Below are 143099 nucleotides of genomic sequence, written 5' to 3'. Positions count from 1 at the left end.
CGCATGCGCGAGGAACAGTCACGTCACATGGCGCACAGCTGGCGCCATGTGGTTTATTAAAACAACTACTACTACTGTACTACTTTGGTCCACTCTCTGACATGAAATAAACTCATCATCATCATCATTGTCAGCCTGACTACGCTTACTACAGGGCAAAGGCCACTGTCATGTCCCTCCAATTTTTCCAGCTGTAGCCACCGAATCCCCGCAAGCTCTTTAAGGTATGTCACCACCTTTTTCAAAAATTTTTAAATTTTGACTATTAAATTTTTATTTCACATTTGCCTTATAAAGCACCGTTTTATATGATATTCAAAAGCAAGGAGTGAAAAAAGCCATGCTCGCATTTATTATTCACAAAAAAAATGCCCCAACTTGGCTGTTATGCAAATATTCATAACTAGCGATTGGAGAGCAGGAATTGTAAACTTTTTGGCACAGACTAAGCCAACTAACCATACTGTGCAACCAACTAGGATATTTGCCATCCGTTAATTGGGAAAAACGTTATAGCAAAAATTCCAAAGAAAACAAAAAAATGTGTCATTTTTGCCTGCATTCCTTGGCGTAAAACATGATTATATCAAAACTCACGATTCGATTTCATTTACGTATAGTTCATTGCACAGGCTAATAACAAAGGAAAGATCGTGCAAAGTTTCATTGAAAAATATTTATTCATTTCGAAGTTATCACTGTTTGCGCAACACGAAAGTGCAAGAAATAAAGTTTTGAGAAAAACAAGAATAAAGTTTTTCAATCCTTGTAGAAACAAAATCATCATGCCCTAGAAAGTTAAAATCCTCCAGGTTCATAGCTAGGGCCCCCCTCAGCTGACATGAGCTCTCTTTTGGCATTTGTTGCAGCCCGTCCTTTCTTGTGGAGATGTTTTGCCTCACCCTTTGATTGACGCTGGGCCTTCATCACACGGTAATGGTGACTGCTGCAACATGCTAGGAGAGTGTGGTGGCCAGATTCGATGCCTGCTTGCCTCAAAATGTCTGCTGTACTTCTGTTGCCATCACTGACGGACGAATTCGGTAGCATTCAAAGCGATAGCGCGAAGCGCGCGCAAAGTAAACTGAGAAGCTTCTAGCGTCATGCATCCCCCTTGCGGAAATTTAAAGCAATGTTTAAATAGAAAGGAAGCCTTAAATATTGCCTTTGAATAATCTTATACATATCAGAATAAAATAAAACAAAAAATGTTCAATATACGCCGTTGATTATCGCCGAATTATCATTTTCTGTTACCAAACCACATCAGTTTCGGTTTCAGAACTGTTCACCACCTGTTCGAAACTTGGCTATAACTTTTTAACACAATCAGATACGAACATTATTCGTGCTGCAAAACATTTTTGAATGTTTGGGGATTCCCAGAATATAAAAAAGAAAAAATGTCATTTTTACAAAAAAAAAAACGCCTTTTGATCTAACCTTCTGCCGCCGCCCACCACTACGCTTGCCTTCCCTTCGAATCCTTCTGATATTCCCTAACCAATTTCTTCCTACTGATTTCAACTAGCATGTCTTTAACCGCGAAATAAACTAAGCACAACTAACTGCGACGCGAGTCAGTAACTGCGAATGCTATTCTTAAACAGACGATTTAAAGAAAGTTCTTGGATGTGTCAGGATACGTGAGATCTTACGAGCATGATTCACGTCACGCTTTTGTAGCATTCGACACTATGTCCCTGGTTTTCACGGTGAGCTCTCTGCTTTCAAAGAAGCGCTTTGTGTGTGCAGCAACTGCAATTCAATTTAGGGTTGCTTAAATAAGGGACGTTAAATACAAGACGTATGCTCGGTGTAGGCATGGAGTAGAGAGACGTATGGGCGTTTATTTTATTACAACCCGTGCATCTCTCTGTTTGGAGGGTTAGAATTTAAATTGAAGACAACGGTAGAGAGGGAGAACATATGAATTTCTGCTACGGTGAGTTTCGGGTATATTTTCATCAAGACAGGTCACACAATTACTGCGCAGGAAAGACTTGTTCCACTAGGCGACAGATCAAGCGGCAGTTTCGCCGTAAGCATATGCTCCTTTTCAAACCGAGTCAAAACACAAAGATGACCCACGCTAAATGCAGCTTCCCATCATCTCTTGTTCCATCGAAAACATCCATTAATTCACAAAACATTTCCACCCAGAGGCAAGAAAGTTCCCGTTCTACGGAAACGATACCTTGAATTATGGTGGAAGTGCACTCTAGAAATACGTTACAGCCGATGAATGCCTAAAAATTAGGATATCATCGATGACTGCATAAACTACACCACAAGGTGATGTCACACGGTATCGCTCCCTTGCGAGTGTTGCAGGAATAGTGGAAGGCTTCTTGCTTCAACACATCGCGCAGAAGGCCCTGATATGTGCTGACAGCCACCTTATACTGACATATTTTCGCGAGCAAGGTGTACTGTGCTCCACCGGTCCACATGCTGAACGCTGGCACCACATCTGCCTATACTGGTGAGGACTAACTGGAGCAAATGCAAGACCCATCAGTGTAAACATACGCAAATTATGTTTGTTACAACTAGAACAAAAGAAGTTTGGCGATTAAGGAAATAAGCTTAACTGCATGTCTACCTTCGTCACGAATTCTGAATGACCGAAAATAATAAAAAACGAAAGCACTGGCTACGCCTTGAGTCGGAAATAGTTCACAGATAATTATCAAGCTGCTTGCGGTGAAATTTGCAATCCTCAGCGATAACAAACTGAAGGTGCTCAGATGGGCACGAAAAAATGATAAAGTGGCGGCAAGCCGAGCGTTCTTGGCGCTCTTTGCTCGTCGCGGCAGATGAAAATGTGATATCTTTGTCGGAGCGTCGGACGTTACTATAGCACACTGTTCAATCCGAAAAAATGGCGACGTCCATGACACCGCGAACGGTGCTCCCGTTCGGCGAACATCACGGTAAAACGTACAGTCGCAATGCAGGATGCGGATTTCGGCAAGAGCGCGCTGCACGGCATATTGTACTTCGCAGTGACGAGCATTTCGTTCACCACACTGAGCACTTTGCAGCTTCCGATGTCGGCGTGGTCCGCGGACAGGCGAAGGCTTCCTGGAACTGAGCCGCCTGGCCGGCTGGCATGTCGCAGCGCCGCGGGTCGTCAGCGGTACACATGAAGAGGCAGCTGTCGACGAGCAGCAGGCGCCGCTGGTCGTCGATCTCATACTGGCCATCCTGCTGCAGCTCCAACGCTCTCAGCACCGCACCGATGGCCATGACATCAGCCAGCCGCGAGGAATAGAATTTCGCAGAGCGATTGAGCTGCAGGCACTGGCTGAGGATGTCGATGTGCCCTGCCGTCTCCACGTCTTCGGGGTCCGGCAGGGACTGCATGCCAGTCATTCCGAGGCTATGCAAAACGGCTCGCACGAGCGCCACGCCAAGGAAGTTGTAGTTGACCGACTCGACGTCGCCATAGTTGAACAGCGGCGGAACCAGAGCCACGGCGGGAATGTAGACCACGTTGTTCATGGTGAGCACGTTGGGGAACGCGGAAAGCAAAGGGGATGACACTTCGGCGCGCTTCAGGGACCATCTCCAGGCGGCTTGCGCAGCGGCCTTGTAATCGTTAGCAAAGCTGCCGGTACTCTTTGGAAGGTAAGAATAGTAATCGTTGATCTTCTTCATGCCAGACGCGACCGCCGGTAGGCCACGCACGAACTTGAATCTCTGGAGGCGGCCTATCATCTGAGCACGTTGTTTGGCTGGCAGCCACTTCGCCTCTCTCACAGAAGTCCCCATGAAGTCTCTCATGTGCTGGAGGAAGAAGGTTTGCTTGGCCTGGGACTCGACTTCGCGGCTGGAGCGTAGGAATGGAGCATGCGCTGCCAGTCCAGCCACGCGTTCGATGCAGTCGAAACAGCCGTTCGTCAGCGTCTTCTCTTCAAGGTGAGTCGGAGAAGTACATGATAGTCTGTGTCGAAGGAACTCCCATGCCAGGTATTCTTTAATGTTCTCGGTCTGTAGAACCACCATCAGGAACGGAAGAAGCGCCGTGTTGGCTACTTCGATCTTATCGCGTTCGTTGTACGTGTCGTTTCCGACCTGGTTGAGTTCCTTGACAAGGATTGCCGAGCTGAGTCCGTAGTTGTCGAGCTCGTTTAGGTCCGTGAGCCTGGGCTCGTAAACGCGCAGGTTTCCTGCCTTCTTCCACAGCGTGTGGACATGATCCAGGGCTCTCAAGATGTTCTGCCCGATGTTTGAACGCGGTGTTGACTCCCCGGAACCATGTAGAGGGGAGCTACGTTTTCGCTGCTGGCTCGACGCTTCCCGGGATTCGGCGTTCAGCAAAAACTGCTTGTTTACCTTAAGTTGAACGCGGCGCTTGGTCTCACCGCGTATCGGAACCGCGTCGAGCCAGAAAAACGCACCGTCCTGATAGCGGGCTGCCAGCCGCGTCGCAAGCTCCCCTGCAGTATCTTTCGAGTCCGTTAAAGATTTTAGTTCGTCGGCGTCTACATTGTCTCGGCTACTCGCCACGTCGACTTCGCGGGATGTGCGCTCGCGGCATTCTTCGTACAGGGCTGCGGCGTTGTCCACGGCGGACGGCTGCGCACTGCTCCGTTGTCTCCAGGCGCCCAATTCGTCTGCAGCGAGTGAACGCAGGAGACCCCTGAAAAGGCTTTCCATGGGCCGTCCATAGCAGACTCCCTCGCCACACACGAAGTCGGAGAGACCGGCGCACGGCGATTTGCCCCCGCTGCCCATACAAGAGGAGATCAGCCCCTTGTAACGCTTGCAGATCGTAGAGTTGCAGGACACGGCGCCCAGCACATCGGCGCCGGGGCTCAGGGGCGGTTTGGGGTCGTTGCCGCGTCGCGAGCCCCACATGCTCTCCAACAGGAAAGCCAGGCCTGTGATTGAGACGATGATGACAACGGCGATCGCCGTGGCCAATAACCAGCGCTGGAACTCAACGTTGGCAGCGAAGTCGAAGCTCTGCCCTGTCGACGCCGGTGTCAGCGCCGTCCCGCTAGGCTGGAGACAAGCAGATGTGTAAAATTCAATCCAAAGATTGCCTAAAGGAAGCAATTAGTTTACCACATCACAGCACTTAGAAGTACAGAGAATTAGTTTGAATAAGTTTGAATATTTGAATCCTCAGTAGAATATTAAGAACCTTACCAATTGGTTCGCATTTTTTTCGTTTTTATTGTACCTATTTCTACTTTGCTCTCATTTGTGCTCAGTTTGCATTGGTATGCGTGGTTTCTGGTGCATTTACGTTATTTTGTAGACCGGTATACTTACGTACCTCAGCTCGGATTTTCTGTCCCTCTTTTATGAGCATACGTGTAAAATCCCTAATTGCCAACGAAACATTTTACGTTCTGAAACATTTCTATGCTTTTTTTTTTGGAATCACGTCACTGATCGGTGTGGAAGCGACATTACACATCGTAATCTCTATAGATCGATGTTTTCGTTTCATTTTATTTTTTGGCAGAGCATGCTCTTCGCATCTTAGCTCTCGCTCCGATCATTCTATCCCGATGTCTTGAATGCAGCGGAAGACGAAAAAGCCATAACACTCAAATAACAGTACTAACTGAAGAATCTCGGGAGCTGAAAAAAGATCTTGAGCTCTGCAACACGGTGTTCTTTTGGGATTTGTCGGCTTTAACGTTTCGAAGCGAGAGTACGGGCTAGGAGGAGGAACGCCGTAGTAGAGGTCTCTGGATTAACTTAAACCTCGTGGAGTTCTTTAAGGCTCGCTACTATTGCACAGCGTGCGCGTGTTCTTGCATTTAGCGCCCATCGAAGTGCGCCTGCCGTGGCCGGTATTCGAAACCGCGACATAAGGAACCGCAGCCGACCGCCAAAGCCACTGTGCCACCGAGGCGGTTCGCATACCATCATTTGGAATAGCTACTACAGCTAATTACGAGCGTCCTCTCAATTTGTGCACTTAGTGCCATCAAACATTGTCTTAAAGTATAATGTAGGGGCAGGACCGCTTTATATCCCCCGTCAGGCAGAGTGCATCTGCCTTTTGCCCCTGCATCCAAGACCTTGTTGTCTAAATAAAGATCTATCTATCTATCTATCTATCTATATCCTTAGCCGCCACGGTGGCTCGGGAATTATGGCGCTCGGCTGCTTACCCGAAAGACGCGGGTTGGATCCCGGCCGCGGCGATTGAATTTCGATGAAAGCGAAATTCTAGAGGACCGTGTACTGTGCGAACTCAGAGCACGTTAAAGAACATCAGGTGGTCGAAATTTCTGGAGCCCTTCGCTACGGCGTCCCTCATAGCTGTAGTCGCTGTGGGGCGTTGAACCCCCATAAAATATTTAAAAAAAAGTTTTATATTTTTTATTCAGTCCTCCACGTGGGAGGGTGCTGTTCCGCATTACCGATCTACCGATAGCCGGAACCTGCATTTAACTCATGGTGCTGCCGAGCCAGTTTGCCTCATTTCTGCAATTTGTGCGCGCTCTCTGTCATTCGCTCGGATTCTTTACTTCCAGCCTGTTCCAAGATGAGAGAAGCTCTCCTCCTCACACCTGTAGAGCATATGTCTTCCACGAGTGCTACAAAACGGCACTTTACGGCTTAGGAGGAAACCCTTGAGGTTCCTATTTTTGATAAAGGCTCTACATTCTTTTAGCTCTAGGGCAAATCTCGCAATCTAGAAGGCGCTTAACATCCTGTCAGGGTAGTGTAAGAAGATCTTAGGTCCATCGTAGTCAAGCTTACGGTAGAAGCATGACTGTCAAAGTTTTTGATGCTGGACGAACCAATCACGCGCGTAGTTCGCGAATGACTTAAGGTAGTCAGTTTTCGAAAATGACCTTTGGGCTTCAGAACAGGGGAACGTGTAATGCATGGCTGCGCACATAACAGGATGCCTGTGGGCGATAGAGACGTGTTCGGCCATGTCTTCGTTTTCTCGTTGGCTCATATATTTAGACTGACAAGGACGAATCGCAACTGCATGCCCAAAGCCTGGGCACCGTCCGCAAAACATCCAGTTGCATGCTTCATGCCAAATCGGTACCAAGCTACGACGCCAGACAAAACTGCTCCTAGTTTCCCGCGCTTCCATTCGGGGAGCGACTTTGAGAAGCGTTTTTGCGGTGAAAGCCGTTAATATTGGGAAAATCGAATCCTTCGAGCGTGTGTTTGCGCGACTCACCTTCGGGCATTGGCAAAGCGACGGAGTCGAGAGAAAACGCACTGGCGATTCGAAGACAATTGGGAGAATGCACGGAGAACGCAGTGTGGAAACAGAAACATTAGGAGCTATACCACAAATTTCGATTCAGACTCAGAGCATGCGACTGAGAGAAAAACATAAGCAGACAGCTCTCCCAGAGGAACGGGGAGAAGTTACGTGCTGTGACGATTTGCACAGAGTACGTGACAGGTCACCGCCACGTTGCACGGATAATAGCACTGCCCGAACAATAGCATTGCCCAGACGTTCTCCAGTGCCTTACTTCTACTACAGTACTAGCGCGCATTTCTAGCAGCTTTGTACCAACTTAAGTGTGCCGCCAAATGGAAGCAACTAATGCTATGAAGATACTTTCGAAATTTCAAGTCCAGCGATGCGGAATTCCTTGTACTTGTTTATCTCCGATCGTTTCTGCAGTTTTTTACGTTCGGTGGACCTCGATATATCAGGACGGCTAAATTTGGCTAGCTTCCATCTATGGGCGACTTCCTGCCCGACTACCAACGACACTCGCTTACGCTGCGGTTGCATGACGGCTCGACTGCCTATACTCTTAGCCTGTGCTGAGCACAACCAAAACACATGCTCCGAGAAACGCAGCAGCAACCCGTCACTCTTGAAACTGAAGCAAGACTGAGCTAACCGCTCACACCTACTCCTTCCTTCTTGCGACGGCAGAGGTGTCTGCCTCTTTTTCCTCTCGACTGCGAGTAAGCTCCAAACCCTCCATCCTGCATGCTGCAGTTTTCGCTTGAGGTTTCGCTTCTTATGTTTCTCTCTTGAAGGATAGTTGCCCACCTTCTCGCTTCCGCCATCGCATCTAGCGTGGCATTTCGCTTCAGGCTACCGCTTTCCCAAGTGTCAGTTGCAAGTAGCACAAACATGAGACCTTATTTCTTGGTTGCCTTGCCGATAACCAATGTTGATGTAAATGCGGTGAGATTCAGGTGACACCGGCATCAGAATCCGGTAAATCATTGATAAGAGGCTCAGAACCGGTCGCTGGGCAAGCAGAGCAGAGATAATGCAGCGTCTAGCACGTACGAGTGCTTAGATGGTGAACACCTGCACGTATACCTTATGGAGCTACTAGCGAACAGATACTGACCTGTCCTCTCATAGGAACGCGACGGCCGGGTCAGGTTTCCGATACCCGGGACAGGAGCAGGACAGCGGACGGTGGACGCCGCGAGGAAGAAGTCCAGTGGGATGCCTCCAGGTACGGGAACAGCCTCGCTCGAACTCTGATTCTTCTTCTGGAGCGTGGAACGAGGCTCTGCACCCGCGCTCGAGCCAGCCGTCTTCTCCGTAGCACGTGTCATCAAATGCTTGCTCGTTCATGATGCTAGTGGTTACATTTTTGCATAACTTACACTACTGCCATAACTGTCTTCTCGGAAGGGCTTTTCCTGCCAGGCCCCAGAATATAATAAGCCGTACTTATGTTTTCAACGACTGCATAACTACGAGCATGTTGCGTAATTGATCAAGTTTTGTTAAAGAAAGAGAAGGAAATGACGCAGATAAATGCATAAAATCTGATAAACGTGTCAGCCGAATATGTGTATACGATATCAAAAGCGTCCCCGCCACACTGCAGGCCAGCGTTGCAGCCCGCAACCTTCAAATTAATGGTGTCACCAGAAACTTCCGCCTCACTCACTCGTCCGCCAAGTGTGTGAGCCCCGCAGTGAGTTTAAATGTCTTACTGCTACTTTCAACGTCGCTGTGATCCCCGAAGTTAGCCCCTAATGAAAAGGCCACATATCTAATGCAATCCTTTGCGAACGTCAAAGAATAATGAATTTCCACCGATTGATGCCTAGGCTGGGCTAGCTGATAATACCAATTGCCCCGCCAAATGGGTCATTTGATTTTCGCAGGATATAAGGGACACATGCAGTGAAGGGCTCCGGGTATGCTCAGCAGCCTGAGATTCTTTAAGGTGCACTGATATCGCACAGTACACTGGTACCTTGTATTTATTTATTTATTTATTTATTTATTTATTTATTTATTTATTTATTTGTTTATTTATTATTTATTTATTTATTTATTTATTTATTTATTTATTTATTTATTTATTTATTTATTTATTTATTTATTTATTTATTTATTTATTTATTTATTTATTTATAGATACTGCAGCGCAATTATATGCGCTACGGCAGGAGTGCGAAAAACACAAAATGCAAAATACGCAAAAAAGGTAACGAAATACAGCAAAATGTACAAAGTGAGCACTACAATAATGTTCAAATCACACAAAAAAAGTATCAAACATGAAAGGAACTGTTAACGACATGGTAGGAATATTCAGCTATTATGCGTCTTCGATGGCAGTTTTAAAACTTTGAACTGGACAGGAACGAATGGACCCAGGTGGAGAATTCCAAGCTTCTATTGAACGGGGAAAAAAACTGAATTTGAACAAATTAGTACGTGCAAAATGCGGTATGTATCAAATTTAGCTCGTGATGACTTCTTGTAGATGATAATGGTGCAAAGTTAATGTAGTGGTTATCTGAGAGCCTTACCGAAGAATTGACGATACAATGTAAGAATTTTATTGATTCAGTGTGACGACGGGCGGAGAGCGTGGTTAAATTCAATGAAATTAGTGTAGAATATGGTGATAAATCGCGATCATAACGATGAAATATAAAACGCACAGCTTTTTTCTGGACTGCTTCTAGCATGTTAATTTCAAACTGCTTGTACGGGTTCCACACTACAGCTGCGTAATCAAGAACAGGGCGGATTAGAGTTTTATACAACAGTAGCTTTGCGTCTTTCGGTGAATTGGGTAGCGTGCGTCGTAGATAACCTAGTTTTTTTATTGGTTTATTACATACGTAATCAATGTGATTAGACCATGACATGTTATGCGTCAATATGACATCAAGATAATTATAATGAGAACCCCTATCTACCACACAGCCATTGAAAGAGTAACTAAAAAGGGAAACAGAAGACTTGTTACAAAAAGACACAAGGACGATTTCGTCTAAATTAATTCTCATTTGCCAGGTGCTACACCAACTACAAAACCTACAAAATGACTCTTGGAGATGAGGATGATCACTAGGGCCATTAATTACTTCGTAAAAAAACAGTCATCAGCGTAAAGACGAATCTTAGAAGAAATGTTATGTGGCAAGTCATGTATATATATTAAAAAGAGTAGCGGTCCGAGGACGGAGCCTTGAGGCACTCCTGACGGCACATCAACAGCAGCGGAATGAGAAGAATTATAAGATACGAACTGGGAACGAGATGAGAGAACGCTAGAAATCCAGTCAACCAAGTCAGGATTGTTTAGTACAGCATTTAGTTTAGCAAGAAGTTTGGAATGTAGAACAATACCGAATGCTTTCGAGAAATCTATAAAAATGGCATTAGCTTGGTTGCCGACATCGAGGTTAAGTGATATATCATGACTGAATTCTGTTAATTGTGTTACCGTACTAAAACCGAGCCTAAACTAATGCTGAATGTTAGATAGCAAATTATTGGATTCAAGAAAAAGCATGATGAGTTTATGAATGACGTGTTCTAACATTTTACATGACTGTGATGTCAAAGAAATTGGTCGATAGTTAGACAAGCACTGCCTATCACCAGATTTATAAAGAGGGAGCACTTTGGCTAATTTCCATGAAGAAGGGACAGTAGCAGATGATAAGGACTTATTGAATATGATGGACAGGTATTTCGATGACCACATGGAGTAACGAGCCAGGAACACATTGTATATTCCATCTAGACCGGCACATTTCTTAACGTCAAGGTTTAATACAAGATTTACTAAGGATGCCATCAGTGTTTACCACAACATCACTGATTGCTAGAGAAGAAATTATATTGGTGAGCGGCGGACTGACATTGTTATCGGGAACGAACACTGAGTGAAAATATTTGTTGAAAGCATCTGATATTACTGCCGGCTCACTGATGACGTCATTATCTAATCTGAACGAAGTGGATGAAGTATCGCGAGGTAAGATGGATGACCAAAATATTCAGGGGTTAGTTCTTAACAGATCGCGCAAGCGGACATGAAAAAAGAAATCTTTGGCCATATGCAACTTAAGATTAAGTTCTTCTTTTGCCTTGTGAAATCTGTCCAAGGTTATGGGATCGTTGCTTCTTCTAGAACACCTTAGCCTACGAACGCGACGAGATAAATGCAAAATGTCTCGAGTCATCCAAGGAACTTAAGTATTTTTAGTTTTAATAGAAACAAAGCGTTGGACACAATCGTTGACAAGACATTCAAAGTAATTAGCAAGAAAATTTACGTCCTGGCTTGCTGAGAAAGCAAAGAACGTATCGAAATGATCAGCTAAAACATCAATAATGAAATTGTTGTCACCACGAGTGGTCAGGAGAAGTAGTAAACAAATAGGGTGATTTGGAGATTGGACAAGAGAGTGAAACTGACACGCCTTTGTGGTCTGACAGTCCATCAATTACTTCGCAAGAGAAGGAATTTTGGGCCAAAGTAGCGCTTAGAAAAACTAAGTCGAGAATGGAATCCAACCTGGTAGCACTAGATACAACCTGAGTTAGTCCAAACAATAAGGAGATGCTTATTAGTTCTCTACAGATTGCAATGTCGCGACCAAATGCAGACAACGATAGCCAGTGGATGCCAGGAGGGTTGAAGTCTCCCATGCAGATAAATCTTGACGAAGAAATGTTGATCTTGCTCATGAAATTTGCAACAGCATGAAGGATATCAACGGAACAGCCAGGTGGATGATAAATAACACTGATTAGAATAATATAATTGTTTAGATAAACTTCGCACCACAAAGATTCTGTGTCAGGGGGAGAAGATAAAACTGAGAATCGTAAATCCGATCTGATAAGCAATGCCACACCGCCACGAGTACTGCAACTTCTGTCTCAGCGCATGGCAACAAAACCTGGTGGAGTGAATTCGGAGTCGTAAATTCCACTATGGAGCCAAGTCTTCGTTATGCCAATAATATGTGGAGAGTGAATAGAGATGAGGGACAGTAAATCAGGAAATTTTTTAACAATGCTGCGAGCATTAATATTTAAGACTACAAGCTTTTCAGTCCGGCTTATAAGCTTATCAGCTTAGAGTCCGGCCTAAGCCTGTTATTGATGAACAGACCCAGGATACGGAGCTCTGCTACTTCTCTGGTCGGACCGCCCGACAGAGAAATGTGTACAGACGTGTTGTCCTTGGGATTTGTCCTGACTAGTAGAAGCTCTGATTTGTCGGGAGCACTTTGAAGACCACAGCCGGCAGCATATGCATCGACTATGGATGCGGCATGCTGAAAGCGATCCTCCATCTCCCCAAGGCTCCCCTCGGTGGTCCAGATTGTAATGTTGTCTGCGTAGAGTGCGTGTTTTATGCCATCCACCTGAGCCAGTCGGCCGGGCAGGTGCATCATGGCGACGTTGAAAAGGAGCGGTGATAACACCGCCCCCTGTGGTGTACCCCGTGTACCCATAGCGCACGGGCCGTATTCCTCGTCCTCGATCCGGAGGAGTGCCCGACGCGCAGAGAGAAAGTCTCTGACATGAACACCCCAATGAACACCAAATGAACACCCTCCCATATAATAGATGTAAATAAAACTTAATCTGAATTTAATTCTACTATAGTTTTACTACAGTGCTGCAAACCGCCTCAAGTAAGCAATGACAGCCAATACCTTGGTGATCTAAAAAATGTATTCTTCTAGTGAAATGTCGTTTCAGCATCCACCTCGCATGCGGGAGATGCGAGGTTTGATGCCCAGTGCCGCCGGGTACCCAGAGGTGATACAATGGGTTCAAGCTTTCCCCTGCCTGGTGCTCGTCTTCTTTAGATGAAATGCTCGAGTAATAGGTCTTTGACCCCATCTTAAGTAGAAGAAAATACCTTATGTCGTGGCGCTCTTAGCCATAGATGCCCTTGCGCCACGAAAATTCATCATCATCATCTCCTTGTGAAGTTTATCGTAAGGCGATTACTTTGTTGCAGTATGTTTTAATAACGTAACCCTTGTGCAGTTTTTGTCCTTAAAAGTGTTTTTGTTTATGGCGTGTACTTGTCTGGAGCGGGTAGCGCTCCGGTCAGGTGATGGTGCCAGGTTTTATCCTCGGAACAGAACGAATTTTTATTCAACTGCGAAGTTTTTGTCAGATCAGCATAACTTTCCCTTGCAGCCGTATGGCTGCGCTTCGCTGGGTACTAATGTGTAGTTTCTCCTTTACAACGGTTCTAACTGCGCACAGCACTTTCTTCTGCTGTCGAGTTTGCCCTCAGTGTTTCAGGTTTCTTGTTTCGAGAGTACGTAGTCAGCTATAAATTGAGGACGGCCGATGGCGATGACGGGCATTCTGAACTTCGCTAACTATCACGCACACTTGCTGCCATCGCTGTCGCCGATTTGCTTCCCGTTTGCGGGCACAGGTGGGCCCTATAAACAGTCGGAGTTCTGCGTCAGCCCCACCGTCTGCCATCTACGGCCTTGCCTGTTGTCCTTACCACCGAGCAATATGTCAGTCGTAGGACGTTCGATACTCCAAATGACCGTCGGGGACTCCAGCGCGCGTGTGGTGAACATATTGCCCGAACACATTATCACCTCGCTTACACATGCATAGAACTTGACTTCGGTCTCATTCAAAGAAGCTATCATGCAGTGAACTACTGCGTTGCAACCTCTTCAATGATCGCAACCTTTTCTACCACCCTTCTATATTTACTCCCCTATAACCTCCCCTACGCAGAGCAGCATGTCAGCGAATATTCACGCCGGATAAAATCTCTGTTTTTCATTAAAAAACTCTCACTCTCTCCCCCGGAAGCAATAAGCGGGCGGCCTTGCAGCCCCCACTGCTGACAGCTACGAGTAGCTAGGGGTCTTATTTTATCCCGGTTCGGTTCCGTGCACCGACATAAACGATAAGCGGGTCAGCCACCTTTTGCGCCCTGCGCCACAGCAGCAGTTGCTTCCCGGCCGCCCAATCCGTGTCCCGTGATTTGATCTGTTCTTTTCCCTCTGATTTCTTTTTATTTCATCATCGACACTTTTCATATGTTTTGTTTCTGCTCTTTTGAGCCCCAGCTGCGACGCGCTTTCCAGCAACGTCCTGCGCTACGTCCTACATAGCAGGCACTCGCAGCAAAACGTCCCCGCAGACGACATCGTCGCTAAGACAGGATTATTTTTGCAAAGGTAATATACTTTCGTTGAATACTTGCTAACGCATTTTTATCTGCAACAGCATCATTGTGAATCCTGAGTCATGCCATTGTTCAATGCTTCGACACTGTGTAGACCATTTGGAACTGCTTAACACACGCATAAACGTTAATACACGGGACGCCGGCCGCCAAGGCGAGCATCAGAGAGAGTTTAATGGATAAAGGAGAGGTCAGGCAAGGATCACCAACTCGTGTTTAGCAAGCGAGCTCTATAACCACTGAGCAAGCGCATCGGTTGTTTCATCAATGCTGATGCTTCATGAAGTTTTCCTCTTTTTTTTTTTCGACATGTCACAGCGGTAGCACTCGGCACTTTTCTCATAACTGAGGTGGAACGTCGCTCTTTTTGTAACGCAATGTTGCTCGGTAAGAACGTCTTTTAGAAATGGGCGTGATGACCTTTGGCTGCGCTTGACCATTGCTTATGTATTTTTGTAAGCTGCCTTCTTTTGTTTTTTTTCTAAACGCTCCGCTGTTTCACTGCCTTATGCGTAGTTCGTTTCCACATACGTGATTTTTTGTGCTGATGACCATCTTGGTTGTTTTGATTCTCTTTCGGATAACTTTGCAGCTCACTTATTTTAGACATCCGTCCGCATCTGTTATACGGTTTTGCTTTTAAAGTGATAGTTTTAGCGCTCCAGTTCAGCGGAAAAGACGGCGTCAGCGTTATGGCCAGAGGCTGACGTCACTCATGTCGAAAACCTCATGTCACTGGTGGATGGATGAAATGAAAGAGAATTTAAAATAGGACTACTAATGTGAAATAAAGGTCGGTACATGTCTGAAACGTATTAACATTATCAAGTTACTTATTTTACATAAAGAAAATTCCATAAATTTCAGTCAGGATTGTAACCCACGAACCATGGGACGCCAGGCAGGAGCGCTACAGACTAAACCATGCACGATTGTTTTTTTTCTTTATTGCCTGTATCGAGAGTCTACCATAGGCCGAAAAAAAAGATTATGTTCTGCACTCCATTCTCAAATATCAGCAGCGGACATGCGTTTCGCTCAAAACTCCGGGAACCGCTTCAAGAAAAGCAACGGCTCCACCAAACCGATAACTCCATCTCCGAAGGATAGCTTTTTGAACACTGCACGCAGCCTCAACGCATTATCTTCGAAGTAATCACGAACAGACTGCGCATCTTCATCGCAGTGTCTTGCAGCCATCCTGCTTCGCCAAATACAGTGCACGCCAAGACAGAAGAATTGATAAACATCCGGCTCACCGTCCAGGAATCGTATATAAAACGGCGTCAAGTGTTTCTTTATTGTCCGCTGGAGCATGTCCCAATAAGAGCAGCGCATCCCGGCAGTCAATAAGTACGCACGCATGATCTATAGGTACCAGCGAAGTTTTGTATGTATCCGGTGTGGTCTTTAAAGAGGTACTTTACGAGTGCATACTAATTAGTATACGTGTATTAAGAGAAACTTTAATTACGGTGACAGTAATGAAGAGTGTGCCAAAGAAAATAGGTTTTTGAGGAGGGGAATGGAGCAGCTATTTTCTAACATCTCGCTGAACACCCGAACCGCGCGGTAAGAGAAAGAAGCAACGTTGGAGTGAAACAAGAAAGAGAGAATTACAGGCCGTAGTGGAAGGAAAAAATTAAAAATTGATTTTGAGGAAAGCAAACGAAGCCGTAACTGCCCCTCATATCTCGGTGGACACCCGAGCTGCGCCGTAAGGGAAGGGATAAAGGAGGGAGTGAAAGAAGCCGGGAAGAAAGAGGTGCCGTAGTGGAGGTTGGTTGGTAACAACTTTATTCATAGTCCTGCAGAGCTTTCGCCGACGGGGCCTTAGGTCTCCCACGTGGGGACGTCGAGGCGCTGCCTCGCCGTCGCCTCGCGGGCCTGCTGGACGGCCCAGAGTTGGTCCCCGAGGCTGGGGCTGCGCAAGGCAGCGGCCAACCGCGGCGGGAGGGTTCCGGAATTAGCACCGTGAAGGTTTTTGTTGCAGTCCCAGAGCATGTGAGTTAAAGTGGCTACATTGGCGTTGCAGACCTTGCATATATTTGTCGGGTATGTACCGGGGTAAAGCCTGTGGTATAGTTCCGGGTTGGGGTACGTGAGCGTCTGCAGTTGTCTGAGGGTCACCGCGTGCGCCCTGTCCAGCTTGTCGCTGGGCGGAGGGAAGGTTCGACTACCTGGGGATCTTTAAGGTGCACTGACACTGCACAGCACAGGGGTGCCTTTTGCGTTTCCATCGAAACGCGGCTGCCGCCGTTGGGTTCGAACCCGGGTACTCCGGCTCAGTAGACAAACGCCTTCACCACTGAGCCAGCGCGGCGGGAACACTAATTTTCAATTTTTCACTCTGTGGCGAGAAACTATCCGAAATGAACCGAGCTAAGAAGCGAAGTCCGGTCAGTCGGGCGTCAGGATCGTGATTCAAAGAAAGAATGTTAATGTCTGAACACGACGAAGATGGGCAAGCTTTGGCCAGCGGAAGGTATCTGGTTTTCTCACAGCCGTCACTGCCGCTTCGGCGCACGCAGTAGCTGCAGCGCTAACCCACCTTCCACATTTCCTTTTGGCATCTTTTTTTTCTTTCCACCCCATCTTGAGCGGCAGTAATTGTGGCACATTTCATCCCAGTCGACAGGTCGTCCGCTCTCTTCTTCTTCTGCCGCCGCGGTGGCTCAGTGACTATGGTGCTCGGCTGCTGACCCAAAAGACGCGGGTTCGATCCCGGCCGCGGTGGCTAGAATTTCTTTGGAGGAGAAATTCTAGAGGCCCGTGTACTGTGCGATGTCAGTGCACGTTAAAGAACCCCAGGTGGTCGAAATTTCCGGAGCCCTCCACTACGGCGTCTCTCATAGCCTTAGTCGCTTTGGGACGTTAAACCCCACAAAAACCAAAAACCAATCTCTTCTTCTTCTTTGCACAGCCACTTTGTCCGGGGAACAGGTCGAACTAAGAAGCAAGGAAAGAGCTTGATTGCTTTGGTTTATGAGGGTTTAACGTCCCAAAGCGACTCAGGCCATGAGAAACGCCGTAGTGAAGAGCTCCGGAAATTTCGACCACCTGGGGTTCTTTAACGTGCACTGACATCGCACGGAACACGGGTCTCTAGAATTTCGCCTCCATCGAAATTCGACTGCCTCGGCCGGTATCAAACCCGCGTCTTTCCGGTCTGCAGCCGAGCACCATAACCACTGAGCCACCATGGCGGCAGGAAAGAGCTTGAAGACGCTGCATCTCGTGCACTGGAGGATGTTCTGACGTGGCGCTGAGACAACACCACGCGGGGAAAAGCGGGCTCCACCGGCTTGCCGCCATTCACGCGGCCTTCTACCGTCCCGCTGACACCGAACCGCAGGCCCCAGCAGCGGTGGCGACTTGACGCAGACAGAACGTCCGCCTCCAGAGTTCTGGTCTTCCGACGCACCTGCCGACCAGGCCGACCATACGCCGAGAACAAAGTGATGAGATATTTTATTGACCTTTTCTTTGTGTGCACTGGGGATATTCGCTTCAAAGTAACCTAATATTGAATTGAGTGAGAACACGCAAATAGCATTTCTGTTTCGAACGCGGCAGCAGATTTTTTTTTTTTTTTTTTTGTAATATGATTCGTGTAGCGTACGAGGGCTTGCGTGGTTTCGCTGAGCGCTTGAAATAACCAGCCTGCTCCCTTTGTGTCTCTCTTAGTTTTTAAGCATGAAATGCTTCCAGCTCCCGTTGTCGGCAGTGCGGTGACTTCACGCCGAGACCGAGAGCAAATATCCGGGCACTGAATTCCACTCATCCGGGAACTGAAACGAGAGCGTCCGGGCACCGTACGAGATTTAACGAGACTCTCTAAGCCCTCCTACAGGACCGGCATACAAGCGCCGGTAGCTTCGCGCCGAACGGGTGGTGGCATGCCTCCCTTCCTGTACAGTGCGGTTCGGGTATCCACCGAGATGAAAGAGAATTACTGCGTAATTTCCCTTCCTCAAAAAGCGTCGCGTTCAAAGGGCAAGGCACCACGCCGAACGGGTGGTGGCGTGCCTCCCTTCCTGTACTGTGCGGTTCGGGTATCCACCGAGATGACAGAGAATTACTGCGTAATTTCCCTTCCTCAAAAAGCGTCGCGTTTAAAGGGCAAGGCATCGCGCCGAACGGGTGGTGGCGTTCCGTGGACTGCCTGGCAGCGCTACAACACGCTGTCGCGTTCCACTCCTAAAGGCGAAGCTTGAGCCTCATTAATTAGCATTTAGTATTTAGTCAATAATCAGTAATTAGTCACTAATTATTAATTTGTCATTACTTCGTCATCAATTATGTGTGACGTAATCAAGTGGTGACGTCACCAGTGTCACACAGGCAGTCAAAGTGGTGCGGAAAACGCTTTCGCGTCTGCGCACTTCAGACAGTTTCAAACGCGCTGCCTATACATTCTTGTCAGGCCTGCGTCTCGTCATGTCCTTGTACGCTTCGTGTTATGCCCGTAAACATTTCATGCTTACTCTACTCTCGGTTACGGGAGAGGCAGAGATTTTTTGTGCTCTGTTTTGTATCGCGTGTAGTAACTCTGTCCGTACAACGTTGGCTTACTTTCAGAGCGCAGCTCTTCGGCGCCCGTTTCTGTCTTTCGCGGCGTCGCCGTCGCCGTCACCGTTGTACGTTGCAACCAGTGGTGGACACCTTAGTCGCGCTGTAAGCTGCGAAACCAATGGAACGGGAGATTGGAAAAGTAAGGAAAGGCGCGTAACTGCCCCTTTGAACAGTTGACACCTAAATCATGCTTTAAGCTACGTGGCGGTAGTGACAGATGTGTGCTGCGTGCGTTGGCCTTGACAACGTTGTGCCATTTTAACGAAAGGAAGTGCGCAAAACTGGCTCTCTGGGTCAGTGGACGCCTTAATCGCGCATATATGTACGGGGGGTGATGAGAGAGAGAGATGTGGGCTGCAGGCATTGACAACGTTGTGCCAGAAACGCGGCGCTGAAGTCATAGGCCTTCGGCGTTCATTGTTTTCGTTGGCGTTGGCAACGTTTTAAACTCCGATCATTTTAAGGAAAGTAAGTGCGCATAACTGGCTCCTTGGGTCAATTTGACAACGTTGTGCCAGAAACGCGGCGCTGAAGCCATAGACCGTCGGCGTTCATTGTGTTCATTGGCATTTGCTTTGAGAACGTTTTGCACTCCGATGATTTCAAGGAAAGGAAGTGCGCATAACTGGCTGCCTGGGTCAGCAAGCGCCTGAATCGCGCTTATAAGTACGTTGGCTGATAGAGAGATGTGAGTATCTGTTCTCGCTTCGGCGAGCGCGGCTTCGGCCGCTTATCTGTTTTTTGAGCAGCGTCCGCTCCGGCGGACGCAGTTGTTGCTGCGACGTGCGTCTTTTCTTTCCTCTCTCTCCTTCCTCTGATCTTTTAACTCTCCTCTATCTGCACGTGGCAGCGGTGGTGGCTTGGCTCGAGCCAGTAGCAGGCCCGTGCAATTTCCTTTTCATCCTTCTCTCAGTCACAACAACAAGAGATGTGGGCTGCATGCGTTAGCGCTGAAAACGTGTGAGCGAACAGTTTATCAAAAACGCAGCTCATCGTCGCCGCGTTTACGTCAGCGAATGCATGCCTCGTTCTTGCCGGCGGGCGAGGTCTCCGAGGGCGTGCCGCCCGCTCACACCGGGCCTTGTTTGTCTGCCAGTAAAAGGTTTGTATATTTCGGGCTAACACCGGAAGCATGAAAGAAATTCACAATGATCGAGTTCGAGGCCCCCGTTACCGCATCCAGATACGGTTATTTGAAGCAGCTGGGAGAGCAGTGTATTAGAGCCCAGCCGGCGTCACAGTTTACTTGGTCCCGCAGTGTTGAAAAGACCACACGCACATTTTCTCTCTCCTTCGCAGTCGCTCTTCACAGAACCGCTTCGTGGGCATCGTAATGTGGCCTTCATCAGCGGCTCCTCAGGATCCGTGGTGGTACTACGTGCTGCTCCTGCTGACCTCTCTCGGCGCACTGCTGCTGGCGTGGAGGCTACGGCGCCGGCACCAGGTCCGGAAGGCAAGGCTGCTGCGCCGCCATTTTCTCATCACGGGCGGCTCGAGCGGCATCGGCCGGGCGCTGGCCCGAGCGGTGGTACGCCGGGGCGCCAGCGTGACGCTGGTTGCCCGCAACCTGGACCGGCTTCGAGAAGTCCAGATGGAACTGCGAGAACAGGTGAGCTCACCCGAGCAGGTCATCCACACGCTGTCGGCGGACCTGACGGAAGGCGAGAACAGCGATGCGGCCCTGGCTCAGGGCGTGGTGGAGGCGGAGAACGTGTGTGGGCCTGTTGACTACCTGGTGAACTGTGCGGGGGCAGCGGTCAGCCATCGCTTCGAAGAGACGCCTCTCTCCGATTTTCGACGCATGATGGAGGTAAGTGGGTCTTGTGGGACTTTGAGCCAGTGGTCAATCTCTTTCCGATCTTTTAGTCTGGAAGGAGGGCCTATGAGACACGGTGTTTAAGCCGCCGTTGCGAGGGAGATTATGGCCCGTATGCTTTTGTTTGTGGTAGATTCTAGCGTAAATATGACATATTGGCTCTTAGATTGCCCGCCGTGGTGGCTCAATGGTTAGGACTCTCCTTAATGAGCCCGAGCTCCCGGGTTCGAACCCGGCCACCGGGTTTCGACGGAAGCGACACGCAAAAGGCACCCGCATGCTTTGCGATGTCAGGGCACGTTAAAGATCCCCAGATGGCTGAAACTATTCCGGAGACCTCCACTACTGCACCTCTTTCTTTCTTCTCTCACTCTCTCCTTTATCCCTTCCCTTACGGCGTGGTCCAGGTGTCCGCCGACATGTGAGACAGATAATGCGCCATTTCCTTTGCTCTAAGACAAATTTTCATTTTCTTACATTTGTGTACTTCTTGCTTTTTGCATCCTGCGGAGGAGTTTGCTTCAGCACTAATGGTAGCTATGAGAGCACGAGCTGATGGGCTAGTTGGTTTTGCATGACGGTTACGAAACAGCCCAACGGCACCAGGCCAAAGAAGAGAACGGAGGGACGACAGGGGCACAACACAGCTCTGAACTAACAACTGGCGTGTATTGTTGGCCTGGTACTTGTATTGGCACTGCTACTGTATTGCTGGCCTGGCCTGGTACTGGATGACTTGGATGACTTGCACTGGTACATGCGAATCTCCACCAAACAAACAATATTTAAGCGTGAGCATAACATCGATAACGCCTAAATTCTCTCCTATTGTTAGGGTACGCAATCCCAGAGTGACGCAAATGCAGATGTCGCTCGTTTGCCCCTGGGAAGGGCCGAACGCCTGCGAGTACTTTCAGCTCCGTTATTCCGCATAGAGAACCACGTTATATCGCTGCATGAAATCCTGCTTGCAACTAAGTGACCCCTTTTCTTTCGTTTCTTTGTCCAAGGATGATCCTGTTTTTAACGCCTTGGCTCAAGTTCCGTGTGACACCCTGCATACCCGATACGTCCTGCCGCTGCTCACTAGTGGGCCTAAACCTCAAATTTAACAAAAGAGATTAGAATCTTACTAAGAGCAGGACTGAGTGCACAGGAGCTCAAAACAATAGGCTTAAAGTTGCACTGAAGAGGAATCTGAACTTGTCTTTTTGCCGCGGGAACTCGATCTACACGTTCCGAGCTTTCTTAGAAACTGCGATTTACTGCCCTGTGTGGCCGATTTCCCCAATTAAATCAAATTAACGTCCGGCTCCCGCCTTTTCTTTTTGAATTCTGCCTCGTACGGTGGGCGGAGTCGACCAACGCGTGGAGCGCCTTTCGCCCAGTCCCGTGGCGGCTTGCCGCTCTACCATCGGCGGAGTAATACGTAGTAGTCCGTAGTAGCAAATAGTCCGCGCGTATTTTTATTTCTTCGGGCTTATTTTGCGGCTATATTATCTGCGAATGAAACTATTTATTCATGGAAACCTAAAAAACAAAATAAAGCGAAAGCAAAGCCTCCACGGGACTTTGCGAAAGGCGCTCCACGCGTTGGTCGACTCCGCCCACCGTACGAGACAGAATTAAAAAAAAAGGCGGGAGCCGGACGTTAATTCGTTTTAATTGGAAAAATCGGCCACACAGAGGAATAAGTCACTGTTTCTAAGAATGCTAGGAACGTGTGGATCGAGTTCCCGCGGCAAAAAGACATGTTCAGAATCCTCTTCAGTACACCTTTAACTTTAAGCCACAGCAAGATAAAATCCTAGAGAGAATAAATGCGAGTTCGTGTGGTGCTGGCTGAAAAAAAAATGGGCAGTTAGAATTCGACAAGGCATGTAGCGAGAAAAATAGATAGCCAGTGGTTTATTAGAGCGACGGACTGGGCATCAATGAAAAAAAGACAGTAGCCGAGGGAAGTAAATAATTACGAACAGTAATTAAGCAGGCAAGTTTTCTGGGATAGTATGCTAGCAGTTGGCACAATATGGGGCTTATTGAACACGAAGGTTCATGTTCTGCAGTTCAGTTCACCTGGTTAGTAAACAATCACATCCGAAAATCAGCTTGGGCATTGATAGGGAACCATCATACGGACACGTGAAAAACTGATCTTCCTTTCCTCTCTCCACTTTCTATCTCTTCTCCGTTCCCTTTCCCACGTGTAGGGTTGCTTACTGGGCGTTGCATGTTAACCTCCCTGCCTTTCCGTTCATCTTTTTTTTTCTTTCTCTGTCTCGCTCTCTCTCTCTATCATACGAGCACTGCGATCACTGAAAAAACTTTCGGACTGGTGTAATGACTGGCAAATGCCAATTAACAAGGTGAAATCTGTAGCAACTGCAGTAACCAGAAAAAATCAGCCATCAAATGTCTTGTATAACATCAATGGTACTCCACTGGCCTTCGTCAACGAATACAAATACTTAAGAGTTACATTAACTAACGATCTTAGATTGGGCAAACACATCGACAACATCACTTCAACTGCATTACTAAAGCTGTTTTTTTCTTAAAAGGTGTCCTCGTCTTGCGCCAACAGAAACTAAACTTTTAGCTTATAAAACGTTTATTAGATCTGTTCTAGAATGTGCTAACACTGTTTGGTTTCCTCAGTGTGTAACCAATATTTTACGACTTGAAAGAATTCAACGTAAAGCAGGGAGGTTTATTCACAACAGGTACAAAAAACTGATTCACCGACGAAACTAGCTGTAATCTCCGGGCTCGAAACACTATCAACAAGGGCAAAACGCGCGCGACTAGAATTTCTTTATCAGCTTCCTAATAACACTTTTAAGATCGATTCATCAAAGTACATTTCACTGTCACAAAAGCGTGCATTAAGAAACTAGCACGCGTATACGCTAACTGAATATCCTTACCACAGTAACACTTTCAAATATTCTTTCTTCCCTTCTAGTAACAAGAGAATAAAAATTATTTCTAGTAACAAGATAATGTAACCGTCTAGACGCATCCATAACTAACGCTGAATCATTTTCAAATTTTTGTTCTGAACTAGAAGGCGCGTTTTAAAACTAAAGTTGTGGTTAGAAAGCTTTTCTTAATTTTTGTCTATTTCAAGGAGTATAAGATGTGTTGTTCCCATGTTTATATTATGTTTAGGTTTCTGAACTAGCATGCTTTTTTTCTTTAGGTTACTTGTGGAAATCTGTCAAACTTCTTTTCAGTTTTTCTGTGCAATGAATTGTCTAGATTGTAGTTGTCCTTTGCACAGCCGCTTTTAGGAATGTTATCCTTTACTATGTATGATACCTGTAATTCCCACCTGCAAAGGTCTCAACCAGATACTGGCACTATTATAAATAAATAAAATGAAATGTCCGCCATGACTACAATTACGACCCATCGTACTTCCAACAGGTGAACTACCTGAGCGCTGTACACACTACCCGCGCAGTATTGCCAGGCATGACGCAGCGTGGCTCTGGAAGCGTGACGTTTGTGTCGTCTATTGCCGGCCTCATGGGGATTTGTGGGTACACGGCCTACTGCCCGTCCAAGTTCGCCCTCGTCGGGTTGGCACAGTCTCTCCGTATGGAGGTGAGTGCTATAGTTTTGTTCATCCGAGCTAATAATGGATTGGAGGCGGCAGCGAAATCATGTCACCGCTGCCTAAGCTTTCAGGCATTCTTAAGCACTCCAGGTGTGGCGACTCTGACCAGCCAACCGAGACATAGCCTAACTTATCATGCAATAGCTCATATTGCTACGGGTCGACTCAGAGAAGATGAGGCCGACGAAGTGAGAGGGCGCTTGGCGCGTGCTCGGGCCCCGAATCCTGGACGGTGGCCTGTGTTTTGGCATCCGGTGCGCCCTGTGCTTGTGTTCTGTTCAGCGTCAGTGCACCAGTGTTCTTCGTGGCGTGAACGCCTCCTGCCACGTAACATCTTGGTGGAGGTGAGGACTTTCCCCTTCCTCTCGTTCTGGACTATCCCAACACGGAGCTTCGCAGCGGTCGCTACACCGGGACCGCTACAATGACGAAGCCCGGCGACTCGCCAAGTGCCACTGCCACTACATTCATGGTCATGGCTCATCCCCGTGACCCCGACATCTTTTCCGGTGCCTCAACTGAAAACGTCGAGAGATGGATCTCCATGTACGAACGTGTCAGCACCCATAACAGGTGGGACCCCACCGTCATGCTGGCAAACGTAATTTTCTATTTATCTGGCACAGCAAGGCAATGGTACGACACCAACGAGGACGAACTAACGAGTTGGGACATCTTCAAGGAAAAGCTTCGCGCTCTGTTCGGACCTCCGGATGCTTCGAAGCTCGCAACCCAAAAATACCTTGAGTCACGTGCTCAGTCCTCCAGTGAAGGTTACGTCACGTACATACAAGACGTCCTTGCCTTATGCCACCAGGTTGACACCTCCATGTCGGAAAACAAAAAGGTGGGCCACATCCTGAAGGGGATCGCGGACGACGCTTTCCATTTGCTTCTGTGCAAAGGATGTGATACCGTGGATGCCGCTATTAAGGAGTGCCGTCTCTTCGAGCAAGTCAAGAGCCGGCGCATATTTCCACAGTTTGAACGACTTCCCCATACGGCCGCCACATCTACGTGTGTTTTGCAGCAGCCACCACCTTGCCCACCTCCCACTTCGCCTCTCAATATCAGCGACGCAGTCACCCGGATCGCTCGCCACGAAATGGAGGCCTGTGCACCTGCGGCCCCTCAACCTACCACCCCCAGTCACCCCTTGCCCGATGTCTCCCTCATTCAAGCCGTCGTGCGAGAGGAACTCGCAAATTTGGACCTCTCAAATGCTATCTGTTCCATCGGGAACTCTAGGTCCGACCACCAACCAGGAATGTTTTCCGTCCAAGGGCTCCGTACTTTCGTCGCTACCGTAATCCAGCAGAGTGGCGGACGCCTGATGATCGCCCAATATGTTTCAATTGTTCCTGTGTCGGCCACATTTCCCGGCACTGCCGCAATAGATGGTTTCCGACTCCTCGCACCGAGCTTTCCTATGCCAACCGTTCAGATATGCCCCCCCGTTTTCCGCCCCGACCACCTCATGACCAATCAGATTCGGCCAATGATCTCGCCAGCTCCCGACCACGTCGTTCTTCCCGCTCTCCATCTCCCCGAGGCCGGCGTTTCCGATCCCCGCAGCACCTTCGATCCTCGGCAGCCTCATACGACCGCTCTGACTTGGAAAACTAGCTGATGCAGCTCCCGGAGGTGACGCTGCATCCACGACCAGGCCCACAAATCCTCTACAGACCTCCCACTTGAACCAACTAGACGTTTGTGTTGATGGTGTCCCCGTGCGTGCGCTTATCGACACTGGTGCGCATATCTCTGTCATGAGTGCACAACTTCGTCGTCGTTTAAGTAAAGTTCTCACGCCGGCTCGGTCTCGAGTGCGTGTCGCGGACGGTGGAACAGTTAGTGTTGACGGACTCTGCACTGGCCGCCGCGGTGGCTCAGTGGCTATGGTGCTCGGCTGCTGACCCGAAAGACGCGGGTTCGATCCCGGCCGCGGCGGCTGGAATTTCTTTGGAGGAGAAATTCTAGAGGCCCGTGTACTGTGCGATGTCGGTGCACGTTAAAGAACCCCAGGTGGTCGAAATTTCCGGAGCCCTTCACTACGGCGTCTCTCATAGCCTCAGTCGCTTTGGGACGTTAAACCCCATAAACCAAACCAAACCGACTCTGCACTGCACGCGTTAGTGTTGCTGGCCATGACCTTCCGGTGCAGTTCACTGTTTTGAACCCTTGTGCTCATGACCTCATCCTCGGCCTCGATTTCCTGTCAGAACACTCCGCCCTGATCGACTGCTCGCAAGGCGTCCTACACCTCGATCTCCCAACCATCGATCCTGAACCCTTGCATTCTCCCTTGCATATTAATTCATATTGCGCAGGACCCTTGGAAAACTTTCTTTACAGAGTTATAGACTTTCCATAGACTTCTGTCTATAAAGTCTGTAGTCTGTCTACAGACAAATCCTAGAGAATGGTCTATCGGATATACAAACCGTATAGACAGTCTGTAGACAATCGATAGATTTATGGCTATACACTTTTAGTAGACTTTTATCTATAGACACTTTATAGAATATGAACTGACAAACTTACGAACTGACAAAATTGTCTGTAGACCATTTTTATAAGGGAACACTGAAACGGGAAATAAAAGTGCAGCCTCATTCCTGATGTCTATTTTGAGTCACCTCACTGCAGAAAAAGAAAGTGTCTACTCTTGTTTATCAGAGGTTACCTGCTAGACTAGCACAACGCTATGCTTGCGCGTTTAATGTCATTTGAAAGACGTTCACGAATGAGCAAATTCCTCAGGGCGGCTTGCAAACGACTATTAAAGGCTGAATCAGTGAACAAGTTCGACCAGGGCTGATTTTCGTTCCTTATGTTTATAATCCCAGAAACGAGATAGGTTTCTTGCGAGGGATGATTAAAGTCAACATGTCTTTTAAAAAGCGCTGTCTGGATTTTGCGCCATAACCAGGAATTCGAGACAAGCCAGTTCGTTTGGCTGCCACTACGTGGGGCACGGCTTTTAACATTTGAAAGGCGCGTTGACATCACCTGTAACGTAAAAAAAGAAAGCAACCGAATGGCTGCGGAATAGAATGTTATAGACTGCTAGGCTTAGCGCCACGGGCTGGTCGCTGTCCCTTACTCCTGGTAACGATTGCTCCCCTTAATATCACTTGTAATTATTCTGTTCATTTTTCACACTCGATTGCTGGCGCCTAAATTAGCAACACTATATGATGCTGAAGATCATATTTTTTAAAGGGGCGTAGAATATCAGAACGTTAACAAACGAAGATAATACGTAAGCCCTAAGAAAGTGCATGTGCTCTGGCGCCATTGTTAAATGGTGTGTATTTTTCTAAGTACTGAGAAAGGAAGAGTTCTTGAAGTGCAGTCATTTTTTTTTTGTCACTCTTCAGTTTCGTTTCCTTCCAGGGAGTCAGAAGCAGCCCATTGCAAAAAGGCACAGCCAGAGTATCAAGTCCAGCTTTCCTGGACAACAATGTTCAACATTAGAGTATTGTAAGGCATTGTTATGGAAATTGGATGTAATGGTCCATTCATCCGAAGCGTAGAAAATCTTTCTTTTTTGAAATTTTTCCACCGCTCGCTTCGAGTGGCTGAGACCGCCATAGAAACCCAATGGGGGACGGTTCAGATGATAGGAGAAGCGTTAACAGCGAAGAATGCAAGCCTGCCAAGAGAATATCTGCGGATATACTGTTTGTCATAGTGAAATCCTAGAATATATGAAAAAATTGCGTTCAGAAACTATGTTTCGTTGCAAAATGCTTTTGTCCAGACTGGGTTTGAGGCACACAGGACAACTGCCAAGGGTTAGCTAGCGAGTGAAGACGGTCCTGATGTAGGAAGCAGTGCTTGCTCAAAGCTCCTGTTTTTCCTCAAGTCACTGGCCTGTACCGAAACGATAATGAATGTGTTCATCTTGAAGACCAGAGAAAAACAGACAAAGGACCAGCGAAAGAGAAGACGACACGGGCGCTGTGTCTTTTTCTCTTTTGTTGGTCCTTTGTCTGTTTTGCACTGGTCTTCAAGCTGAACTACTTCCAACTCGCCCAGTAGAGCGTGCTGTTCAATGAATGCGTACCTGTCATATCCTAAGCAGCGGCCAGGCTGAGGCACATGTCAGTGGAAGGCTTCCGATTCATTTTGACCACTCTAAATTCTTCAAAGAGCGCTGAAATATCAGTACATGAACGTTTTAGCATTTCACCTGCATCGAAATGCGGTCACCGTGGCAAAGTTTGAACCCAGTACTTCCTGCGTACCCTATAACACTCCATGGCCACAAAGGCACAGTTGTAGGTCAGCCCGGACTTTCGAACATTATCAGCGGTGCATTTCACGGAAGAAATATTTAAGAGCATCTGGCATCTGCTACCAACAATCAGCGGTAAAAATTTGTTTTTGTTGATTTGGTAAGCATCGTCCAGGCAATAAAGTTATTATGATCATAAGACATGTGGGCCACAGCCTGGCGCTGCCCGATGAGTCTCATTCGTAGGACGGAGAATTTGCAGAAACATTGCGTCCAAGCAAGCGGCTTTATACTGCGCAGGTAAAGCACCGTGGAGTGCACGTGATGGTGGCTTTCCCTCCCGACACGGACACACCGGGCTTCGCCGAAGAAGAGCGAACCAAGCCCACCGAGACCAAGCTCATTTCTTCAGCTGGCGGTCTGTGGTCGGCCGACGCTGTGGCCCGCGCCCTGTTGCAGGACCTGCTGGAAGGCAACGTCACCTCGACCGTGGGGATGGACGGTCGCGTCATCAGCACGTTGTGCGCAGGAATGATGCCACCGAGCTCGCTGCTCCAGCTGGTGGCGCAGGCTGCGACCATGGGCGTGCTGCGCATTGTGGGATGCCTTTACCTGACACACTTCTACAGGATTGTGGCCCGCTGTGCGGCAGACTGCCGGGGTGGCAATAAGGAGAACTAACTGCTCATGGCGCTAGGACCTAGGAGTGTTCGAAGCACATGTCAGTGTTTATGACTGTCATATAGGATGAACTTTGCAGGACTCACCTAGTAACTTACACAGTGGCGGTCGAGACTCATGAAAGGGGGTCGATCTTTTCCAGTGCTGAAACCTTTGCATATACTATGTACAGACGTCTGCGTGCTTGCCTCGAGCTGTAGAGGCTAGAAGTACTAGAGCGATAGCTCGGCATGCTCCTTAGTCCGTTAGCGAGACCTACCAAAGGTAGGTCTCGCTAACGGACGGAAAAAAAAAATCCCGAAGTAAACGATAGAACCAATAAAACTGCTGCAGCGGTGCTACGGGGTGGAAATCTTGCCAAACAGTGACAGAGAAGCGACGAGCAAGGACGACAAAAACTTCTCGAATGGGCCATTTCGAGACCGGCAAGCTTAATTTACGCGCTTTCCCAGGCGCGCCATTGCAGACAGCTGGAGATAAGAAACTGCTTCGTAAGCTCCCGCGAGCACTCTGGCCGGGTACCGAAACAAGGTCTGCAAACGTCGCGCTGCCAATGCACCGCACACTCGTCAACAAAGGGCAGGACAAGAGCGTTGCAAAAAATTACAAAATTTGTCATGTTTTAATAAAATGACTTGTTTCTTTTATAAAACAAGGTGTTAGAATATTTTTTTCTCTTTCTGTTGGTGTATAACATTTTAATTTGTAGTTTTATAGTTTCTTTGAGTGTTTTGCCCCCCATCATGTGGCTATGCTGCAGTCGCGCTAAACCGCTTTTGGGCTCAGCCTTCGCCACCGTTCTAGATCCGCCTTGGACAAGCCCCGAGCAGACATCGCGATAGGATACGACACTTCCTCCACTTTCCAGTTCTAAAAACAGGCATAAGTCAAATGATCGGGTGGACGCCGCTCTCTGGTGCTCTTTCGTAGTGGCACCGGTTGCTCGCCGCTTGCTCGCTGTGCTGGTCGGGTAGACTGGGATGGCTCAGCCGATTGTCCTGTACTGGGTGAATGTGGCACTCCGTCCAATGCATGCGGAAGTTCCACGTCTGGGTTAACATTCGATCGTGCACTTGATGCGATGCTGGCTCGTCGCGGGTGGTCCGCGTGCACAAACCGCACTATGTCTCTCACGCACACCAAGTACGTTGACGGTGACTTCACTCGGGTAACATTACCACGCCATCATTTAACCACATTATCACGCACAGAGCGAACCCACACACGATCACCGACAACAAACACTTACTGCGCACCTCTGCGTTTATCAGCAGAGGTATTAATTTTGTCAGCCTTGGAAAATCTTGGAATTCAGCTGCTCGAAACTGCGGACCGTTATCGGTTACTACTTCCACATGCAGTCTATGTGACGCAAGCCACGAACGAACACAGCCTACCGTTTTAGCGGCAGTTGTCACTGTCATTACCTTGACCTCCAACCATTTGGAATAAGCATCAATCGCGACAAGGAACAATTTCCCTTTTTCTTCTGCGAAGTCCAAATGTACTCGTTCCCATGGGTTTTCACACAGTTACCAGGGTTCCAAAGGTACGGGCTGTGCGGAGGAGAGAACTGACTGGCATATTTGACAATTCCGCACAATTCTGTCGAGAGCGTCATCAATGCCAGGCCACCATACTATAGATCTCGCTACTGATTTCATTCTAGAAATGCCCATATGTTGCTTATGCAACAAACCCCGTACAAGATTCTGTAGCGACTCGGTAATGACCACACTGTTTGTCCATACAAGGCATCCGTCGTCTATACTCAGCTCCTGTCGGCGCGTCCAGAATGGTTTCAGCTCATCAGACAGTTTCTGGCTAGCCATGCCATATCATTTGCCGAACAGTGCTGAGTAGTTTATCTCGCCTTGTTTCTCGTTCCACATTCTTTGCCTTGAATAGAAACTCGTTCAAAGAAAAATGAAAGATTTCATCACACCGGTCACCCGTGTCTGGTAGTGGCAAGCTAGACAATGCGTCCGCATGACTGATAGCAGATCCCGGCTTATGTTTTATCTGGTAGCGATAGCTGGCCAAAAATGCGAGCCAACGATGGACTCTTGCTGTAGCACAGCACTGCCCTGTCTTTTCGAATTAAAAAGAGTAGTGAGCACCTGACAGTCAAGAAGTTAAACACTCGGCCATAAACGTCCTTCTGAATTTTTTTTTTCGCATGCACAACAAGGCATGCCAAACGCGACAAGCCACGAGCAAACATCGGGCGATACGATACGGCAGACATTACTTGCAAAATAGCACTCAGCTCTCGCTAGCAGAAAAAAAAAACTCGCCTAGTGCAGCGGCATGCCCGTTTAAAAAGCTAAGGTGGTTAAAGCGTCCCGGTAGTTTATTCACCTTCATGGCTCTCCTGATACCAGCGAAAAACGATAGCCACGAATCATTAGGTAGCATATATAAGCGTAAATTATCACCCGAACTTAGAGAGTCAGCAATCCTTCGTAACACCATCCTCTTTTCCATTCTCGATTAGCCCCGTCGGCAAGACCTTATGCCGGAATCAGGCGGAAGCGGAGTAGTGACAGCATGACGCAGAACACACAGAAGTACGAAATGAAAACAAAAAATCAGTTTATTAACATTGCTACAGACTAAGCAAGATTAAGGCGACTTCTGCACCAAGAATTCGAATGCCCACGAGGCGAGAAAACGTCCAGGCTTAGTCGCCCGCTTCAGTCACGCAGGGTGAAGCACGAAATGTCGGCTGTAATGGGAAAAGAATGACAAAAAAATTACCGACGATTACGTTACTTCCTAATGCGAAATTTGAGCGCAGCAAATAAGCTGTTTCACCTTTTCGATAGTGAGTCAACCCCAGCTGCGGAGTTGGCTTCAGGGACAACGCCGCCGATGCCGACACAAACAATATGATACCCTCGCTTCCGCAGCGCTAAGAACCAGGTCTAGCCGTGGTAAGGTGGTCACATATTCGTCGACGTGCCGGGGCCTACGTGAAATAACCGGCGCGTCGGCAACTGAAGAGCACCCTATCCGCCACACAAGAACAGGGGGGGGGGACCCTTTCCTCCTCTTTCTGCATGGCGGCGACGGTGTTCTATGCAGTCACGTTATCTTGACTCTCTAGCGGCGTCAGCGGCATCCAGCGTTATCAGTCGGTCGCTGCTAGCGCTGGAGGGATGAAAGGGGGTGGAGCTGGTTACGAGGCCGACAACAACGCCGACGACGACGCGAAACCCAGGAACGGACGCCAAAGAGCTGCGCTCTAAAAGGCGGATTAGAATTAAATAATAAGCACAGGTAACCGAACATGCAACTTCACAGATATATACCGCAATGTGAGCATACGTTTCCCTCAGCACAACCTCCTCACGACTGAAATAGATGAACCCACATGGAGCATGCATTCACCGAGGGTATTCTTATGCTCTCAGGCTAGGGATGAAAGCGCAGTTCGCCACAACCTTCTTGCACGAAGTCGACATCACAAAGGAAAATAATGTTAAAGCAGCACATGTACTATCGTGAGCAATACGAGCAGGAACACAGGAGCGCGTGCCCGATAGCCTCGAACCCTACTGGCAGCGACATGCGGCGGCCGCTGTACGAAACAAAGTGGAAAGGGCGCCGCGGTTCCGCTAACTGCTGGCACTCCCGCCTCGCTAACGTTGCTGCGAAGCGGCATCTGATTGCGTGTCAGCGGCTGCTAGCGATGATAAGGCGATTATGGAACGCAGAACGTGGCAATATATCGCCTGCAGTTCTGCGCAAAATGCTTTTCGCTCTCTCTATTTCAATGATATGCGCGGGACGTATGGCAGTGATACTGCCCCAATACTGTAGCGCCTGCAATAGCGTTCACGCCGAAGAAAAAGCAACACTGTTTTCTGATACGTGTTTGGCTTGCATCCTTGTTTTTGTGAACGGAGAAAAGTTGCATGCAGGAGTGGGTTCAAATCTTTTATTGGACGCTCGCCAAATGGTAACAAAATTTGATTGCACACAAAAAGTACCCCCCTATATATGCATTAGCTTGAGCTTTTCTTGCACGTTTGGTGAGTTAATAATGGGTCATGGCTCCGCCGGCTTGAATGACGGCCTCCATTCTTTCTGGCAAATATCCATAGAGAGCCTAAATGAAGGCTGTGTCACTTTTAAGATGTTGCCACTCGTGTTGTATAGCTTCCCACAGTTCATCGGCGGTCGCCAAGTCCAAGGGGAGCCTTGAAAGTTTTGCCTTCATTCGTGCCCAAACATGTTCTATGATATTCATGTCCGCACATTTCGCACCCCACTCCAGCCTCCTTATCCCTAGTTTGTCTAACAGACTCGATACGACCTTTGCTGTGGGAACGGGAGACAAGTCATGCTGGAATAGATAATACCCACCGCGGTGTGGACCATTCAATGCATAGGGGATCATCTCGTGTTCCAGCAATGTGCAACACGCAGCACTCGTAAATCTCCCAAGGGTTCTTACAATGGGACTTAGCCCGTCAAACAAAATAGCCGCTCATACGTTTATTGATGTGCATCAACTTTCGGAGACCTCCTTGATGTTCTGAGGACAGAAGCGTGTGTTCTCCATGCGCCATACTCTTTTCTGCTGGTCCCAGCGAGTCGAGAAAGTAGATTCGTCGGAGAAGATTACATATTTCCAGTCCTCCACTCTCTTGCAACGGTGATTGACAGAGAACTTCAGGCGAGCAGTTTTGCTGGCACCTGTTAGAAGGGGCTTCTGAGCGGCGATGCGACTTCTGGGTGCGGCTTCCCTTAGCCTTCGTCGTACCGTGCTGTCGCTTACATGCTCCAGGCCGAGAGCACTGCGCACGTCATTCGCACTCTGAAACGGCTTCTCGTTGACTGCAGCACCCATCTGTAGGTCTTGATTCATCGATGTGGCACGGGGTCGCCTTTTGTGCGGCGCATCCTTAATGCGTCCTTCATCTCGATACGCTTGCACTATCCTGTTCACAGTCTTCAACTGGCAGCCTGTCAAGGCAGCAATGTTCCGCTGCCAGTAACCTTTCTTAGACAGTTCAACGACTTCTTCCCGCTTACTCAAAGGCACTCGAGACGCTGTTGGGCGCTGAAACACACTGCTAAGGACAGACAGTCGTGGTGTGTTTTTATAAGCATTTTTGCACGAAATCAATCAAAGGAGGCGCGTCGGCCGCGACGTAGCCTTTTATTTCTTGTTCATGATTGATTCGGACGCTTCTCGGGAAGGTGTGACTGGCCATACGATAGGCCATTTCAAATGTTGGCCTGAAAATACTCGTTGCAGTATGCTTGCCAATATCTAAGAATCGGGCCAGACCACTCTGCTCCACACACACACACACACACACACACACACACACACACACAAACGGAGCAAAAAAGGTTAACAGCGACATTTTTCGCACAACTGCAGGTGACACACTGCCATGTTCTGAGTGCCATAATCGTCTTATCGCTATCAGCCGCCGACACGCAATCAGCTGCCGTTTCGCAGCAGCGTTAGCGAGGCGGGAGTGCCAGCAGTTAGCGGAACAGCGGCGCCCTTTCCACTTTGTTTCGTACAGCGGCCGCCGCATTTCGCTGCCTGTAGGGTTCGAGGCTATCGGGCACGCGCTCCTGTGTTCCTGCTCATATTGCTCACGATAGTACGTAGCCAAGGCATCGACAGAAAATATGCGCAAGCGTTACTCCGAGGAGTAATATATGCTAGCTTACTCCGAGGATTCCCAGCTCTCGTCGCTGCTTCCGAAGATTCCATAAGTGATGTGTAGCTCGGCAGACGTGTCTGGGAGCTCCAGCGCTCGTATGATGCGATCGCGCTGCAAACGGTAGAGCTGCCTTTCACGGCATATGACACAGGCAGTACCGTTCACAGCGAAGCGCTGGAACAGCGCAGGCAGCTGGTCGGAGTCGTCCTCCAGGCTATCCAGAGAACTCCAAGACGTCTCTCTGCTGAACTGCTCCAACTCATTAGCCAAAAGAGCGCCTTCCACATCACCAGCGCTTGACGGGAATTCGTCGGAATCATCGCGCCCGCCTTTGTCATGGTGCCTGCAACCGTCAGAGAATTGTAAGCTCCGACGGCAGCGAGACCCAGATTCTTCAGCGGGGATTTCCTTTGGCCGCGACGGCGGAGAGAGGCTGGATCCGGACCCAGAGCTGCTCACTGAGGTGGCGCAAGAGTACGTGGAAGGAACAGCGGAAGACACCCACGAACTGGACGAATTTGACGGCTCCTTGGAATCGTGGTCGCTTTTGGGCAGCGGCGTAGACGCTCGTGGAGTGTCCTGAAGCATCAGGTCGTCGACGCTGCTCTTCCACTCGCTGTAACGAACGGGGTCCTCCATGCTGTCGCCTGCGAATAAAGGAACGAGAATTCAGGCTCACAGTTCTTGATACGTGCAGCCGGAAAATTGTTCACCGCTACTCCGCGTCAGCTACAGATATGCAACGGTTCTACTTACTGAAGCACACGTCAAATGCCTCTTCGTGAGGAGCGATAAATGCGCAAGTGGAAGGCACTCCCAAGCATTCGCAGACGACTGGGGACTTCTCTCCAAGGCGGGGCCTTTTATACCTCTCCCTCTCCTCCCATTTCCTGCTTACCCTCGCTCTCCTTCAGTGCCCAGACTTCTGGAACGCAAGGGGGCTCCACACGAGGGGGCACCACTAGCGCCGGCCCATCAAGGCACCAAGCTTTCTGACAAGAGCAGAACGGACCCGCAACGCCAAATTTATAACTTGTTTATTTTATTTTATGATTTGTTCTCTGCAGACTTGATTGCAGAATTTAGTTTATTGCTCTAGCGGTCATATTATTACAACCAGCAGCTAATATCTTCAGGGATACGGGTGCTCTTTCCGCGTTTCAGTTTTTAATTTAGATTTAGCAAGTGCTATAAAAATTCGCTGCCAAAACAACGCGAATTTTTTCCTCGTCGGACTCAGCGTTTACTATAGCAAGCCCGCTCGATCTACTCTAGCAGCTACCCGCCGAATGCGCCACGCCACCGGTGATGGCGAATTTTCCAGTTTGTACAGCCGCGGCGACCATGGCGCTGGCTATCGGTGACGAAGTCGAGCGCTTATCGGGGTAGCGGCCGCATATCTAGCCGAATTGTCCGTTGTGATTTCGCAGTATACACTGCCATTCCCCACATCGTTTGTTCCAGTCCACGAAATGTCTCCTGTAAAACCTGCCAAATCGATGCCAGTGATCGACATTCTTGATGTGATACAATGAAAGTACATTTCTACGCGGAGCCCACTCGCTTGCGTGGGTCGCCCTGTGATTTTGCAAATGAAAAGCATTTTGTAACAATTTTAAATAGAAATCAAGACAGACATATCATACTTTTGTAAGTGGAACAAAAAAAAATGAATTCGAATACGCCCCCTGTTCATATTCGCATGGGCAGCTAATTTTTATAGCACAAGAAGTTCTCCAGGAGATGCAATTTGACGCATTGAATTATTTATTGACGCTGTTTAGAGTACGCTCGCAAACAGCTAGCATTTTGTTTACATTTGCATAGTACGCACATTTTCGTGTTTCGTCTCTTTTGTTTCTTGGGGACAAAAGTACCTTATCAAATAACCCGTCGTAAAATTGTTGAATATTACCGACGTCTGTAAAAGGTGGTGAGTATTAATTCAGCTTTCCGGAAATAATTTCAGCCAGATAAGCACCTTTGTTCGGAACCAAGTGGATCAGTTTGTTCTAATTAACAACCTGATCCACTTGGTTCTGAGCAAAGGCAGGAGTCCTTTTTATATATTTTATTCTTTTTTTTTTTTGTCTTTTAGCCGGCATACTTTAATAGCGATACACTCGTCCGGAGCATGGCTTTCCGCTTCATCCGGCATCATTCTGCGATGATGTTCGCTTTCCCCGTTTTCCGCAGTCACGACTGTATGTCTACGTTTCTCCACAGCCTTCAGAGCATTCAACACACCTTGTTCTGATGCACCGCTCACGTGAGATGTGAAGTGAGAGCGTCAGATCAGCGTTCTCTGGTTCTTGGAAAGCAGCGGTTGTTTGTATGTTGGGTACAAATTCAAACGGTCGGAAACGCCTTTGGCTTCAGCACCTTGTACTTCATTCCTTTCCTGTAGTCTTCCTCTTTGAAACGTATCGTTCACATAACACCAGATGAGCATTGCAGCCATTAGCTGGACTTGTATCTGCCTTGCCGCGAAATATTACGCAGCCACAAATTCTGGAAGTTTTCGTCGGACGCCAGTTCATGGTGAGAAATTTCGGGGTTTCTTGGAGCATCAGATTTGCAGCACATGTGCGACATCGGCAGACACTCGTTACCAGTAATACTTGTCTTGAATGCGGCGGAGGGTGCGAGAACAACCGAGATGGCCAGCTGTCGGCTCGTCGTGGGAAGCCTAACGAATTTCTCCGCGCAGACTTGCAGGTACAACAAGGAGGTAGGCTGTTTTGTTCGCTGCAAAGTTCTTCTTCATGAGGACATCATTCTGTAAACAGAACGAAGACAATACTCTCTTGAACGAGGCGGGGGGCGAAGAAACCTTGCCTTCCAAGTACTCGATGAGGCATTTTAGGTCGGGGTCCGAGCGTTGCTGTTGCGCAAAAGAGCTGGAGCTGAAGGGTCCCACCCAGGAAGGCGTCCTCATCGTCGTCCGGAGGTGGTGCACCTACAGGGGCTCGTGACAGGCAGTCGGCGTCAGAGTGCTTGCGTCCGGACTTGTAAACGACGGTGACGTCAAACTTCTGGAGGCGCAGGCTCCATCGAGCGAGGCGGCCGGATGGGTCCTTCAGACTGGCAAGCCAGCACAGCGCGTGATGATCGCTGACCACCTTGAATTGTCGACCGTACAGGTAGGGGCAGAATTTCGACGTAGCCCAGATGATGGCAAGGCACTCCTTCTCGGTTGTCGAATAATTAGCTTCGGCTTTGGACAGGGAACGGCTAGCGTATGCGAAGACCTTCTCCACTCCGTCAATTTTCTGAACGAGGACAGCGCCTAGGCCCACACTACTTGCGTCGGTGTGAATTTCAGTCTCAGCGTTTTCATCAAAGTGCGCGAGGATCGGTGGGGACTGTAAACGACGCTGAAGTTCCTTGAAGGCTTCCACTTGCGGTGCTTCCCATTTAAATGGCACGTCTGCTTTTGTCAGGTGAGTCAGTGGCTCGGCAATGCGCGAAAAATTCTTGACAAATCGTCGGTAATACGCGCACAGTCCGAGGATCTGCGCACAGCTTTCTTATCGGCGGTGGCGGAAACAGCGATAGCAGCTGTTTCTTGCGGGTCTAGGCGTACTCCCTCCTTGCTAACTATGTGGCCTAGAATGAGCAGCTCTTCATAGACGAAGTGGCACTTCTCTGCTTTCAAGGTGAGACCGGAGGATTTGATTACGTCTAGTAATGTTCGAAGATTTTAGGTGCTCCTCAAAGTTCGAGGCGAAGACAATGACGCCATATAAATATACTAGACAAATCTGCCACTTCAGGCCTGCCAGCACTGTATCCATTACTCGCTGAAATGTCGCTGGTGCGGAACAGAGACCAAACGGCATCACCTTGAACTCGAGGAGGTCATTTGGAGTGATGAATGCGGTCTTCTCGCGATCTCTTTCATCGACCTCAACTTGCCAGTAGCCACTCTTGAGATCCATCGATGAGAAATACTTAGCGTTGCAGAGCCGGTCCAGTGTGTCGTCGATGCGGGGGAGGGGGTAGACGTCCTTCTTTGTGATGTTGTTCAATCGGCGGTAATCAACGCAGAATCGAAGCGTGCCATCTTTCTTTCTCACTAGAACACCCGGTGCGGCCCAGGGGCTCTTTGAAGCTTGGATGACGTCGTCGCGAAGCATTTCTTCCACTTCTCGCGGCGACACTCGGTAGGGGCTTTGGCGGAGAGGTCGGGCGTGCTGGTCGCTTATAATCCGATGCTTGGCAATCGGCGTTTGTCGGACCTTCGGCGATGACGAAAAGCACTCGCTGTAGCTTCGAAGGAGATTGCGAATCTGGTCTTGTCTGTTCCGGGGCAGGGCTGGGTTTATGTCGAATGTGGGCGAGTTCTCTTGGTCAGGCGAATCTTCTACGGAGGGATCGGAGAGGGCGAAGAAGTCTCGTACGTCGGATATTTCGTCGAGGAAAGGAATCGTCGTTCCTCTGTTAACGTGCCGGTATTCTTCGCTGAAGTTAGTCAGCAGTACTTCGGCTTGTCCTTTGCGGAAATGTGCGATGCCTCTTGCGATGCCGATTCCTCGGTCGAGAAGCAACTGCATGTTCCCCTCGATAATGGCTTCAGTGTTATTAGCGTCCGTGGCGCCTACGGTAACGATGACGCTTGAGCGGGGTGGTACACTCACTTGTTCCTCCGAGACACTAAGTGCTACGTGATGGTCTTCAGTCCTCATGGAAGGGATGGCCTCGTCCGTGGAAAGCGTGATGAGCTTGGATCGCAGGTCGATGATAGCCTGATGCTCATTAAGGAAATCCATGCCCAAGATCACTTCGCGGGAACATTGGCGTAGCACTACGAAGGTCGCGGGATAGGTATGTCCCTTGAGAGTCACTCGCGCTGTGCACCGTCCTGATGGCGTAATGAGGTGGCCCCCTGCGGTGCCAATTTGCGGGCTGTCCCAAGCGGTCGTTGCTTTCCTCAGCTGCGCAGCGAATGGTCCATTCATCCCCGAATAATGGACTCCTGTGTCGACTACAGCGGTAGCTTTCCGGCCGTCGATAACGACTTCTAAGTCGGATGTCCTGGCTCTAGCGTTGCACGTCGTCCTCGGCGTCGGGTCACGGCTTCGTCGGGTATCTGAATCGTGGGTGGGGCGTGTGGTCGAAGCTGTTCTTGATGGCGGCGTAGTTTTGAAGGCGGTTCGCGTCGTGGTCGAGGCTGTTGTTGCATGCGTTGTCGGCGCTTTGCATTATGCGGCCGTGACTGAACATTACACCCGTAAAAGCAGACAAAAGCTCAGAAGCCTTTTGAGCTCCATGTTCGTTTCTAAAAAAATCACAGAAAGGAAGGGGAAACGAAATGAAGCTGAAAAAAGCACAGAATAATTCGAAAGAATCTACCGCATGCTTTCCAGGATTGAACCGTGAGAAGCGGGGGCAGCTCTTCTAGAAAATACGTTGCATTTTCTCCGGAAATATCTTCACGAAAACTAAGCCCCGTACAAACGCTAACTTGTGAACGATGCAGCAAATGCCCCCTAGAGTACGTCCAGCCAATCGTATCTACCGGTTATCATCATTTTGTAATTAATCTCCAAGTACTGACAGTGTGACATCCTTGGGGGTGGGGAGCTGATAACGGATTAACCACGGCTCAATCGGATTAACTGCGATTTCATGAAGATCGGTCGGCACTGTTTTCTGGGGGACTCTTTTGAGGGGCACCTTTCGTTTCGTTCTTTCCTACTGTAGTTCCCATGTTTTTGCATCTTGTCTACGCCTAATTCTTTAATGGGCACGTACATTCGGTAAACGGCATTTTAAAGATTTTTATCTTGATTGTGGTGATATTCCATGCAGCAGGGCACCGCTCTTGCGAAGAGCTGGACTTGTAAGTTGAATAGAAATAGTCACAAAAGACAAAGAACAAGATAAGTAGTGTTCACACCACATCGACTGGAGTTTTTACATTGTATTTTCAATTATTTTCAATTTACAATGTACCAAATGTACCAATATACCAATGTACCAATGTTCCAACTGGCCCGCATTTCAACCCTTGAGCCGGACTTGTACTGTGCTGTTGTAGGTTGTCATCAGGGACGAAAGAACGTCCCTGCGATAAGTTCTCCTGTAAGCGCATCCACGTAGCAATGTAAACTGCGTTTCTACAATGCCCTCCACGGACTTTTCTAGACTGCCCGAAAACCGTTGCGTGCCGTACAGGCTGCAATTATGATGCTCCAAGAAACCCCGAAATTTCCTACCGTGAACTGGCATCCAAAGAAAACTTTCAGAATTTGTGGTTGCGCAAAATATTCAACGATTTTAGGCCGGGTTATTTGATAAAGCACTTTTTCCGCGAAAACAAAAAAAAACACAAAAATGTGCATGCTATGCAAAAGTAAACAGAAGACTAACCTTTAGCAAGCGTACCCTAAACAACCTCAAAAAATAATTTAATGCGTCAAATTACAGCTCCTGTAGAACTTCTCGTTCTGTAAAAATTTCGCCCATGCGACTATGAACCGTGAGCATATTCGCGTTCATTTTTTTTTTTCTTCCACTTACAAAAGTATGAAATAATCGGCTTTCTTTCTATTCAAAACCATTAGAAAATGCTTGTTTATTTTCAAAATCGCAGGGCACAGGGCCATTAACGCAAGCCAGTGGGTTCCGCGTAGAAATGTAGTTTCATTTTATCACACCAACTATGTTAACCAATGGCATCGATTTGGCAGGGTTTCAGAAGAAATTTCGTGGACTAGAACAAATTATGCTGGTAATGGCAGTGTATACTGCGAAATCACAGCCGATAATACGGCTAGATATGCGGCCGCTACCCCGATAAGCACTTCGACTTTGTCACCGATAGCCAGCGCCATGGCCGCCGAGGCGGCACTAACTGGAACTTCCAGCATCACCAGTGGCGTGGCGCATTCAGCGGGTAGCTGCTACAGGAGATCGAGCGGCCGTCCTGTTGTAAACGCTCAGTCCGACCAGGAAAAAATTCGCGATGTTTTGGCAGCTAATTTTCTACCTCTTACCAACTCTTAATTAAAAACTGTAACGCGGAAACAGCTTCCGTATCCCTGAAAATCCTGCTGCTGCTGGTTTTAATGACCTGACCGCTAGAGCAATCAGTAACCTAAATTCTGGAAACATGACTCCAGATAACAAATCAAAAAATAAAATAAACAAGTTATCAATTTGGCGTTCCGAGTTCAATGTGCTATTGTCAGAAAGCTTGGTGATTTGATGGACCGGCGCTTGTGGTGCCCCCTCGTGTGGAGCCGCCTTGCATTCCAAAAGTCTGAGCACTGAAGGAGAAAGAGGGTAAGCAGGGAATGGGGAGGAGATGGAGAGGTATGAAAGGACGCGCCTTGGAGAGAAGACCCCAGTCGTATGCCAACGCCTGGGAGTAGCTACCGGCTGAGTATTTATCGTACGTCTTCGTTGGACTACGCTCCTGGCCAAGAGGCATTTGTCCTGTGCTTCAGTAAGTATCACCGGTACATATTCATAGCTGACTCATAGTAGCAGTGAAAGATCTTCCGCGGTGCACGTCATAAAAACTGCAAGCCTGAATGAATTCTTGTTCTTGTTCCTTAATTCGCAGGTGACAGCATGAAGGTCCCCGGTTGTCACCCAACCTCACGCACTTTTAAACGTGAAGTTCCCAGACACTCTTAGAGCGTGTGGGGGTAGCGGTCTCGGACTCAAAGGAGACGCCCTACCAACCAAGCTACAAGAGGTTTTTGGTCATTTGGTGCCCAGCTTTCGCCGGTCTCAAGCCAGAGAATGGGTCGGAGCCAAAGGTTGACAAACAAAACAATGTTTATGCAGCGATGAGACGATACAGAGGATTTCCCAATCACTAGTACAAGCACATACAAAGTGATTAACAAAACAATACAACTCGGGCAAACTTACACTCCAAGGAGAATTCAGTACAAAGGAAATATTGCACCTAAAGTGCACTAACACAGGACAGAGGCAAACAAACAAAACGCAATTTGTTCACAGGGCACTGCGACAGTCCGACGACCAGAGGTCCACGACGATGCCGTCCCGCAGACTGGCGCACGCTCCCGTCGGTCCGTGGCTGGGGCGAGTGGTGTTGTCCCGGGAGTCAAGCGGGCGCGCTTCCCCAAAGCTTAAACGGCGGCTCAAACTAAACTGATAGCGGTCAACGCCCTTCTTATATAGGCTTGGTCCGCGTCTTTGTTCAACGCGCCAAAGTAGGCGCGCACATACACGCAGTGTCGGCCGTGCAGTCTCCTTTTCTTTCTCGCGCCGGCGGTGCGCCCTCATTGGCCAAAAGCCGGGAGTCGCTTCGTGGAGCTTCTCGTCATTTCTGGCGTGGCGCCGCCGGCGACAGGCGAGAGGGACATGTCTTAGCGCACGCAAGGCTAGGCCCTTTCCTCCGGTTAGCAAAGAGACTCCGACGTTCTAGAGAAGTCGGCGTCGTGGCTGTCTCATTCCTTTCGGCGAGTGGTGGTGGAGGGGGCAGCCACACACACACACACACACACACACACACACACACACAGAAGGCTAGTCGCCCTCCCGGGGTTTCCTCCTCCCCCGTTTGACGACCGCGCCGGCGAGATGCGTCCGCGCGGCGAAAAATATGACGAATTTTGTGACACCGGTCATTACAGCGAGTGGAAGAGCAGCGTCGACGACGTGATGCGTCAGGACACTCTACGGGCGTCCACGCCGCTGCCGAAAAGCCGCGACGATTCCGAGGAGCAGTCAAATTCGTCCAATTCGTGGGTGTCTTCCGCTGTTCCTTCCACGTACTCTTGCGACGCCTTAGTGAGCAGCTCCTGGTCCGGATCCAGCCTCTCTCCACCGTCGCGGCCAAACGAAATCTCCGTTGAAGAACGTGTGTCTCGCTGCCGTCCGAGCCTAAAATTCTGACGGTTGCAGGCATCGTGACAAACGCGAGCGCGATGATACCGAGGAATTCCCGTCAAGCGCTGGCGATTCTGAAGGCGCTTATTTTGCTAATGAGTTGGAGCAGTCAAGCAGAGAGACGTCTTGGAGTTTTCCGGATAGCATGGAGGACGTCTTCGGCTCTTCCTTCCAATTACTCTTGCGACGCCTCAGTGAGCAGCTCCGGTTCCGGATCCCTTCTCTCTCCGCCGTCGGGGCCAAAGGAAATCTCCGTTGAGCAATGTGTTTCCCGCTGCCGTCGGGAAACACAGGATGATTCCGAGGAGTTCCCGTCAAGCGCTGGTGATGCGGAAGGCGTTCATTCTGCCTATGAGTTGCTGCAGTCAAGCAGGGAGACGTCTCCGAGTTTTCGGGATAGCCTCGAGGACCACTCCGACGACCTGCCTGCGCTCTTCCAGCGCTTCGCTGTCAACGGTACTGCCTGTGCAGTTTGCCGTGAACGGTAGCTCTACCGTTTGCAGCGCGATCGGATCATACGAGCGCTGGAGCTCCCAGACACTTCTGCCGAGCTACACCTCACTTCTGGAATCTTCGGAAGCAGCGACCAAAGCTGGTAGTCCTCGGAATAAGCTGGTATTCGCATGGTAAGTGCGCTATAATTGTGCAGCGTGTTTGACGCTTGGAGATATTCTCTGTCAATGCCTTGGCTAAGTACATGTGCTGCTTTATTATTATTTTCCTTTGTGATGTCCGCTTCATGCAAGATAGTTGTAGCAGGGCCGCTTGATGCAAAGCTTGCGCTTCGCATCAAGCGGCCGTGGAATGAGCAACCAGCGACCTAACGCTCCAAGACGCACCTTCGGCGTCTACGCCACTGCCGCAAAGCCGTCATGATTCCAAGGGGCTGTCAGATTCGCCCAGTTCGTGGAGCTCTTCTGGAGTTGTTTCCACATACTGTTACGACGCCTCAGTCAGCAGCTCCGCGTCGGCTTTCGTTCTATCTCCTTCGTCGCGCCAATGGCAAGCCCTGTTGCAGAATGTGTGCCTCACTGCCGTCGGAGGATGCAATTCACCGAGTGCGATGATCTCGATGGATTCCTTTTATGCGCCGACGCTGCAGAAGGCAGGCGTTCTTTTTGCAAATGAGATGCGGCAGTCAAGAAGCGAGTTGTCTTCTTGTTCCCTGGAGAACCTGCATGACGACTGCGACCAGCTACCTGTCGTGTTCCAACGGATCGCTGTCAACGGTACTGCGTAAGCGGTTTGCCGTGAACGGCACCTCTTCCGTTTGGAACGAGATCGGATCATACGAGCGCTGGAGCTCCAAGACACCTCTGCGGAGTAGCACCTCACTTCTGGAATCTTGGGAAGCAGCGACAAGAGCTGGTAACCCTCGAATTGATTGGCATTCACATAGTAACTGCACTGTAGTTGTGGAGTGTATTTAATGTTTGCACATATTCTGTTTCGATGACTCGGCTATTTGCACGTGCTGCTTTTAAATAATTCTGTTAGGTACGCTTCATGCAAGGCAGTTGTTGCAAACCATGTTTTATCCTTAGCGCGGGAGCTTAAGAATACTCTCGGCAGAAACATGCTTTATGTGGGTTAATCTATTTGAGACTCGAGGTTCTTGTGCCGAGGAGAAATGCATGCTCATACTGCGGATTATAATGTGCAGTTGCCTGTTTGTTTGCCTGTTCTTACTGAATCTTAATCCGCCTTTATACCTTTCTTTTTCCATTATAGCCGAAGTTTTTCGCTTCTCCTTGCACCACTGAAGCGGACGACTAACCCTGGTCTGAGATTGCAGTGGACGTCTTCATCCAAAATATGCTGGAAGTGGACGTCTTTTTGACGTCCACTTTGAGTTTGAGATGCGTGTCCCATGCGGCCTCACGTGCAAGGCGTTGGGCTGTTGTGTCGCTGACGAGCGTTGATACCACGCTGACGGCATGGACCTCGACGTCGGTGGTATCCACGGCGGTGCCATCTCCAGGAAGGGCTGATCTTGATTGTATATCTGCCAGGACCATCTGCTTGCCAGGACAAAATACAATTGTGTAATCATACTTTAAAAGCCTCAGCAAGAAGTGCTGCGCTCGTGGTGGCATATCAGCTATCGCCATCTTTGTTATGCCGATAAGGGGCCGGTGATCACTCTAGAATCAGGGGGCGCCCGTAAACGAAGTGATGAAATCGTTCACAGCCGAAAACAAGCGCCAGAGCTTCATTTTCAATTTGAGAATAGCGCTGCTTTGTCTCAGCTAACGATTTTGATGCCTATGCGACTGGAACAGCGGAGCTGCGCTCAGCGCCTCACAAATTCCTCGCCATTCTGTTTCATGGTTAATTGGCAGTTCACTCGAAGCGCACGTCCTGCTTAAGAAGCGACCTTATCAGTGAAGTGCGCAGTGACAAGCTTGGCACATATTTGCTAAAATCGTTGTCATTTCGTGAATGCTGGAAATTAATCCTGGATCCGGCTTGAAGTCTTCGCTGGAAACTAACCCAGAAATGCGATCCTTTGTTCACCAAATTTCACTTCGCAGCGTTAAAGGTAAGCCTTTCGGATTCAGCTGCTTTTACTGCACTTCGTAGGCGCTTGTCATGTTCTTCTAGGGTGGCGCCCCAAATCAACACACCGTCAACATACACGCGAAACCCAGGAAGACCGTCAAATACCTCGTTTAGTGCTTTCTGCAACACTTCACTGGCTGAGGCAATGCCGAAAGGGAGACAAAAAAATGTAACGCCCAAAGGGTGTAGAGAATATGCATATTTTGGATGAAGACTCATCGAGAGGAACTTGATGAAAACTGGCATTGGCTTCCGAACGAGAAAAAAATTTTGCGCCTGTTAGCTCTGCCTCAATACCCTCTCGCCTTGGCGTCTGGTAGTGTTCCGTTTCAGACTCATTAATTTTTCTCGGGTCAAGGCATGCCTAGCTTGCAGACTTTTTCACGCACAATGACGAGTGGACTTACCCAATCCGTCGGGTCGCTTATTCTGAGAATGATGCCCTCTGGTTCCAATCGGTCCAGCTCGGCACGTAGTGGCTGCTGAAGAGACATGGGCACTCTTAGAGCCGGCTGGACGATGGGCGTAGCATCCTCGCGAATCACAATATTGCATTCCCGCCGAAGGTGTCCAGTTCCATGAAAGTGTGGGAACTGCCGGGCAGTGTCCTTAGAAGTGGTTGTGGCTACAGCGTCGATATTGCGCTGAGCTTGACCAAAACACTCGCCGGCCTCCAATCCAAGAATAGCCTGGTGGTTTGTTTGTTTGTTTTTTTTTACCACGAAGACCTCAGCACTTTCCTTTCGATTGCCAATGACGACGAGCGTCGAAAAGGTTCCCCAGTACTTGATAATGCCACCGTTGTACGAGCGCAGGGCTGCTCCGTTTGACCGAAGCGCAGTGACGTTTAACCTTCGATAGGCTGATAACGGGATGAGGTTCGCTTGGAATCCGGTGTCAACGTTGAAAGTGACGTTCTTTCTTCCAATAGTGGCTTCCACAAGCTAGTCGCGGCCACTCGGAATGCTATCGACCGCCACATTTAAACTTACGTCGTCACCGTCTTGCTGTACCTCATCATTAGTTGTCCCTCTGCAACGCGAGGCAAAATGGCTTGGCCTATTGCAGGAACGACAAGTTTTTCCGTATGCCGGACAGCGCATAGGCGGATGCGTCCGGTCGCAACGCGTGCATGTTGCAGGCTGATACTCTTTTCTTGAAGTTACTGCGTCGACTTCGGTCTCTGTCTTAGGCCATCTCATGTTGGCGAGCGGCGGTTTCAGCTGCTTTGAGTAAAGTCACAGCTCTTTCGAGCGATAAATACATTTCTCTAAGAATTTTCTCGCGTAGCTTGGGCGAGTTCGTGCCGATAACCACCTGGTTCCGAACCATGTCAGTTAGGGCCCCGAAATTTCAGAACCTCGCCTGTTTCTTCACCTCTCGCATAATTGTTCGAAAGGTTCTGCCGCCTGCTGCACGCGTGCACAAAACACATACCTTTCGTGCACTTAGTTTTCCTGCTCGGCGAGGTATTCCTGGAACTTTGCGACAACCACTTTGCAGTCCTGTTCTCCTCCTGTCTCCAAGAACGAGAAATTGTAAATCTCCATCGCAACTTCGTCTGCTACGCCGAGCAAGAGCGCCATTTTCGCCGCTTCAGTCCTTGGTTTTTCAGGTGGCGTTGCCTCTAAGAAGAGTTCGAACATTTGGTGGAACAGCTTCCAGCTTCTTTCGGCGTCTCCGGACAGGATCAGTGGTGCTGGAGGCTTGATGCTTCCCATGTCTGCAAAGCTGCTGCGGGTCGTCCGTCGGCGGGTGAGCACTACGAGTGGAATCCGCGAACAGCAGGCTTGAGGATCATCCCACTTCTGACACCATGTATCGTTTCACGACTGGCCGAAGTGAAGCGTGGACGCAGCCACAAAACAGTGAACGAACGGCTTTATTCAGCGAGCTTTTATAGCCCACTCGGTGCGTAAGAGGTAGAGTGGGTTATCGCACATTAGATAGCGGTGTGCTCCCCAGAGCTTGGCCGGTGGTTAGTGCGCATGCGTGCGTCACCGACTGAAAATCCGATACACAAACGCGTAACCTTCGTGCACGCTGGTCAGCCTCAGAAATCCATTCCTTCTTTTCAGCTATTTCGTCATCTCGCTTGTTCCTGCGAGATTGGCCTGTGACAGCGATACCTGTATTAGAGTCTTGGCTCTTTTCTACCTTACAAGACCTTTAATTGCAGTAAGTGATCTTTTTGTGGTTAGGACTTGGTATCCTATCGATACAACTTCAATTCCTCCTGAGTCCCTTTAAGGATATGCAGTTTAATTTTTAGTTCGCGGGGTGTGATAAGATAAAATAGTTGAAGCATAGAACTTAAGATGTAACTAGCATTCTCAGACCACAATGTATCCAGGCTTCACGGTAAGCGATGCAAATGAATGCTCGTAACTTAGTGAATAAAAATAACAAGTATTCTAAAAACGTGCTGCACGAAATTCAGTAATAATTTATAGGGCATATATTCAGTAAGAATATATGCCCTATAAATGCTGTACAAAATGTACTGACAATATGAACGCGCAAAAAAAAAACACGAAACCCAAACACCTAAACCGATACGAGGAATTTGAGACGCCTCTTCAAATGTGCACGACAAAATAAGCGTGCCCAGTGAACGCAATGAGCGATGCCAGCAAGATTCTTTTCAGAAAGTTGTGGACACCACTGTGGTGTCGGCATTCTTCGTCACCCAAGGGTGGGCCAGCACTTCATCCAAGGAAATGCGCTCCGCTGCACGTATCCGGACCAGCTGCGAAAATAATATATGTTGCAGTCTTTCGCATATTTAAAACAAAACAGCATGTCCATCTCCCTACTTAGCACACATACTTTCCCTTACCAACCGTTACGTACTGTACCCTAATCTAAATGCCCTCACGTATATTACCCACCCTTACCACCCCTTAACTATCCTACTTACCCTCATTAACCTGGTTACACTACTGCACCCTAACCTGTTAACCTATATACCTTACCAACCCTACTATACCCTACACTGCCTACCTACCCTACATTACCTTAACTTACCTACCTATAAGTTTATCGAACTTTGTCAATGAAAAACTGAAAATGTTTCTATAAAATAAGCACATTTAAGACGAACAAAACCAGTTTCCAGGTTCGCTGCTTCTAAAGAACAAAACCGTATAGGCACAGGTCTCTTTCAGTGCAATAAGCCAACATTGCTAGACCAAAGGTGCGGCAAATATCAAGACAAGAGAACTGGGCTATGGCGGCCGTGTATACCTGCAGTGCTGACAAGCACAGCAAACGCAGCACGTATGTTTCACTAACAGACATGGATGCAACCTGTAACCACCAACGGTACACTATTTCGCGCAATGCGTGCTGCTAACCTTGCCGATGATGTCACGAGCATCGGCACCGACATGGTGCGGGAACTCAAGCTTGGCCGCTATTATGAGCTCACGGGTCTTGTGATACGAATCCGACGCAAAGGGCGTGCTGCCCACCAGCATCTCGTAGATGAGGATGCCCAGACACCAGTGGTCCACCTTCTCGTCGTATTCGAGGTGCATCACCATTTCCGGCGGCAGGTACTCCACAGTGCCGCACATTGTACGTCTCCTGCAGGGAACATTGCAAGATTCAACATGCGTACATAGTATATTTGCAGCTTCCACTAAGAGGCAATCAACCGCTCCCTATTGCTAGTCATGTGCCTACCAGTCATCAAAAAACAGTTAGCTGGCTGCTGCTCTGAAGAGGTTTCGCAGCTTTCTTTGTAGTCACTGACCACCGCTCGAAGGCATACAGTTCAAGCCACGTTTGGTTTCTTGTTTCCGCATCGTGAGTCACGACGCGATAGCAGGTGTGCCTAAGCTGTGAAATAGTTGCACTGAGGCTAACCGAAGGGCGAAACTGCACTTAGTAGAAGCAGTTATTTTATGATGACACTCCTATACTGAAAACATCGCCTATGATCCTTGGTTTCAGTGACTGTCGGCTTCCGTCATTAATGTCATAACGATCCCTCTTTTGTCCTCCCTTGTCTGCTCAGTAGCTAACGAAGGCCTCGACTTTGACAGTCTTGATACCATAGGTATCATAAGAGGGTTCTCACACAGCTTCCACCCTCACCGTTCGATCACGGTACTACGTGGCACTCCCGGTACTACAGGACGTACTACGTCTGCCGCTATGGACGAGGGTGGCGCTGGTGAACACTCTCAAGGTTGGGTTACATTACACATAAATACCCCGAAAGCAGAAGGCAGAAGACTTGAAAGTCGTCGCCTTCGCTTAGTCGGTAGAGTACCGGGCGCGAAATTCAAAGGTCGTGGACTCGGATCTCACTAGTGGTGCGTGGTATTTTTCTTCTGCTTTCTAATCAATTATTTTGAGAATAATTACCCTAATTATCTCAAATGGACGAACACCACAAGTTAACAAATCATCCCCTGTCGTTCTTGGTTTTAGTGACTTGCCTTCCGTCATGTTTGTCATAACGAGCCCCATTTTTCCCTTCCCTTGTCTGCTCAACTCCTATATCAGGGCAATTTACATTTGCCAAAAACTTTTTTCACCAAACTTTCAGTGATTTCGAATCAAATCAAGTTCATTGTCAACAATAGTGCAACATTGATGGCTTCCCTGGCAGAAAGACGTGAACACAGCATGATTAGGCCAGGGAGCTATTTTGGCAGCAGGGACTTTACATTAACAGTACAATGGTTCAAATGCGAGAAAAAATAACAATATGATACATGCGCTTCGTTGATCTACATAATGATGCGACAAAAACAACACAAAATAAAGTACATAATAATACAACTGCTCTGCAAAGAAGCGGCATTCTATATGTATAGTAACGTAAACGGCGATCCAGGTGAAAAGGCAGACACTTCACATAATCATTAACAGATTTTCCGCGACAAAACCAATGCAAAGTACTAAGAAAACTGTCAAGTAACAAATATGCCATGCAATGCTCTGCTAGTTTCGTTTTCAGCTCATTTAGAAGAAATGATAGATTGTACGTTAATGTTGCAAAAGATAATTTGAGCTCGGCCGCGCCACAAACCATTACTCAGATGACCTTGTTCGATATGCGCGAGTTTGCAATGTAATAGTACACAATTTCTTCAGGAAGTCTTGCTAGCATGCGCTTGAAAAGGGCAGCAGGTATAGTAGACAGCAATTGTAAATTTGCTGCATGGTTTATGGCTTATGGGGGTTTAACGTCGCAAAACGACTCAGGCTATGAGGGGCGCCGTAGTGAAGAGCTACAAAAATTTCGACCACCTGGGGTTCTGCAACGCGCACTGACATCGCACATAGTACATGGGCGGCTAGAATTTCGGCTCCATCGAAATCCAACCGCCGCGGCCGGGATCGAACCCGCGTCTTTCGGGTAAGCATCTCAGCGCCTTAACCACTGAGCCACCGCGGCGGAAATATCTTAAATTCAGCGAACAGCTCATGTTGTAGTGGCAGTATAGGCCATTAGCAACAGAGCGGACGGCTTTTTTTTTTTTGAGCCTATGTAATACTGATTTTTTTTTTTTGCAGTCATGGCCCAAATTAATGTGAAATAGTTATGTGGGACCGAAACAGGGAGTGAATGACGAAGTTTGATGTTGTTTGGAAAAATGTCTAAACGTCGATGTACTAAACCAACAGCGAAAGAGAGTTTTTGAACAGTTATTGAATATGCGCATCCTCACTCATACGGTTGGGATGCCACCCCAAGAACTTCGTGCCCTTCCACTGTATCGAGTTAAGTGCTGCCCAAGCGCAGCCCGCCGACCAATCTTTCTTATTTGTTTTCTGTGAAAACAGTATAACTTTCTATTTTTGCGCTAAACGTCTGTTTCGGTAGTTTGATCATACAAAGCAGCTTTATACAGGGTGTTCCGTATTAAGTCGAAAGCCTTTAATGCCTCATGCTGTCGTGACCGAGGAATTTTAGCGTGTCCGCGTTTCGGCGTCACTACTTGAAAAAAAAACTGTGTCGAGGCTGGGAATCGAACCAGGGCCTGTGGCATTTGAAGTGGAGACGCTACCACTACGCCATGAAGGCTTAGAGTTTGAGCATGAATAAAAGCGCATGTAGTGAATGCAAAGGTTTCATAAACAAAAAAAAGGAATAAAAGAATAAGAAGAGAAACAAAAATAAAAGAAGTAACAAAATTATAAAAATAAGTTAAAAATAAGAAATAGTGCGCCAAGAAACGCTTTCGCCTCGCAGCCCTTTAGAGAGACAAAGTGCCCTCTGAACTTTTTTATCAGTCAGGGTTGTAAAAATTTCTCGTGCTCAAGCTACTGGCTTACATGGCCTCAGGCACAGACCACAGGACAGCTCGTGATAGTCTGCGTTTTGCAATAAATAATTTAACACCGGAAATTACCTGTATTGACAGGAGTCGGTGAAGAACTGAAGTCGTCTGCGCAGAGAATTTTCGTCGTGTCGAGCGGAGTAGCCAATTTGAAAGGCAACTGCAACTAGGCAACTAGGGAACTGCGAGAAAACCAATGACCCTGCTTGGAGCTGGGGCAGGTCTCACAGTACCCCAGATGGTTCAGCCTCTCAAATCGGCTACTCCACTCACATCGACGAAAATTCTCTACGCAGACGACTGCAGTTTTTCGCAGATTCCAGTCAATCCAGGTAAGTTCCGATGTTAAATTATTTATTTTAAAACACAGATTATCATAAGCTACCTCGTGGTCTGTGCTTGAGCCGAAATAGTCCAGTAGTTTGTGCAGGGTAATTTGCAAACCGTACAGATGAATACGGTACACCCTGTACAGAGCATACTAACCAGATATAACGAAAAAAGCACCACAGTACTGTCAACGAGTACAGCGTCTGCTGACAATCGAACATGCCAAGTGAAAACTAGCCAGTGTACCCACCTCGAAGAGGGCGCGTGCACAGACCAGCCGAAGTCTGCAATCTTGATCTCGCCGTTGACGCCAAGGAGTAGGTTCTCCGGCTTGATGTCCCGGTGGATGACCTTGTTGTTGTGGCAGAACTTGAGCGCCTGGCACAGCTGGTAGGTGTACTGCATGGAGGAAGGTGAGCGCGTTTTGTAAAAAAAAGCAACGACATGGACAGTTGTACAAGGGATCGATAATATACGACGGATCGACCACTTCGGGAGTAAATATGGTAGTCATGTATAGAGCGGTACTCTCATGAGTTGTATAAGTAGGAAGTAGGAGTTATTGTAGTCATATGCATGCTTACTTTCTTCGAGCTTCTATTCAGAAGTGCATTATCATTCAGTAAAGCTCCAAACTGGATTCTTAGCTTTTTCTTTTATCACGCAACTTTTAAACGGTGAAGGGGCGCATCTCTTCAGGCATGTAGTTTCTGGCTGAAATACAAGCGTAACGAGTAGCGCATGGCAAATTCCAGCTCTTTGGCCTTCACTAATCTCTACTGAAACGACAATGATTAACGAAAAAACCAAAAATGCAGGGCAAATTGCAGGGATTTTTCAAATCACTGCAAGGAATAAGAGCCGAAAATACGGATTTTTTTGTCCGAACTCGCAAGTTTTAGTTGCTACACAGACCATCACGGTCGACGACTGTTGCAGTGAAAAAACGCCGCCCTACAGCATGCTGCCGTGACCGGACAGCGCGGGATGGAGGCTTCAGTGCCGCATCGTGGTCAATGCGTGTGGCGGTGTTTTTATTGCTCATCATCATCATCAGCAGCAGCAGCAGCAGCCTGACTGCGTCCACTGCACGGCAAGGCCTCTCCCAAGTCTCTCCAATTAACCATGTCTTTGCCCACTGCGGCCACCGTATCCCCATAAACTTCTTAATCTCATCCGCCCAGCTAACTTTCTGCCGCCTCCTGCTACGCTTGCCTTTTCTCGGAATCCACTCCATTACGCTTAAGGACTAGCGGTTATCTTGCCTTCGCATTATATGCCCTACCAAGTCCATTTCTTACTTTTGATTTCAACTAGGATTTCATTAACCCGCGGTTGCTCCCTCATCCACTCTGGCCGCTTCCGGCCTCAACGTTACACCTGTCATTTTTCTTTCCATAGCTCACTGCGTTGTCCTTAACTCTGTTTGTTAGACTCCAGCTGCCTGCCCCGCAGTTCAGTACCGGCAAGATTCAACTGTTTTTTTGTCAATATCCCTCAAGACGAACGTATACAACAGCTGTATCATATTGCTCATACATGCCCAACAAGACTGTAAAAGGCGCCAGTGCATAGGCAGTTTTTGCAGACTGTGTCTTGATGCCCGATCTAGAAGGCCGTGGCTCAGAGCTTTCATCCCTCTCCTCGAATGAGAGGCGGCGATAATTTAATCGTTTTCTTCGTCCGCAGAACAGTAACTTTCTTATAACTATAACATGACCGCCACAGAGGCAGCAGTTTTAATATACGTACAACATGACGGTAATGGAGTTACGCTGACTTCGTGCTGGGTCCTCCTTTTGGAGATCAACCCTGCGTCTCTTGACAGCTGCAATTGAAACTCCATAATTTGTAGCGCTGTAGCGCACACCGCCGCTAGCTGTTGGCTGTTTCGCACGGTTATCGGTTTTGTAAGGACGTTGACACCAGCAGAGAATATTAGTAATAATTGTTTTTCCACTCGAATTCGGTTCGGCCGTGAGAAAATACCAACCGCATGCCCCTGTAATCATTACTTTCTCTGAAGGTGAGCTCCACTCTAGAACATCGGGGTTGTAAGAACTAGCTGCAAAAAAGGTGAAGCTATAGATGTCGTCAGCCTTCCTTCTCATCCTCATCGTTTAAGTCGGCCTATTTATGTGCTCGTCCTAGCCTACCTTTAAACCACTTATAAGCGTTAACAATGTGGCTCCCAAAAAACTACATTGTTCAACACTCAACCCGCCGCGGTAGCTCTGTGGTTAAGACGCTGGTCTACCGAGCCGGAGTATCCCGGTTCGATCCCGACCGCGGGGGCCGCGTTTCGATGGAGGCGAAACACAAAGGCGCCCGCGTGCTGTGCGATGCCAGGGCACGTTAAAGACCCCCAGGTGATAGAACTTATTCGGCACCTCTTCCGTTCTTCTTTCACTCTCTCCTTTTTCCCTTCCCTTACAGCGCTGTTCGGGTGTCCACCGAGATAAGTGAAACAGTTACAGCGTCATTTCCTTTGATCAAAAATCAGTTTTCATTTTCATTCTTCAGTACCCCTTCCTTCACATTGCGTTGGCTGCATCTGACTCCTACATCTGATTCCCATTCAAAAACAATTATTTCCGACTCGTGAGGGGCATGTCGGAACTTCGAGCAGGGCTGGGTACCGTATCTAGCCTACCGCATTCTCCAAAACAGCGTCTATACCGGGGACCCCGCTCACCGGCGTATCGTTTGGCCTCCTGCTCACATGGGCCTTGAGGGAAATGAGGCAGCTGACGCCGCCGCCCGCGCGCTCTCTCACCGGACATTCCCCTCCGATCCTGACGATCAGGACCTCGAATTTATTCCAGCTTACACCTTCAAAGACATCGTTTTACTCTATCAATCTGGCCATGGTCTTTATCCCCGCCCGTGTAAAGGTCTCTCAAAGGCGGAGGAGCGGCTTCTGCTTCGCCTCTATACTAATACTTTGCTGTGCCCGGCAGCTCTCAAACACTTCGACCCTTCTTTCTCGGGCAGCTGTACGCACTGTGCGGAGAAGTCTTCGGACATCTACCACATGGTGTGGGCCTGCCTCTTCAACCCTGTTATCCCCCCTCACTCCAACCCAACCCGGGAGAACTGGGAGGCGACCCTGCTCGACTGCTCTGACCTGCAGGCCCAACGGGCCTTGGTCGCGCGAGCCCGGGCGGAGGCCGATGCCACTGGGGTCCCGAACTAGGGACCTCCACCTAGTATCTGTAAGGGCTGGCCCCCTCTGGGTCAGCTCATGCATAACCTCCTGTAGTATACCTGTACATAAATGTTTTCCACCACACCTGTTCTTCAACGTAAAACTAATTTTTCCCGTGGAATCATCATCCATCATTAATCATCCGCCATCAGTAACCAGCCCTGGAGATCAGACTACTGGCTTGTGCCCAGATTCAGAGCGCTTTTGTCACAGCATCAGAGGAGGACCTGTGGCATGACTGAAAGCTGTGGTGATGGCAGTCAGGGGGGTGAGACACGGGTAAGAGGAGGAGACAGCACTCACTGTGGCTGCTCGCTGGTCGGTAAATCGCTCTGCGTCACGAAGACGGCGAAAGAGCTCCCCCTGAGGAGCATACTCCAGGATGAGGTAGACACGGGTCTCATCATAGAACCAGTTGTACAGGCACAGGATGTTTGGGTGCCTGCGAGGTGAGGCATAAAGTGGCCACTGAGCAATTGCACCAGTCTGGCATCGGTGGTCACTCGCAAATGCACTTGTGGCCACACACACTACAAGGGCACACTTGGCTCAGTTGAGGTAACCCATTTTTTCGTTAAGCGTGATGACCTTAACCGAGGTTAACAATTAGCCTAACTCTGCGATGTGAACAACAGCACCATGCTATGCGAAAACCGTGGTTAGTTTAACCGACTTTAAGCGCGCCGCTGCGTCACAGTTTCCGTACACAAATATACTTGATTATGGCATACATCCAGCCATGGAAGTTGCATTATTTATGGTACTCTTCTTATTCTAATCATGCACCGCTTCAAAATTTATTTTAAAATTACTGGTGGAGCCTGTCTCGTGTAAAATTCCAAGAATTACGTCACACTTTTCACTTTGCCACATCGATCATAACAAAATAACCGCGTCAAATATCCCGTAAAAAAAAAAACCTTGTGGGATTCCTGTCAGAAGGCATGAATTGTTCTTCCACAAAGGAGGCTGAAAAACCAACATAACAGTGGCATTAGTATTTCGAACGCCAACAAACTGTATGAAGCGTTCTCAAAAGAAGCCGTGTGCTGAAGCTGGGCTGTTAAACGAATTTCGCTTTAGAGCGTGTTGACTTTACTTGCGTGCAGTTATCAATTTTTCACTTCCTGGCTGGCTGCATTTCGACGTTATAGTGGAACGTATGCACTTCCAATGAGAAAAAAAAAGGGGGGGGGGGGGGGGGGCTCATAAGACAGTGTCAGGAGAATATCCACCAGCTTCCCAACAGCCTGGCGTAGCAAACAAGTGATATAATTGCAGAATAAAAAAAAAAAAACCTTGAGCTCACTGCGGCGACTCACATTGGAGCGATGTGAAAGCAAAAACTCCACATACTATATCGACGTCCGTGGCTGTTCTCACGTCCGTATGCTATATCGACGTCCATGGCTGTTCTCACGTCAAGGTATTTTTTGCGTTCTTTCACGTTTAATTAATAAACTAATTACACCTCATCATTCAAATTTTCCCACGGCAACATTTTATCCCACACAATGTGTCACAATCACACTTTCACAACTTTATCTTAAGAGAATGACGTAATCATGCGGACGAAATTGCGGACACTTTTTTCTGACGCGACAGAGCCCTATAATGCTCTCGCATTAAAAAAACGTCGAAGATGAATAAAGAACTGCAGTTAAAGAGAGCGCGCAGGCCATAACTACATCTACACAAAAAAAAACAGCAAACAGAGCGGGATAACCTTCAAGCGAGAATGTAGCACAACGCAGTGTGCTACAAGGTGTACTCGTGACAATGCAGATCTCAAAGCAAGCAAGCTCACCTTAGGTGGGACTGGATCTCGATTTCCCTTCGCAACTGACGCTCCATGTTACAGCGCTGCAGCTCAGACTTGAACAGCATCTGCACGCACGACGTTGACGATGAAGTTTGTAGGCAGCTTTTAGGGAAGCTTTGGCCAAAAAGCGCCGTTGCAAACGCTATTTTCATCTACTCAGGGTTCGACCCATTTTCCAAGAATTTCTTCCAAGAGAAGTCGGCAGCAGGCACGGGGAAAGCTTGTACCAACTGGAAACTGATGGTTATGCCTGGCGGCACTGGGGACTGAATTCCGCACCTCCCCCTTACGAGGCGGACGCCCAAACGCTAGGCCACGGCTGCTGTCTCACGCACAACGTTTACACACCATTTCTTCGTGTGATTAGGGATGCCTTGCAAAAAAGACTATCTGAAGGCTTTCTTTATTTATTTATTTTTATTCAAATACCTCACGGGCTCCGACTGGAGTATTATGTGAGGGGGGTTACATAACTGGCGTGGGAAAAAGAAGCTGGTAGAACATGGTTACTTTAACATCGTTATACAATAACAAGCAACCAACCAGAAAATAGAACTAAATTGAAAAACTAAATTGAAAAACCCACTACAGAACACACTTCAGAAAAACACTTCAGAACAAAGTGCTGCTTATTTTTCTTTGAAAATAACGTAATCTGAGATGTGAACAATGTTTTCAGGAAGACTATTCCAATAAATGATTGCATGGGGCAGGGCTGATGAGTTGAATGCAGTGGTCCTTCCCGAAAGTGTTTAAAACTGAGGTGATATGCAATCGGTGAGATGTGCTGGCCGGTTTTGTAAGGGGTAGTGTGAAGGAATGGTGGCTGTAAACAATTTTATGGAAGAGGCAGATAAGTGCTATTGTTATGCGAGATTCTAAGGATGGAAGGGATAACGAAGCCTTAATGTTAGTTATACTGGAATGTCGGCAATAGTTGCGAGAAATGAAGCGAGCGGCACGATTTTGTACGCGCTCTAGGGAATGAATTAAGTACTGCATTTTTAACAGAAGGCGTCAGAACACCAGAGTAGCAAAAGGATGCCACAAACCTCCGAACTTAGATGATGAGCAGTTCTGTGCTCAATAAATTTCAAGAATTTCGGTTGGCAGCGTTATTACAGCCCTCGACCACTGCTTCCTTTGGTTGTGAATACAGAAACATTTATTGAGGCGAAAGCCTTCGATGGCTCATTGTTGTCCGTCCATCCGCGAAAACTGTCACATTATAGCCGTCAGTCATCTTGATGACGTCATCAGTGGTGTAATATGGAACAGCCAAAAATCATTGAAATCATCGTAAAATAAAGTTAACAAAATGAAATAACAAAAATTAAACTAAGAATAAGAACATAAAACTAATAATAAATAAAAATACGAATTAAATGAATTGAAAATAAATAATAATAAATTAAGGAAAATTAACAATTTTGAAATACTAAAGAATAATAAAGAAGAGCAAAGTAAAAGTAAACCTAAATATGAAAAAGAAATTAATAAATAAATAAAATAAAACGTCAGAGAAATAAATATATATAGTGACAGAAACTAATGACATCATCAAACCTCGTATTATGTCTTAACCTAACATATGTACTGCGCATACGCGTGACGTCACCTATGACGTCATCCCCACTTTCTATATGTGGAGCGCCGACCGCCGCTCCGACCTCCGCTCCGACCTATGGCGCCATCACCACAGTCACAGGCGCAGCAACAGAGGCGGAAGGGGCTTTCGCCTCATCGCACTTTAGCAAGAGCAGAGTGCCCCCCAGAATTTTTATCGCTGGCTGTCGTATGTACAGTCTTACAATGAATTTACAAACAATATAGCGCAACCATGTGAAAATCTTCCAATCAGTCTAAGCTGTCAACGTATGGTCACGTGTGGTATCCGCAGGCAGTCAAGTATGGTATCGGCAGGCGGTCAAGTATGGTATCGGCAGGCGGTCGACAAGGAAGGCTGGCAGAACTGCTTGAAACGTGAACGTTGTTTATTGTGCGGCCTCGTGCCCGTAAATGAGTACAACTCAGAGACGGCGATATCAGCGAGTGTACCAGCTAGTCGACGAAGAACAGGATCACCATCGCCCTCACACAGCGTTCAGTTTAATGGTGACGAAGAACTTTCAAGATAAGGCTCGAAACGCACCTATGATAACCTCCAACATCGTAGAAGCCATTGTGAACGGCTACAATATTTCCATAAATATCTGGTCGCCTCTTGTGTCAGAGTGACAAGACCACGTTCCGTTGCATTCGAGCATTCACAAGCGTTACAAAGCAGCGCCAGAAGCCTGTAGACGCAACGGTTCTGTGCACTCTGCCAATTTTCACTTCAAGGAGTTTGTTTATGCACTCGAAAAGGGTTTTTAGAGTTCTTAAGCTCAGCCCTTATATTAAGTCAAAAGATATCCTGGCACAAAGCAAAAGCAGGTGTCGGAGTAGGTGCTTAGCTTTGTTAAATTTTGATAAGCCATGGGCCTCTGTGCATGAATGCAGTATGCACACAATGTTCCCGTTCTATATAAATCGCTTCAGAATGGCGGAGCCGCAAGGCTAGTGGACAGTTGCCGAAAATCAGATTTCAGAGACGACGTTCGGTGCGTTATTACAGATTGACACCTGGCAAAGAGCGCAGCGAAAAGGAAATACGAAGAAAAGCGACAAATCCCAATCCAGAAATACAATATAAAATTTTCTGTTGTCGCTGAGATTTTCTGTAACATTCATGCCCATGATCTTGTTCTAACAACAGAATTTTTTGTAGCATTGACAGAATTTTGTATCGTTACTGCAGAAAAGTACTGCAGATCTACAGATTTGAGATAAGTACTACAGAAAAGAACTACAGTAGTACAGAAAAAAAGCTACAAAACAAAAGAAAATTCTGCGTTACGACAAAACAGCAGAATATTGTATTTCTGGCTTGGTTCTACCGTTTTTTTTTTCGTCTGGGATAGGATAAGCGCTAAGAACGGTGTGCTTTATACCGACAGATATCTGCCTGTGCAAGTAAGATTTCTTTATCGGACAACGCCACTGTAACTGACCTACACACATTGAAGAAGCTTCGATGATGTGATAGGCCTCTGCAATCTCACGCGTGCGCCGTAACGGTGGCTAAAAAAAAACGTTCGTGTTTGAATGCTCCATGCATAAGCATTTGCGCGCAAAAGAGGACAGGCGGGTGGAACAGGCTCTTTTTTTGTGCTTATCGGTGCACCATACGGCGTGTTTTAAAAAATGAACGCCTTGCTGTATTAAGCTGCTGTTGCACTTTTAAATACGCGCAATCTAAAGTTCTCAAGAGCGCAATAGTTTCTGTTTGGTTCATTGGGGTTTAACGTCCCAAAGCGACTCAGACTATGCGGGACGCCGTAGTGAAGGGCTCCGGAAATTTAGACCCCCTGGTGCTCTTTAGCGTGCACTGGCATCGCACAGTACACGAGCCTCTAGAAATTCGCCTCCATCGAAATTCGCCCGCCGATAATTTCGCCTTCTCGAGATCAACATTTAGGTCTTACTACAAGGCCGAAATTATCTTCCATGGGAAGAAAACTGGGGCTGCGCGCGGCTGGAGCTGTAGCTGTTGATTCTGAAAAGCCTCTAAGCAGTTTCTAGAAAAATGGCAATTATCTTTAAGGCTAGCAGATATGACTTTGGTCCTTACACAAGTCACAAGTATCGCAGTCATTCTGTACATTCATCGCATCGCATATCTCAACAAGGTGGAGGCAGGATACGTTAATATAGTTTTCGACCCTCTGTAAACTGACATTGTGTACCTGGTGATTCAGCGACTGGGGCAGGTGAGTAGCGTTTGTACGCGAGGTGTTTATTCTGTGAGAAACTCCGCGCAGTACGTGAACCAAGTTGACTGTCGCTTATGCACAGATACCGTTTTCGTGGGGCAGAACACGCATCGACCAGACAGGCGATTGCATGGATACACGTCACAACGAACATGAATATGCACACGTGTTTTCTCCACTGCGCCTAGGTTGCTGTTTGTCGTAGCTCGTAAACACAAGTTGTCTTTCTAGCCAGATGATTACCCACTAGTGAGCCCATGACACCATCAAGGATACGCCAATGTGTGCAATCCAACCATCTATCTCACTTGCCGACAAAAGGTCCTACTATGATCTTCGATTAAAAAATTCGGAAGAATTTAAAAAAACCAGCCACCCTGTCGCTGTGGCTCAAGAAATGCCTAAGTCGCGCCAAAAGTACAAGCGCTTTCGAGACGCTCGTAGGCAAAGCGACCCCTCAAGTCAACATAACTCGCCGAAGCAGCCAAAATATGTTAGGCGATAGCGCCGAGAACAACTTCGTTTACGAAATTCTAAATATTGATATGGATATTACTTAAGGCGAGCTACACCCATCTTAATAAGGAGGCTAACAGTAATAGTTAAAAAGTTATCTATTCAGTACTAGTCAAGCAGTCTACCAGTTAAAACGTCTTAGGTATATTCTGACGCGTTATACCACTGATATTTTTACGTCTTCTTACCCAAAAAGCCTTTTTTTAATTACAGAACACCTTAGGCGTATCACCCGGTATGTAAAAGGAGGAAATCGAGCCGCCGCTGACAACACATGAAAACTGCTATCGGAGGGCAAAATGGAGGTCATACGGCAGCAATGACGTGCTGTAAAAACTAATTCTCGCTCAATGAATGCAGTGCTGTGACATCGACTGTACATTAAATGATCTCAATGCGTACTGTATACCCACCTTCAGAGCAACGAGGTAGAGCGTCGTTTTCTCTCGGGCAAGATAGACTTTGCCGAACTTGCCCTTCCCCAGCGGCCGGCCGATCTCGAAGTCGCTCAGGCGCCAGATTTTGACTCCTTCCTCGGTGCTGCAGTCCAGTACAAATTCTTATAATATGAATGACGCAACACAAGTAATCATCTCACCTAATAAAGGAGTGAATGGCCACATAGTCTCAAGCACTACGAGAGCACGACTGCTATATCGCCTCTCAGGTTTGCTTAAAATAAAGCACATAGGCAGGAAAAAAATGACGCCGTCCAGGCTGGCGGGACCTAGCATCTTAATGCAAATGTGTCGTTCTGAGCTCTTTTTGAATAGATTCCCCAGTAAAAGAAAGAAAAAACATCAGTACAAAGAAACTGTTGGTTCCCAGATAATAGGCGCCAAAATCCTGCGCTATGCTCCATTAATATGGAGCAACTCCATTAATATGGAGTTGCATTAATATGAATACATTTCCATACGTTCCACAATACGGCTTTCAAGTAAATGCGTCGATAACTCTGCCAAACTATGATCGTATGGTAAGTTTAGGCACTAATAAAACGCGCGCAAACGAACAAGTGGGTCGAGCATGGGCACAAGCGCAGAGGAAGTCAGCTGGCAAGGTAAGTTCTGCGCAATACAAAAGTGTAAGTGGGCAAGCATTAAAAAATGGCTGAGGCTTAGCTAAGGTTAAGCCTAGTCAGATGCGAAGCATATTGATGGCTAGGCTTGGTAATACATGGCTTTCCTTGGTTGAATACTTGGTCATTTTAATACAACCACTAGAAGTGTAGCAAGGATTGCCGTGGCAGCTATATACGGGATCATCGGTCTCTCTGGCACGCTGAAGCTTTCGCTTCTCGTTCAAATCAGCCCTGCTTCTAGGCGGCATCCCAACACCTGGCCGCCTCGTAAGTGCCCGGAGAGCGAGGCAAGCTCAGCTTTATACCGCTGCTCTAGCGTCACGTGGTCAGCCGCCGCGCTTCTGATGTGGAGCCTCCACCGCCGCGGGCGACCGCGCGAGCCGGCAGCCCATCTCTCCTCTGCTTTGACGTCATGTTGTCACGTGGTGTCACGTGGTCACGCTAAAGGTCAATGGTAGCTCCACCGCCGCGCTCGACGGGCTGTAGTGTAGCTCTAGTAATATGCTTCGCATAATAATGCCAGCGCTTTTATCGCAGCACGCGCAGCCTGGCGGCCTAGAGGCAGAGGGGACGAGAGAAGCAGGATAGGTGAGGCAGTCAGCAGCCAGGGTGGGTTCTCTGCAATGCAGAAATGCACGTGCGGAAGCATTATAAAAAATTCTCCGCCAACAGTGTCTCAGTGTTCGACCTCAGAGCGTTAGCAACGGGAGCTTGAAATATTTACATTGATGTGCACGTCAAACGTGGAGAAGACGAAATCCAAACAGCCGCGTATGCTTCCTTTCCGGAAATATCCCTTCCAAGACACAAGCTGCGCCATCTACCTCATATTTTGCACTATATACTATTGCGATTTACAGACACCTTTGCTATATCCGGTATATTTTCTCGTTATGTCAGTTAATAAATTTAAATAACGTGTGCATCACAACACGACGAATTGTTTGACGCCATTCGGAACCCCCTGCGACAAACAGTTCGGCCGTAATGGCCGTCTGAAGGTCATTGGAATGTGCGGTTTGGAGGCGGAAAGGTCGTCGTTGCGAATCCCACACATAATTTAGGTTTCATCACAATTAGAAATTTTGCCTTCACCAACATGCAAAGTTTGGTTTAGTTTGGTTTATGGGGGTTTAACGTCGCAAAGCGACTCAGGCTATGAGAAAAGCCGTAGTGAAGGGCTCCGGAAATTTCGACCACCTGGGGTTCGTTAACGTGCACTGCCATCGCGCAGAACACGGACCTCTAGAATTTTGCCTCCATCGAAATTCGACCGCCGTGGCCGGATCGGACCCGCGTCTTTCGGGTCAGCAGCCGGGCAATTGTAATCGCTGTATGGAGAGAAGTTCGTGGCCGTCGATATTCGGTTTGAGTGTTTTTTTCGATCGAGGCTCTACAGGCAAAGGCGCTTGCTATACTATAAGCAGTTCTACGGAACGGGAACAGGCGCGACTGTGCTGATGTCTTAACACGCTGTATGCTGGGAGCGATAATTATTTTTAAAACATCAGGAGCGCCACGAATCAAAAAGGCAATGGCGCACACAACACGAAAGCAAGAAAACACTGTCTAAAAGTAGCCCAAGAGCTTACGGTTCTTCGACAGATTCTTGTGAGCTGCTCGTTGAAGCCTGCTGCTCGTCCATGCTGTTGCTAGTCGTGCTCACAGGTTCGTTCGTGCCAACAGCGCTGCGAATTGTAACGTTGCAGGACAAGGAATAAGGGGGCAAAAATGAAAAGTTGTGAAATGCGCATTGCCGCCCTTTCCCTAGCCTTTCTTCTATCGCTCCCCCATTACTTTCCCTTTCCCCTTCCTTTTCTTCCCGCTAGCCGCAGCTCAGGTACCAAGGGCGGTACCAAGGGCGGATTTAAGGAAAAGAGCTGCAGTCGCCTATTACCACCCTCAAGCAAGAAATGTAGTTGGAAAAAACCCCATTGGCCCACTAGAGGACTTAAGGGGGAGGGGGGGAGCATGGTTGGGGGGCGGAAAGGTCGTTGTTGCGAATCCCACACATATTTTGGGCTTCATCTCAATAGCAATATTATCCTTAGGAACATGACAAGCCATTTGATACCTCTTGAAACATCCTTCGCCAAACAGGTGTGACCCCCAAATTTTATGCAAATGGTGGTACCGGGGGGGGGGGGGTGTCCCACTTCAATGGCCCCTGTACTGGCACATATATAACGGATCGAAAGTACAGGTATCAGTTGAGGCGCTACTCACCCCTGTTGCTATGTGGCATAATGTGTTCACATAGTTACTGTTTCGGTCAATTTGATCTTCATTGCAGACTGACGCGTCCTTGACAAACGTAAGAGATAAGGCTCTTAAAAATGACATTGCTCGCAGCATGCCATGGAGGAATAAAAAAAAAATGTGGAAAGGCCATTAGGTCACATTATTTGAAGTAAAAAAAAAAATGTGGAAAGGACATTAGGTCACATTATTTGAAGTTAGACATGAGTGCTCTCCCTTGTTTGTTGGCGTCGTCTCCGCACGCTTGCGCAGGAGGTAATGCGACAGACTACACCGCTGCACCCAACGTGACTATTGCTGCGCCGTGGGCCAAAAACTCCCAGTAGTCCTTGCGAAAACACGTAACTTCCGGCAGAATTTTGACGTGCAGCTCGGATAGTAAGGGCACGGCGGTGAAATTTCCTATGCTGTCCAGCGGCCCCGCATTACAGACGCTAGCGCCAGTTCTTCCTTCAGTTGCGTTTATAGCGGTTGGCGGACGAATAACGGCGTATTAATCCCCATGACAACAGATGACCGAAACACGCGGGCGCGGGGGGTGTTCGCATGGCGTCTACTTTACGCGTGGACAAGTCCAAAATCGGGCCCGCTAGGGGAGGTTGGACGATGTATCGTTGACATCGGCCCACCGCTAAAATCTGATTTTTGGAGCTATAAATGTTTTTCACTCACTCACTCGTTGTCCACCTACTCTGCCACGGCCGCGCGCTTGGTGTTTTCGCGCACCATTTCTTTGCTGTTTTGGCATGTTAAAAGTGGTTGCGCTGCTGGTCAACAATGGTAAGCGCAGCGCTGAACCAATGCACGGAAAACAAATTCTTTTCTATTGTTTTAGTGACGCGCATACCCTTCCCATTATTTTCAGTCTAAAAGAAATGTTTCTCAAAACACATTACACGTCTATGTTACAGCATTCTGTAAAATACAAATAACGTGTGTCGGCGCACCGGAGGTGTTAAGCTTCTCCCAAACGGCGCCGCTCACATTTTCAGTACATCATTTCGTGCATCATTCACGCTATACGTGTGTGATCATTCCGCGCAAAGCGCTCACTCGATATATAGGGATCATTTTGGGTACAGTGAGTGCACGCAGTTTAATGCGTGCACGATGTACCTTAGAATCGTAGATAATTGCAAAAAAAATGTTTAATGTTTACGTAAACACCTGAAAGCAAACCAACACCAAACAATGGCCTTCACTGTCCATGCTAAAACATGACACACCAATAGAATTCAGTTAGCATGCACTTGCAGAAATAGTTCCCACGATGTTCCGACTCAAAGTATAGCAGTGACTAAATCACAGTTCATGATCCACGGCGCGAAATGAGCTGTGGCTCCCGAGAAAGCGAGCGCAGGTAGCGTGTCTCGTCGTATCCCATGCGGCTCTCGCTGCACTCTTCGCAGTTTCGAAGGTCACGAGCACAAAACCAAACACCACCGCCGTAGCTGTCGCAGCACTGGCATCGCTAACACACGAAGGAAGACGACGCCAACGTGTCTGACCGGCGCCGCAAAGCAGGCGACAGCACCCGGGATAACGCGACTGACGGAGTTCGCGAAACACGCAAACGACGCGCGGTGGTTAGAACGGCTGCACGGGTCAGAAATTCAAAAGGGATAGAGATAGCTTTTAAAATTGGTTTCGGAATGTTGTTGTTGTTGTTGTGACTGAGAGAAGGATGAAAAGGAAATTGCACGGGCCTGCTACTGGCTCTAGCCAAGCCACCACCGCTGCCAACGTGCAGATAGAGGAGAGGTAAGAGATCAGAGGAAAGAGAAAAAGGCAAGAAAAGACGCGCGTCGCAGCAACAACTGCGTCCGCCGGAGCGGACGCTGCTGAAAAAATCAGATAAGCGGCCGAAGCCGCACTCGCCGAAGCTCGGCGCAGTATCTGTCTCACATATCTCGGTGGACAGCTGAACCGCGAGGTAAGAGAAGGGAGCAAGGTGGGAGCGAAAGAAGAAAGAGAAAGAAGTGATATACTTTTTTTTTCAGAAACTTCTTGTGGTTAGATCTCGCTCTTTATTATAAACGCAAGTGCCATTTCCTTGTTCAGTTACGTTCAGAGCGAATGGCGGACCAGTTACGGCTTCAGAGAACGTTTGTCCAATTAGCCTGAAAGGGAGTTGTTCGCGCTTTACTCCCCCTGGCGAGAGCCTCTGCTAAGCTTTCCTTCCCCCACGAGCCCCAAGCTTTCCTTCCCCCACGCGGAGCCTGAGGGCCTCGAAGCAGGCGATGGCAAGCGCAAAACGCAGAGTCAGTAGGCGGTAGCGGCGGTTTCATCACAGCAGAACGAGGACTGTGGGAAGGACGTAACCCCACCTACTTTATTTGCTGTTCGCCGGAGTGCATGTGTTAGAAATTTGTTTCCCGCCAAGGACAATATATAAGCGAAATAACCAACGATATTCTATTCCATATGTGGGATAGCAACCTGTGTGATGGTTCAGGTGTTCACCGAGATATGTGAGACAGATACTGCGCCATTTCCTTTCCTCAAAAACCTGTTTACCAAACTGTGTGACCTCCTTGAAACCATGCAAGGACTTCAATGCTCCCATACCTGCCACGGTGGCTAGTAGTTAAAGCGCTCGGCTACTGAGCCAGAGTGCCCGGGTTCGAACCCGACTGCGGCGGCAACATTTGAATGGGGGCGAAACAGAAAAGGCGCCTGTGTGCTGTGCGATGTCATTTCACGTTAAAGATCCCCAGGTGGTGGAAGTTAATCCGCAGCCCTCCATTATAGCACCTCTTTCTCTCTTTCTTCTTTCACTCCATCCGTTATCCCTTCCCTTACGGGCGCGGTTCAGGTGCCCACCGAGATATGCGAGACAGTTTACTGAGCCATTTTCTTTCCTCAAAAACCAATTTCAGTGTTCCTGCTACGATCCCAAAGGTTTCAGTCACCGTGATTTCAGTGCATAGATGCATTCACTGTGGTGTCAGGAGCAGTAAAGGTCAAAAATGGTCATTTGAAGCCGTAGAATACAGGGAAAAAAATGTGAGGAAAGGAAAGAAAAGATGCAGCAACTGGCTTACTCGCTGGACCATTCAACCACGCCGTCGGGGAAGGTATGTAGTAAACGAGGAAAGAGAGAAGGACGTGCCGTAGAGTATGACTCCGCATTAACATCGACAACCTAAGGTCCAGTAACTGATATGCAGTGACATCGTGCACAGAACATAAGACTTTTGCACTCTGTCTCCATAAAAATACGGCCACTGCACTGACATCGCACAGCACACGGACCACTAGCATTTCGCCTCCATCGGCGCACACAACACGAAAGCAACAAGAACAATGGCTAAAAGTAGCCCGAGCGCTTACGATTCTTCGAAGGATTCTTCCAAGCTGCTCATGGAAGCTTGCTGCTCGTCCATGCAGTTGCCAGCTGCGCTCACGGGTTCCTTCGAGCCAAGAGCGCTGCGAATCGTAACGTTGCAGGGTGAGGAATAAGGAGACAAAATAATGAAAAGGTGTAATGCACGCGCTATCGCACAAGGCATCACGGGCGGAATTAAGGAAAAGAGGCGCAGTCCTCCCTTTCCACTCTCAAACAAGTAATTTAGTTTAACCATTGGCCCACTGGCGGCCATAGGGGTAGGGGGGGGGGGGGGGGGGGGGCGCATCTCTCAGGGAGGACTTTTCTTCGCTATTTATCTTTGGCGGAGTCCACGATGCACACTGCGTTAATACGCATGCCCCCCCAATTTTCTTTTCTTCGAAGATAAGTCAAGTGATGAAATGTGCCAATAAACGCCCCACCCCCCCCCCTCCCCCCAAGAGTGGCCCACAAATGAAAATTCATCTTCAAGAAAAGTAAATGACGTAGTACCTATCTCACTTCTCTGTGGGCACCTCAACAGCGCCATAAGGAAGGGAGGAAGGTGGGAGTGAAAGAAGAAAAAATACTGCGCCGACACTGCCTCAGTGTTCGACTTAAAAGCGTTAGTTACGGGAGCTTCAAGTGTTTACATCGGTGTGCTCAGCCAGAAAAACACCAAAACGAAACATCCGCGGATGTTTCCTTTCCCGAAACATCTCTTCTAAGACACAAGCAATGCCATCTACCTCATGGATTTTTTATTGCGATTTGCAGCCGCCTTCATTATGTCCGGTATATTTCCTTGTAATATCAGATAATTAATTTCAAAGACATGTGCATCACAACACGACAAATCATTTGACACCATCCGCAGCCCCCTGTGACAACTGATTCAGCCGTAACGGCCGTCTGAAGGTCCTCGGAATGAAAAGCTTGGGGGCGGGAAAGGTTGTAGTTGCCAATCCCGCACATATTTCGAGCTTCATCTCAATTACTGATATTATCCTCAGGAACGCGCCAAGTCATTTGCCACCGCTTGAAACATTCTGCTTCAAACGCGCGGCCCCCAAACTTTATGCAATTGGTCGCTATACTGGCACATATATAACGGATCTAAACTATAGGTACAAATTAGAGGTGCACAGAAGAGGAATCTGAACTCGTATTTCTGCCGCTGGAACTGGATCTACACGTTCCGAGCGTTCTTGGAAACTTCGAATTATTGCCCTGGCGGCCGATTTCTCTAATTTAAACCGAATTAACGTCGGGCTATCGCCTTTATATTAATTCCCTTAACGCTATAAAGATCCTGCGCAGGCTGTCATCGGCGATCAGAAATTGACATCCTGACCAGTGAATCGGTCTGTGTGCCAATCCAGCCCAGTAGTTGATACGCATGGTATTAATATCCTTGAAGTGGCTATGTTGCCAGCAGCCGGCAGAATACCCGAAAAAGAGGATGCCGGCCGCGTCGTCTTATGGGCTCGCTGGTTGCGCAGCAAATGTAAGGAGCACGAATACAGTGTTACGTTCCTTAAGGCCAAAGACTTTAACAGCTCATACTCGCGGCCATGACTGTCCGTCCGTCCGTTACATATTGAAGTGAAAGTCATAGCTAGTCGTTACTAGTCCAAGTCATGACTATCTAGTCATTAACCAGTCATCGACTAATTAGTCATGACTAACTAGTCATTAACCAGTCATTATTAGTTAGTCATTAACCGGGCATGACTATTTAGTCATCAGATGCATAAACAGTAGCAGCCAAAGTTGCGTGGAAAGGCTTCCGCCTCGCGCACTTTAGATCGTCAATGTGCATGGAGCCCTTAACGAAGGCACCATCTCCTTTGTTCGTTCACCTTCTTCTCACCCTTCCCCTCACGGCGCGCTTGATGTATCCGCCAAAAAGTGGGGCAGTACGCATTTCCCTTTCCTGAAGAATGGTTGTGGTTTACCTCGCTTAAGCGTGGTTTAGCGAAAAATTTCCTCTTGACAGGGGCTGCGAATTTCTGTCTTCTGCGTCCCCAAAAGCCGTGCTGATCCACTGTCACAGAACCGATGGAACGTAGCACTGTGTTCATGTTCTTACCTTTGCTGCGCACGTCTCGTGACACCAGCAATCCAATAAGACGACGTGGCCGGCATCCTCTTCGGCTATTATGCCAGCTACTGGCAACATAGCCACTTCTTTGTACTGACATCGCACAGTACACGAGCCTCTAGAATTTCGCCTCCATCGGCACATACAACACGCAAGCAACGAGAACACGGGTTAAATGTAGCCCGAGCGCTTACGATTCTTCGACGACTCCTTCCGACCTGCTCGTGGAAGCCTGCTGCTTGTCCATGTTGCTGCGAGTCGCGCTCACGGGTTCCTTCGTGCCAAGAGCGCTGCGAAATGTAACGTTGCAGGGTGAGGAATAAGGAGAGAAAATAATGAAACGATGCAATGCACGCGATGTAATGCACAAGGCCCCAAGGGCGGATTTAAGGAAAAGAGCTGCAGTCAAAAGTGGAAAATCGCTGAATGATTGCGATAAAAGTTACTGCGAAATGTGAGTGCATTTGTCGAGGTATTTGAACGATACGCGATAGCATAAGGAACATGAAATGCCAAGCGGTGCCGGCGGCGTTTGGCCTCGGAAAAAATTGACAATGCAGAAGGGGAAAACCCCGGCCTCTCTCCGCTGGCGCTGATCAGCAGCAACGTAGTTGGCCAGGAGGGTCTCTCAGTATGATTCCGCCGTGGTTGGGTATGAAAGGTGTGGGAACGTAATGCACGTTAGGAGGACGTGAAGAAAGTCTCCCGGTTTCCCGCAGAAGTTACAGGATTAAAGGAACTGATCGGGACAGCGGGAATGAGGGAGAATAGGGTAGGGAGCAGAACGGGTATGGAGTCGGCACCAATGGGAGGCCTGGGTTAGGGTTACGGGGGGACCAATGCGGTGCGTAAACGCGCAGGGTATATCGAGAGTGGCTAAAGATATCTCTGAAGGTAAGCCGACGCTCCTGGGATGGCGGACGGCATCCAACTCCGGCCCGCAAAGGGAATCCTAGGGCGAGGGAGTGGACCACCTCGTTTCCCGGGAGGCCTGCGTGTGCGTGCCTCAACCAGCGCTCTCGCCGTAACTGGATCCTCCTCCTCTTTCCTCCTCTCTTCGCTACCGCCGTACTTTCATCCGCTGCTGTGCTACTCGTACGCGCTGCCGCTTACGCCGACGCAGCTCAAGTCGGGAAGAAGTAGCGCTCTAAGAGATTCCCGGATAACCTACGCGGTTGCCTTGACCGTGTCATCAGATCTTATATTCCTCAGAGCCTCGAGCCCAGCCCCTGGCGTTACGACATGACGCAGCACAGTTCAGGCTGCTGAAAACCCCTCGTAAACCCCAAAACCAAAGGCTGAGGAACGAGTCCTGCACCACGAAAGAGGCAAAAGCGTGCCTGCAGCTTTAGCCTTACGGGCATCTAAGCTACGGGCTGCCGCCACTGCCAGCCATTGCGCACTGCCGCCGACTTACGTGTCACTTCCAGCCAGTTGCCGCCAGTGCGCCTGGACCGAGCCGTCGAGCGAGGTTCGGTTCACCGCGAGCACCGCGTCGTTCGTCGCGAGCACTGGCGCGCGTGCACGAGGCGAAATCACGAGAGGGCTGTATTTGACGAAGACAAAGAACAAAGCACAAGGTCTTGCTCTCAGTCGAAGACAAAAAGAATCAACCTAGATCTACACCCAAAGGCAGCATTTTGGATCAGGCGGTCTCCGCTGCGGCCCTTTCGGCGACATAGGGTCGTTGAAGGTGTTGCAGTGGAACTGCCGGTCTATTCTTTCTTCTTCAACAGATTTAATTTGTTTAATCAGTAAATTAAGTCCAGATTAAATCTCTTCAGGAAACGTGGCTCGCTAAAGATTCTAGGTACAATTTACAAAATTATCGTTCTTTCAGGCTTGACCGGCCCTCAAGAGGTGGTGGGTTGCTATTGTTCGTATCCACAAAATTTTGCCACTGGGCAACTGTGTCATTTGATTATATGGACAGGCAGTGCGAAATTCAGACTCTTGATCTCAATATTCCTGGATATCAGCGACTCACTCTGGCTAATGTATATTTTCCAACAGGTGTGCATGACATTCGGCCTCTTGACTCGTTTTTATCTAGTTGCAGGAAACAGGTTTTAATTGTTGGAGACTTCAACTCGCATCATGTTTCGTGGGGGTTTCGAACAGATCGCTGCGGTACGCTCTTATGGGACTGGGCTTGTGTAAATAACCTCATCTGTTTTAATTCGGGTCTCCCCACATTTGTCCGTGGTCAGTCTCGCTCAGCGTTAGACTTGTCATTTTCTTCCCCCGGAATAACTGTGTCCTCTGGGGCGCCAGTTGACTGTGCCTCCAATAGTGATCACCTTCCGATCAGCTTCCAAGTTATGTGCCGGTTGACCTCTCCTAACAGCACACGGCGCACATTCATAAATTACGGAAGTTTTAAAAATGCCCTCAAAGCAGACCATCAGGAATTATCTCATTCCAACAGTGGAGATAATGCCATCCGCATTTGTTCAATTTTGGATGGAGCTCGTAAAAAATCGGAGTTCTTGGTTCAGGCACATAAGGGAACATCTCCGTGCCTTTGGTGGAACGCAGAGTGCGCTCGAGATTATAGGCGCTGAAAGGCTGCTTGGAAGAAACTTCTCCACAATCAGTGTCCCAAAAACTGGATCGATTATAAGTTCGTTGCAGCTACGTTCAAGCGCACCGTATCTCGTGCAAAGGAGTTGCACGATACTGAACGCTACGAATTCCTTTCAAAATCTGGAAATAGGCGCGCTTTATTCAATTACCTAAAATTCAGGAAACTAATCTCGCCCACCATGAACGCTGTCTCCCTAGTTCAGTCACCGGCTGAACTTGCACAGTCCCTGGAAGAGATAGGCAGAGGCCTTGAGCGCCGGTTTATGGCTCTTCTTCCTTCTCCTCAGAGATTTCTTGCCACTTTGGACGATTTCGAGGAGGTCACCCTCACTGAGCTCTCGAACACTGTATCCCGCCTTCCACCCGCGGCCCCTGGCCCTGATGGTGTGACTTCTTCTATGATTAAAATTTTGTTCGAGGAATCTCCCACCGACTTACTGGCACTTATAAATTACTCTCTTAAAAGGCCATGGGTTCAAAATGAGTGGCGTCTAGCAAAGATTATCCCATTGCTTAAAAAGCAGAGAGATGGTTATGTGTTAGACAATATAAGGCCAATTTCTATAACTTCGAATCTCGTTAAGTTAATTGAGAGGGTGTTGCATGGCAGAATAATGTCTGTTATTTCAGAGACTGGGTTGTTGAACCCTTGCCAGATTGGTTTCAGACCAGGATGCTCTATATGGTGTGCCCATACCGATCTGGAGAGCCGCATACAGTTAGCTCGTCGCCGAAACCAATACGCAGCGCTTGTTACTTTAGATATATCTAAAGCTTATGACAGCGTTGAGCACAGGACGCTCTTGCAAAGACTACAGGCAGTAGGACTTCCGAGATACTTTGTGGCTTGGGTGCTGAATTCCTTGCTGACAGGGAATTTTACTGCTTCCAGAACGGTGTTTCATCAGGCAAATTTCGACAAGCGAGAGGAAGTGCCCCAAGGGGCGGTCCTCTCCGCTGTACTTTTCAACATCTTACACAGCAGTATTCCCTGCAGTCCTCAGGTGTCCACCTATGTGTATGCTGATGACATCGCCTTTTTTGCTTCAGAGAACGACATTTCCTCTTTGTACCAGTCTTTACAGTCCTGCCTGAATGTCCTAGACCAATGGTTAAGAGACATTAATCTGTCCCTTAATGTCAATAAATGTGCTTTAATGGTTTTTCCGCTCTCTCGCCCAGTTAATATCTCTATTGTTTACAGGAGCCATGTAATTCCTCAAGTGCAAAGTGTCAAATACCTCGGAGTAATTAATGATCCTTCTTTTTCCTGGGGTGCCCATATCGAGCAGATCACTGCGAAAGGAGTCCGAGCAGTCGGTATGCTGCGCAGGCTGAGCAGTGTTCGTTCTGTCCTGAGAAGGCACTCACTTCTTATGATTTATAGAATGTACGTCCGTCCAGTCTTAGAGTTCGGCTGTGTTTTATTCTCTGGTGCGCCAGCGTATAAACTTCGCCCCTTGATTCTCTTGGAGCGGGAGGCGTTGCGCCTTTGTTTGGGCCTTCCAAAATTTGTGACGAATTCCGTTTTGTACCTGGAAGCGCGTATTCCATCATTGACTTCTATATTTCGGCTCTTAACGGTGCAGACGTTCGTAAGAATGTGCGATTCTTCGCTTTATGCCTCCAATTTGATCTTCCTTCGTCAGCCTCGGCTATTTTTCAACGAATCCTGGTCTCGTTTCCGTACCCCTCAGATATGTTTTGTGCAATCCCTCCTTGACCCCGTAAACGTCCGCATTTCGGACATCCGTCCGGTATGCGCCAACTCTTCATCTATTCAGATTGTCTTCGATGACATCTTTCCAAAACATGCAAAGTTAATGCCTTTTCATTTGCTCAGTGGTTTATTGCTGGATTACCTGCTGTGCTTTAAATCTCATGTGCTCATAGCGACAGACGCCTCACAGTGTGAAGAAAAGGCTGGTGTTGGCATTTTCTCCATCTCCCTTGACTGGTCATTCTCTCTCCGCCTTCCCGATTACACCCCTATTTATTTGGCCGAATTTCTAGCAGTAGTCTTAGCGTTGCGCAAATTAAACAGCTCCTTGTCTTCTGTCATAATTATGACAGATTCATTATCGTTGTGTTCCTCTCTCACCGCGCCTACAACATCTCAGGCACTTCGGTTACTCAAATGCTTGGTTCCACCCCACGTGTGTTCATTACGGTTGGTCTGGGTGCCTGGGCACAGAGGAATCCATTTGAATGAGGTTGCCGATACCCTGGCGAAGGCATCTCTTCAAGGCCGAGTCGTATCTGTGCTTCCACCCAGCGCATATATTACGGCGGCCAGGTTTCGCAGGTATCTGCTCTTGAAAGAATTTGCAGCATCAGCTCTGACCTCCTCTCCCGAATTCCGGCATCTCCTTTACCCGTGGTGCAGTAAAGGATGGCGATCACGCAAGCTTGAGGTTTCCTTCACGCGTCTACGTTGTCGCGTGCCTCACTTAAACTTCTACCTTTATAGATCTGGTCTGGCGGTCTCCCCATTGTGCCCGTTCTGCGGAGAACCCGAAACGATAGATCATTTCTTGTTGACCTGCCGCCGTTTCTCAAATTTACGGAGCCGCCTGCTGGAGCTTCCGTTACGACAGCTTGGTCTAAGTCTGTCAGCCGGGATTGCTCTGTCTCTTGGCGCTTCCTCCCTTGGGCACAGCAACTGGGGTGTGCTCTCCGCCATGCAAAACTTCCTTACAGACACTAAACGGCTGCCGTCTTAAGCTCTGCTCTTTCTCATGATCAATATTTCTCTGGAACGAAAGCTTTCTGAAACGTGGAATATTTAGCCCCGTTCTCTATTTCAGTCACCGATCTCACAGCATTTGTTTAGCCTATTTCAATTACACATCTGAGAACCTTTCATTTATTTCCTAATTGATATTATTATCACAATTATTTTATTTTTCCCCACCATTATTTTCTTGTTTAACATTTTGTGCACCTATCAGTTGCCGCCTGTGTCTTGGCCAATCCCCCGCAGCGGGTACGCGCCATTATCTAGAGGACAACAACAACAACAAAACGGTACGAGTTAGAAAATGGAGTGATGCGGTTGAGGAGAGCGAAATATAAATACCTGAATCGCAAGCCGCTAGGATAACTAAAAACTTCAAAGCGTGAGCAGCGATGCCGCCCTCCGCTCGTTATCGGATCTGCGAAGGCCACTGGCAATGTGAGCCGGTCTAATCGATTCTGCTTCTCTCTGCCTCCGAGCAGCTGCAGCTTGGATGCAGAGTGCTCGGCGTGAGGGAGCTCAGCCAAGATTCCCTCCACGGGCGGGTGGAGAAACAAGATGACAAACCAAAGAACCAGCGAGCGTCGATGGCGCAGCAGCCGCCTTGCCGTTGTAATACGGGTGATAGGGAAGGCGCTTGTGGCGCTCGCAAGGCGCACCGTCGACAAACTCAACTGAGCGAGAGGTCAGTCGACGGCGCAGCCAGACCAAGGAGCGGCGAGCGACAAAGACCTCGCAGCAGTGAGAGGAGCAAGAAAAGAACTGTAGCGCAGCCACGGCCTATGCGGTCCAAACAGGGCGGTGCATCAATGAAAGGTCAGGTGAGCACAACCGGTCAGTAAGAGACGTAAGTGGTGCACACCATTCTCAGCACTGTGCTGAGTGTTATGAATGCCCTCGAGCAGCAGAACATTTGCGACGGGCTAGATGCAAGTACTCCAAAAAAGTGTCAACCACGGTTTCACGAGATAAAGATTTTAGGTAAAAGCAAAGATACAAGTGCAAAGGAACTATTGGAAGCATTTCATATAAAAAAGAGAGGTGTATATATTTTGTGTTAGCGATACGTCGGTGAGCCTCTTCAAATCGGAAACGGCGTATCTTGAACGGTTATGTAGATAGTGTTATGTGGGAACTAATATCTCTCTGCACGTGTCCTGGTTTTTCCTTATAGTTGCTGCTCTGTTTGTGATTAAAGTTAGGTGAAGTTTAGCGCTAGTCCTGTGTTGTCCTCTCTTGCGTACGTCTTGGTTGTGCTACAGTTCTTTTCTTACATCTAGCCCAGCAAAAAGTTCTTCTAACCGAGAGGAGCGTCTCCGGGAACAAGGTGTAGAGAGCGAACCATCCACATCCTGAACTGCAGTCACGGACAAGGTTCGTACTAGAACGGCCGTGCTGGGGCTAGAGAGCTCGAAGCACTCGCCGCCACCCAGCCGTGGGTTAACGCTTATTGTTCAACTGTGCTGTAGCATAGTGTAGCCAATTCTTTTACTTGCTTCTAGATACTGAAAAAAGTTTTATGAGGCAATAAACTCATACAGTTTATCATACAAATGTCATAGAGTTCTCATACAAATCACATAAAATTATCATTCAAATGTCATTCATTTCTGCGAAATCATACAGTCATCATTGAGATATCATAGAGTATCATACGAATTGCATAGATTGTATGATATTCTATGATATCTCTATGATGACTGTATGATTTCACAGAAATGAATGACATTTGAATGATAATTTTATGTGATTTGTATGATAAGTCTATGACATTTGTATGATAAACTGTATGAGTTTATTGCCTCATAAAACTTTTTTCAGTAGGGCTAGATCTATAAAACACGCCCCGATAGGCGTCCAGCGAAAGTGATTTTTTGATGCGAACACTCCTCGTGGGTGAGATGCGAAGAAGTCTGCAGAGAGCATTGAACGGCCGCGCCGTGGCGCATGACATTGCTTCCCATATTGATAAAGATGTTACAGTGAGACTTTTCGCTGACGACTGCCTGCTCTACGGTGGTATAAATAATACAGATAATCAAAAAGCGCTTCATGATGCTCTCGTAGGTGTCGAAAAATGGTGCCAATGCTGGAAAATGAATATCAATGAAGAGAAAACAGTAGTTTTGCGCGTCACGAACAGGACCAAACATGCCCATGACTACTGTTATATGCTAGGATCTACCGCACTTACCACAGTGGAAACACTTAAATACCTGGGAGTCCTCATTTCTAGAGATCTAAGCTGGAAAAACCATGTACTAAAAATCTGTTCAGCCGCTGAAAAGAAACTCTGGTTTTTGCGCCGAAGATTGAAACTGGCCTCACAGTCTGCCAAGCTAGCTGGCTATTTAACTTATGTACGACCAACATTAGAATATGACTGCATTATATGGGATCCTGTAGAAAGTGGCTTAAAAAAAAAATGAAAGTGTGCAAAGAAGAGCAGCTCGATTCATAATGTCCAGATATGCGCGTACTGATTCTGTAACAGAGATGTTGTGTCTTCTCAATTTGCCACCTCTAGCCGAACGTCGCCGAGTAACCAGACTAAAATTTTTATTTCAGCTCTCAAGAAATTCCTTCAATATCAATAGCTCCCATTACTTGGTCCGAAAACAACTTACACATCTCAGAGCAAGCAATGAGTACTGTTACCAAACCCCGAACCCACGCAATAATGTGTACGCTAATTCTTATTTTCCGAGGACGATAACAGAATGGAATAATTTACCAGCATCTCTCTTACAGTCCAGTACATTAACAACTTTCGAAAAATCTATATCCATTTCGCACTAAAAAGTTTTTTTTTTATGTTATACGCCTAATCAACTCGCCTAAGGTGCAGGCCGGGATTGTAGAATTTTTTTTGTTATTTTTCCTTTTCTGTGTGAAATAACTGTTTTTCAAGTGAATATTTACTAACACTGCTTCTGTATAAAAAGTGAAACATTACGCGGTAAGAAATGATTGTATAGATGAAGATTCACTTTGTATTTTTCTATAATCGACAAAACCATTTTGCTTTTCAAGTGTCACGCCCCACCACTGTAACGGCCCCACGGCCAACAGTATTTTCAAATAAATAAAAAATAAATGACCGGGCGTAGAAAACATTTGATTGTATGGCATGGTGGCACTTTTCATGCGTATGCAGTCTCTTCCAAGAAACTACGAACGCTTTCGCGGGTTGCTACACGGCCGGAGCTGTGACGGCATGTCTGAGGGTGAGTTCTAAAAAGCACCTTGTAGAATGCCTCGTGCATCGGTATTACGTCAGGAACATAGCGAGGTAGATACTCCGGCACAAAACAAGACGAAGTTCCTTAAACTGCTATGTCCAGGTTCTTTTCTCGTGCGTAAGCCTATTTGTGCAGCCAGCAAGGTTGATTCTTTGGCAAAAGCAGTAGACCACATAAATCACAGGACAAGCGTTCTTACTTCGGTTTTTATTTCTTCGATGCCGTCCTCCTTGTCTTTGCTCTGCCATTTTCCATGATAAATGGCTAGCTCACACAGAAATATTAATCGATGCACATTTTCGAACGGCTCTGGCTGTACGAAGAAAGGCTGCCGGGAAGGCTTGATTTCACACAGCGGTACTCACACGGTGCAATAAAGCTTTTCTCTCTCACACACACAGCCAGCGGCCACAACACCGCCAGTGACAGACGTGCAAGAGTCAGTGGAATTGAGCTGAGTGTCTTATGACTAGAAAGGGGATAAAAGAGGATGGCACACTTAAAATGCATGTTTGCGCGTGAAGCTTGCCTGTACTGCTTGTTTTGATCGACGACAATGAAACGTGTAAGTGTCTCCTTTTGATGTCAAATGCAGCAGCTCGTGCGTTGTTGCCAATGTCCTTTTTCTGTTAGAAGATCTAGAGTCCCCTTTCTGCGAACTTCGCAAATGTACACAATTTACTATCTTTCTTGCAGGCCTTTTGTATTGATTGTAAGCAGTATTCATTTCAATATGACTCCATACCAGGCAGAAGAGGTCACTCATTAGAGGTAAATCAAATAGAGAACAGGCGTATTCGGGATATCTGAACGCCCAAAAATCATCGAAGAATGAAAATGGCGGCCCAGCAGGTAGTGTACACAATTTTGTTCTGAAAGCAACACTACGCTAGTCGCCGAGCCATTTCGCGGAGCCGAGGAAGGGCATACTGCGCATGCACGAGGAACAGTGACGTCACATGGCGCATAGCTGGCGCGCCGCCGCCGCGCTCGCCACTTGTGCAGGCGCAGGAGCGGCGCATAGCTAGCGTGCCGGGGCCGCCGCCGCTGCCGCACGCTTTCCATCGCCTCTCTCTCTCTACTCTCCGATGCGCAGGAGCGGCGCACAGCTAGCGTGCCGGGGGCCGCCGGAACGCCAGCTGTGAGTAGTGACGTCACTTGCTTCTCGCGCATGCGCAGTATGGTCGTGCAAGAGCACGCGAAACGGCGAGACTGCGGGCAATGTAGCTCACGCAACACTATATGGCTATGCGCAGATGTTGCGTTCGCAATCCTCCAGGTTTAACCAGAGCTAAACTACAGCCAATTTTAACGAATGTTTTGCTTTATCTTAGTTGTATTCAGATTTTGTTGCTTCTTACAATAAACTGAAGTAACTGTCATTTTAAATGCCATCCTGATTTGTTTGTTGGGTTTATCTAAATCCAGTTGTGTTTTAATTTTCTAGCCCCCCCCCCCTTTCGGAACGCAAGTCTGGCGTTGTGGGTTAATTGATAAAATACTACACTCTGCGGACATGCATCCATGATATCACATGCGTTTGTGGAAAAATAAAAAGAAATAATAAAAAATCAATGCCGGCGCAAGCGCCCTTCATGCCTTGCTAATGTGAACTGCGGAAGTTCAGTGGCAGCTACAGAAGAGGGAAACGCTTTGCGCGATCCAAATTCTCCAGTGTTTTGGTCCACTTATGCTAACTTGGACGACGATAAGCTGGACGCCCCACTGCAGCTATACTGTGCATTGTGTCGTGCGCGTGTGTTTGTACTCTACTCAAATTAGATCATCACGCGCGTCCGACCTGTATATATGTTAATATGTCAATATGTTTCGTTTGGTTTATTGCGGTTTAACGTCGCAAAGCAACTAAGGCTATGAGGGACGCCGTAGTGAAGGGCTCCGGAAACTTCGACCACCTGGGGTTCGTTAACGTGCACTGACATCGCACAGTACACGGGCCTCTAGAATTTCGGCTTCATCAAAATTCGGCCGCTGCGGCCGGGATCGAACCCGCGTCTTTCGGGCCAGTAGCCGAGCGCCGTCACCACTAAGCTACCGCGGCGGGTGCTGTCTTATGTAAATAGATTTCTTGTATGGTGTACCTCTCCCCCCTACCCTTTCTAACTGTCCCCCCACCTCTTTCATTTCATTTCTGCCTGCTCTCCTTTCATTATTTCCGCTGCCCCAGCTCAGGAGCTTCCCGTAGCAATGGCAGATGCCCGGGCTAGCAAAGATATTTTCCTTCCTTATACTTTGTTTATTAAAACAACTACTACTACTACTACTTTGGTCCACTCTCTGACATGAAATAAACTCATTATCATCATCATTGGCAGCCTGACTACGCTTACTGCAGGGCAAAGGCCACTGTCATGTCCCTCCAATTTTTCCAGCTGTAGCCACCGAATCCCCGCAAGCTCCTTAAGGTATGTCACCACCTTTTTCAAAAATTTTTTAAATTTTGACTATTAAACTTTTATTTCACATTTGCCTTATAAAGCACCGTTTTATATGATATTCGAAAGCAAGAAGGAGTGAAAAAGCCATGCTCGCATTTATTATTCACAAAAAAAAATGCCCAAACTTGGCTGTTATGCAAATATTCATAACTAGCGATTGGAGAGCAGGAATTGTAAACTTTATGGCACAGACTAAGCCAACTAACTATACTGTGCAACCAACTAGGATCTTTGCCATCCGATTATTGGGAAAAACGTTATAGCAAAAATTCCAAAGAAAACAAAAAAATGTGTCATTTTTGCCTGCATTCCTTGGCATAAAACATGATTATATCAAAACTCACGATTCGACTTCATTTATCTATAGTTCATTGCACAGGCTAATAACAAAGGAAACAGCGTGCAAAGTTTCATTGAAAAATAATTATTCATTTCGAAGTTATCACTGTTTGCGCAACACGAAAGTGCAAGAAATAAAGTTTTGAGAAAAACAAGATTAAAGTTTTTCAATCCTTGTAGAAACAAGATCATCATGCCCTAGAAAGTTAAAATCCTCCAGGTTCATAGCTAGGGCCCCCCTTAGCTGACACGAGCTCTCTTTTGGCATTTGTTGCAGCCCGTCCTTTTTTGCGGAGATGTTTTGCCTCACCCGTTGATTGACGCTGGGCCTTCATCACACGGTAATGGTGACTGGTGCAACATGCTAGGAGAGTGTGGTGGCCAGATTCTATGCCTGCTTCCCTCAAAATGTCTGCTGTACTTCTGTTGCCATCACTGACGGACGAATTCGGTAGCATTCAAAGCGATAGCGCGAAGCGCGCGCAAAGTAAACTGAGAAGCTTCTAGCGTCATGCATCCCCCTTGCGGAAATTTAAAGCAACGTTTAAAAAGAAAGGAAGCCTTAAAAATTGCCTTTGAATAATCTTTTACATATCAGACTAAAACAAAACAAAAAATTTTCAATATACGCCAGTAAATTTTCACAGGTTCTTTATCTTCCTCTTTGCACCAGGGGTGCCCCGCCAGAGACGGTTTGTTCCAACTCGAACATTGAAGCTCTTCGCACCAGGCGTGCCCCGTCAGAGACGGTCTCTCGATGATTCGAGACGCAGGGATAAAGGGAATACTTATGTACAGTTTATATACAGCAATTTACAATAGATACACAGAATATACAAGTTCAGGCACAACGGCAAAAAGACAAACAACCAAAAGGTGGATCTGGCTAATACTAGGGGAGGCCCCTACTCGGCGTTGCCGAAGATGCGTAGCATCTCACCTTAGCGCAGAACCCCGCTTCCAGCTCCGGGGCCCGGTTTTAAAGCCCTAAAGGCCCGGCCCACATTTCGTAGCTTCCAATCATGTTGTGCTCTCAACATGATTGGTTCTTCGAGGGCATGGCCAGCCCTCCGGCTTCAACAAGGTAAAACCACCCTCTCTACCACTAAATAAACATAAAAACAAACACAAATACACATTCGTGCCAGAACGTGCGCGAATCGGTTCTGCGGGGCGGGTGGACACCCGTACTTCCCGGCGCGTTCGCGAGCGGCCGCGTTCCAAGAAAGGAGACGCTCCGCTTTGAGTGCCCCCGCGAACGCTACCGATCCCTTACAACGCCGTTGATTATCGCCGAGTTATCATTTTCTGTTACCAAACCACATCAGTTTCGGTTTCAGAACTGTTCACCACCTGTTCGAAACTTGGCTATAACTTTTTAACACAATCAGATAAGAACATTATTCTTGCTGCAAAACATTTTTGAATGTTTGAGGATTCCCAGAATATAAAGAAGAAAAAATGTCATTTTTACAAAAAAAAAACGCCTTTTGATCTAACTTTCTGCCGCCCGCCACTACGCCTGCCTTCCCTTCGAATCCCTCTTTCTGATATTCCCTAACCAATTTCTTCCTACTGATTTCAACTAGCATGTCTTTAACCGCGAAATAAACTAAGCACAACTAACTGCGACGCGAGTCAGTAACTGCGAATGCTAGTCTTAAACAGACGATTTAAAGAAAGTTCTTAGATGGGTCAGGATACGTGAGATCTTTCGAGCATGATTCACGTCACGCTTTTGTAGTATTCGACACTATGTCCCTGGTTTTATCGGTGAGCTCTCTGCTTGCAAAGAAGCGCTTTGTGCGTGCAGCAACTGCAATTCAATTTAGGGTTGCTTAAATAAGGGACGTTAAATACAAGACGTATGCTCGGTGTAGGCATGGAGTACCGAGACGTATGGGCGTTTACCTTATTACAACCCGCGTGTCTCTTCGCTTTGAGGGTTAGAATTCAAATTGAAGACAAGGGTAAAGAGGGAGAGCATTTGAATTTCTGGTACGGTGCCTTCCGTGTATATTTTCATCAAGACAGGTCACACAATTTCTACTCCGCAGGAAAGACTTGTTCCACTAGGCGACAGATCAAGAGGCAGTTTCGCCGTAAGCATATGCTCCTTTTCAAAGTGAGTAAAAACACAAAGATGACCCACGCTAAATGCGCTTCCCATCTCTTGCTTCATCGGAAACATCCATTCATTCACAAAACATTTCCACCCAGAGGCAAGAAAGTTCCCGTTATACGTAAACGATACCTTGAATTATGGTGGAAGTTCGCACTAGAAGTACGTTACAGCCGATGAACGCCAAAAAATTAGGATATCATCGATTACTGCATAAACTACGCAACAAGGTGATGTCGCACGGTATCAAAGCTGTCGTTTGTATCACTCCCTGCGAGTGTTGCAGGAATAGCGGGAGGCTTCCTGCATCAACACATCGCGCAGAAGGCCATGATATGTACTGAGAGCCATCTTATACTGACATTTTCGCGAGCAAGGTGTACTGTACTCCACCGGTCCACATGCTGAACGCTGGCACCACATCTGCCTATACTAGTGAGGACTAACTGGAGCAAATGCAAGACCCATCAGTGTACACATACGCAAATTATGTTTGTTACAACTAGAACAAAAGAAGTTTGGCGATTAAGGAAATAAGCTTAACTGCATGTCTACCTTCGTCACGAATTCTGAATGACCGAAAATAATAAAAAACAAAAGCACTGGCTACGCCTTGAGTCGGAAATAGTTCACAGATAATTATCAAGCTGCTTGCGTTGAAATTTGCAATCCTCAGCGATAAACTGAAGGCGCTCAGATGTGCACGAAAAAATGATAAAGTGGCGGCAAGCCGAGCGTTCTTGGCGCTCTTTGCTCGTCGCGGCAGATGAAAATGTGATATCTTTGTCAGAGCGTCGGGCGTTACTATAGCACACTGTTCAATCCGAAAAAATGGCGACGTCCATGACACCGCGTACGGTGCTTCCGTTCGGCGAACATCACGGTAAAACGTACAGCCGCAGTGCAGGATGCGGATTTCGGCAAGAGCGCGCTGCACGGCATATTGTACTTCGCAGTGACGAGCATTTCGTTCACCACACTGAGCACTTTGCGACATCCGATATCGGCGTGGTCCGCGGACATTCGAAGACTTCCTGGAACTGAGCCGCCTGGCCGGCTGACATGTCACAGCGCCGCGGGTCCTCAGCGGTGCACATGAACAGGCAGCTGTCGACGAGCAGCAGGCGCTGCTGGTCGTCGACGGCATACTGCTGGGCATCCTGCTGCAGCTCCAAAGCTCTCAGCACCGCACCGATGGCCATGACATCAGCCAGCCGCGAGGAATAGAATTTCGCAGAGCGATTGAGCTGCAGGCACTGGCTGAGGATGTCGATGTGCCCTGCCGTCTCCACGTCTTCGGGGTCCGGCAGGGACTGCATGCCAGTCATTCCGAGGCTATGCAAAACGGCTCGCACGAGCGCCACGCCAAGGAAGTTGTAGTTGACCGACTCGACGTCGCCATAGTTGAACAGCGGCGGAACCAGAGCCACGGCGGGAATGTAGACCACGTTGGTCATGGTGAGCACGTTGGGGAACGCGGAAAGCAAAGGGGATGACACTTCGGCGCGCTTCAGGGACCATCTCCAGGCGGCTTGCGCAGCGGCCTTGTAATCGTTAGCAAAGCTGCCGGTAATCTTTGGAAGGTAAGAATAGTAATCGTTGATCTTCTTCATGCCAGACGCGACCGCCGGTAGGCCACGCACGAACTTGAATCTCTGGAGGCGGCCTATCATCTGAGCACGTTGTTTGGCTGGCAGCCACTTCGCCTCTCTCACAGAAGTCCCCATGAAGTCTCTCATGTGCTGGAGGAAGAAGGTTTGCTTGGCCTGGGACTCGACTTCGCGGCTGGAGCGTAGGAATGGAGCATGCGCCGCCAGTCCAGCCACGCGTTCGATGCAGTCGAAACAGCCGTTCGTCAGCGTCTTCTCTTCAAGGTGAGTCGGAGAAGTACATGATAGTCTGTGTCGAAGGAACTCCCATGCCAGGTATTCTTTAATGTTCTCGGTCTGTAGAACCACCATCAGGAACGGAAGAAGCGCCGTGTTGGCTACTTCGATCTTATCGCGTTCGTTGTACGTGTCGTTTCCGACCTGGTTGAGTTCCTTGACAAGGATTGCCGAGCTGAGTCCGTAGTTGTCGAGCTCGTTTAGGTGCGTGAGCCTGGGCTCGTAAACGCGCAGGTTTCCTGCCTTCTTCCACAGCGTGTGGACATGGTCCAGGGCTCTCAAGATGTTCTGCCCGATGTTTGAACGCGGTGTTGACTCCCCGGAACCATGTAGAGGGGAGCTACGTTTTCGCTGCTGGCTCGACGCTTCCCGGGTTTCGGCGTTCAGCAAAAACTGCTTGTTTACCTTAAGTTGAACGCGGCGCTTGGTCTCACCGCGTATCGGAACCGCGTCGAGCCAGAAAAACGCACCGTCCTGATAGCGGGCTGCCAGCCGCGTCGCAAGCTCCCCTGCAGTATCTTTCGAGTCCGTTAAAGATTTTAGTTCGTCAGCGTCTACATTGTCTCGGCCACTCGCCAAGTCGACTTCGCGTGATGTGCGCTCGCGGCATTCTTCGTACAGGGCTGCGGCGTTGTCCACGGCGGACGGCTGCGCACTGCTCCGTCGTCTCCAGGCGCCCAATTCGTCTGCAGCGAGTGAACGCAGGAGACCCCTGAAAAGGCTTTCCATGGGCCGTCCATAGCAGACTCCCTCGCCACACACGAAGTCGGAGAGACCGGCGCACGGCGATTTGCCCCCGCTGCCCATACAAGAGGAGATCAGCCCCTTGTAACGCTTGCAGATCGTAGAGTTGCAGGACACGGCGCCCAGCACATCGGCGCCGGGGCGCAGGGGCGGTTTGGGGTCGTTGCCGCGTCGCGAGCCCCACATGCTCTCCAACAGGAAAGCCAGGCCTGTGATTGAGACGATGATGACAACGGCGATCGCCGTGGCCAATAACCAGCGCTGGAACTCAACGTTGGCAGCGAAGTCGAAGCTCTGCCCTGTCGACGCCGGTGTCAGCGCCGTCCCGCTAGGCTGGAGACAAGCAGATGTGTAAAATTCAATCCAAAGATTGCCTAAAGGAAGCAATTAGTTTACCACATCACAGCACTTAGAAGTACAGAGAATAAGTTTGAATAAGTTTGAATATTTGAATCCTCAGTAGAATATTAAGAACCTTACCAATTGGTTCGCATTTTTTTCGTTTTTATTGTACCTATTTCTACTTTGCTCTCATTTGTGCTCAGTTTGCATTGGTATGCGTGGTTTCTGGTGCATTTACGTTATTTTGTAGACCGGTATACTTACGTACCTCAGCTCGGATTTTCTGTCCCTCTTTTATGAGCATACGTGTAAAATCCCTAATTGCCAACGAAACATTTTACGTTCTGAAACATTTCTATGCTTTTTTTTTGGAATGACATCACTGATCGGTGTGGAAGCGACATTATACATCGTAATCTCTATAGATCGATGCTTTCGTTTCATTTTATTTTTGGCACAGCATGCTCTTCGCATCTTAGCTCTCGCTCCGATCATTCTATCCCGATGTCTTGAATGCAGCGGAAGACGAAAAAGCCATAACACTGAAATATCAGTACTAACTCAAGAATCTCGGGAGCTCAAAAAGATCTTGAGCTCTGCAACACGGTGTTCTTTTGGGATTTGTCGGCTTTAACGTTTCGAAGCGAGAGTACGGGCTAGGAGAAACGCCGTAGTAGAGGTCTCTGGATTAACTTAAACCTCGTGGAGTTCTTTAAGGCTCGCTACTATTGCACAGCGTGCGCGTGTTCTTGCATTTAGCGCCCATCGAAGTGCGCCTGCCGTGGCCGGTATTCGAAACCGCGACATAAGGAACCGCAGCCGACCGCCAAAGCCACTGTGCCACCGAGGCGGTTCGCATACCATCATTTGGAATAGCTACTACAGCTAATTACGAGCGTCCTCTCGATTTGTGCACTTAGTGCCATCAAACATTGTCTTAAAGTATAATGTAGGGGCAGGACCGCTTTATATCTTTAGCCGCCACGGTGGCTCGGGAATTATGGCGCTCGGCTGCTGACCCGAAAGACGCGGGTTGGATCCCGGCCGCGGCGATTGAATTTCGATGAAGGCGAAATTCTAGAGGACCGTGTACTGTGCGAACTCAGAGCACGTTAAAGAACATCAGGTGGTCGAAATTTCTGGAGCCCTTCGCTACGGCGTCCCTCATAGCTGTAGTCGCTGTGGGGCGTTGAACCCCCATAAAATGTTTAAAAAAAGTTTTATATTTTTTATTCAGTCCTCCACGTGGGAGGGTGCTGTTCCGCATTACCGATCTACCGATAGCCGGAAGGCCTGCATTTAACTCATGGTGCTGCCGAGCCAATTTGCCTCATTTCTGCAATTTGTGCGCTCTCTGTCATTCGCTCGGATTCTTTACTTCCAGCCTGTTCCAAGATGAGAGAAGCTCTCCTCCTCACACCTGTAGAGCATATGTCTTCCACGAGTGCTACAAAACGGCACTTTACGGCTTAGGAGGAAACCCTTGAGGTTCCTATTTTTGATAAAGGCTCTACATTCTTTTAGCTCTAGGGCAAATCTCGCAATCTAGAAGGTGCTTAACATCCTGTCAGGGTAGTGTAAGAAGATCTTAGGTCCATCGTAGTCAAGCTTACGGTAGAAGCGTAGGGCATGACTGTCAAAGTTTTTGATGCTGGACGAACCAATCACGCGCGTAGTTCGCGAAAGACTTAAGGTAGTCAGTTTTCGAAAATGACCTTTGGGCTTCAGAACAGGGGAACGTGTAATGCATGGCTGCGTACATAACAAGATGCCTGGGGGAGATAGAGACGTGTTCGGCCATGTCTTCGTTTTCTCGTTGGCTCACATATTTAGACTGACAAGGACGAATCGCAACTGCATGCCCAAAGCCTGGGCACCGGCCGCAAAGCACCCAGTTGCATGCTTCGTGCCAAATCGGTATCAAGCTACGACACCAGTCAAAACGCACTTGCGATGCCAAGACAATTGGGAGAATGCACGGAGAATGCGGTGTGGAAACAGAAACATTAGGAGTTATCACACAAATTTCGATTCAGGCTCAGAGCAAGCGACTGAGAGAAAAACATAAGTAGACAGCTCTCCCGGAGGAACTGGGAGAAGTTACGCGCTGTGATGGTTTGCACAGAGTACGTGACAGGTCGCCGCCACTTTGCATGGATAATAGCACTGCCCGAACAATAGCATTGCCCAAACATGTACTCCAGAGCCTTACATCTACTATAGTACTAGCGCGCATTTCTAGCAGGCTTGTACCAACTTAAGTGTGCCGCCAAATGGAAGCAACTAATGCTATGAAGATACTTTCGAAATTTCAAGTCCAGCGGTGTGGAATTCCTTGTGCTTGTTTTCCTCCGATCGATTCTGCAGTTTTTTTCGTTCGGTGGACCTCGATATATCAGGACGGCTACATTTGGCTCGCTTCCATCTGTGGGCGACTTCCTGTCCGGCTACCAACGACACTCGCTTACGCTGCGGTTGCATGACGGCTCGACTGCCTATACTCTTAGCCTGTGCTGAGCACAACCAAAACACATGCTCCGAGAAACGCAGCAGCAACCCGTCGCTCTTGAAGCCGAAGCAAGACTGAGCTAACCGCTCACACCTACTCCTCCCCTCTTGCGACGGCAGAGCTGTCTGCCTCTTTTTCCTCTCGACTCCGAGTAAGCTCCAAAACCCTCCATCCTGCATGCTGCAGTTTTCGCTTAAGGTTTCGCTTCTTATGTTTCTCTCTTCAAGGATCGTTGCCCACCTTCTCGCTTCCGCCATCGCATCTAACGCGGCATTTCGCTTCAGGCTACCGCTTTCCCAAGTGTCGTTTGGAAGTAGCGCAAACATGAGACCTTATTTCTCGGTTGCCTTGCCGATAACCAATGTTGATGTAAATGCGGCTAGATTCATGTGGCACCGGTATCACAATCAGGTAAATCATTGATAAGAGGCTCAGAACCGGTCGCTGGGCAAGCAGAGCAGCGATAATGCAATGGCCGCCGCGGTGGCTCAGTGGTTATGGTGCTCGGCTGCTGACCCGAAAGACGCGGGTTCGATTCCGGCCGCGGCGGTTGAATTTCTTTGGAGCAGAAATTCTAGAGGCCCGTGTGCTGTGCGATGTCAGTGCACGTTAAAGAACCCCAGGTGGTCGAAATTTCCGGAGCCCTCCACTACGGCGTCTCTCATAGCCTTAGTCGCTTTGGGACGTTAAACCCCATAAACCAAACCAAACCAAACCAGCGTCTAGCACGTACGAGTGCTTAGATGGTGAACACCTGCACGTATACCTAATGGAGCTACTAGCGAACAGACACTGACCTGTCCTCTCATAGGAACGCGACGGCCGGGTCAGGTTTCCGACACCCGGGACAGGAGCAGGACAGCGGACGGTGGACGCCGCGAGGAAGAATTCCAGTGGGATGCCTTCAGGTACGGGAACAGCCTCGCTCGAACGCTGATTCTTCTTCTGGAGCGTGGAACGAGGCTCTGCGCCCGCGCTCGAGCCAGTCGTCTTCTCCGTAGCACGTGTCATCAAATGCTTGCTCGTTCATGATGCTAGTAGTTAAATTTTGCATAACTTACACTACTACCATAATTGTCTTCTCGGAAGGGCTTTTCCCGCCAGGCCCCAGAATATAATAAGCCTTACTTATGTTTTCAACGACGGCATGACTACGAGCATGTTGCGTAATTGATCAAGTTTCGTTAAAGAAAGAGAAGGAAATGACGCAGATAAATGCATAAAATCTGATAAACGTGTGAGCCGAATATGTGTATACGATATCAAAAGCGCCCCCGCCACACTACAGGCCAGCATTGCAGCCCGCAACCTTCAAATTAATGGTGTCACCAGAAACTTCCGCCTCACTCACTCGTCCGCCAAGTGTATAAGCCCCACAGTGAGTTTAATTTTCTTACTGCTACTTTCAACGTCGTTGTGATCCCCCAAGTTACCCCCTAATGAAAAGGCCACATATCCAATGCAATCCTTTGCCAAACGTCAAAGAATAATGAATTTCCACTGATTGATGCCTACCCTGGGCTAGCTAATACCAACTGCCCCGCCAAATGGGTCATTTGATTTTCGCAGCATATAAGGATATGCAGTGAAGGGCTCCGGGTATGCTCAGCGGCCTGACATTCTTTAAGGTGCACTGACATCGCACAGTACACAGTTACCTTGTATTTATTTATTTATTTATTTATTTATTTATTTATTTATTTATTTATTTATTTATTTATTTATTTATTTATTTATTTATTTATTTATTTATTTATTTATTTATTTATTTATTTATACATACATACTGCAGCGCAATTATATGCGCTACGGCAGGAGTGCGAAAAACACAAAATGCAAAATACTCAACAAAGGTAACGAAATACAGCAAAATGTACAAAGTGAGCACTACAATAATGTTCAAATCACACAAAAAAAGTATCAAACATGAAAGGAACTGTTAACGACATGGTAGGAATATTCAGCTATTATGCGTCTTCGATGGCAGTTTATAAAACTTTGAACTGGACAGGAACGAATGGACCGAGGTAGAGAATTTCAGGTTTCTATTGAACGGGGAAAAAAACTGAATTTGAACAAATTAGTACGTGCAAAATACGGTATGTATCAAATTTAGCTCGTGATGACTTCTTGTAGATGATAATGGTGCAAAGTTAATGTAGTGGTTATCTGAGAGCCTTACCGAAGAATTGACGATACAATGTAAGAATTTTAGTGATTCAGTATGGCGACGGGCGGAGAGCGTGGTTAAATTCAATGAAATTAGTGTAGAAGATGGTGATAAATCGCGATCATAACGATGACATATAAAACGCACAGCTTTTTTCTGGACTGCTTCTAACATGTTAATTTCAAACTGCTTGTACGGGTTCCACACTACAGCTGCGTAATCAAGAACAGGGCGGATTAGAGTTTTATACAACAGTAGCTTTACGTCTTTCGGTGAATTGGGTAGCGTGCGTCGTAGATAACCTAGTTTTTTTAGTGGTTTATTACATACGTAATCAATGTGATTAGACCATGACATGTTATGCGTTAATATGACACCAAGATAATTATAATGAGAACCCCTATCTATCACACAGCCATTGAAAGAGTAACTAAAAAGGGAAACAGAAGACTTGTTACAAAAAGACAAAAGGACGGCTTTGTCGAAATTAATTCTCATTTGCCAGGTGCTACACCAACTACAAAACCTACAAAATGACTCTTGGAGATGAGGATGATCACTAGGGTCATTAATTACTTCGTATAAAACACAGTCATCAGCGTAAAGACGAGTCTTAGAAGAAATGTTATGTGGCAAGTCATGTATATATATTAAAAAGAGTAGCGGTCCGAGGACGGAGCCTTGAGGCACTCCTGACGGCACATCAACAGCAGCGAAATGAGAAGAATTATAAGATACGAACTGGGAACGAGATGAGAGAACGCTTGAAATCCAGTCAACCAAGTCAGGATTGTTTAGTACAGCATTTAGTTTAGCAAGAATTTTGGAATGTAGAACAATACCGAATGCTTTCGAGAAATCTATAAAAATGGCATCAACTTGGTTGCCGACATCGAGGTTAAGTGATATATCATGACTGAATTCTGTTAATTGTGTTACCGTACTAAAACCGAGCCTAAACCAATGCTGAATGTTAGATAGCAAATTATTGGATTCAAGAAAAAGCATGATGAGTTTATGAATGACGTGTTCTAACATTTTGCATGACTGTGATGTCAAAGAAATTGATCGATAGTTAGACAAGCATTGCCTATCACCGGATTTATAAAGAGGGAGCACTTTGGCTAATTTCCATGAAGAAGGGACAGTAGCAGATGATAAGGACTTATTGAATATGATGGACAGGTATTTCGATGACCACATGGAGTAACGAGCCAGGAACGCATTGTATATTTCATCTCGACCGGTACATTTCTTAACGTCAAGGTTTAATACAAGATTTAGGATGCCATCAGTGTTTACCACAACATCACTGATTGCTAGAGAAGAAATTACATTGGTGAGCGGCGGACTGACATTGTTATCGGGAACGAACACTGAGTGAAAATAGTTGTTGAAAGCATTTGATATTACTGCCGGCTCACTGATGACGTCATTATCTAATCTGAACGAACTGGATGAAGTATCGCGAGGTAAGATGGATGACCAAAATATTCGGGGGTTAGTTCTTAACAGATCACGCAAGTGGACATGAAAAAAGAAATCTTTGGCCATATGCAACTTAAGATTAAGTTCTTCTTTTGCCTTGTGAAATCTGTCCAAGGTTATGGGATCGTTGCTTCTTCTAGAACACCTTAGCCTACGAACGCGACGAGATAAATGCAAAATGTCTCGAGTCATCCAAGGAACATTAGTATTTTTAGTTTTAATAGAAACGAAGCGTTGGACACAATCGTTGACAAGACATTCAAAGTAATTAGCAAGAACATTTACGTCCTGGCTTGCTGAGAAAGCAAAGAACGTATCGAAATGATCAGCTAAAACATCAATAATGAAGTTGTCACCACGAGTGAAGTCAGGAGAAGTAGTAAACAAATAGGGTGATTTGGAGATTGGACAAGAGAGTGAAACTGACACGCCTTTGTGGTCTGAGAGTCCATCAATTACTTCGCAAGAGAAGGAATTTTGGGCCAAAGTAGCGCTTAGAAAAAGTAAATCGATAATGGAATCCAACCTGGTAGCACTAGATATAACCTGAGTTAGTCCAAACAATAAGGAGATGTTTATTAGTTCTCTACAAATTGCAATGTCACGACCAAATGCAGACAACGATAGCCAGTGGATGCCAGGAGTGTTGAAGTCTCCCATGCAGATAAATCTTGACGAAGAAATGTTGATCTTGCTCATGAAATTTGCAACAGCATGAAGGATATCAACGGAACAGCCAGGTGGATGATAAATAACACTGATTAGAATACTATAATTGTTTAGATAAACTTTGCACCACAAGGATTCTGTGTCAGGGGGAGAAGATAAAACTGAGAATCGCAAATCCGATCTGATAAGCAATGCCACACCGCCACCAGTACTGCAACTTCTGTCTAAGCGCATGGCAACAAAACCTGGTGGAGTGAAATCGGAGTCGTAAATTCCACTATGTAGCCAAGTCTTCGTTATGCCAATAATATGTGGAGAGTGAATAGAGATAAGGGACAGTAAATCAGGAAATTTTTTAACAATGCTGCGAGCATTAATATTTAAGACTACAAGCTTTTCAGTCCGGCTTATAAGCTTATCAGCTTAGGGTACGGCCTAAGCCTGTTATCGATGAACAGACCCAGGATACGGAGCTCTGCCACTTCTCTAATCGGACCGCCCGACAGAGAAATGTGTACAGACATGTTGTCCTTGGGATTTGTCCTGACTAGTAGAAGCTCTGATTTGGCGGGAGAACATTGAAGACCACAGTCGGCAGCATATGCATCGACTATGGATACGGCCTGCTGAAGACGATCTCCATCTCCCCAAGGCTCCCCTCGGTTGTCCAGATTGCAATATCGTCATGGCGATGTTGAAAAGGAGCGGCGATAACACCGCCCCCTGTGGTGTACCCCGTGTACCCATAGCGTACGGGCCGTATTCCTCGTCCTCGATCCGGAGGAGTGCCCGACGCGCAGAGAGAAAGTCTGTGACATAGGCAAAGACCCTAGCCCCGCAGTTAGTGGTGCTCAAATTGGACAGTATGGTACCATGTTTAACATTGTCAAACGCCCCCTTAAGAGCAACTCCGCCGATTTTCGATGTTCATCGATCGAAATCAAATTTTAAGTCTGTATTCTTTATGGTAGTTTGATGTCTCATGTAAAATTTCGCACCTGAAAGCGGCCTAGTTTTCCCGCAAGCGGATTTTGAAGACAAGCGCTCCTCGACGCGAGCGGCACCCATTGATCGAGGAGCTTCTACAGGCCACCCTGTACTGTGACGTCACTGGCGTGTCGGCGTGTCAACCTGGTTGGGGGCCCGCTGGCTTAACAGTGCAGGGGAGAAGACTGCTTGCCTTCATCTATTGTTGAATGCTCAAATGAAAATATGTTTGCTGAACTGTTGCTGCAATGCATGTAATCCCTTTCTTGCTTGACAGCGCTGCTGCCTCCAGTATTCATAAATAAAATAAATAAAATGCACTGACAGCTGGCAGCAAACGGATCATAATTCTCTTCAACGTGAAAGAAAGGGGCTGTTCAAAACGTTGCTCCAGAACAAGAACATGAGCCTTTTCATAGCAAAATTACATTCACTCCCGGTTGTTGAGAGAATTCGACAGGCGCGTACAAAAACGCCCAATCATTCGTAATTTTCGCGCTGCCATATGTGACAAACCTTCATCTACGACCACAGCACACAGGCATAAATGAGAGTGGTTGAACCGTAAAGCGATGCACAATAAACACATTGCTTCGTACGTCGCGAATTTCGTAATGCGTCAGTAAAAAATTGAGAAGCTCGCGAACTAATCGCACTGCCACCTAGAAGGAATATATAGCCATAACACGGATTCGCCCACCTGTCTGGTCAGCGTGTTCAATGTATGCTGGATTGTAGCTGGCGTGAATTCACTTTCAAAAGCTTGCCGTCTAGACAAAGCTTCGCAAAGAGAGGACTGTCGGTGATGCATGCCCCTGTAAGGACGTTGTGCGCCGCGGCAACGTTCCGGCAGCAGATTCCTTCATCAGACTGGGTCGACCGGCACTCACCACACGAACAGCTGTCAGCGGGAGCATCACATTAACTTTTGTTCTGACGACTGTGTCACAAATGCATGCATTAACTTTTGTTCTGACGACTGTGTCACAAATGCATGCATTAACTTTTGTTCTGACGACTGTGTCACAAATGCATGCACGAGAAATAACTCAAGTACTTCAGTGAGTTTAGACCGTCTCCATGCTGCAGGTGACGCGGCCTGTCGTGTGACTCGGCTGGCTTACGTCGCGGTGGGTAATTCCTGAATGGCGACTCGTCCAGTCCAAAACCGTCACATGAGTCGTCTTCTAAAGGCTCGCTGGTCTCCGAAAAGCTGTTCTCCGCGCTTTCAGACATGTCGACAGCGCGGCTCCGGGTAGTTGCGATATCTTCGAGGACTTCGCAGCCCGGCGAACACGCCAGTGACGTCACAGTCAATACCGCACGAAAGCACCTCCCTAGTTTCGGTTTTGCGGTTTCGGTTTCAAGTTTTGCGTTTTTTGCTGTTCAAAAATTATTTTAGGGTTGCTTTTGAAAACCTTGAATCGTACACATTAAGAGAGGTTCTTGGGAACACAAAACAGCCATTAACTTAAAATGGCTGAAAAATCGCCGGAGTTGATCTTTAAGATCGAGGCCGAGAATGGTCTTGTCGTTTTGTTGCATGACTGTGGGTCATATTATGTCCTTGTGTAGTTGGAGTAGGACATCCTGTGCAGACTTGTGCGGGCAGAACCCGAACATAGTGTCTGCAAAGAGGCCCTTGCCTTCCATGTATGGAGAGAGGCGATCCCGTACCATCGTCTCCATGAGCTTTCCCACACACGAGGTCAGTGATATGGGTCTCAAGTTTTCCGCAGTCACGGCTTTACCTGCTTTGGGGATGTGATACAGTTACTGTGTCGTTTCCTTCCCTCAAATTCATTTTAATTTAATTCATTATGGCACCTCTTTCTCTCTTTCTTCTTTCACGCTCACCTTCCTCCCTTCCCTTACGGTGCAGTTCGGATGTTCACCGAGATGTGAGACAATTACTCCGCAATTGCGTTCAAAGGTGTTTCATTGCGTTCAAAGGTCACATTTATCGTTTTTTTTTTGCACTTTGTATATCTTTCCACACTGCCGACATCTATTTATTTATACTTGTATGATCAGCAATAAACCCTCCGTTATTAGCGCTGTGTCATCAGTTTTCTTGTCTCTTGTGCTTGTCGTCGTTCGCGTTGTTTATACAAGATGCTTAACCAACTAGCCCGCCAAAACATGTTAACGAAACTTATATAGGCCCCTGCTCATCAGGAGTTGGCAGGAAACGAGGCAGCAGACGCAGCCCCCCGAGCGCTCTCTCACCGAGCTGTTTCCTCCTGCCCACCCGAACAGGAACCCGATTGTAATCCGGTCTATATTTTAAAAGATATTAAATCATACTTTCAAAATAGTCATCACCTTTACACCCGCCCATGTAAAGGCCTCAAGAAGGCGGATGAGCGGCTCCTTCTCGCCTCTTCACCAATACAATGCTGTGCCATTTTGACCCCTCCTTTAGCAGCAGCTGCCCGCACTGTAGAGCGATGTCTTTGGACACCTATCCCATTGTGTGGGCCTGCCCCTCCAACCTGTCTACTCCCCCTATCCCCAACCCACACCGGGAGGACTGGGAGGCGACCCTGCTCGGATGCCACTACTTACAGGCCCAACAAGCCTTTGTCAGGCGCATCCGGGCGGCGGCCACTGCCACTGGGGTCCCATACTAGGGACCTCCACCTAGTGCTTGTAAGGACCGGTTTCTTAAGTGCTGATCCAACCATACCTACTGTCCCTTGTAGCCTAATAAATGTTTTCACCACCACCACCATGTCACGTAGATAACATTATCAGTTTTTTTTCTCTAATTTGCCTCCCGACCAGGCATATTTCACATTCAAATATTTCTTACATCTATTTCTTGTAAATTTGTGAACGATATAATAGCTAACCACATTTTTCGCTTCATATAAAATGTTTCCTTTATCCGCACCAGAACGACCTCAGTAAGAACGAACTCAAAATTTCACAATGGCAATCAATGCGAAACTGCGGATTGATGCAATCACTGTAGATTCAGCTAAAACTTTTGATAAAGCGCTAACACACAATAAACTGATTTTTAAACTGCAGAGAAAATGAATTGATTCGACTACGAAAAATAGAAAAGTCCTCTTGTCGAAACATTGGCTCAAGCAACCTGAGGTTTTCCCCTCCCTTGTTCATTTTGGGTTCGCCAAGGACCATCTACCACACCCTCTCTCTACCATCGAGCCTATTTATCAAAGCATAACAAGGTAGTCAGAATGGAACCCACCCTTACCCAAACACGCCCATACTTCACTATACTTATTTACAAGAAATAATTATTGTATTGTAATGTATTGTATAGCATTGTATTGTCTTGTCTTGTCTTGATGGCCATCTTTTCGGATCACTTGCGGTGCTTTCAAAAGTCCCATATGGTTCTGTACTAGGGCCGCTATTGGTGCGTTCTGGGTTTATGGGGATTGAACATCCCAAAGCGACTCAGGCTATGATGGACGCCGAAGTGGAGGGCTCCGGAAATTTCAACCACCTGGGGTTCTTTAGCGTGCACTGACATCGCACAGCACACGGGACTCTGAAATTTCGCCTCCATCGAAATTCGGCCGCCGCGGCCGGGATCGAACCCGCATCTTTCAGGTGAGCAGCCGAGTGCCATGACCACTGAGCCACCGCGGCGGGGCCATCATAAAATTCCTACAGATTACAGTGTTTGCTTTCGGATTTAACAACGCCCTATAGAAGCATAGACTGTTGCACAGTCCGAGTAATGCAGTTTGTCTCTCGGAAAGTCACACAACGTTCTTGTTGTCGAGCAAGATATTAATACTGGAAATAAAAATATTCTCGAGTGGCACATCTCTATGCTATGTGCAATATAATCCTGGCAGTGATTACAGTCAACGGCGCATTGCTGTACACTTGAGGAACATACACTTGCCTCATTCTCATTGGGCAACACACGTAAGCATAATATCCAGCTGCACTTATTGTTCATTGCTGTCCTTCATTACCCACTTCCTGATCAAGTTGACGGCGTTTAGCACTAATTAGTTAAGAGCGCATATTTCGATCAGTACTAAGGGCTGATAATTTTACCTCAGTCTGTATTGACAATAGCCCATATTCAGTTATTGAAGAAATGATTTTGGAAGATCACGAGATGCTACATTTTTAGTGTCGCTTTCACTTTGCACAATAGATAATTGCAGGTAGCGAATGCCAACTTAGATGCTAACTTAGTCATTCATAAAGCTACGGCTCACAATCCACTGCATAGAAATCCAACCTTGTCTGCGGGTCGCTGCAGTCCAATGAACACCCTCCCATATAATAGATGTAAAAACACTTAATCTGAATTTAATTCTACTATAGTTTTACTATAGTGCTGCAAACCGCCTCAAGTCAGCAATGACAGCCTATACCTTGGTGATCGAAAAAATGTATTCTTCGAGTGAAATGTTATTTCAGCATCCGCCTCGCAGGCGAGAGATGCGGGGTTTGATGCCCAGTGCCGCCGGGTACCCAGAGGTGATACAATGGGTACAAGCTTTCCCCTGCCTGGTGCTCGGCTTCTTTAGATGAAGTGCTCGAGTAATAGGCCTTTGACCCCACCTTAAGTAGAAGAAAATACCTTATGCCATGGCGCTCTTTGGCCATAGATGCCCTTGCGCCACGAAAATTCATCATCATCATCTTCTTGTGAAGTTAATCGTAAGGCAATTACTTTGTTGCAGTATGCTTTAATAACGTAACCCTTTTGCAGTTGTTGTCCTTAAAAGTGTTTTTGTTTATGGCGTGTACTTGTCTGGAGCGGCTAGCGCTCCGGTCAGGTGATGGTGCCAGGTTCGATCCTCGGAATAGAACGAATTTTTATTCAACTGCGAAGTTTTTGTCAAATCTGTATCAGTAGTTTCTCCTTTACAACGGTTCTAATTGCGCACAGCACTTTCTTCTGCTGTCGAGTTTGCCCTCAGTGTTTCAGGTTGCTTGTTTCGAGAGTACGTAGTCAGCTATAAATTGAGGACGGCCGATGGCGATGACGGGCATTCTGAACTTCGCTAACTATCACGCACACTTGCTGCCATCGCTGTCGCCGATTTGCTTCCCGTTTGCGGGCACAGGTGGGCCCTATAAACAGTCGGAGTTCTGCGTCAGCCCCACCGTCTGCCATCTACGGCCTTGCCTGTTGTCCTTACCACCGAGCAATATGTCAGTCGTAGGACGTTCGATACTCCAAATGACCGTCGGGGACTCCAGCGCGCGTGTGGTGAACAAATTGCCCGAACACATTATCACCTCGCTTACACATGCATAGAACTTGACTTCGGTCTCATTCAAAGAAGCTATCATGCAGTGAACTACTGCGTTGCAACCTCTTCAATGATCGCAACCTTTTCTACCACCCTTCTATATTTACTCCCCTATAACCTCCCCTACGCAGAGCAGCATGTCAGCGAATATTCACGCCGGATAAAATCTCTGTTTTTCATTAAAAAACTCTCACTCTCTCCCCCGGAAGCAATAAGCGGGCGGCCTTGCAGCCCCCACCGCTGACAGCTACGAGTAGCTAGGGGTCTTATTTTATCCCGGTTCGGTTCCGAGCACCGACATAAACGATAAGCGGGTCAGCCACCTTTTGCGCCCTGCGCCACAGCAGCAGTTGCTTCCCGGCCGCCCAATCCGTGTCCCGTGATTTGATCTGTTCTTTTCCCTCTGATTTCTTTTTATTTCATCATCGACACTTTTCATATGTTTTGTTTCTGCTCTTTTGAGCCCCAGCTGCGACGCGCTTTCCAGCAACGTCCTGCGCTACGTCCTACATAGCAGGCACTCGCAGCAAAACGTCCCCGCAGACGACATCGTCGCTAAGACAGGATTATTTTTGCAAAGGTAATATACTTTCGTTGAATACTTGCTAACGCATTTTTATCTGCAACAGCATCATTGTGAATCCTGAGTCATGCCATTGTTCAATGCTTCGACACTGTGTAGACCATTTGGAACTGCTTAACACACGCATAAACGTTAATACACGGGACGCCGGCCGCCAAGGCGAGTATCAGAGAGAGTTTAATGGATAAAGGAGAGGTCAGGCAAGGATCACCAACTCGTGTTTAGCAAGCGAGCTCTTTAACCACTGAGCAAGCGCATCGGTTGTTTCATCAATGCTGATGCTTCATGAAGTTTTCCTCTTTTTTTTTTTTCGACATGTCACAGCGGTAGCACTCGGCACTTTTCTCATAACTGAGGTGGAACGTCGCTCTTTTTGTAACGCAATGTTGCTCGGTAAGAACGTCTTTTAGAAATGGGCGTGATGACCTTTGGCTGCGCTTGACCATTGCTTATGTATTTTTGTAAGCTGCCTTCTTTTGCTTTTTTTTTTCTAAACGCTCCGCTGTTTCACTGCCTTATGCGTAGTTCGTTTCCACATTCGTGATTTTTTGTGCTGATGACCATCTTGGTTGTTTTGATTCTCTTTCGGATAACTTTGCAGCTCACTTATTTCAGACATCCGTCCGCATCTGTTATACGGTTTTGCTTTTAAAGTGATAGTTTTAGCGCTCCAGTCCAGCGGAAAAGACGGCGTCAGCGTTATGGCCAGAGGCTGACGTCACTCATGTCGAAAACCTCATGTCACTGGTGGATGGATGAAATGAAAGAGAATTTAAAATAGGACTACTAATGTGAAATAAAGGTCGGTACATGTCTGAAACGTATTAACATTATCAAGTTACTTATTTTACATAAAGAAAATTCCATAAATTTCAGTCAGGATTGTAACCCACGAACCATGGGACGCCAGGCAGGAGCGCTACAGACTAAACCATGCACGATTGTTTTTTTTTTTCTTTATTGCCTGTATCGAGAGTCTACCATAGGCCGAAAAAAAAGATTATGTTCTGCACTCCATTCTCAAATATCAGCAGCGGACATGCGTTTCGCTCAGAACTCCGGGAACCGCTTCAAGGAAAGCAACGGCTCCACCAAACCGATAACTCCATCTCCAAAGGATAGCTTTTTGAACACTGCACGCAGCCTCAACGCATTATCTTCGAAGTAATCACGGACAGACTGCGCATCTTCATAGCAGTGTCTTGCAGCCATCCTGCTTCGCCAAATACAGTGCACGCCAATACAGAAGAATTGATAAACATCCGGCTCACCGTCCAGGAATCGTATATAAAACGGCGTCAAGTGTTTCTTTATTGTCCGCTGGAGCATGTCCCAATAAGAGCAGCGCATCCCGGCAGTCAATAAGTACGCACGCATGAGCTTAGGTACCAGCGGAGTTTTGTATGTATCCGGTGTGGTCTTTAAAGAGGTACTTTACGAGTGCATACTAATTAGTATACGTGTATTAAGAGAAACTTTAATTACGGAGACAGTAATGAAGAGTGTGCCAAAGAAAATAGGTTTTTGAGGAGGGGAATGGAGCAGCAATTTTCTAACATCTCGCTGAACACCCGAACCGCGCGGTAAGAGAAAGAAGCAACGTTGGAGTGAAACAAGAAAGAGAGAATTACACGCCGTAGTGGAAGGAAAAAATTAAAAATTGATTTTGAGGAAAGCAAACGAAGCCGTAACTGCCCCTCATATCTCGGTGGACACCCGAGCTGCGCCGTAAGGGAAGGGATAAAGGAGGGAGTGAAAGAAGCCGGGAAGAAAGAGGTGCCGTAGTGGAGGTCTCCGGAATAATTTCGACTACCTGGGGATCTTTAAGGTGCACTGACACGGCACAGCACAGGGATGCCTTTTGCGTTTCCATCGAAACGTGGCTGCCGCCGTTGGGTTCGAACCCGGGTACTCCGGCTCAGTAGACAAACGCCTTCACCACTGAGTCAGCGCGGCGGGAACACTAATTTTCAATTTTTCACTCTGTGGCGAGAAACTATCCAAAATGAACCGAGCTAAGAAGCGAAGTCCGGTCAGTCGGACGTCAGGATCGTGATTCAAAGAAAGAATGTTAATGTCTGAACACGACGAAGATGGGCAAGCTTTGGCCAGCGGAAGGTATCTGGTTTTCTCACAGCCGTCACTGCCGCTTCGGCGCACGCAGTAGCTGCAGCGCTAACCCACCTTCCACATTTCCTTTTGGCATCTTTTTTTTCTTTCCACCCCATCTTGAGCGGCAGTAATTGTGGCACATTTCATCCCAGTCGACAGGTCGTCCGCTCTCTTCTTCTTTGCACAGCCATTCTGTCGTAGGCTACAACAACAACAACAACACTTTGTCCGGGGAACAGATCGAACTAAGAAGCAAGGAAAGAGCTTGATTGCTTTGGTTTATGAGTGTTTAACGTCCCAAAGCGACTCAGGCCATGAGAAACGCCGTAGTGAAGAGCTCCGGAAATTTCGACCACCTGGGGTTCTTTAACGTGCACTGACATCGCACAGAACGCGGGTCTCTAGAATTTCGTCTCCATCGAAATTCGACTGCCTCGGCCAGGATCAAACCCGCGTCTTTCGGGTCTGCAGCCGAGCACCATAACCACTGAGCCACCGCGGCGGCAGGAAAGAGCTTGAAGACGCTGCATCTCGTGCACTGGAGGATGTTCTGACGTGGCGCTGAGACAACGCCACGCGGGGAAAAGCGGGCTCCGCCAGCTTGCCACCATTCACGCGGCCTTCTACCGTCCCGCTGACACCGAACCGCAGGCCCCAGCAGCGGTGGCGACTTGACGCAGACAGAACGTCCGCCTCCAGAGCTCTGGTCTTCCGACGCACCTGCTGACCAGGCCGACCATACGCCGAGAACAAAGTGATGAGATATTTTCTTGACCTTTTTTTTTGTGTGCACTAGGGATATTCGCTTCCAAGTAACTTAGTATTGACATTCATTATTACAGCGCAAAGACGGCACAGAACAAGAAGGGGACGTCTTTGCGCTGTAATAATGAATGTAGGTAACCAACTCGCCCAAAATGTTGTATTATGGAACTTAGTATTGAATTGAGTGAGTACACGCAAATAGCATTTCTGTTTCGAACGCGGAGCAGAATTTTCTTTTTTTTTTTGTAATATGATTTGTGTAGCGTACGAGGGCTTGCGTGGTTTCGCTGAGCGCTTGAAATAACCAGCCTGCTCCCTTTGTATCTCTTAGTTTTTAAGCATGAAATGCTTCCAGCTCCCGTTGTCGGCAGTGCGGTGACTTCACGCCGAGACCGAGAGTAAATATCCGGGCACTGAATTCCACTCATCCGGGAACTGAAACGAGAGCATCCGGGCACCGTACGAGATTTAACGAGACTCTCTAAGCCCTCCTACAGGACCGGCATAGAAGCGCCGGTAGCTTCGCGCCGAACGGGTGGTGGCGTTCCTCCCTTCCTGTACGGTGCGGTTCGGGTGTCCACCGAGATGAGAGAATTACTGCGCCATTTCCTTTCCTCAAAAAGCCTAGCGTTCAAAGGGCAAGGCATCACGCCGAACGGGTGGTGGCGTGCCTCCCTTCCTGTACTGTGCGGTTCGGGTATCCACCGAGATGACAGAGAATTACTGCGTAATTTCCCTTCCTCAAAAAGCGTCGCGTTCAAAGGGCAAGGCATTGCGCCGAACGGGTGGTGGCGTTCCGTGGACTGCCTGGCAGCGCTACAACACGCTGTCGCGTTCCACTCCTAAAGGCGAAGCTTAAGCTTCATTAATTAGCAGTTAATTAGTATTTAGTCAATAATCAGTAATTAGTCACTAATTAGTAATTTGTCATTACTTCGTCACCCATTATGTGTGACGTAATCAAGTGGTGACGTCACCAGTGTCACATAGGCAAAGTGGTGCGGAAAACGATTTCGCCTCTGCGCACTTCAGACAGTTTCAAACGCGCTGCCTATTCATTCTTGCCAGGCCTGCGCCCCGTCGTGTCCGCGTACGCTTCGTGTTATGCCCGTAAACATTTCATGCTTACTCTACTCTCGGTTACGGGAGAGGCAGAGATTTTTAGAGCGCAGCTCTTTGGCGTCCGTTCCTGGGTTTCGCGTCGTCGTCGGCGTCGGCCTCGTAACCAGCTCCGCCCCCAATGTCACGCTTTTCAATTGGTCGAAATGCTCGTGACGTCACAGTGCGCGAATTTCAAATAGGGCCAATTGTACTTTGGCTAGTAACCATGCAACCAATCAAAGGGATCGCATAGTGATGCTGCAACTAAGTTGGACTGAGTTTAGTTAATTGCTTAATTAATCAATTAGCCTAATTAATATAGAGGAGAATGAAGAGGTCAGAAGAAAAGAAAAGAAAGACGCGCGCCGCAGCGACAACAGCGTCCGCGGAAGGAGACGCTGCTGAAAAAAAACATAAGTACGAAGCCGCGTTCCCTCCACCACCACGCACTTCCCCACTCAGTAAGACGTTGCTCGTTTCATATACGTTGTGTCGAACATCCTAGACAGTTCCAACAATTGACAGGTTAATGACAGAACACGATGGATAGAAATACAATAATATAAATATGAAATAGACTAATTAACCTTTCTAGATAGACCGCATAAATCAATAAAACCGAGAACGAAATTGGTCGAGTTGGGGAATCGAACCAGGGTCTCCGGAGTGCGATACGAGCACGCTAGCCACTCCGTAATGCCAGCTGAATGGTTTGGAATGAACAAAGGCGCGTCTAGCTAATACGGCGTCTTCGTTCACTCCCATCTTCCCCCTTTCCCTTACGGCGAGGTGCAGGTGTCCACCCAGATATGCGAGAGAGATACATTTCCTTTCCTCAAAAAATAAATTTATCGTCCAGCAAGGCGTACAGCCGAATTGGCGATGGCGTTCTGTGGACTCCCTGGCAGCGTTGCAAGACGCTGTCGCGTTCCACTCTTACAGGCGAAGCTTAACATGTTAACCACACATCAGTAACACACGCAGACAGCCAATGGACGCGTCATTCGCTGGCAGCACTTGATTCATCATTCACAACCACATTCTTAACGTACGCTCCCTTGCCGCACATGCCAAGGACGTACACCACGATCACATTCTGCGCCATTCCTCTGTACTTTGCTTTGCTGAAACCTGGATGGATCCCGAAGAGCCTCTCGAAATCATAGATTTCCTATACTGCTGTGGTGCTCGCAGAGACCACAACAGAGCGGCGGGAGTCGCTATCTACTTGCGCACAGGTCTCTCTGCAATACCAGTCGAAATGTTTGGCACGTCACATGAAGTTGGCGAACTGTGCGCCGCAAAGTTGCCCAACGGCTTGCTGGTAGTAGCTGCCTACTTCGCCCCTACCGCACTCACGAAAGACGTCGTGCACTTCCTGCAACTCGCATTAACCGTCCATCGATCCACACCGATATTAGTAGGGGACTTTAATGTTGACATAAAGACAAACAGCAATTTCCTAACACTTATGCGGGAGAACATCCCGTTCCTCTCGCTCGTAACGCGTCCCACGGCTGTGACAACCTCGCGAGGCACTTGTATAGATCTCGTCTTTGAGAATCAAGCATTGGTGTACCAAGTCGAACATATATCAGTCTATTTCTCCGACCACAAAGCTTCCTTCATGACTGTCAAGAACTGTTAGTGGAGTCTTTGTTAAAGGAATACGTGTGAAAAATAAAAAAAAAATTCTGTGATAGCGCATACATGTGTTGCTCGATTTCTTTGCCTCAATCTATCGAAAAGGTGAAACAGCTTATTTGCTGCGCTCAAATTTCGCCTTAGGAAGTAACGTAATCGTCTGTAATTTTTTGTGCTCTGTTTTGTATCGCGTGTAGTAACTCTGTCCGTACAACGTTGGCTTACTTTCAGAGCGCAGCTCTTCGGCGCCCGTTTCTGCCTTTCGCGGCGTCGCCGTCGCTGTCACCGTTGTCCGATGTAACCAGCGGTGGACACCTTCGTCGCGCATTAAGCTAGCTGCGAAACCAATGGAACGGGAGATTGGAAAAGTAACGAAAGGCGCGTAACTGCCCCTTTGAACAGTGGACCCCTAAATCATGCGCAACTCATCGAAAGAGCCCGGACAGCAGCCTACGCCAATGGGGTTCCGGACTGAGAGCTCCAACCACGGCTACAACCTCCTAAACCATTTCATTAAAATATTTTCACCACCTAAATCATGCTTTAAGCTACCTGGCGGTAGTGACAGATGTGTGCTGCATGCGTTGGCCTTGACAACGTGTACGGGGGGTGATGAGAGAGAGACGTGGGCTGCAGGCATTGACAACGTTGTGCCAGAAACGCGGCGCTGAAGTCATAGGCCTTCGGCGTTCATTGTTTTCGTTGGCGTTAACAACGTTTTACACTCCGATCATTTTAAGGAAAGTAAGTGCGCATAACTGGCTCCTTGGGTCAATTTGACAACGTTGTGCCAGAAACGCGGCGCTGAAGCCTTCGGCGTTCATTGTTTTCGTTGGCGTCGGCAACGTTTTACACTCCGATCATTTTAAGGAAAGTAAGTGCGCATAACTGGCTCCTTGGGTCAATTTGACAACGTTGTGCCAGAAACGCGGCGCTGAAGCCATAGAACGTCGGCGTTCATTGTGTTCATTGGCATTTGCTTTTGCACTCCGATTATTTCAAGGAAAGGAAGTGCGCATAACTGGCTCCTTGGGTCAGCGAGCGCCTGAATCGCGCTTATAAGTACGTTGGCTGATAAAGGGATGTGGGCTGCGTGCGTTAGCGCTGAAAACGTGTGAGCGAACAGTTTATCAAAAAATTACCGACGATTACGTTACTTCCTATTGCGAAATTTGAGCGCAGCAAAAACCTGTTTCACCTTTTCGATAGATTGAGGCAAAGAAATCGAGCAACACATGTATGCGCTATCACAGAGTTTTTTTTTTATTTTTCACACGTATTCCTTTAACAAAGATTCCACTAACAGTTCTTGACAGTCATGAAGGAAGCTTTGTGGTCGGAGAAATAGACTGATATATGTTCGACTTGGTACACCAATGCTTGATTCTCAAAGACGAGATCTATACAAGTGCCTCGCGAGGTTGTCACAGCCGTGGGACGCGTTACGAGCGAGAGGAACGGGATGTTCTCCCGCATAAGTGTTAGGAAATTGCTGTTTGTCTTTATGTCAACATTAAAGTCCCCCACTACTAACATCGGTGTGGATCGATGGACGGTTAATGCGAGTTTCAGGAAGTGCACGACGTCTTTCGTGAGTGCGGTAGGGGCGAAGTAGGCAGCTACTACCAGCAAGCCGTTGGGCAACTTTGCGGCGCACAGTTCGCCAAGTTCATGTGACGTGCCAAACATTTCGACTGGTATTGCAGAGAGACCTGTGCGCAAGTAGATAGCGACTCCCGCCGCTCTGTTGTGGTCTCTGCGAGCACCAGAGCAGTATAGGAAATCTATGATTTCGAGAGGCTCTTCGGGATCCATCCAGGTTTCAGCAAAGCAAAGTACAGAGGAATGGCGCAGAATGTGATCGTGGTGTACGTCCTTGGCATGTGCGGCAAGGGAGTGTACGTTAAGAATGTGGTTGTGAATGATGAATCAAGTGCTGCCAGCGAATGACGCGTCCATTGGCTGTCTGCGTGTGTTACTGATGTGTGGTTAACATGTTAAGCTTCGCCTGTAAGAGGAGACGCGCCTCAGCAGTCGGGAAGAGCGGACGTGTCTCACGTCGGCTCCGCCGAATTTTATGATCCTTTCCCGAAGCATTTGCCGAAGCGCTGCGACACCATCTGGCTACACTTCCAGAACAACGAGGAGACCACCCACCCTTGTTCAGGTGGGACCGTTTTCTCAAATCCTTCGAGAATTTGAAGACCAAGCGGATCGCGCGAGTTGCTAAGCCTAACAGTTAGGCCACGACTCAGCTGCCCGCCGCGGCTCCGCGGGCAAATTCTGCCGCAAACCATGACGACCCTGATGGGATACGACCCGGAGGGGATGCAGATTGTCACCATGCCGCAGGCGAAAACCCCAGTTTTCGACAAGGTTACGGAGGCGATTATCCAACGCAAGATAGAAGAGTGGGAACGCGCATCAGCCCGTGACAACCACTCGGCACGGCAAAAAGGTCGAACGCCAGATGGACGCGTCACCGCGGCAGGGGATACGCCGCTGCAGCAGACGCCCCGCACGCAAGTCAAGCGTTGGAAGCCTCCTCCGCAGCCGCGTCTGGACAAGCAAGATGCAGTGATCATAATCAAACCTAAAGGAACGCTGGATCTCAGCAAATTCAGGGGAAGCAACGCGGTCGGAAACGCCTTGCACATTGCTGCTGGCGTCGACAAGGGCTCAGCCGAGCTCAGCGTTTGGCCCATATGGGAACAGAACATCATCGTCGTCGGGGTGCGAGACGCCCAAATAATCAGAAAGATCCTGGCAATTCACGAAATTCAGCTTGGGGACAAGGCACAGGCAGTGTACTCCTACCTCCGCCCCTCCGACGACACTTGCAAAGGAGTAATACAAGTGGACCCGAGCGTTTCCAACGAAGACATCACGAACGCGCTTCGCTCCCCGGACGCACCAGTGGTGAGCGTGAGAAAATTAGGTTCCTCCAACGTGGCGGCCATCACGTTTGAAGGAAGAAAGGTTCCGTTTCACGTCTTCTACTATGGTGAAGCGGTTCCAGTACGCCTATACAAGAAAACAACGCCAGCCTGCGCACTGTGCGGGAAACTTGGACACCGGGCGGATGTTTGCCCTTGCCCTTCGAAGTCAAGATGTCCGCAGTGCGGTCAGCAAGATGTTCCAGAATCCCACGACTGCCAACCCAAGTGCGCGGTCTGCGAAGGTCCACATCCCATGGGGTCGAATCAGTGCAAGTACAAGTACCGAACATCACAAAAAACCAAGCCCAAGACAGGAGAATTCAACCACCGGTCAAGATCCAGGCTTCGGAACCGGTCCGGCAGCAGAGGTCCATCGAGCAGCGGGGACCGACTGACCCACCAGGACCAGTCCAGCAACAACTCAGCACCACCCGGCTCACGCTCTTCAAGCAATGGACCTGGGACTACCGATAATGTGTCGCACAACAACGGCAGTCGTCCAGCCGAGAAGACAACAGGACCCCATAACAAGGAGCAGCGCAACGGCAGCAAGGTGAGCTGGGCAGATGTAGCTGCCTCCTCCCCCGAAGCGTTGGCTTACAAACGACTTAAAGCAGAGATTGAACAACTAAAATCAGAAAATAGCACATTGAAACAGCAGTTAGTCATCGCAGTCAATCCAAACAACACATTACCTCCATCGACGCAACAGGCATGTCCGATGGAAGAAGATAGGGCAGAGCTACACCCTCCGTCTCCACACCAGTTAGATGCTAGCACCCCCGAGAGGCAAGCAACTACACCAGACGCACCCCACCAGGCACCAACTCCGCAGGCACCACCATCGCAGGCACTAAAGCAGCAATATACAGAGCACCCCCAAACCCAGGAACGCATCACTCGCTTAGAAAAAACAATTCAAGACCTCATTGAAAATAAATTACAAATTATGATCGAGACGACAATCAAAAGTATGTTCGAATCAGTTATTAAACCCATGATGGAAAACCTCGAACCAGTTTTAATAAGGATGCAATCGCAGGAGATCAGAATTGACCGCAAACTTCAGGAATTATCAGATGGTTCTCACAACAGAGGCACAAAGCTGCAGGGTAAAATGGGAACTCGTCGTCTGCCAAGCACTCAGCCAGATCTACAACCTGAGGGCGCACCACATGATGAGGCACAAGTTTCTAGTGTTCAGCATGGCTCCACAACGTAGACATAAACTTACTATCCTACAGTGGAACTGCAGGGGACTAAAACGGAAGAGGGAAACATTACAGCAATACATAGACTGTCATCCCGATACGCCGCAAATAATAGCCCTGCAAGAAGTGAATATGGAGGCTAAGATCAGAGGATACTCAACACATCAAACAAATCCCTCGACATGCATCTTGGTCCACAAATCATGCACGGCAATAACTGTAGACCTTAATCTAGACAGCGACATTGAATATACCTTCATAAAAATACTGCCACAGCACAGAAACAGCAAGGGCACCTATATACTCAATATATATAGTCGCCCCAAACAGCACCGCGTAGCCTTCGACGTGATCTTTCTTAAAGCCCTAAGAGAAGCCCAAAAAGCTCCCCTAGCTATAGTTGGCGACTTTAATGCTTCTAGCCCCCTATGGGGATACCCCAGGGAAGACACGACAGGCAGAAAACTAGCATCCGCCATCGCTGACATGGCCCTGACCCTACTCACGGACCCGCAGCACCCGACGCGAGTCGGCACCAGCGTAACGCGGGATACTTCTCCCGACCTCACGCTCGTCCGCAATGCCCGCAACTATGAGTGGCTCAATACAGGAGAGACCCTAGGCAGCGATCACTACGTGCTGCAGACCATCTTCGAAAGCAACAAGCACAGCAAACCACGAGGGCAAGCCAGAATTACAGACTGGGAGACATTCAGAAAGGACACCAAACTAACCACATCCGAACAAATAACCAGCTACGAAGATTGGGCGGCTTCCATTCTCGACCTTAAAGAAAAGCTCACAAAGTCTCTTGCCACCACGGAGGACCACCCAGCTGTTGACAACCACCTCCTACACCTTTGGGAAGCAAGACGTAGTCTTATAAAACGGTGGAAAAAACAAAGACACAATCGGAAACTAAGACTTCGAATAGCCAAGCTTACTATTCAAGCAGACCAATACGCATGGGACCTCGCTCGCACCAATTGGCTAACGAAGTGCGAATCCCTCAAAGGCCGCCTAGACACCAAGGCTACATGGAACCTTCTGCGATGCCTAATTGACCCTCCGAAAGCGAAGAGTGAACAACACAGAAATTTGCATCGAGCCCTACACAGCTTTCAAGGCACGGATCATGAACTCGTGGATGAACTCTCGCGTCGCTATATCTGCACCGCGCGAGACCCACAACCCTACAATAAGGAGTACCGTGGGGAACCGAACGAAGACCTAGACAGAGATTTCACTTCAGAGGAAATCATTGCAGCACTAGCAGATATGCGCCGAGGCACAGCCCCGGGACAAGACAAAATTACTGTCGGACTTCTGGCCAACCTCGGCACGGAGGCTCTGCAGCAACTCACGGATTACATAAACGAATGTTGGCGTACCGGCACCATTCCACAAGCATGGAAAACAGCCAATGTACACTTTATTCCCAAACCCGGCAAGAAAATCAGCATTGAAAACCTGCGCCCCATATCCCTCACGTCGTGTGCAGGCAAACTCATGGAAAAGGCAGTCCACACCCGTCTCTCCAATTATCTTGAGGACAATGAGCTACTGCCACACACGATGTTTGGATTTCGGGCACACTTGTCCACCCATGATGTGCTTCTGCAAATCAAACGTGAAGTCATTGATCCCGCACGCACAAACAGTAACCGAGCGCTTCTAACACTTGACCTCAAGGGAGCGTTTGACAATGTCAAACACTCCACAATCCTCAACAACCTCCACAGCATGAACTGCGGACAGCGAGCCTACTCGTACATCTGCGATTTCCTTACGGACAGAACCGTCAACATCAGCACCGGCTCAAAACACACAACGCAAGTGAAGATGGGCACGAGAGGCACTCCGCAAGGGGCAGTACTATCCCCACTTCTCTTCAACATTGCACTCCTAAATCTCCCACCTTTTCTCAATCAGGTACAGGGCATACGCCACGCCCTGTACGCTGATGATATAACCATCTGGACAACCACGGGAAGTATGGGAATGATTGAAGAACAACTACAAACCGCGGCGACAACAGTTCAAAATTATGCCCGGGCGTGTGGACTAACGTGCTCACCCGAAAAATCCGAACTGCTAGTCTTCCGTCAACGCAAGAATCAAGACACCATCAATATCCGCGTAGACAACTCACCCATCAAGGAAGTTCAGACCATGAAGATACTGGGTCTGTACATAAATAACAACGGCAACAACCTTCTTGCCCTCCAGAAACTACGGCTCGTGAGCGAGCAAGTCGCCAGGATGATCGCCAGGATAACGACGCGCAAATCGGGGATGCGAGAAGACGATACTCTGCGACTGGTGCAGGCTTTCGTTGTAAGCCGCGTCGTCTACGTAGCGCCCTACCTCCGCCTTAAGAAGCGTGACATCAAAAACCTCGACATCATAATCAGAACTGCCTACAAGAAGGCCCTGGGACTCCCTCTTGCGACATCGACGGACCGGCTCTTGCGACTGGGTGTGCACAACACGATCGATGAGCTGATAGAGGCACACCTTACGGCGCAGGTGGTACGGCTCTCCACAACTCGAACTGGCCGACAAGTCCTGAGTGATTTAAACATCAATTGCCCCCGACAGCTAGACACCAAAACCGACATCTCAGCCTCATGGAGAGGACAACTCAAGGCAGCTCCACTACCCAGGAATATGCACCCTGATTTTCACCAGTCAAGACGACAAGCACGAGCCGAAGCCATGAAAAGACACTACGGCGGGCGCGAGGGCGTGTTCTATGTCGATGCTGCGGGTCCCGAGCAGGGAATGACGGCCGTCGCGGTAGTGCACCAAAATACAACAGTCGACGGACTAGTACTGGCTAGCCAGGACATACTGGCTGCGGAAGAAGTGGCGATTGCTCTAGCTGCAACACACACTAGCTCAATATACATTCTCACAGATTCACAGACAGCGTATCGCAATTACCTCAGGGGCAGGGTCGCACCGCTAGCAGCTAAAATCCTGCAAGATAGCTACATCCGTGGCTACCAACCCACACACAAACACTTAATATGGGTACCAGGTCACCAGGGCATCCCAGGGAACGAGAGCGCACATGCCTCAGCCCGAGCATTTCTCCCCCGGGCACCCAGTGCGGATGCCGTGGAACCTCCTACCCCACTACGAACTTACAATGACATACTTCAGCACTTAAGATTATCCCGTCGGATCTACCCTCCGCCGGCTAAGACACTAGATAAAGGGGAGGAACAACACCTCCGAAAGCTACAGACCAACACTTACAACAACCCACGAAGACTGCATGCCATAGACCCGGAGTCATTTGACTCACAATGCAAATTCTGCGGGGAGAAGGCGGACCTGTACCATATGGTATGGGCCTGCCAACGAAATCAGGCGATCACTGTTAATAACCAGCCAACGCAGGAGGGGTGGGAGGCAGCTCTGTCCAGCTCGGACGGAAAGAGTCAAAAGCAACTCATCGAAAGAGCCCGGACAGCAGCCTACGCCAATGGGGTTCCGGACTGAGAGCTCCAACCACGGCTACAACCTCCTAAACCATTTCATTAAAATATTTTCACCACCATCGCCTGTAAGAGTTGAACGCGACAGCGTCTTGCAACGCTGCCAGGGAGTCCACAGAACGCCATCGCCAATTCGGCTGTACGCCTTGCTGGACGGTAAATTTATTTTTTGAGGAAAGGAAATGTATCTCTCTCGCATATCTGGGTGGACACCTGCACCTCGCCGTAAGGGAAAGGGGGAAGATGGGAGTGAACGAAGACGCCGTATTAGCTAGACGCGCCTTTGTTCATTCCAAACCATTCAGCTGGCATTACGGAGTGGCTAGCGTGCTCGTATCGCACTCCGGAGACCCTGGTTCGATTCCCCAACTCGACCAATTTCGTTCTCGGTTTTATAGATTTATGCGGTCTAACTAGAAAGGTTAATTAGGCTATTTCATATTTACATTATTGCATTTCTATCCATCGTGTTCTGTCATTAACCTGCCAATTGTTGGAACTGTCTAGGATGTTCGACACAACGTATATGAAACGAGCAACGTCTTACTGAGTGGGGAAGTGCGTGGTGGTGGAGGGAACGCGGCTTCGTACTTATGTTTTTTTTCAGCAGCGTCTCCTTCCGCGGACGCCGTTGTCGCTGCGGCGCGCGTCTTTCTTTTCTTTTCTTCTGACCTCTTCATTCTCCTCTATATTAATTAGGCTAATTGATTAATTAAGCAATTAACTAAACTCAGTCCAACTTAGTTGCAGCATCACTATACGATCCCTTTGATTGGTTGCATGGTTACTAGCCAAAGTACAATTGGCCCCATTTGAAATTCGCGCACTGTGACGTCACGAGCATTTCGACCAATTGAAAAGCATGACATTGAGGGCGGAGCTGGTTACGAGGCCGACGCCGACGACGACGCGAAACCCAGGAACGGACGCCAAAGAGCTGCGCTCTAAAACGCATCTCATCGTCGCCGCGTTTACGTCAGCGAATGCATGCCTGGTTCTTGCCGGCGGGCGAGGTCTCTGAGGGCTTGCCGCCCGCTCACACCGGGTCTTGTTTGTCTGCCAGTAAAAGGTTTCTATATTTCGGGCTAACACCGGAAGTATGAAATAAATTCACAATGAACGAGTTCGAGGCCACCGTTACCGCGTCCAGATACGGTTGTTTCAAGCCGCTGAGAGAGCAGTGTATTAGAACCCAGCCTGCGTCACAGTTCACTTGGTCCCGCAGTGTTGAAAAGACCACACACACATTTTGTCTCTTCTTCTCAGTCACTCTTCACAGAACCGCTTCGTGGGCACCGTAATGTGGCCTTCATCAGCGGCTCCTCAGGATCCGTGGTGGTACTACGTGCTACTCCTGCTGACCTCTCTCGGCGCGCTGCTGCTGGCGTGTAGGCTACGGCGCCGGCACCAGGTCCGGAAGGCAAGGCTGTTGCGCCGCCATTTTCTCATCACGGGCGGCTCGAGCGGCATCGGCCGGGCGCTGGCCCGAGCGGTGGTACGCCGGGGCGCCAGCGTGACGCTGGTTGCCCGCAACCTGGACCGACTTCAAGAAGTCAAGATGGAACTTCGAGAACAGGCGAACTCACCCGAGCAGGTCATCCACACGCTGTCGGCGGACCTGACGGAAGGCGAGAACGGCGATGCGGCCCTGGCTCAGGGCGTGATGGAGGCGGAGAACGTGTGTGGGCCTGTTGACTACTTGGTGAACTGTGCGGGGGCAGCGGTCAGCCACCGCTTTGAAGAGACGCCTCTCTCCGATTTTCGGCGCATGATGGAGGCGAGTGGGTCTTGTGGGACTTTTTTTGCGCCAGTGGCCAATCTCTTTCTTATCTTTTAGCCTGGAAGGCAAGCCTATAAGAAACCGCCTTTAAGCAGCTGCTGCGGGAGAGTGTGGCACGCATGATTTTCCTTGTTGTAGATTCCAGCGTAAATACGCCATACTGGCTCTTAGATCACCCGCCGCGGTGGCTCAATGGTATGTTGTTGTTGTTGTTGTTGAAAACTTTTATTGTCCAACAGATAAGGATCACACCGCCTGGGCCGCTCTGTCTCACCCCCCTTTACGGGGGAGGGGACTTAGGAGCGGCCCAGCCGCACGGGATGGTCGCAGTCAATGGTAAAGGCGCTCGGATACTAAGCCGGAGTTCCCGGGTTCGAACCCGACCGTCGGGTTTCGATGGAGGCGACACGCAAAAGGTGCCCATGTGCTGTGCGGTGTCAGTGCATGTTGAAGATCCCATGGTGGTCGAAATTATTCCGGACTCTTCCACTACGGTTCATAGTAAACAGCGCAAAGGCACAAGGCCAAAGATAGAAAGGGAGAAGAAGGACGCGAAGGAAGACGAACACAGAGCTGACTGACAACGTCTTCATTCCCGTCCTTCTTCTCCCTTTCTGTCTTTGGCCTTATGCCTTTGCGCTGTTTGCTGTGAACTTAATTCGAAACTACCAACTAGCCCAGCAACTAACTATACTGAAGTACACTCCATTACGGCACCTCTTTCTTCCTTTCTTCTCTCTCCCTCCTTTATCCCTTCCCTTACGGCGTGGTCCAGGTGTCCGCCGACATCTGAGACAGATAGTGCGCCATTTCCGGTGCTCAAAAACAAATATTCATTTTCTTAGATTTGTGTACTTCTTGCTTTTTGCGTCCGGCGGTGGAGTTTGCTTCAGCACTAATGGTAGATTGAAAGCACGAGCTGATGGGCAAGTTGGTTTTGCATGATGGTTACAAAACAGCCCAATGGCACCAGGCCAAAGAAGTGAACAGAGGGAAGACAGGGGCACAACACAGCGCTGAACTAACAACTGGCCTGTATTGTTGGCCTGGTACTGGTATTGGCACTGCTACTGTATCGCTGGCCTGGCCTGGTACTGGATGACTGGTAGTGGATGTCTTGCACTGGTGCAGGCAAATCTCCACCAAACAAACAACATTTAAGCGTGAGCATAACATCGATAACGCCTAAATTCTCTGCAATTGTTAGGGTACGCAATCCCAGAGTGACGCAAATGCAGATGTCGCTCGTTTGCCCCTGAGAAGGGCCGAGCGCCTGCGAGTACTTTCAGCTCCGTTATTCCGCATAGAGAACCACGTTATACCGCTGCATGAAATCCTGCTCGCAACTAAGTGACCCCTTTTCTTTCGTTTCTTTGTCCAAGGATGATCCTGTTTTTAACGACTTGGCTCAAGTTCCGTGTGACACCCTGCATACCTGATACGTCCTGCCGCTGCTCACTAGTGGGCCTAAACCTCAAATTTAACAAAAGAGATTAGAATCTTGCTAAGAGCAGGACTGAGTGCACAGGAGCTCAAAACAATAGGCTTAACTTTAAGCTACAGCAAGATAAAATCCTAGAGAGAATAAATGCGAGTTCGTGTAGCGCTGGCTGAAAAAAAATGGGCAGTTACAATTCGACAAGGCATGTAGCGAGAAAAATGTATAGCCAGTGGTTTCTTAGAGCGACGGACAAGGCATCAATGAAAAAAAGATAGTAGCCGAGGGAAGGAAATAGTTACGAACAGTAATTAAGCAGGCAAGTTTTCTGGGATAGTAGTAGTAGTAGAAGACGTTTATTCGGCCAAAATTTACATGCCGAGCATATCGACCGCCTGGGCGACCAGAAGTCACTGTTCTTCCTCCCCTTCAGCGCCAAGCCAGTCGAGCCAGGTGGTGATGGATAAAGAAGGTGGGGGGTAGGAACCCGACTGCTGAGCAGCCGGGCAATAGAAGAGGCAATGGGCAAGGTCCGCATAGATACAGGGGCAGTTGGGACAGGAAGGGTCCGATCGATAGCGATAGAGAAAGAGGCGAGACGGGGTGATGATTGCATTCATTTGAACGTGCCGAAGAAGGCGAGCCTCCGGCACTGTGAGTGATGGATGAGGGGGAGGGTAAAGGCGTTTGTCGAGGCGGAGCTCGAGGTAGACCTTTTTTATGGTGCGGCGAAGGGTGAGTCTCCCACCGTCCTCCGAGGGCTTGGGCCAGGGGATCAACGGTGCCCGGAAAAGTGTGTCACGGGCGAGCTGATGAGCCAGCTCATTGCCGTCAATCCCTGAATGCCCAGGGACCCAGCGGAGGAAAACGATGGAAGGCTGCAAAGCGGAGACCGCTCGTTCGACCTCCTGTTGAAGAGAAGGGGTTACGGTGCGTTTCTGTATGTGGTGTATAGCGGCTTGTGAGTCTGAATAGACTGTGTACTCTTGAAGAGAGGGAAGGAGGGCAAATGACTGGAGGGCATGCGCAATGGCGAGGACCTCGAGGGACAATGCGTCTGGAGGGTGTAGATAAGGCCCGCTGGTGTGAGTTTCAGGAGCGGGGAGGTGGGGGTGGTACAGGGCGTAGCCGCAGGAACCTCGAGGAGCCACGAAGGAGGCATCCGTGTAAGCTACACCCTGGGTATCAAAGAGAGGGGAATGGTGCTGTGCGGCCGCATGACGACGGCCGGCGTGCAGAACGGGGGACATGTTGGACGGAAGGGGGAGGATCCGAAGATTGGGAGCCGGGGTGGGAATAGGAGAGGTAAACGGGGCGCAGGGAATGGGCGAGATACCCGCTTGAGTCAGCAACCACTGACCCTGACGGGTAAGGGAAAGCCGGGCAATCTGGGAGTCATGATGGAGAGAGAGCAGAGAACGGAGAGGATGAAAGAGGCCTGTTGCAAAGATCTTTGCAGTAGAGGTAGTGATAGGGAGGTTGAGAGCTGCCTTGTAGAGGCCCACAAGGGCAGTCTCAAGAGCGTTAAGTTGAGTCTGATTGAAGGAAACGTAGGGTGCAAAGTACAAGACCTTGTTGAGGGCCAGCGCGTGGGCAACTCGGCACGCATGAGCCTCGTGGAGACCTGAGCGCCGAGTGACCACGCGCCGCAGGAGGTGAGTTACGGAGTGGCAGGTGGTGACAGCACGGTGGAGGGCTTGCACGTTCTTGGCTGCATGCAAAGGAAAGCCAAGAACTTTGCACTGCGTGACGACAGGAATGGGAGAGCCAGAAAGGTGGAGAGAGACGAATTGGTTGTGTGAGCGCTGGTATGAGGAATGGTTGAGGAGAAGGAGCTCGGATTTTTCAGGAGCAGGAGAGAGGCCAGCAGTGGTGAGAAAGGAGTCGATGAGATCTAGGCCACGTTGCAGGGTGTCCTGTACGTGACCGGGAGAGCCAGACGAACACCAGAGAGTGATGTCATCGGCGTAAAATATATGATGCAGGTCGGGAATTTCAGCTAGCTGGGAGGCGAGAGGGGCCATAGCAAGATTGAAAAGGGTAGGAGAGAGAACAGCACCTTGAGGAGTGCCTCGGGTGAGGTTGTGGGGGTCGGACAGATAGGTGTCGACTCGAAAGCGAGCGACACGTTTAGAGAGGAATGAGCGGATATAACAGTACATGCGGGAGCCACAGTCTAGGGAGGAGAGTTGGGAAAGGATGTGGTCGTGGCAAACACCGTCGAAGGCCTTGCGAACATCGACGGTCACAAGTGCGTGAATTTGAGTGGGGGTAGGTGAAAGAAACGTGTGCTGGAGAACTAGAAACATGTCCTGTGCACAGACGTGGCGTCGGAAGCCGATGAGAGAATGAGGGAAGAACTTCCTCGTCTCGAGAAAATTAGAGAGGCGAGTCAGGGCCATTCGCTCAAGGGTCTTACCAACACATGATGTCAGGGAGATTGGGCGGAGGTTAGAGAGAGAGGGAGGCTTGCCCGGCTTTGGAATCATATAAATGAGGGAGGAGGTCCAGGAGCTGGGCAGGCAGCCGCTGTCCCATGCATCATTGTAGGTTTTAAGGAGGAATTCTTTGGCGCAGTCAGGAAGGTTGCGAAGTGTGGTGTATGTAATGGCATCCTCACCGGGAGCCGAGCGTGTAGCATTAGCAGCCAGAGCCGATTCGAGCTCCCGGAGACTGAAGGATTGGTCCAGATCGGGGTTAGGTCCACCGCAGTACACCGGGTAGGAGGGTGCCAGAGGGGGCGGGAGATAGAGAGAGGCGAGCTGGTCAAAAACATCGGAGGGAGTTCCTTGAGTGAGGGCTTTAGCTAGAGTGGGAGCAAGGGCAGGCTTAGTGCCAAGGAGGGATTTGAACAGAGACCATGTGGATCGCGAGTGCAATGCAGAGTCAAGACGGTCACAAAGAGCACTCCAACGAGAGTGCTCGAGTGAGGCGCAGTGGGCGACGATCTCGGCCCGCAGAGCAGTGATCCGGGAAGAAAGTTGGGCATTGTGGGGTTGGCAGCGGAAGGAGCGTTGAAGACGTTTACGGCGACGCCATAAACGGAGTAGGTGAGGATCTGGGTCTGGGACTGGGTGACAAGAGCGAACACGACGGCTACTGGACGTGAGCGCTGCAGTGATGCGCGACGTCCAGTCGTCGTAGGATTGAAAGGAGTCAGAGGAGAGATTAGCGCGGAAGGCGTGCCAGTCAGTATGAGTGACCGGATGACTTTGAGGGATGTGGGAAAGAGAGGTGGAAATGTGGACAAGATAGTGGTCACTGAGAAGAGTTTCGGCTGTCACTGCCAGTGAAATGAAAGTGAACCCCGAGAGAAAGTGAGATCGGGTGTCGTGGGACGCTGTGAGGCAGTGCCCGCTCGAGTAGGGGAGCCAGGAGTATTGAGAAGGGTGAGGTGGCGTTCCTGGGCCAGACAGTGGAGGAGGCGGCCGGGTTTGAGGGTTTGAGGGTAGCCCCAGAGTGTGTGAGGGGCATTAAAGTCGCCACCAAAGAGGAGATGGGAGTTAGAAGGAAGAGAATGAAGGAACTTGCCCAGGGCGGAAAATAAAGAGGAGGTAACAGGGGGGTTGTAGAAAGACAAAAGGGCGAGTGAGACGCGGGAAGAAGGGTGGTAATAGACCACACCAACTAAATATTTAAGAAGGACGGAGGGGATATCAAGTGGCTCCACGTGCACGTCGCTACGTACATAAACAGACGCAAGTGGTGTGGCCGTAGCGGCATGGTAGGCGCGGTAGCCTCCCAGACAACACTGAAATGTCCTGAGGACATACTGAGGATGTTTTTCTGAGGACATTCTTTATCCTCAGGACGTCCTCAAATGATCCTCAAAATGTACTGAAAAGGTCCTCGTGTCCGGCCTCAGGACATCCTCAGAACAGCCTCAGAAGGTTATTATATGCATGTTTTGAGTACATTCTGAGGAGGTTATAGCTGGTCAAGCTGCATTGAAAAATGCGAAAAATTCATGAAAATCATTTATTTGCTGAGCTCTTCAGTTGCTTCACTGCTGTTTGCCGCCATCCCCGTGCGCTGTGCCGGTCTTTTTACGTCTCTTCTGAGCTGCTGTCTTCTGTGCTGCCTAAAGAAATATAAATGGAAAGTCAGCAGTTGATTATGTGCAATTCAGTTCAAGCATTCAAGCACGGAAGCAAAAAGTTCTTAATGCTACTAGTACAATAATGTGCTGCAAATATGACTTGTAATATTTGAACACACAAGTTACAACTTACAGTGCAACAGTGCCCTTCAGCATGAGCAACTGCCATAAAAGTTAATCACTGCAACATGTATCCCTGCTTCTACACCTAAACGACGGTACTGTTCTCCCGACATTTCGGAAAGGTCACTCGACTTTTTCGGAGTTTAGAGAGCTCGGAGAGAGTTCGGAGTTTAGAGTCGGAGAGCTTAGCTAAACCACTGAGCTCTCGCCGATGAAGGAAGTGAAGAAAAACACCTGTGGCTGCGGAGCACTTTCAAAAGCGACGTGGCAGCGGCATGCGACGACCCATATTCTACTGCCACATTTCAAGCTTACGTCGAAAGTCGCTATGCCCTCGTCATCGCGTTCGTGATCCGCTTCAGAACCAACCTAGCCATCAACCTGAGAAAAATGGTCTTGACTGCAATCAGCGCTTGCATCTACAAAATCAATACTGCCCCAGGTTCAATGCCTTCGCTTCTGAAACGAGGCCTCGACAAGTCCTGTCTGGCAAAGAATGTTTGCTTACACATAGAATTCACACTCAAACTGGTTGCACTGTTTTGGCAATTGATCAGGATCAGCTTCGGCACACGCAGCGAGCACAGGCTAGCGTCAACGCTTCGTTCAATGCGGCAACATTGCCGCGCATGACTATCGGCACATATCGTGAAAATATACAAAGGCATCACTCACTTTTTCTTTGCGTGTATCCATGATTTGCGCACAACAACGCGCACGTGCGAGTCACTTGCATCTTGCGTGAGTCGATGTTGTGGATGCAGGCTTAGGCTTGGCTTGAATTCAAACTGGCCGTTCACAATAATGATGATGATGACTTTGCGGTCGGCATGTGATTTTATGAGGCACGGAACGATTGATTCTATGAAAAACAATTTTTAATTGCGAAAATGCAAACTATTTATCGAAATTTGTCTACAAGCAATACACAGATGGGCCCCAAGCACACCAGAATTCAAGCCTGTGGCTCGGGCTCTTTCGCCAAAGGAAAAGCTAGCGACATGGCTAGCGGCACTGTTTACATCAACGTTCTTAGGTTTACATCATGGAGGGCTGGAAAATGCTGGAAACGATTAGTAGAAATGATAAGCACGATAACATCATCGCATAAAAGAACGGCATTCGTTACTGCGAGACACCAGAACTCAACGATTTTCACAGGGCATCAACCAGCAGCGATGCGGGTTGTACGACGTTGCATTACCCGTGCCCGAATCGGAGCAGCCCAAACTTTTTTCTGTGTCGTTAGCACTTCGTGCGCAGCAAGAACGTCTTTACATTAAAAAGCCTGCATGAATGCGCAGCATTCTGAATGCGGTTACTCTTGTTTCCGCGCGCAGAAATTTGCGGACTAGGCTTGCTGTCGTTAACCAAACAAACCTTTTCTATATGAGGTTGTCAAAGGGAGAGAAGCTGTTCAGACTAAAGACTAGCGCCGCGCAGTAATGCATCTGGAAAACTAGGACAGCATAGAGCTATATATTAGAATTCAAATTACATGCATTATTTTGCTGGTGATTTTCATGCATGCGTGTTCGCAGATATGTCCTCGAGAGGACATTTTGAGGACCACGAACCCACCCGTATGACCTGAGGACATCGTTCTGAGGACGTTTCCAGGACAATCCAACTTAGGACATTATGAGGACATATTGAGGATGTTTTAGAAGCCTTGAGGACATTTGTACCATTTGAGGACGTCCTCAGGATGTTTGGTGTTGTCTGGGCTGGGACAGTGCGGGCCGTCCGGGTCTCCTGGAGAAGGAGAAAATGGGGCAGGGAGGGCCGGGCGAGTAGATACTGGTGGAGGGGGGTCTTATTATGGCACAGATTTCGGCAGTTCCACTGCACAATCTCGAGGTCCTCGCCAAAAGCCATTATGATAGTGCAGAGGTAGAACTTCGTGAGGGTACGCGTTCCTTCTTTTTGGCCGGGGGCAGTGACTCATGCAGGGATTGGAGCGTAGAAGTGAAGGATTCTAATTGTTTGGATTGTGCTTGGAGGGTGGTAAGAATCTGCAGAACCGATGTCTCTAGCTGAACCAAGCGAGTGTGGTGTGCCTGTGTGGTGGTTTCGAGAAGATCAGCCAAAGGGGCGACCTGGGCGGTGGAGGAGGGAGTGGTGAGTGTGGCAAGGTGCTCATTTAGCTTGGTAAGCTGGGAGGTAAGAGAGGAGGTGGTTGTCTGGAGGGTTTGGGTCAAGGCGTGGATCTGTTGTTGTAGGTCGTGGGAAATTCGCTGTTGCTCTCGCTGCTGGCGTTCCAGCATAGCGAGCCGGAGGTCGAAGGAGCGGCTCTCGTCAGTCAGGGATGGAGAGGGTGGTGCAGTGGAAGAGACGCTGGAAAGGGACGCTGGAACCGAGGAGCCTTTAACTTTGGCGGCGTAGGAGTCTGGTGGTGACGTGACCGGAGCTGACGGAGGTTCATGATTAGAGGAGGAGGAGGGGATGGGTTGCGTGGCCCGGCGCAAAGCTAGGCGTCGTAGGTACGCAGCTTTGGCACACTCGCGTTGTTTACCGAGGAGAAAGGGGCAAGTGGGGTCGAGGGAGGAGTGGGTGTTTACCTGGCAATGAACGCACCAGGGCTGGGCACATACATGAGCGGAAGGGTCGGCGGGTAGAGGAGCAGCACAGCGACGGCACTTTGCCGGAACGCTGTGCTGTGGACACTGGTGGGCGCGGTGTCCAAGAGCGAGACAACGGGTGCAGGTGGGAGGCTTAGGCTTATGGGGACGGCACCGGAAGGCAACGCGTTTGAAATACACAAAGTGGGGGATTACGGTTCCAGCGAAAGTTATGAGCACCGACTGAGTGGTGCCCATCATACGAGCAGCAAGAATATCGGTTTTGAATGATTCGATATCATGCATGAGGTCATCAGGGGTGAAGTGGCCACCGACGTTATGGATGACGCCGAGGCATGAGATGGGAGGATTAGGGGCATATGTTTTAATAGTGATAGGCTTACCGTGAAGCTGAAGATGCGTGATAGAGAGCAGGAGGTGGGCGGTGAGAGGGGAATGAGTTTTTAAAAAGACGAGGCTTTGGGCTGGCTTGGCCTGAAGGGTAATCTCCGCACTGCTCTCGGAGGACAGTTGTGCAGCGGAGACGACTGCGGCGAGGACGTCGTAGAGCGGTATCTTGGGGTTGAGGGTGCCAGGGGGAAGCTGGATGCCAACTGTGATGAGCTCGGTGCGGGGCCGGGTGGCGGAGGCAGGCTTACGGCAGGCACCGATGGTGGTCCAGCCGACCTCAGGGGCCGGAATGAGATGGCCGTCGACCGGGGACGCCGTAAGGTCCATGTCTGCTGTGTCGTCAGCCTGAGCCGCAATCTGCGACGCAGGTACCAAGGTGCTGGACTTGCTGTCAGCGGGAAGTGTGGTCCGAGTAGGTGCGGCGGCACTGGCGGCGGCGACGAACGCAGTCGACTGCGATGCGTCTGTGGGCCCGAAGCTCTTGGCTTCTCTTAATGCGTGGAGTTGGCCAGCAGTGGACGCCGCGGCGGTGACGAACGCTGCCGGCTGCGTTGCGGCTGTCGATTCGGAGCTCCCAGCGTCGGTGAACGCGACGGGAATGGGCGCGGTGGTGTGGCCGGTGTTGAACGCAGCCGGTTGAGACATGGCTGTAAGCGTGGTTGGAGTAGGCCCCGCGGCGGCCGCGTCGGAAGAAGTTGACACCGGCGAGGTATGGGTGGGTCTCGGCTTCAGGGGCTTGTTGAGACGCTGCATGCCAGAGCTGCAGGCGCGGCGCGTTAGGGTTAGTGAGGCGCCGCTCCGCAGCAGATTTTTGGAGGCGCTTGGAGCGCCAGCTCGACAGCGGGCCGTGATGCGAATGGTGTCCTCGTGGTGCGGATGTCTTCCTGACGCGATGGAGTGTAAATCCAGGGGCGGGCAAGGCCCTGGACCAGGCCAGGGGCAGGTGAAAAACGGAGCACGATAGTCAGCCAGCTAACCAGGGCGGCGCCACCTAGCGGATCTCTCTCTGGGATAGTATGCTAGCAGTTGGCACAATATGTGTCTTATTGAACACGAAAGTTCATGTCCTGCAGTTCAGTTGACCTGGTTAGTGTTGTGTCCCCTTATTGCTTTTGTGTGTGCTAACGACCACTCGCATCCTCCTCCTAACGACCACTCGCATCCTCCTCCTAACGACCACTCGCATCCTCCTCCTAACGACCACTTGCCCCTCGTCGCACGCTGTCGCCAGATGCCCCCCCATGGTGCGCCCCCGCATCCTCCTCCTGTTTTGGGAAGCCACTCCCTCCCGTGGACGCTTCTCCGCTCCCTCCTTTCTTCGGGCGGCCAGTTCGGCTCCTGCCTCGGTCGACGCTGGTCGCACCCTCATCGGCTTTAAATAAACGAAGTCTTAAAGTACCGTGTGCGTCTTTCGCTGCATTCAACACAGCGACCGGACACGACAGTGGCGACGAGAAAGTGGATTCGACCCGCGCTACGCAACGCTATTGACAAGCCATGGCTACGCGAGGGTTTCCCAATCAGATCCCAGAGTTCAACGGCTCATCGTGGTCATCGTGGGTTGGACGCCTTCAGTTCTACTTTGAAGCTAACAACATCACAGACCCAGCCTTGAAGAGGGCCAACCTGCTGACGCTGTGCGGGGAGCAGACCTACGATACTGTCTGCGCCCTTATTCAGCCAAGCACACCAGCGGCAGTGTCTTACGACGACATCGTAAAAGCGCTGCAAAAGCACTACGACCCAAGGCCATCCGAGGTCTACAGCCGGGCTCGCTTCCAACGACGAGATCAACTGGGAGGAGAAACTGTGAGCGCCTACGTAGCCGCGCTCAAGAAGCTCGCTGCCGACTGCAATTTTGGAACGCTGTCGACAACAGCTACCGGGCAGGAGGGAGACGCAGCTTCTTCTGCTAACACCACCATGCTTCCCTTGGACGTGATGTTACGCGACAGATTTGTGTGCGGACTGAGTGACGAGTCACTGCAGCAGCGCCTGTTCGCTGAGAAGGACCTCACATTCAGCAAAGCTTACGACATCGCCGTTCGAGCGGAGAGCGCCGGTCACCAGCAGAGAGGGATTCGCCGGAACACCGAGCCGGTACACCAGACAAGCAACCAGGTGCGCAAGCCTTCTGTTGTTGTAAAATCGGTCAAAAAGGCACAACGCTGCTGGCGGTGTGACGACCAACACAACCCCCAGGGATGTCGATTCCAGTCAGCCACGTGTAATTTTTGCCACAAGCGAGGGCATATCGAAAGAGCATGCATTACGAAACGGAGACTTGCCAAGATAAAGTCACCTTCCCAGCCTAATCACAGCGTCAACGCCTCAGAGAATACGCCGCTATCTGATCTCCATGGAGCAACATCAGCAACACCATCTGTGTTGTACGACCTGAACACCATGAATCTCGGCACGCGACCGAAGATTTTTACAGAAGTAAGCGTACATCACCAGCTGATTAAGTTCGAGGTGGACTCCGGCGCAGCCTGTACTCTGATCAGTGAGGACACGTTCCGAACTTCATGGCCATCTGACGCACCCGCCCTGCAACAAGACGACACGCACCTGCGAACGTGGTCAGGACAGAATCTGCCACTATTGGGCTCTGCCAACGTGCAGGTTAACTACAACGGCCAGACCCATACGCTACCTCTGCTTGTTGTGAAGGGCACAGGATCAAGCCTTCTAGGGAGAAACTGGTTTTCTCCACTAGGCGTGATGATATGCGGCATACACCAGACGCCGAGCCAGAACATGGTTGAGCAACTGCAAGAGAAATACGAAAGAGTATTCTCGGAAGAGATTCCAGGAAACGAAGGGCCCCCGGTCACACTGGAGTTGTTGGACAACGCGCAACCCAAATTTCTGAAGGCCAGGCCGGTGCCGTTTGCTCTCCGAGATTCAGTTGAAAAAGAGTTGGACAAACTGGAGCAGCAAGGTGTCATCGAGCCGACGCAGCATTCAGAATGGGCCACACCACTTGTCGTAGTTCGCAAGAAGAACGGAACCATACGCCTCTGCGGAGACTACCGGAGCACCGTCAATCTTGCGACTAAAGCGTCCTCTTACCCGCTACCGACACCTGAAGAAGTATTCAGTGTACTACGTGGCGCAAGAGTCTTCAGCACATTGGACCTCACCCAGGCGTATCAGCAGCTGAAGGTGAGCGAGTCAACTGCTGAATTATTGGCAATTAACACACTGAAAGGCTTGTACAAAGTCAAGCGACTGCCTTTTGGCGTAGCTGCAGCCCCGGCCATATTTCAAAAATTCATGGAGACAGTGCTTCAGGGCATCCCAGGAGTTTGTGTCTACCTTGACGATGTCATCATCAGTGGCACTTCCACTGAAGAGCATGCAGTGCGCCTAGAGCTCGTTCTCGAAAGGCTAGCAAACGCTAATTTGTGCATAAGCAAATCGAAGTGCTGTTTTGCGGTGCCAGAGGTGCAATTTCTGGGACACCGAATTGATGCGGAAGGCATTCACCCTACCGAGGACAAAGTGCGAGCGATCACAGAAGCACAAGCTCCAACAAACAAGCAGGAGCTACAGGCTTTTCTCGGACTCTTGACGTTCTACGACCGGTTCTTGGAACAAAGAGCTACCGTGGCCAACGACTTATACCAACTCCTTCGGAAAGATGTGACATGGACATGGTCGCCACGCCATCAGCAGTCATTCGATGCCCTGAAAGACCTTATTCGAAGATGTACAGTCCTCCGCCACTACGACGAAAGGAAGCCTCTGCTTTTGGCTTGCGACGCATCACCGTACAGAGTCGGCGCGGTTCTATCGCAAACTGACGAGCAAGGAAGGGAAGCTCCCATCGCCTTCGCCTCACGTACGTTGTCGCAAGCAGAACGCAACTACGCGCAACTTGACAAAGAAGGGCTAGCCATCGTCTACGCGGCGACACATTTTCACCAGTACATTGCCGGCCGGAAGGTGACCTTTATAACCGATCACCGACCGCTATTGGGCATTCTGGGACCACAAAGGCCTATGCCACCAACTTTGTCTCCGCGAATGACACGTTGGTGCATCAAACTCTCAGCGTACGACTACGCTCTGGTCTACCGCAATGGGAGTAAACATCAAAACGCCGATGCGCTAAGCCGTCTGCCACTAGACGCAACTGTTGACGAACCATTTCCACCAGGAGACGTTCTGATGTTCGAAGCACTGCCAGAACCTCCGCTTACAGCAGGCACAGTTGCAGCATCTACGCAGAAGTGCGCAGCTCTCCGGCTAGTTTACACAGCTGTTCAACAAGGCAACGTGCATAAACTCAAAGGGGACAACTTCGACGCTTACCGCAGGCGAGCTACAGAGTTGAGCACCCATCGCGGCTGCATCATATTTGGGTCCCGAGTTGTGATGCCGAGAGAACTACGCGCACAAGCTATGTCTCTCATCCACGCCGGACATCGGGGCATCGTTGCAATGAAAAAGTGTGCCAGAAGCTACATGTGGTGGCCTGGCATTGACAACGACATCGAAACAGTGGTGCGAGAATGCAAGCCTTGCCAGAGCAGCCGGAGCGCCCCGCCGAAAGCTCCTGTCCCAGAATGGGAAAAGCCAGACACACCATGGCACACACTGCACATTGATTTTGCAGGACCAATTGAGGGCTGCACTTTCCTTGTGGTCGTAGATGCCTACACAAAGTGGCTTGAGATAAGGCAAATGGGACAGACGACTTCGGCAGCAGTCATTGACAACCTCCGATCACTATTTGCAACGTTCGGCCTGCCGCGCAAGGTAGTGTCGGACAACGGAACACCGTTTGTGTCTGCGGAGATCCTCAAGTTTTATCGCGACAACGGGATCTCATCAGTTACATCGGCCCCCTACCACCCAGCGACAAACGGACAAGCCGAGCGCTACGTAGCCGAGCTAAAACGCGCCCTTGAAAGAGATCAGACAGGCTCGCTGCAGCGACGCCTTGCGCGCTTTCTCTTCAAGCAGCACACGACGGTTCAGAGCACAACAGGCGAGACCCCCTCGAAAATGATGTTCGAGCGTGAAATGCGAACCCAGCTCACAGCCATCCTCCCCGAGCCAAAGGCAGAGACGTTCCGGGAAGAAAAAGCAATTCCGCGCTGCGGCACGCTTAATGAGGGGCAGCGCGTCCTCGCCCGACAGTTTCTGAAAAAGCCACGCTGGGAGGAAGCTACAATTGTCAGACGCATAGGCCTGCGCTCTTGGCTCGTCAACATACATGGCACAGTAGCACGCCGACATCTCAACCAGCTGCGTAGATTTACGACGCCGTCTGAGAGCTGTCCGCCAGCGGAGAGAACACGTGCACCATCTTCCCACATAGCCTGGCACCTCTTCCCGGAAGAAGAGACTTCGCCCAGGACAGACCTAGGAGACACAGCGAACAACAGCCAGCCTACAAGTGTTTCTCCCCCGAGCGCACAAAGCCAGCGCGCCTCCACGCGTGAGCGCCGACCCCCTGCACGATACCAGGCAGCTTTCTAAGGGGGAAGGAAGTGTTGTGCCCCCTTATTGCTTTTGTGTGTGTTAACGACCACTCGCATCCTCCTCCTAACGACCACTCGCATCCTCCTCCTAACGACCACTCGCATCCTCCTCCTAACGACCACTTGCCCCTCGTCGCACGCTGTCGCCAGATGCCCCCCCATGGTGCGCCCCCGCATCCTCCTCCTGTTTTGGGAAGCCACTCCCTCCCGTGGACGCTTCTCCGCTCCCTCCTTTCTTCGGGCGGCCAGTTCGGCTCCTGCCTCGGTCGACGCTGGTCGCACCCTCATCGGCTTTAAATAAACGAAGTCTTAAAGTACCGTGTGCGTCTTTCGCTGCATTCAACACAGCGACCGGACACGACAGTTAGTAAACAATCGCATCTGAAAATCAGCTTGGGCATTGATAGGGAACCATCATACGGACACGTGAAAAAGTGATCTTCCTTTCCTCTCTCCCCTTTCTATCTCTTCTCCGTTCCCTTTCCCACGTGTAGGGTTGCTTACTGGGCGTTGCATAGTTAACCTCCCTGCCCTACCGTTCGTCTTTCTTTCTCTCTCTCTCGCTCTCTCTCTCTCTCTCTATCATACGAGCACTGCGATCACTGCGAAAACTTTCGGACTGGTGTAATGACTGTAAAATGTCAGTTAACAAGGTGAAATCTGTAGCAACTGCAGTAACCAAAAAAAACAACCATACAATGCCTTGTATAATATCAATGGTACTCCGCTGGCCTTCGTCAACGAACACAAATACTGAAGAGTTACATTAACGAACGATCTTAGATGGGGCAAACACATCGACAACAGCACTTCAATTGCATTCATCATTATCATCATCAGCCTGACTACACCCACTGCAGGGCAAAGGTCTCTCCCATGTCTCTCCAATTAACCCTGTCCTTTGCTAGTTGCCGCCACTGTATCCCCGCAAACTTCTTAATCTCATCCGCCCACCTAACTTTCTGCCGTCCCCTGCTAAGTTTGCTTTCTCTTGGAATCCACTCCGTTACCCTTAAGGACAAGCGGTTATCTTGCCTTCGCATTACATGCCCTGCCCAAGCCCACTTCTTCCTCTTGATTTCAACTAGGATGTCATTAACCCGCGTTTGTTCCCTCACCCACTCCGCCCTCTTCCGATCTCTTAACGTTACACCTATCATTTTCCTTTCCATAGCTCGCTGCGTTGTTCTTAACTTAAGCTGAACCCTCTTTGTTAGCCTCCACGTTTCTGCCCCATAGGTGAGTACCGGTAGGATACAGCTGTTATATACTTTTCTCTTCAGGGATATTGGTAAGCTACCATTCATGACCTGAGAGAACCTGCCATACGCGCTCCACCCCAATTGCATTACTAGATCTGTTTTTTCTTAAAAGGTGTCTTCGTCTTGCGCCAACAGAAACTAAACTTTTAGCTTATAAAACGTTTATTATATCTGTTCTAGAATGCAATATTTTACGACTTGAAAGAATCCAACGTAAAGCAGGGAGGTTTATTCACAACAGGTACAAAAAACTGATTCACCGACACAACTAGCTGAAATCTCCGGGCTCGAAACACTGTCAACAAGGGCAAAACGCGCGCGACAAAAAATTTCTTTATCAGCGTCCTAATAACACTGTTAAGATCGATTCATCAAAGTACATTTCACTGTCACAAAAACGTGCATTAAGGAACCAGCACGCGTATACGCTAACCGAATATCCTTATCACAGTAACACTTTCAAATATTCTTTCTTCCCTTCTAGTAACAAGAAAATAAAAATTCTTTCTAGTAACAAGATAATGTAACCGTCTAGACGCATCCATAACTAACGCTGAATCATTTTCAAATTTTTGTTCTGAACTAGAAGGCGCGTTTTAAAACTAAAGTTGTGGTTAGAAAGCTTTTCTTAATTTTTGTCTATTTCAAGGAGTATAAGATGTGTTGTTCCCATGTTTATATTATGTTTAGGTTTCTGAACTAGCATGCTTTTTTTCTTTAGGTTACTTGTGGAAATCTGTCAAACTTCTTTTCAGTTTTTCTGTGCAATTAATTGTCTAGATTGTAGTTGTCCTTTGCAAAACCGCTTTTAGAAATGTTATCCTTTACTATGTATGATACCTGTAATTCCCACCTGCAAAGGTCTCAACCAGATACTGGCACTATTATAAATAAATAAAATGAAATGTCCGCCATGACTACAATTACGTTCCATCTCACTTCCGACAGGTGAACTACCTGAGCGCTGTACACACTACCCGCGCAGTATTGCCAGGCATGACGCAGCGTGGCTCTGGAAGCGTGACGTTTGTGTCGTCTATTGCCGGCCTCATGGGGATTTGTGGGTACACGGCCTACTGCCCGTCCAAGTTCGCCCTCGTCGGGTTGGCACAGTCTCTCCGTATGGAGGTGAGTGCTATAGTTTCGTTCATCCGAGCTAATAATGGATTGGAGGCGGCAGCGAAATCATGTCACCGCTGCCTAAGCTTTCAGGCATTCTTAAGCACTCCAGGTGTGGCGACTCTGACCAGCCAACCGAGACATAGCCTAACTTATCATGCAATAGCTCATATTAATTCATATTGCGCAGGACCCTTGGAAAACTTTCTTTACAGAGTTATAGACTTTCCATAGACTTCTGTCTATAAAGTCTGTAGTCTGTCTACAGACAAATCCTAGAGAATGGTCTATCGGATATACAAACCGTATAGACAGTCTGTAGACAATCGATAGATTTATGGCTATACACTTTTAGTACACTTTTATCTATAGACACTTTATAGAATATGAACTGACAAACTTACGAACTGACAAAATTGTCTGTAGACCATTTTTATAAGGGAACACTGAAACGGGAAATAAAAGTGCAGCCTCATTCCTGATGTCTATTTTGAGTCACCTCACTGCAGAAAAAGAAAGTGTCTACTCTTGTTTATCAGAGGTTACCTGCTAGACTAGCACAACGCTATGCTTGCGCGTTTAATGTCATTTGAAAGACGTTCACAAATGAGCAAATTCCTCAGGGCGGCTTGCAAACGACTATTAAAGGCTGAATCAGTGAACAAGTTCGACCAGGGCTGATTTTCGTTCCTTATGTTTATAATCCCAGAAACGAGATAGGTTTCTTGCGAGGGATGATTAAAGTCAACATGTCTTTTAAAAAGCGCTGTCTGGATTTTGCGCCATAACCAGGAATTCGAGATAAGCCAGTTCGTTTGGCTGCCACTACGTGGGGCACGGCTTTTAACATTCGAAAGGCGTGTTGACATCATCCGTGACGGAAAAAAAAAAGAGCAACCGAATGGCTGCGGAATAGAACGTTATAGACTGCTAGGCTTAGCGCCACGGGCTGGTCGCTGTCCCTTACTCCTCGTAACGATTGCTCCCCTTAATATCACTTGTAATTATTCTGTTCATTTTTCACACTCCATTGCTGGCACCTAAATTACCAACAGTGTATCATGCTGAAGATCATATTTTTTAAAGGGGCGTAGAATATCAGAACGTTAACAAACGAAGATAATAATACGTAAGCCCTAAGAAAGTGCATGTGCGCTGGCGCCATTGTTAAGTGGTGTGTATTTTTCTAAGTACTGAGAAAGGAAGAGTTCTTGAAGTGCAGTCATTTTTTTTTTTTTTGTCACTCTTAAGTTTCGTTTCCTTCCAGGGAGTCAGAAGCAGCCCATTGCAAAAAGGCACAGCCAGAGTATCAAGTCCAGCTTTCCTGGACAACAATGTTCAACATTAGAGTATTGTAAGGCATTGTTATGGAAATCGGAGGTAATGGTCCATTCATCCGAAGCGTAGAAAATCTTTCTTTTTTGAAATTTTTCCACCGCTCGCTTCGAGTGGCTGAGACCGCCATAGAAAACCAATGGGGGACGGTTCAGATGATAAGAGAAGCGTTAACAGCGAAGAATGCAAGCCTGCCAAGAGAATATCTGCGGATATACTGTTTGTCATAGTGAAATCCTACAATATATGGAAAAATTGCGTTCAGAAACGATGTTTCGTTGCAAAACGCTTTTGTCCAGACTGGGTTTGAGGCACACAGGACAACTGCCAAGGGTTAGCTAGCGAGTGAAGACGGTCCTGATGTCGGAAGCAGTGCTTGCTCAAAGCTCCTGTTTTTCCTCAAGCCACTGGCCTGTACCGAAACGATAATGAATGTGTTCATCTTGAAGACCAGAGAAAAACAAAGGACCAGCGAAAGAGAAGAAGACACGGGTGATGTGTCTTTCTCTCTTTCGTTGGTCCTTTGTCTGTTTCGCACTGGTCTTCAAGATGAACTACTTCCAACTCGCCCAGTAGAGCATGCTGTTAAATGAATGCGTACCTGTCATATCCTAAGCAGCGGCCAGGCTGAGGCACATGTCAGTGGAAGGCTTCGCTCTAAATTCTTCAAAGAGCGCTGAAATGTCAGTACATGAACGTTTTAGCATTTCACCTGCATCGAAATGCGGTCACCGTGGCAAAGTTTGAACCCAGTACTTCCTTCGTACCCTGTAGCACTCCATGGCCACAAAGGCAGAGTTGTAGGTCAGCCAGGAGTTTCGAACATTATCAGCGGTGCATTTCACGGAAGAAATATTTAAGAGCATCTGGCATCTACTACCAACAATCAGCGGTAAAAATTTGTTTTTGCTGATTTGGTAAGCATCGTCCAAGCAATAAAGTTATTATGATCATAAGACATGTGAGCCACAGCCTGGCGCTGCCCGGTGAGTCTCATTCGTAGGACGGAGAAGTTACAGAAAAATTGCGTCGAAGCAAACGGCTTTATACTGCGCAGGTAAAGCACCGTGGAGTGCACGTGATGGTGGCTTTCCCTCCCGACACGGACACACCGGGCTTCGCCGAAGAAGAGCGAACCAAGCCCACCGAGACCAAGCTCATTTCTTCAGCTGGCGGTCTGTGGTCGGCCGACGCTGTGGCCCGCGCCCTGTTGCAGGACCTGCTGGAAGGCAACGTCACCTCGACCGTGGGAATGGACGGTCGCGTCATCAGCACGTTGTGCGCAGGAATGATGCCACCGAGCTCGCTGCTCCAGCTGGTGGCGCAGGCGGCAACCATGGGCGTGCTGCGCATTGTGGGATGCCTTTACCTGACACACTTCTACAGGATTGTGGCCCGCTGTGCAGCAGACTGCCGGGGTGGCAATAAGGAGAACTAACTGCTCATGGCGCTAGGACCTAGGAGTGTTCGAAGCACATGTCAGTGTTTATGACTGTCATACAGGATGAACTTTGCAGGACTCACCTAGTAACTTACACAGTGGCGGTCGAGACTCATGAAAGGGGGTCGATCTTTTCCAGTGCTGAAACCTTTGCATATACTATGTACAGACGTCTGCATGCTTGCCTCGAGCTGTAGAGGCTAGAAGTACTAGAGCGATAGCTCGGCATGCTCCTTAGTCCGTTAGCGAGACCTACCTTTGGTAGGTCTCGCTAACGGCCGGAAAAAGAAAATCCCGAAGTAAACGATAGAACCAATAAAACAGCTGCAGCGGTGCAGCGGGGTGGAAATCTTGCCAGTTACAGAGAAGCGACGAGCAAGGACGACGAAAACTTCTCGAATGGGCCATTTCCAGAATGGCAAGCTTAATAACGATAGGCTAATCCCCAGTTTCCTTCGCAGAAAAATTCAGCGGGTGTTCTTCCCGCGAAAATATGAGGTGTAGTTTGGTAAGAGAAGACGAAGTTATCAATTCTGTGCTGCAGCGACCTAGAAGTGCCTCTTTCTTCGTCTTCCAGCGGATGCTTAAGCAATGCTTTCTTCACTGTTTGCACCGCACGCTTTGCCGCTCCATTCGGCTTAGGATGCTGGGGTGGCGTGAGCGTGTGCTTAACTACATTTGATTTCAGAAAATCTTGGAATTCAGCTGCTCGAAACTGCGGACCGTTATCGGTTACTATTTCCACATGCAGTCTATGTGACGCAAGCCACGAACGAACACAGCCTTCCGTTTTAGCGGCAGTTGTCACTGTCATTACCTTGACCTCCAACCATTTGGAATAAGCATCAATCGCGACAAGGAACAATTTCCCTTTTTCTTCTGCGAAGTCTAAATTTACTCGTTCCCATGGGTTTTCACACAGTTTCCAGGGTGTCAAAGGTACGGGCTGTGCGGAGGAGAGAACTGACTGGCATATTTGACAATTCCGCACAATTCTCTCGAGGGCGTTATCAATGCCAGGCCACCATACTATAGATCTCGCTACTGATTTCATTCTAGAAATGCCCATATGTTGCTTATGTAACAAACCCCGTACAAGATTCTGTAGCGACTCGGGAATGACCACATTGTTTGTCCATACAAGGCATCCGTCGTCTATACTCAGCTCCTGTCGGCGGGTCAAGAATGGTTTCAGCTCATCGGACACAGTTTCTGGCTAGCCATGCCATATCATTTGCCGAACAGTGTTGAGTAGTTTATCTCGCCTTGCTTCTCGTTCAACATCCTTTGCCGTCGATAGTAACTCGTTCAAAAACGAAAAATGAAAGATTTCATCACACCGGTCACCCGTGTCTGGTAGTGGCAAGCGAGGCAATGCGTCCGCATGACTGATAGCAGAATCCGGCTTAAGTTTTATCTGGTAGCGATAGTTGGCCAAAAATGCGAGCCAACGATGGACTCTTGCAAAAAAGCACTGCCCTGTCTTTTCGAATGAAAAATAGTAGTGAGCGCCTGATAGTCAAGAAGTTAAACACTCGGCCATAAACGTCCTTCTGAATTTTTTTTTCGCATGCACAACAAGGCATGCCGAACGCGACAAGCCACGAGCAGACATCGGGCGATACGATACGGCAGACATTACTTGCAAAATAGCACTCAGCTCTCGCTAGCAGAAAAAAAAAACTCGGCTAGTGCAGCGGCATGCCCGTTTAAAAAGCTAAGGTGGTTAAAGCGTCCCGGTAGTTTATTCACCTTCATGGCTCTCCTGATACCAGCCAAAAACGATAGCCACGAATCATTAGGTAGCATATATAAGCGTAAATTATCACCCGAACTTAGAGAGTCAGGAATCCTTCGTAACACCATCCTCTTTTCCATTCTCGATTAGCCCCGTCGGCAAGACCTTATGCCGGAATCAGGCGGAAGCGGAGTAGTGACAGCATGACGCAGAACTCACAGAAGTACGAAATGAAAACAAAAAATCAGTTTATTAACATTGCTACAGACTAAGCAAGATTAAGGCGACTTCTGCACCAAGAATTCGAATGCCCACGAGGCGAGAAGACGTCCAGGCTTAGTCGCCCGCTTCAGTCACGCAGGGTGAAGCACGAAATGTCGGCTGTAATGGGAAAAGAATGATAAAAAAGGCCGATTAGGATTAAATAATAAGCACAGGTAACCGAACATGCAACTTTACAGATATATACCGCAATGTGAGCATACGTTTCCCTCAGCACAACCTCCTCACGACTGAAATAGATGAACCCACATGGAGCATGCATTCACCGAGGGTATTCTTATGCTCTCAGGCTAGGGATGAAAGCGCAGTTCGCTACAACCTTCTTGCACGAAGTCGACATCACAAAGGAAAATAATGTTAAAGCAGCACATGTACTATCGTGAGCAATACGAGCAGGAACACAGGAGCGCGTGCCCGATAGCCTCGAACCCTACAGGCCGCGACATGCGGCGGCCGCTGTACGAAACAAAGTGGAAAGGGCGCAGCGGTTCCGCTAACTGCTGGCACTCCCGCCTCGCTAACGTTGCTGCGAAGTGGCATCTGATTGCGTGTCAGCGGCTGCTAGCAATGATAAGGCGATTATGGAACGCAGAACGTGGCAATATGTCGCGTGCAGTTCTGCGCAAAATGGTTTTCGCTCTCTCTAATTCAATGATATGCGCGGGACGTATGGCAGTGATACTGCCCCAATACTGTAGCGTCTGCAATAGCGTTCACGCCGAAGAAAAAGCAACATTGTTTTCTGATACGTGTTTTACTGCATCCTTGTTTTTGTGAACGGAGAAAAGTTGCATGCAGGAGTGGGTTCAAATCTTTTATTGGACGCTCGCCAAATGGTAACAAAATTTGATTGCACACAAAAAGTACCCCCCTATATATGCATTAGCTAGAGCTTGCACGTTTGGTGAGTTAGTAATGGGTCATGGCTCCGCCGGCTTGAATGACGGCCTCCATTCTTTCTGTCAAATATCCATAGAGAGCCTAAATGAAGGCTGTGTCACTTTTAAGATGTTGCCACTCGTGTTGTATAGCTTCCCACAGTTCATCGGCGGTCGCCAAGTCCAAGGGGAGCCTTGAAAGTTTTGCCTTCATTCGTGCCCAAACATGTTCTATGATATTCATGTCCGCACATTTCGCACCCCACTCCAGCCTCCTTATCCCTAGTTTGTCTAACAGACTCGATACGACCTTTGCTGTGTGAACGGGAGACAATTCATGTTGGAATAGATAATACCCACCGCGGTGTGGACCATTCAATGCATAGGGGATCATCTCGTGTTCCAGCAATGTGCAACACGCAGCACTCGTAAATCTCCCAAGGGTTCTTACAATGGGACTTAGCCCGTCAAACAAAATAGCCGCTCATACGTTTATTGATGTGCGTCCACTTTCGGCCACCTCCTTGATGTTCTGAGGACAGAAGCGTGTGTTCTCCATGCGCCATACTCTTTTCTGCTGGTCCCAGTAAGTCGAGAAAGTAGATTCGTCGGGGAAGATTACATATTTCCAGTCCTCCACTCTCTAGCTACGGTGATTGGCAGAGAACTTCAGGCGAGCAGTTTTGCTGGCACCTGTTAGAAGGGGCTTCTGAGCGGCGATGCGACTTCTGAGTGCGGCTTCCCTTAGCCTTCGCCGTACCGTGGTGTCGCTTACATGTTCCAGGCCGAGAGCACTGCGCACGTCCTTCGCACTCTGAAACGGCTTCTCGTTGACTGCAGCACCCATCTGTAGGTCTTGATTCATCGATGTGGCACGGGGTCGCCTTTTGTGCGGCGCATCCTTAACGCCTCCTTCATCTCGATACGCTTGCACTATCCTGTTCACAGTCTTCAACTGGCAGCCTGTCAAGGCAGCAATGTTCCGCTGCGAGTAACCTTTCTTAGACAGTTCAACGACTTCTTCCCGTTTACTCAAAGGCACTCGAGACGTTGTTGGGCGCTGAAACACACTGCTAAGGACAGACAGTCGCGGTGTGTTTTTATAAGCATTTTTGCACGAAATCAATCAAAGGAGGCGCGTCGGCCGCGACGTAGCCTTTTATTTCTTGTTCATGATTGATTCGGACGCTTCTCGGGAAGGTGTGACTGGCCATACGATAGGCCATTTCAAATGTTGGCCTGAAAATATTCGTTGCAGTATGCTTGCCAATATCTAAGAATCAGGCCAGACCACTCTGCTCCACACACACACACAAAAGGAGCAAAAAAGTGTTAACAGCGGCATTTTTCGCACAACTGCAGGTGACACACTGCCATGTTCTGAGTGCCATAATCGTCTTATCGCTATCAGCCGCTGACACGCAATCAGCTGCCGTTTCGCAGCAGCGTTAGCGAGGCGGGAGTGCCAGCAGTTAGCGGAACAGCGGCGCCCTTTCCACTTTGTTTCGTACAGCGGCCGCCGCATTTCGCTGCCTGTAGGGTTCGAGGCTATCGGGCACGCGCTCCTGTGTTCCTGCTCATATTGCTCACGATAGTACGTAGCCAAGGCATCGACAGAAAATATGCGCAAGCGTTACTCCGAGGAGTAATATATGCTAGCTTACTCCGAGGATTCCCAGCTCTGGTCGCTGCTTCCGAAGATTCCATAAGTGATGTGTAGCTCGGCAGACGTGTCTGGGAGCTCCAGCGCTCGTATGATGCGATCGCGCTGCAAACGGTAGAGCTGCCTTTCACGGCATATGGCACAGGTAGTACCGTTCACAGCGAAGCGCTGGAACAGCGCAGGCAGCTGGTCGGAGTCGTCCTCCAGGCTATCCAGAGAACTCCAAGACGTCTCTCTGCTGAACTGTTCCAACTCATTAGCCAAAGGAGCGCCTTCCACATCACCAGCGCTTGATGGGAATTCGTCGGAATCATCGCGCCCGCCTTTGTCATGGTGCCTGCAACCGTCAGAGAATTGTAAGCTCCGACGGCAGCGAGACCCAGATTCTTCAGCGGGGATTTCCTTTGGCCGCGACGGCGGAGAGAGGCTGGATCCGGACCCAGAGCTGCTCACTGAGGTGGCGCAAGAGTACGTGGAAGGAACAGCAGAAGACACCCACGAACTGGACGAATTTGACGGCTCCTTGGAATCGTGGTCGCTTTTGGGCAGCGGCGTAGACGCTCGTGGAGTGTCCTGAAGCATCAGATCGTCGACGCTGCTCTTCCACTCGCTGTAACGAACGGGGTCCTCCATGTTGTCACCTGCGAATAAAGGAACGAGAATTCAGGCTCACAGTTCTTGATACGTGCAGCCGGAAAATTGTTCACCGCTACTCCGCGTCAGCTACAGATATGCAACGGTTCTACTTACTGAAGCACACGTCATATGCCTCTTCGTGAGGAGCGATAAATGCGCAAGTGGAAGGCACTCCCAAGCATTCGCAGACGACTGGGGACTTCTCTCCAAGGCGGGGCCTTTTATACCTCTCCCTCTCCTCCCATTTCCTGCTTACCCTCGCTCTCCTTCAGTGCCCAGACTTCTGGAACGCAAAGGGGCTCCACACGAGGGGGCACCACTAGCGCCGGCCCATCAAGGCACCAAGCTTTCTGACAAGAGCAGAACGGACCCGCAACGCCAAATTTATAACTTGTTTATTTTATTTTATTATTTGTTCTCTGCATACTTGATTGCAGAATTTAGTTTATTGCTCTAGCGGTCATATTATTACAACCAGCAGCTAAGATCTTCAGGGATACGGGCGCTCTTTCCGCGTTTCAGTTTTAAATTTAGATTTAGCAAGTGCTATAAAAATTCGCTGCCAAAACAACGCGAATTTTTTCCTCGTCGGACTCAGCGTTTACTATAGCAAGCCCGCTCGATCTACTCTAGCAGCTACCCGCCGAATGCGCCACGCCACCGGTGATGGCGAATTTTCCAGTTTGTACAGCCGCGGCTAAGTACAACCGCGGATAAGATGGAGGCACACGACACTGGCCACCAGATTGACTGGGGCAATGCCTCCATCTTATCTAAGGAAAGAAACCTGACGACGCGCCTTCTGCTGGAATCGCTGTTCATCCAAACAACACAAGCAACATTAAACAAGAACGCTGGCCCCATGCCAGGCATCTAGGCCCGATCTTTACGTCACATTCTCCGGATATAAATTCGCCACCGCTCTTGTCCTGCTCACTGTGAACAAGAAACCCGTACGGGTTTCGTCTTTTCTTTTTGCGACTATGGTCAGTGACTGCTACTTCACTTCATTGCATCACCATGCCTGACCAGACGGATTTCCGTCGAACTCTTGACTACATAAAACTGTCAAGATAAGTTCAGCATGTGTGGCACCATGTACAATGAGTCACGTATAGGCCTGGCTGCGCTAGGAAGGTTGGTGACTGCCACACCCGCTTCGCGAAATTTAGTGCTCCCAAAAAATGCAGGTGAGGAAATTAAAAATGCAGTCATGGGTAGAAAGTAATGCGAAACTCAGAGAACAACAGTAAAGTGTATGGAAAACCTATTCTAAGAAAATGGCCAATTTTAATAAATATTTACAACATCGTTAAATAAAAGTAAAGAAAAAATCTGGGCATGGCGGCAACTGCTACCACCCCGTTTCAAAGCGGATGCTTGTATCTTCAATTCATCCATTCATCGTGGAGATATAGTGAACATAGGCGTGAAAGGCTTGTGTCCAGCTGCGACAGGCAGCTTTGAATTACCGTCTGCGTTGAACTGAAAAATTAACAAGTATAACCATTTAGCCCTCTTCCTGGGCCATTGCATGTTTATGTAGCTGATCTTGTTTGTAAATTTATTTTTGTTTGTATTCCTGATCTTCCCACTGACGTTTTTGTGGGCCGTGACCTCAACAAATACATTTCCTCCTCTGCAATATACTTCGGCGCCCAGTGTCCCCGCGGGCTCATTAAAAAGGTACTCCGCAACCCGGAAGACGTCGGCCTATCCTTCCTCCCACCCTTCCACTGTAATCTATGCCGTGTCCTCCCGAACATCAGCTCTCTCCTGCTCCACGCACTGAATTATTGTCTCCGCCTGTCACTTTGAGACAGTTCTCATAACTTGACTTCCTGAACTCCCGATTCACGGCAACGACATCCCTCTCACACTCTGTTCTTGTCGCGCCGGGACTCTACACACTACGAACTACACTCCCGGTACCATTGCCCGCGTATCTTCAACTACCTGTGCTAGTCGCTCAACTACTACTGTTATATATCCGTTGACAAAAATCATCCAGCCCTGTCGTTATCATTACAAGGTTGCGCCCGAAGCACTGCCACATGATCTTCTTTGCCTCTTGCAGCATTGCATTTAGCGTCATCAACCGGAATGTCTTCAATGCCATTCGCCTGCTTCATTTCACCCTCTCTATTGTGCTGCCATCCTACATTCCAGTCAC

At 48.6% G+C, this 143099-nt stretch overlaps 5 protein-coding genes across 9 annotated transcripts; 2 read left to right on the top strand and 3 right to left on the bottom strand.

Annotated features, from left to right (window-relative positions):
• Nucleotides 1–17629: 17629 nt before the first annotated feature.
• Nucleotides 17630–29559, top strand: LOC149359340 (3-dehydrosphinganine reductase-like). 4 transcript variants are annotated; one of them, XM_089569030.1, is made up of 5 exons: nucleotides 17630–17890; nucleotides 19014–19146; nucleotides 20307–20817; nucleotides 24253–24432; nucleotides 28989–29558. In XM_089569030.1, the coding sequence occupies exons 3-5, from the start codon at nucleotides 20341–20343 to the stop codon at nucleotides 29367–29369; spliced, it is 1038 nt and encodes a 345-aa protein (XP_089425156.1). In that variant the 5' UTR covers nucleotides 17630–17890; nucleotides 19014–19146; nucleotides 20307–20340; the 3' UTR covers nucleotides 29370–29558. The 4 variants fall into 4 exon arrangements, with proteins under 4 accessions (XP_089425156.1, XP_089425155.1, XP_089425154.1 ...); XM_089569028.1 differs by lacking the exons at nucleotides 17630–17890; nucleotides 19014–19146 and adding an exon at nucleotides 19811–20109 and having other exon boundaries at nucleotides 20307–20616; nucleotides 20698–20817; nucleotides 28989–29559; XM_089569029.1 differs by lacking the exons at nucleotides 17630–17890; nucleotides 19014–19146 and adding an exon at nucleotides 19201–19695.
• A 2388-nt stretch (nucleotides 29560–31947) lies between these two features.
• Nucleotides 31948–37135, bottom strand: LOC149359339 (uncharacterized). The gene is made up of 2 exons (XM_089571594.1): nucleotides 35070–37135; nucleotides 31948–32097 (listed from the first exon to the last, which is right to left on the bottom strand). Exons 1-2 carry the CDS (start codon nucleotides 35699–35701, stop codon nucleotides 32070–32072), a joined length of 660 nt encoding a protein of 219 aa, XP_089427720.1. The 5' UTR covers nucleotides 35702–37135; the 3' UTR covers nucleotides 31948–32069.
• An 11846-nt stretch (nucleotides 37136–48981) lies between these two features.
• Nucleotides 48982–65255, bottom strand: LOC149359338 (aurora kinase C-like). 2 transcript variants are annotated; one of them, XM_089569025.1, is made up of 7 exons: nucleotides 65165–65255; nucleotides 62902–63028; nucleotides 58143–58222; nucleotides 56639–56777; nucleotides 53378–53526; nucleotides 49855–50086; nucleotides 48982–49247 (listed from the first exon to the last, which is right to left on the bottom strand). In XM_089569025.1, exons 1-7 carry the CDS (start codon nucleotides 65215–65217, stop codon nucleotides 49143–49145), a joined length of 885 nt encoding a protein of 294 aa, XP_089425151.1. In that variant the 5' UTR covers nucleotides 65218–65255; the 3' UTR covers nucleotides 48982–49142. The 2 variants fall into 2 exon arrangements, with proteins under 2 accessions (XP_089425151.1, XP_089425152.1); XM_089569026.1 differs by having other exon boundaries at nucleotides 49972–50086.
• Nucleotides 65256–77892: 12637 nt separating this feature from the next.
• Nucleotides 77893–135984, top strand: LOC149359337 (3-dehydrosphinganine reductase-like). The gene is made up of 4 exons (XM_089571598.1): nucleotides 77893–77960; nucleotides 115932–116442; nucleotides 132783–132962; nucleotides 135346–135984. The coding sequence occupies exons 2-4, from the start codon at nucleotides 115966–115968 to the stop codon at nucleotides 135724–135726; spliced, it is 1038 nt and encodes a 345-aa protein (XP_089427724.1). The 5' UTR covers nucleotides 77893–77960; nucleotides 115932–115965; the 3' UTR covers nucleotides 135727–135984.
• Nucleotides 135985–137710: 1726 nt separating this feature from the next.
• On the bottom strand, nucleotides 137711–141095 carry LOC149359336 (uncharacterized). The gene is made up of 3 exons (XM_089571593.1): nucleotides 141041–141095; nucleotides 140292–140931; nucleotides 137711–137848 (listed from the first exon to the last, which is right to left on the bottom strand). The coding sequence occupies exons 2-3, from the start codon at nucleotides 140921–140923 to the stop codon at nucleotides 137821–137823; spliced, it is 660 nt and encodes a 219-aa protein (XP_089427719.1). The 5' UTR covers nucleotides 140924–140931; nucleotides 141041–141095; the 3' UTR covers nucleotides 137711–137820.
• Nucleotides 141096–143099: the final 2004 nt, after the last annotated feature.

The sequence above is a fragment of the Amblyomma mixtum genome, chromosome 2 (assembly GCF_055824585.1).
Source record: "Amblyomma mixtum isolate Tamu chromosome 2, ASM5582458v1, whole genome shotgun sequence".
NCBI classification, from domain to species: Eukaryota; Metazoa; Arthropoda; class Arachnida; order Ixodida; family Ixodidae; genus Amblyomma; species Amblyomma mixtum.
The sequence above is the reverse complement of the archived record's forward strand: the minus strand, read 5'-3'. Positions and strand labels throughout refer to the sequence as shown.

Coding starts and splice junctions, on each gene's coding strand:
- LOC149359340 (XM_089569027.1), top strand. CDS start 20,024: ATGCATGCCTCGTTCTTGCCGGCGGGCGAGGTCTCCGAGGGCGTGCCG. Junction 20,110..20,306: donor TGTTTGTCTGCCAGTAAAAG/GTTTGTATATTT, acceptor TCTCCTTCGCAG/TCGCTCTTCACAGAACCGCT. Junction 24,433..28,988: donor CACAGTCTCTCCGTATGGAG/GTGAGTGCTATA, acceptor TATACTGCGCAG/GTAAAGCACCGTGGAGTGCA.
- LOC149359339 (XM_089571594.1), bottom strand. CDS start 35,701: ATGGAGGACCCCGTTCGTTACAGCGAGTGGAAGAGCAGCGTCGACGAC. Junction 32,098..35,069: donor GAGAGCTGGGAATCCTCGGA/GTAAGCTAGCAT, acceptor TTCCCATTACAG/CCGACATTTCGTGCTTCACC.
- LOC149359338 (XM_089569025.1), bottom strand. CDS start 65,217: ATGGACGAGCAGCAGGCTTCAACGAGCAGCTCACAAGAATCTGTCGAA. Junction 63,029..65,164: donor CAAGAATCTGTCGAAGAACC/GTAAGCTCTTGG, acceptor ACTGGACTGCAG/CACCGAGGAAGGAGTCAAAA. Junction 49,248..49,854: donor CTCGTGACATCATCGGCAAG/GTTAGCAGCACG, acceptor TTATTTTCGCAG/CTGGTCCGGATACGTGCAGC.
- LOC149359337 (XM_089571598.1), top strand. CDS start 115,966: ATGTGGCCTTCATCAGCGGCTCCTCAGGATCCGTGGTGGTACTACGTG. Junction 116,443..132,782: donor ATTTTCGGCGCATGATGGAG/GCGAGTGGGTCT, acceptor CACTTCCGACAG/GTGAACTACCTGAGCGCTGT. Junction 132,963..135,345: donor CACAGTCTCTCCGTATGGAG/GTGAGTGCTATA, acceptor TATACTGCGCAG/GTAAAGCACCGTGGAGTGCA.
- LOC149359336 (XM_089571593.1), bottom strand. CDS start 140,923: ATGGAGGACCCCGTTCGTTACAGCGAGTGGAAGAGCAGCGTCGACGAT. Junction 137,849..140,291: donor CAGAGCTGGGAATCCTCGGA/GTAAGCTAGCAT, acceptor TTCCCATTACAG/CCGACATTTCGTGCTTCACC.